The sequence below is a fragment of the Cervus canadensis genome, chromosome 6 (genome assembly GCF_019320065.1).
Source record: "Cervus canadensis isolate Bull #8, Minnesota chromosome 6, ASM1932006v1, whole genome shotgun sequence".
NCBI lineage: Eukaryota > Metazoa > Chordata > Mammalia > Artiodactyla > Cervidae > Cervus > Cervus canadensis.
In genome coordinates, this window is record NC_057391.1 from 43,354,707 (window position 1) to 43,498,885 (window position 144,179).

At 41.5% G+C, this 144,179-nt stretch overlaps 4 protein-coding genes and 3 long non-coding RNA genes across 9 annotated transcripts in view; 3 read left to right on the forward strand and 4 right to left on the reverse strand.

Annotated features, from left to right (window-relative positions):
* RAB8B (RAB8B, member RAS oncogene family) overlaps positions 1 to 9,654 on the reverse strand; it is a 69,206-nt gene extending 59,552 nt beyond the window's left edge. Inside the window, exon 1 of the mRNA XM_043471741.1 lies at positions 9,449 to 9,654. Within this exon, the coding sequence (XP_043327676.1) occupies positions 9,449 to 9,572 (124 nt within the window). The 5' untranslated portion in view covers positions 9,573 to 9,654. The remainder of the gene's footprint in view (positions 1 to 9,448) is intronic.
* A 21,964-nt stretch (positions 9,655 to 31,618) lies between these two features.
* LOC122443515 (glycogenin-1-like) lies at positions 31,619 to 33,446 on the forward strand. Its single transcript, XM_043471740.1, is given in 2 exon segments — positions 31,619 to 32,160; positions 32,163 to 33,446. Coding segments are annotated over 2 exon segments (1,197 nt in total). The 5' UTR covers position 31,619; the 3' UTR covers positions 32,819 to 33,446.
* A 5,781-nt stretch (positions 33,447 to 39,227) lies between these two features.
* On the forward strand, positions 39,228 to 43,325 carry LOC122443518. Its single transcript, XR_006270030.1, has 3 exons — positions 39,228 to 39,327; positions 41,190 to 41,318; positions 43,081 to 43,325. It is a non-coding gene; the product is annotated as an uncharacterized LOC122443518 (long non-coding RNA).
* A 3,977-nt stretch (positions 43,326 to 47,302) lies between these two features.
* Positions 47,303 to 50,833, forward strand: RPS27L (ribosomal protein S27 like). The gene is made up of 4 exons (XM_043471742.1): positions 47,303 to 47,453; positions 48,345 to 48,453; positions 49,419 to 49,529; positions 50,636 to 50,833. Exons 1-4 carry the CDS (start codon positions 47,448 to 47,450, stop codon positions 50,662 to 50,664), a joined length of 255 nt encoding a protein of 84 aa, XP_043327677.1. The 5' UTR covers positions 47,303 to 47,447; the 3' UTR covers positions 50,665 to 50,833.
* A 13,185-nt stretch (positions 50,834 to 64,018) lies between these two features.
* On the reverse strand, positions 64,019 to 78,491 carry LACTB (lactamase beta). Of its 3 annotated transcripts, none has more exons than XM_043471738.1 (6): positions 78,041 to 78,486; positions 77,563 to 77,629; positions 75,848 to 76,038; positions 75,218 to 75,569; positions 74,176 to 74,341; positions 64,019 to 64,820 (listed from the first exon to the last, which is right to left on the reverse strand). In XM_043471738.1, the coding sequence occupies exons 1-6, from the start codon at positions 78,401 to 78,403 to the stop codon at positions 64,289 to 64,291; spliced, it is 1,671 nt and encodes a 556-aa protein (XP_043327673.1). In that variant the 5' UTR covers positions 78,404 to 78,486; the 3' UTR covers positions 64,019 to 64,288. The 3 variants fall into 3 exon arrangements, 2 of the variants coding, with proteins under 2 accessions (XP_043327673.1, XP_043327674.1); XR_006270029.1 differs by having other exon boundaries at positions 64,635 to 64,820; positions 74,176 to 74,337; positions 78,041 to 78,490; XM_043471739.1 differs by lacking the exon at positions 64,019 to 64,820 and having other exon boundaries at positions 74,007 to 74,337; positions 78,041 to 78,491.
* A 4,676-nt stretch (positions 78,492 to 83,167) lies between these two features.
* Positions 83,168 to 114,281, reverse strand: LOC122443519. The gene is made up of 3 exons (XR_006270031.1): positions 113,569 to 114,281; positions 102,370 to 102,502; positions 83,168 to 83,460 (listed from the first exon to the last, which is right to left on the reverse strand). It is a non-coding gene; the product is annotated as an uncharacterized LOC122443519 (long non-coding RNA).
* Positions 114,282 to 115,154: 873 nt separating this feature from the next.
* Positions 115,155 to 120,159, reverse strand: LOC122443520. Its single transcript, XR_006270032.1, has 3 exons — positions 119,966 to 120,159; positions 116,235 to 116,398; positions 115,155 to 115,584 (listed from the first exon to the last, which is right to left on the reverse strand). It is a non-coding gene; the product is annotated as an uncharacterized LOC122443520 (long non-coding RNA).
* Between the last annotated feature and the right edge of the window lie 24,020 nt (positions 120,160 to 144,179).

The following is a 144,179-nucleotide window of genomic DNA, read 5'->3' on the forward strand; positions in this document are numbered from 1 at the left end:
CCAAAGAGATTCTCAAGACCCCTGAAGCCTGGACTTTCCTTTCACAATGAGAAAATAGACCTGGGCTAATGTCCTTAGGAAGGACCTGTACCACCACTGACTGGAAACATGCACCATCGTTTTTCAGAGCACTGTATATGTAGTAAACCATATTAATGAGATCCCAACATAAAATAAAATATAATGATGTTTATCCAAATTGAAGGCTGAAGGGCTAAGACAGAGACACACCTCTGATTTTATATGTATATATATTTTATACATAAATATATATATATTATATATATTTATATATATGTTTTATATATGTATGTTTTTATATTTCATTGTTATGGAATTTGTGGATGTAAAAGAAATTATTTCACTTGTTTCAGTACTTTTTCATGCTTCTATAAGACTGGAAGTTTTCAAAACAATAGTAAGTAGACAAAGGAAATGCACTTACTAAAATGATTCTGCTTGTGGACAAAGTCCTAATCTGTTCATCATGGGTTATGACTGAGACAAGCACCCAGTTCCCTGACCAGGGATCAAACCCTGGCTCCCTGTACTGGGAGAGCAGTGTCTTAGCCACTGGACCACCAGGGAAGTCCCCCAGAAATGAACTCTTACAATTCAACTTCTAAGTACAACACCTTATATTTCATGTATGTTAGAAACTGTCCTTCTACTTTGTACATCAGGAAAGTATCTACAAATTATTAAAATAACTACTGCCAGGTTCTCCCCCCAAATATACAAAATTACAAAGTCAAGTGGGGAAACCATGATTTTTTTATTATTTAGTTTTAAACACTATAAGAAAGCAATGCAGTCAAAAGTTACCATATTTTAGGCAGAAATTTCTCACTTCTCACCCAATAATTTACTCCAATTTACAAAAGCAAAAGAGGCTGAACAAGTAGCCAAAGTGATACAGGAGGAGGGTAGAACACTGTTTTCATCTTTCTCTCCCCTATTCAGACCCCTCTCCCCAAATCCTGATAGGGTTGACGTGTTAATGGAGAGTGAAATGAGAAAGTGGTCTGAATCATTTCAAAAATGGAATAGTTAACTCTCAATAAAGAATTGTTTTCCATGCCATCTCAAGATTTTATTCAGAGACCTTGAGATAAAAAATTCCTTGTTGAAAACCATAAACAGCTATCCCATTCAAATTCATAAACAACAAACAAATTACAGTAGCGTCAGTCACTGACATCTCACAATGTACACACTTTTTTTTCTTAGTGGATTTTTTGGATGAGATTAGAATATTTTGCAATACCTATTCCAGCTAAGAAAATATTGCATAGGGTCATAAGAAATGAACTTTTCGGGGGGACCATGCTGGGATCTTATTAATAGTTCCCCAATCAGGGATCAAATCTGTGGAGTCCTAACCACTGGACAACGAGGGAATTTCCAGAAATGAACGTTTTTTAAAAAATATTTATTTATTTATTTGTTTCGTTGCACTGGGTGTTTTGTTAGTTGCAGCATGCAGGATCTTTAGTTGGGGGATGTGAACCCTTAGTTGCAGCATGTGAGACCTAGTTCCCTGACCAAGGGTTCAACTCTGGCCCCCTGCACTGGAAGAGCAGAGTCATGGCCCCTGGACCACCATGGAAGTCCCCCAGAAAGGAACTCTTATAATTAAACTTTTAAGTAGATCACTCTATATTTCATGTCAAAACTTGATCATGTATGTTAGAGACTGGCCTTCTATTTTATACATCAGGAAAGTATCTATTAATTATTAAAATAACTAGCCAAGTCCTCCCGCCAAATATGCAAAACTGCAATGTGAAGTGGGGAAATCACGCCAGTCCTGACTTTGCCAGCAGAAAACTGTGAAACACTACATACTGCTTAAGACTTCGTGGTTGGTTTCTATCATGATGAGGTAGAATTCCATACCCTACTGGGCTTCCGCAAAGTGCTCTCAAGTCCCGCAATGCCGTCAAGAGACTGCGAGCAGGACTGTCACCCAGCCTGTCGTGGTGAACGTGGGGACGTGCAGAGCTTTCACACTTCCTCCCGGGAGCCAAGAATTAAAATTCTGGGCCCAGGAAGATGAGAGCTCTGTGGAAAATGTCCAAACGTTCAGCAACAGGTAAACACCAGAGTGCGTAATTAAACTGATGCTGAATGCTACAGATTAAGCCAGCAAGAAAATATTTTCTCACAGTCAAGGAACAGGGCTGCTGTGAGAACTGTTTCTGAGTTGTCTCCATCACTTTATGTGCTTTGCTAAGGAAGTCCTGAGTAACTAAGTAACTTAAAAAAAAAATAGCGCAGACATTTCTTCCTCTGAAGACAATCAGGCACCTATTTCCTTTAAGGTACTTTATAATTCAATGCAAAATAAGAAGAATCCAAAATTTAAAAGTGAACAAAGGAGAAGGACACATCTCCAGACACAATATATCCAGCAATCACTGATGGATACTAGTTTAATACTGAAATTTAGCCCCAACACATTGGAAAGCAAATACTACCTATTCACTTCAGAAAAAACAAAACAAAACCAAAAACACTCATCAGTTCCAAGGATACAGTCTGACAGACTGGGCCCAGTGACATCCTCTATCAATATACATGGCAGAGCAAAACTATCAACGAAATGCTTCCTTTATAACATGGTGGGGGGCGGGGGGCGGAAACAGCAAATGTGTAGGATGTTGCCACCCACTCACTCCATCCCCTGCCCACGACTCACGTCAGGAATTTGTCACAGTCCTCGGTCTTGCTGAGCTCAGACAGGACCTGAGAACTCTATACAACACAGCATGCCAGCAGGCAGCTACCAACTCAGCACTGGCATTTAGGCTGAAGCCCATTTCACCCCAGCTCTGTACAGTCCTCAACCTACTATAACCGAAATAGTGAAACCAATCTTCAGAGAAAGCCACTTGGTGACAGTTTCAAGACTCCCCCAAACCCTTCATTTAAGCCAAAAAAGGGGTATTTTTCCATATTATGTAATTGCTAAAGGATAGTAACAGCAGAAAACATAACTGCAAACATTAGTTTTCCTCTAGACATGAAGCTGTTCCACTGAGATACGCAAGCAGTTCTATGTAATAAATGTTTATATTCATCTTTTTCAAAATAGCATTTGTCTTTATTCAGCCCAGAGGCCCAGCCCAGTTCCAATCCACTCACTATGCTGTCAGGCAAACCAGTGCTGGGCAGAACACAAACACAAACACAGCTCCATCTGCTAATTAAAACTGGGCATGAAGCTGTTAACAGGCATCTGTTGCATTGTTTGCAGCTAATGGGCAAAGACAAAGCTGAAATGGCTCTTCTAAAGCAAACCCAGTGATTTCACTCATTTTCTATTTGGTATTTATGTTAGTGGGGGGTTGGAAGCACGGTGTTAAACAGCTTATTATGGAGACTGGAAGACAAGTGATATATCTTTCGGAGTCTAAAATATCCCTTTAAAACTGATTATAGAAAGACAGCATTTGATGGAGAAATAGTGTTAGGAATTCAAATTAAGCACTTTTAATCTCATCTCTGACATCAGCTAATTATCTAGAATACTATGAAAGATAATGACTAAAATTCAAGCAATGCTGTATGGCTCATATAGTGCTTTATAATTCATCCATCCAGCCATTCACTCATCCAGTTGATCAGTCATTTAATAGAGGCCTTGGAGACTTAAAAAGTGAGTAAGATTTGATTCTTGCCCTAGGGAACACAGAGCATCCCTGAGAAGTTGGCATAGTATTAATATACTCTAGTATAGATAAAGGAACTAAGGCCCAAGAAGGACAACCAAGTCATTAAAGACAAGAGAAGTAGGAATAGCAGATGTCATGACATGAACCCCGATTTGACTCCAGACCTATTGCTCTTAATTCACTGTGCAATCTTCCTAACACCAAACACCGACCAAGCCACTTCACTGGCTACGTACATCTCAGGAGCTCCATATCATGCTATGTTCCACGATATTACTCACCATCTAACATCGAGTTCCCCATTCCCCACTCCCACCCTCTTCTCATCCCACTGTGAAAACTCTTTCCTGCACATCTTTCCCACGTGGCAATTCTAACACACACAAGAGCTCATCTCCAGAACGGTCCTGTGTCCACGCAGGCAGACCTGACCTAGAGCCAGTCAGCCTCAGGCCATGTCGGCAGCTCCCAGGTCTCCCAATTCTGGTTCCATGTTTCTTCTCAGATTCAGTTATGAGCTTCCATTAAAATATCAACTGCTAAATTTTTCCCTGTCTTCAAAGACCAGACATTTTCCACTTAGGCAATATCCAAACCTATTTCCCTCCAGCATTTCTCAAGAGGATCCAAACAGTTTCAGTGCTGTTGCCAAGAGAACCTCCTCCCTGGTTTGCTGCCATGCAGAACAGCTGGCGAAGCTCTTTGTTAAAGTACACATATTCTTAAGACATGTCCAAGTCTGTCTCCAAGACTCAGTTTCCTACGTTAATTTGTTGAATGGCTTTTTGCATTCAGTAGAACACTAACTGAGGAGAGGAGTTTAACCCTTCATGATCAGGTATTACACTCTTGAAACAGTGTCATTTTCAAAGCTATCACTTAGGTGGGAAGTCTACTGACACTCTGAAAGAACACAATGGCACTAAACTAAGGTTTTACAGACAAAATGTTCAACTTGAAGTTGCCTGAAAGTGTTCCTTGCTCAGTTGTGTCTGACTCTTTGCGACCCCATGGACTATAAGCCTGCCAGGCTCCTTCCTCTGTCTATGGAATTCTCCAAGCAAGAATACTGGACTGAGGCCATTCCCTTCTCCAGGGGATCTTCCCGGCCCAGGGATTGAACCCACATCTCCTGCACTGCAGGCAGATTCTTCACTGTCTGAGCCACCAGGGAAGCCCTGAAGTTGCCTGGCCCTTGAATATTTTTGTTTGAGAGGTTGAAATCAAGCAAAACAATGATGAAAATCAAAATCAACTTGTACTACATATTTGGATTATGCTCAGCCAAATGCTGATATCATCTTGGATAAAAATGTAAATATGACAGTTTGTTTTTCGGTCAATAAGTCTTGATAAAAGTTTTGAATTGCTACCAACCAAAAACAGTATTTAATTGTAAGCTGGGGTCGGCAAACTCTTTCTGTGAAAGAACAGTTAGTAAATATTTTTAAGCTTTGTGGGACACATATGGTGTCTGCTTCATATTTCGTGTTTTGTGTTCATTTTTAAAAACCCTTTAAAAATGTGAAACCATTCTTTGCTTGTGGACTGCACAAAAACAGGCAGGAGGCTACATTTGGCCTGTGGGCCATAGTCTATCAACCCCTAAACAGAGAAAGTGTATCCAAGAAAAAAATGCCAGGGAATAAATTGTCTAAAAGCACTCTGATGGGACTAGACTGCAATTACCAGTACACTATTAATACAATGTCATTAGTTACTTTGCACATGGAAGGAATTTTAATGGCAGGATGCACTTTGATTCCCTAACCTGAAACAACAGACATAGAAAGAAAGGGCAAAGGACAGTTAAAACATGCTGAGTTAGCCCACATAGACTTCTACAGGACTCTGATTGTTGTATTAGCACTTACTGTTTCCCTGAAGAGATACAACTGATCCAAACGGGAACACTTTAACTTTCCTCACATATAAGCAAATGTGCAAAACTGAATTCCTCCCTGGAAAAGATGGTAATTTGAATTTACAGCGGTGATCACGCTGATCAGAAACAGCAGCAGCTCAACTATGAGAAGCAATCCAGACTTGGGTTTGAGGTTTCACTAGAGATGCTTCTACAAGCATCTGATCAGCTGCGTGATCTTGACAGCATCAACCTAAGCTTGGTTTTCTTATTTATAAAACTGGGGCACGGATATCATGTAGATAATTTCTAAGGCTCTTTATGCTGTTCAACTATGACTATACTAAATAATAAAACCACTCAGGAAATACCCTAACAGGAAGAGGGGGGCTGGGCAGGGGAGAGACGGTAAAGGGAAGAAGCTGAGACTGTCCTGTTAGAAGACAGGGCTGTGTTTTCTCTGTTTTCCCAGCACCAGGTTCCGCACAGGCCATTCCAAGATGTCCCTCTGCCTTCGTATCAATATTAAAATGTACCCACATCCCATAGGCAATATAATTCAGACAGACTGCATTACTGGTTCTTAGTTGTCTTCATGGCACATTTTACATACATTTAATTAATCGTTGATAATGATTATGCAATCCATGGGGTCACAAAGAGTCCAACATGACTTAGAGACTGAACAACAACAAAATGATTATGTAAGGGGCTTGAGGAGCCAATCAAAATTTCTTTTTCAGTTCTTAAACATCTGAATTGAATGCAGGTTGGTTGTTGGTTCTAGGCACTGAACCTACAACTTCAAATGGATAAAACACCTCTACTCTATAGTTAAATATTATCTGACTGATACGTGAAGATTCCCAGCAAGTCAGTTGAAAGAAGCATACCCTCCACCACCCCCAAGAGCAGAAAGGAAATGAGGGGGGCCAGGATATCAGAGAAGATACTAGAACCTTAGATACATGAAAGAAGAAAGTATCTGTGAGACAACTGTATCTATAATCAAAATGACTGTCTCCTTCCTTTCATGAAGGCAGAATCCCTATCAAAATAGGGTTGAGAGGTGGCAGATGTCCTTTTCTAAAACTACCTAAATTTTAATAAAGCAAATTAAGACAGTAAATGTAACTCCATGGGAAGAAACAGCTATTTATACATATCTCCCGAAACACACAACACACACACACACAAACCCCAGGTATTAAGAAACAGATCTTTCCTGTGACGTAGACCTTATCAAGTTTTGTCAGCAATCATGTGGCAAATCTTTTCCAAACCCAGTCAGAGAAGCCCTGGAAACTTCCATGCTGAGGTGCCTCAAGAAATAATTGTGACTGGGAGGAGGTGGACCACCAACGCTCCCTTCAGCAACTTCAGACCACCTGGAAACCGGGGTGAAGACTGGGGGCATGGATATTTCTGCTAGAGATGCAGACCCTTCAAGCCTATGTTTGTTGTCAATGTGTGTGGAACATTTCACTAGAATGATGTTAACATTCACCTTATTTTCCTAACTTAACTTCAACTCCAAAGCATTAGGTTGCAGGTAACGTATTTTTTGTGCTGTTTGAAGGCACTGGGCTACCACTTCCTGTCAGAGCTCTTGGGGCTAAAAAAGAGGCATGGGATTTCCCCTCCTCCATGTCAACTGAAGACACAGCTCAGAGCCTCTTTTTACCACATCTACTCCATAGAAAATGCAAAGGCCAACATCATACATAAGATTCACCCCTTTAACGCCTCCCTCCAGGTCTAAACTTTTTCAGGATGCTCACTTTCCTGCAACCCTCCACAAAACCAAATTTCAATCATTAAAAAAAAAAAAATTCACGCAAGAAAGATTGTACTCCTTCAGAATAAAAAGTAATTTTTCAAAGCCACTATTGTAAAAGGAAGCAGACACCCTCACAGAAAAAGTGGGACAAAAATTAAGACCAAAAAAAGAGGAAACTAATAAAACTGTTACAAACAAGCAAAAGTCATTTAAGGAGCTTAACAGAAACAGCCTCAATGAGATGTAGTCACTTTCCATGCAGGAGGATGCTTCGGAGAGGTTCACTCACAGAATGGATCAAAGGCGACCTGCTTGACTCGTTAGAGACTGTCCTTTACCTTCCGGGCTTCAGTGTGCACTCAACAATGAAAAACGGTGATTTGGGGTTTTGACATGAGAACCAGCATCAAAAATTAACACCTTTTGGTGGCTACAACAGCTCCCATCAAATCTCTTAAGAATACACTTGAGACATGACATTTAAAATCTGCTTCCTCAGAAAAGAAAAAGTCCCACTCACGAATGACTGCCAAGAACTTGCAACTCAAACTTCCCTAAGCCCAGACATCATAACACCCAGGAGGTTTCAGGCCACTCAATCCATAAGAAAGACGCCAGAACAAACAAACCATAGCTTTTCCCAGTGCTTATACCCCAATACTCTTCTTTTATAAGTGATAAATTATCCTTAAAACATAACTCATTACCATAGCACTAGCCCCCCTAATAATCCCAGCAATTCATGATGAAATACGCTGTTAGAACCATTTGAAATATGCTTAAGTGAGCTGCTATGAGAAGCCATAACATCACCCAGACAACCAAGAGCTAAGATTCTTAAGGTGCTTAATTAACTGCAGCTATGATGTTAAGGTCACTTGTACAGGCAGCTTAAAACTAGCTCTGATTTGCTCTTCTTCAGTTTAGATTAAGTCTGAGATCTTGTTACCTGAACACAGTCTTCCAAAAGTAGGAAGGACAGCTCCCAGCCAAGAGCAGAAAAATCAGAATCAACTGAAAGTAATTGGGGGGTACATTGCATGTTCTGATTTGTTTAGCAAGTAATAATTAAAACGAAAAGGGAAATACATAGAAAGCAGGCAGAATGTAAGATCAATTTCCCAGCTGAGAATTACTAAACCTTCAAGGCTAAGAATTTTAAAAATTGAGAAGTGCTGCTTTGCAGGAGAGAGTAAACCATATTTTCCTGATCATACCATTCCAAAAGTCACCAACCCTCCCAACGCCCATTAACACTCCCAGAACAATTTAATGCTCCATAGACAGTATCTCATTATTAGTCACTTTTTGCTCTTTCTCCTGCACTTGATCCAGAGGGAGTAAAGAAAGAGAAATGGTAACCAGTACTCCCAGTAACTGGAGAAAGTTCTACTTTCCATTTCCTCTCCCTTTCCCATCTTCTCTCTTCTCTGCCCCACCTCTTTACCGTATATTTTGCTTTTCCTTTCTATTTCACACCCAGCTCTCCTTTACTTTTTCCAAGTATCCTCATTTCGTTCTCGGGTCCCCTTAACTCATCTACCTTTTCCTACAATTTCCTCATGGCATCTCTGACCAGACTTCTTGCAGCCAGGGTCCCTCTCATCCCTCAGCTCTCAATCACTCTTTCCTCCGAATTCCTTTCGGATTCTTGGGTTCTCCTCTACCTTGTCCCTTGCGTCCTCTGTCCCTTTACTCCACGGACCTCCCATTCCCACTCCCCCAACCCTTCGTTTCCCCCTTCCATTTCCTTCCTCTTTTAATCCATTTCACACCCACTATCCCCTTCTCTTTCTCTGTGAGCTTTCCTGTGTCCCCCGACTCTGTCCCTCTAAGCCCCCTCCCTGTCACACCCCCAGCCCTCTCATTTCCCCAATACCCCTAGTCCTTGTTCTTCTGGTTCCTCCTCCTCCTCTGCCCCCAAGTTCCTCCTTTCAACCCTCTCAGCCCCACGTCCTCACCGCCTCTCTCTCTCACGCCTTCACCCTTTCCCACTGTCCTCGCCGCCCAGCTGTCCCCGGGGTCCCCTCCCTGGGGCTCCGAAGTCCTCCCACCGCTCTCTCCCGGCCCCCTCGCACCCGCCCCCCATTTCTCACTCCCAGTCCCCGGCCGCAGCCCCTCCCTCACCGATGGTGGAGATGAAGGTGGTGTTGAAGGCGTCTTCGGAAAAGCGGAATAGCAGGCAGGTCTTGCCCACCCCAGAGTCGCCGATCAGCAGCAGCTTGAACAGATAATCATACGTCTTCGCCATCTTCTCGCTCCGGCCCTCTGACCGGGGAGCCAGAAGAGCGGCGGAGAGAGGCGGGGAGGGGGCCGCGGGCGAGGGGGCGTGCCCGCCGAGCCGCTGCTCGCCCCGCCCCTTACCCCGCCCCCTTCACCGGAGAAGGCCTGCGCGCCCCGCCCCGCGTGGCCAATCCACGGGGGTTTCGTAATCACAGCCGGCGCCCCAGTGTTTTATGGGACTCGTAGTTCTTGTGAGGCGCTTCGGGCGTGCCTTGGGCAGGCTGTCCCCGCGGCCCCAGAGGATAAAAGAGGATCCTCTCTAAGCTGGCTGACCCGGCATTAGGCGTTTCCTCTACAGCTAGGCAGGGAGGCCGGGCTTCCAACTTTGCGTGTTGCGCCACCGGAACTTAACTTCGTCGTTTCTTTGTGTGCGGACGCCTTTCAAATGCAGGACCTTGAAGGCTGAGTCTGCGGTTCCCGCATCTCTTCCACCGCGCCCCGGAGCTGAGATGCTTTCTTTCCTTCATGCTCCTGTGGCGCTGCCTGTGGATTATCTGCAGAGTGCCTTATCTGGCTTCTCCAGTTCCTGTCCAGCACTATGTCTAAGCCCCCTCCCCTCCCTCAACCCCTCAGTTACCGAGCTTAAAAAGAATGATTGCCTTTCTCACTTGAATCCACTCCTATTCTCTTCTCCAAATCTCCAGAGCAGAGCTAAATATAGTGGGTATTTTAAAGGATCTACTGTGGAGACCGCTCCCCTCTTCCTGCAGGAGGATGGACAAAAAGAATCTGGGAATTGAAATCTGTGAGGCTTGTGCTTCAGGCATGTGCCTGATAAAACTGCAAGCATTCATTCGAGGCAGGAACTGACGGTGGGAATCTGGAGGGTAAGATTTGGATTTTGTCTTGGCTCAGCTGCTTAACAGCACATAGGCTTTCTGCACCTCAGTTTTCTCATCTGTAAAATGGGTATAAAAAAGTGTTTCATACGATTGTAGGAAAATTAAGTGAGATACTGAATGTGAACCTACTTTGAAATCCTTAAGGCAATGTAGCAATGTTAGTGTTGATGGTTACCTTCTTCAGCCCTCTGTAGGCTGTCATTTTAATGGATAACAAATAGGGGAGAAGGAACATTCTGTTATACCCAATCTGTCATTTATTGTCTTGGACTATTATTTAACTGTTTTAAGGCCTCTTTCAGAAGCTAGGGGCAGAGACCCAGCCAGTGAAGGGGATTTAAGGACTCAGGTAAATTACAAGGGCAAGTGAATAGCTAAGGAGGTCTGGGACCAAAAGCTTTATCCACTAGGTGTGTCTCTGTCTCTCATCTCTTCTATCTTCCAATTTCTAATATGTCAAATATGAACAAAAGCTCTTTAGAGGCCTCAGTAATTTTTAAGAGGATAAAAGGATCCTGAGGCCAAAATATTTGAGAACCACTGTCTATGGTTCTTTACTCTAAAGAAACACCTTTCTGGGAGGTTAAAGGTTATTAAGGGAACCAGTGAACTCAGCCATTAGTAGGCTAAGGAGAAAACTTGGGACAGTTGGTTGAAGAAGACAGCAGGTTTTTCTAAAACACATCTTGAGTGCCATGTGACTTCATATTCAATGCCAATGATATCACATTCTTAATCTTGTGAATTAAGAAAGAGGAGCAAATTCAATTGGCCCTAGTAACTACTTTCACCTTCTGTGTGGAAAAAACAAAAACAATGAAATGTATCATTGATACACTTATTGGTCATACAATAGCCAGAGGGTTGTTGCTAATCTAATGTTTAATTTCTAGAGTCCACTTGATGGGAACAGATCTAAGAAGGTCAAAGTCACAGTTTATATCCCCTAATGAGGACAGATTCTGCCCTCAGGCACAGGCTGCGCCTCCTTGCCCCAGTCAGAGCACTTGGGCAAGTCCTGTGAACTGGGCCTCAGCCAGGGCTGAACAGGACTTCCCAGGTGGCGCTAGTGGTAAAGAACCCACCGGCTAATGCAGGATACATAAGAGACACAGGTTTGACCGATGGGTTGGGAAGATGCCCTGGGGGAGGCCATGGCAACCCACTCCAGTCTCCTTGCCTGGAGAATCCCATGGACAGAGGAGCCTGGCGGGCTACAGTCCATGGGGTCACAGAGAGTCGGACACGACTAAGCACAGCACAGCATAGCACAGCACAGCGCTGAGCAAATGTGGACAGTTTAGTTCTATACCTTCTTCATTCTGGAAAAGAAGGGGAAAATCTTTAAGACCACTGGAATCCTCTTTCTTTTACAAAATGTGAACTGATTAAAATAACTTTTAGTTCCACTACCTGCACGCAACTGTTGGCATTCTCTCTGTGTATGAATAAGAACACACTGATCTGGCAAAGAACTTAAATTCATAAGAGAGGCTAGGGTTAGGAATTTTAAAGTCCCTAAGTTTCCTTAGGGGAATTTTGTTAATTTTTTTTGTCTTGTTTTCACTTCCTCGGTTTTTCTCTATTAGCAAGTGTGTATAACGTTGGGACTTTCTAGCTGGTAAGTCTATGCACCACTGTTGAACCATGCAAGCATTTTGATATATGACACTACTTCAAGAAGTATCCTTTTCCTTTTGTGAATTATGAATTTTCATATTTTGTATAATAACATGTTACTTAGAGATCAGATTTGGATGGTAGCAACTACTATTGAATCAAGGCACTTTGCTCAAAAGACTGGACAAGAAGTGTATTTGTAGAGCTGAAGGTTCCACAGGTAACAGGTTGCTGGCTGCCACTTTCTTTTCTTTCTCCAAGTGGCACGTTGCTATGTTCTAAGAAAACCACATCAATACATTTTTTTTGCCAGTTGCCCAGTAATGTAAAATGCCACGTCACTGCAGAACACTAGGCAGACCAGCACTTTCAAATTGATTCTGTAAATGTTTCTTGAAGCTTTTGATAAGGTTGATATGTACATGGCAGCTTGACTTACAGTAATCTAGCTGTCCAAGGAGTTTACCCTCTGTGGTTTTGGTCAGGCCAGCACTCTTTTTCTTCTTCCTTTTGGGAAGCTGCTCCTCCCCCACTGGTGGCTGTGAATCATGGTACTTTACTCCTTCAGCCACAGAGACGGGCATATGGCCAGGCTGGGTCAAACTGAGTTCTTCCTCGTGAATTTTCTAACGAGGTGGGGTGATGCTGCTGAAAGGAGGTCTCTCTGATGGGAGGCCTGTGTGAGCTTCAGGCTAGTTGATCAGAGCTAAGTCCATCTTCCCCTGTTCTCTTGGTGCTGCGCTCCTCTGTTTACTTTGTCCTCGGTCTGGCTTTCCTTACAGGAGCAAGTGGGACTGCCATGTTGCACAATTCCAAGAGCCATTATTCACTTCTTACACTAGTTTATTCATCTGGGAGGTCTTTAACCCTCAAGAATCCACGAAGAGGGGCTTCCCTGATGTCCAGTGGTTAGGAATATGCCTGCCAATGCAGGGGACACGGGTTCAGTCCCTGGTCGGGAACATTCCACATGCCACAGGGCAGCTAAGCCCGGTGCCACAAGTGTGGAGCCCAAGTGTAGCAACTACTGAAGCCCGCACTCCACAAGAGAAGCCACTGCCGTCAGAAGCCCCCGCACGGCAACTAGAGAGTAGCCCCTGCTCTCCGCAACTAGAGAAAGCCCACGCAGCAACGAAGACCCAGCTAGTCAATAATAATTAATAAATATGTTTTAAAAGAATCTACAAACACATTCTTGAGGATCTGTGTGTACTCTAGGCAAATTTTCAAATTAATTCAAGCATTCTTTAACTAGTTTAAAATTGTTCCATGACACCTAAATGCAAGAAATGTCACCTTTCTTAACTGCTTAAGTGAAATTAAACTTGGCTGTGATCCCTACTTCTCAAGGACTGGCAAAACTGCTACCAAATATTACTGGGACTCTTCCTCCTCTTAATTGTATCCTACAAGAATCCAAGTGCTTATATGGTCCTGAAAAATTCGGGACAAAGAGACCTCTGGTCCTCTGCTGCACTCAGGCTGCTGATGCTTCTGTCCAGCCCCCCATGGATTCTGGTCCTCTGCCAGCTGAGCACAGCTGTCCCGGTGGGCTACAAAGATGTCCTTCATGGTGATTATTTTCACTGACTGATGACTCAGCCATCGAATAAGTTCTCTCTCTGTTATCTAACAGTTTGTGAACTTCTTTGTCTTCTCCCTTGAAAGTTGAGCCTTTTGAGGAAAGGGACATTGCTTATTTTTCACTGTGTCCCCAGCATGCCTAGAATGATGCCTTACACATAGTAGGTACTCAGTTAAGTTGTTGAATGAATGAATGAACATCTGACTATCATGCCAGCCGTCTAGGGTTTTTTAGGCGGGGGCCATGCCATATGGCATATGGGATCTTAGTTCCCTGACCAGACATAGAAACTGCACCCCCTGAAGCGGAAGCGTGGAGTCTTAATTACTGGACCACCGGGGAAGTAAGTCCCCAGTCTAGGTACTTTTTAAAAACATTTGGGACACCTTCACTTATACTAAGACCTAGGTATTTTTAGCTTCACCAATACCTTTCTGGTTGTCCTCTACCTTGTATTTGTATGTTATTCACTCTGTAGGAGTAATATTTATTGTTGTATTTTAAAATAGGTGTGATTATATATTATTTCTCTAGGTTGTCAAGATCATATTGAATGATAACTCCTCAAAAATATCAATTTCTCTTATCTACTGTGTGTCATCTCAAAACATTCTGTTTGTTTAGTGATAATCCAGTGAGATAATTCTATAATTATCTTCATCAGAGAGGGACACACTGTACTCTTTCCACCCACTGATGTTTCCTGAGCAATCACTGGTTGAAAAATGTCCACTTAAAGAAATAGTCATTAAGCTCACACTATGAAACCAGCTCAGCAAGGCCTACCTGGAGAATTCAAAGGTATCTATCATGTGGTCCCTGCCCTTAGTTTACTTCCCACGTAATTGAAGGGAGCTGCCACAAGTGAAAAGTTCAGTGATGAATGGGAGGCAGATATCTGGTTGATACACACTTCATTTATTCTGATGGATCATATGTCCATTCTAATTGGTTGGCTTTAATTCTGATTGTTTAGACATTCAATCTGATTGGTCAAGTGTTCATGCCAAACATTGTTAAATATTTTACATATCACCACTGAATGTAAAAGTTAAATAAAAATGACACGATAATGCTGAAAAATGACTACACGAAATTTACTCCACTATAAGGTGGATTGGAAGAAATCTGTTATAGTACAGCTTATATTATTTCTTTTCTAATAGTAAAGTTTTCATTAGCCTAGGCATTGCTATATAGTATTTTGTGTCAAGTAAGGTACACATACAGTAAGTACTCTGTGTTTGGGGTTGAGTTTCTTGTTCAAATGAGTGATTCAATAATGCTTTTTGGAACCAACTCTAAAATGGACTTTGATCTAATGGTGAAGTCAAGATGTGCTGAAACTCAGAATCAGCATAACAGATACTGAGATATATATGACAGTAAATAATAGAATACTGAATGACTTAAATAATAAAAATATTTACTTGGACTTCCCCAGCAGTCCAGTGGTTAAGACTCCACACTTCCACTGCTGGGGGCGCAGGTTTAATCCCTGGTAGGGGAAATTTGGTGTGCTGTGTGGTGCAGCCAAAAATAATCCCTAAAAATCAAAACAAAACCAAAAAATTTACTTAATCACATTCTAAAATAATCAGATCTAGAACGAGTGACAGGTGAGTAATCCAATAGATCAGATGACATGCCTGGAACGTGGTTTCTCTCTCTTGGTTTCTTAGCAGTGCTTCCTCAAAGTAACACTTATTTCAACAGACCAACCCCATGTTGTTGCAGAATGTTTTCCTGAAACTCCTGGGATTCCTTGATTCAAAGAGAGCAGAAGGTAAAGAATTGTCTTTCTTAGGAGTTCAAATACCCTGGAATTCAGTTCCATGGGCCCTGACTACTCTTTTGTGAACTGATCCTAGGGTCCAAGAGAATGGCGAATACCAGCTGGCTTAAGTAATTCAAGCTGAGTATTGGGTCAAACTTACCCTAGATCACAAGGTTCTGTTAGAAATAGGGAAGACAGGAGGCAACAAGGCTATAGAAGCAACCAATGAAAACTAATACTTGTTTCAGTGTCCAATGCATATAGGTATTTATATCATGTTTGGTTTTATTGGAGTTTCTGGAGAGGTCAGGGGGCTGAATCCAGGAAAATTCTGACTTGTCATTCTCTTAAACAGATGGATTGATGTTGAACTGGGAAAAAGAGGCAAGAAAGAAACAGTGTTTCTGTGAGGAAGGGATGGGTGCCTAAAGTCAGAATTAACATAGGCCTTTAGACGCCTGCTACCTTTTCTATCCCACTTCAGCAACCAGCTAAGGCTATGCACTTTGGGAGCCTTGAACTTTCTAAATTCTCTGTCAGACCCTGACAAGCCTGTCCTGAGAGTTTGTAATGGAGGGAGAACTGGACAAAGCATCAGGTGACCTAGTTTTGCCACTAACGAGTTCTATGACCTTAAACAAGGACAACGACCCTTCTGTGCCTCAAGTTACTCTTTGTAAAATGAAAAAGTCTGGACTAGAGAATCCCTGTCTATAAAATCCTTTGACTCATGAACCCAAGCTCCTAACAGATGTCCTAAGATCTGCCTTAGGGGTTCTGGTTTACAGACTTTGGTCTCCAAGGCCAACCAAACACCATAGTGAATTTGAGATTTATCGACAGGCCTAGCAGGTCCCTTGGAGGCCAGGCAGAGTGTGGTGGGAAAGGAGCCCAAGATACCTAGCTCCTTATTCTAAAGAGCACTTAGTCCACCCCATGACTCAGTTATCAGTACTTCTCTCTCTTCAAGGAGCGCAGAGTCTCAGTCCTTTCTGCGATGGCAACAAGTTACTGGGTTGCCAACAATTTATTGGGTTGTCAACCTGCAGGATGAAGAGAATGAAATTCTGTTTTGTATTTTGAGCCATATTCAATAAGATGCCTGCCTAAAATTCCTACTTAATATTGATAATCATTTCCTGAATAACCTTACACAGACTTCTCCCTGCCACCCTAATTTAACAGCAGCAAGGGCTTATAAATGGAATTAGTTAGGGAGCTATGAATACTCCCAAACCTATGATAAAACACCCTGTCTCTCTTGAAATTCATTGCTCTTGCTGTTCAGGAAGAATTAATATGGAATCAAGCAGATCTCTTTGATGGCTCAGTTTTAAGATTTACAATTATAAATTATGGTGACAATCTAATAGAATGCTGAGAAAGAAGGCTAGGTAGGTGATTCTTTCGGGCCAGGATGAATATTCAGATTAAGAAGAACTGCTAATGAAATACCAATCACATAGTAATTTCCCCCCTATTACTTTCTGGAACTCAAGTAGCTATATGGCCTAATTAGGCCTGTTTGGGGGATTATCACAACATTTTATTTCTGCAATGAATGGCATCGTTTAATATTCATTGAGGGTTTTACAGAACAGAGAGGTTTCCATATGTCTCTAGAGCAAAACATTTGTGTTTGCCATCTGCTACTCAAGAGTAGTTCTGTAGAAAAAAGAATGCAAATCACTTGGTTCTTTAATTACTTTGGGGTTAGGCTATACTATAACTGGGACTGTGGGACAGCCAAGTCATTGCTTCAAGAATACTGTTGTTTACTCAGCCACCAACTCAAAGGACTCTTTTCAAGCAAATGGCATGAAAAGAAATTGAAGCCTAAAATTATCTTTGTCCTTTTAAGTAGTCAAAGACCATTGTGAAATGACGTGTGAGGCTTTTTTAAGTTGGCATTAAGGAGACACTATCCAGAGCACTGGACGCTGAGGTCAGTATAGCAAACATCAGTTCTCTTTTCTTATTCCTGACACCAAAGGAATATATGACTCAATACTTAAAAAAAAAATTCAAGGATCTTGAACTCAATATCAAAAAAAGGTAATTTACTCTTGGTCACCCAGGAGCTAATTATCTTGACGTTGGACTCAGTGCCACTTGCTTCTCCCTCTCCTGTTCTCATTAGCTTCTTGAATTGTGATAATTGTCTGCTCAGTAGTATCTCCACTGGCCTATGGATGCACACCGTTAGTTTTGCTTAATCAAGAGTAACTTCAAAGAACAGAGTTTAACCAAACTGGAAACCCTGAGCTTCCAGGTTACTTGTAGATTTCAATGACTGATCCTTTTTCTAATGCTTCTCACAGTAAAGTTTCATTCACTGCGGTTTTTAGCATCTAGAATGTGAAAAACTGGCAAATGAAAGGGACCTCGTTTGGCCACTGACTTGCTATGAGATCCTAAACTCATAGGACCTCTGATTTCTAAGACTACTTTCTGCTTTAAATTGCTATAAAATCAGTGAGTTTAAGAGATCGTTTATTCTAATGTTTCCAAAGTTTGTACCTCAGAATACTGAGTGAATCAGCAGATGTTAGTAGGTGAAACTAGAAGAGAGAGTTTCATGGTCAAACTCGTTTGAGAAATGCTATCAAGTGTTTGGAAGGTACAGCTTGTCAGAACCCTTCCTCGGCTGACGCGCCCTGTGACTCTGCACCGCTGGGTGTGGTGGGCAGCTTGCCCCGTTGTGCTGCTCCAGGCCACTTTTTGAAGAAGTGTCTTATGGAACCCATGGCTTCCCTGGTGGCTCAGCAGGAAAGAATCTGCCTGCAATGCAGCAGATGTGGGTTTGATTCCTGGGTCAGAAAGATCCCCTGGAAAAGGAAATGGCTACCCACGCCAGTATTCTTGCCTGGGAAATCCCATGGACAGAGGAGCCTGGCGGGCTACAGTCCATAGGGTTGCAAAGAGTTGGACACGACTGAGCAACTAAAGAACAACTTATGAGACCTGTATGTTTTGCAGAATATAATTTGGGAAACTCTGATGTAATCAAAACCCTTAGTCTTAGTGATGAAAATCAGCATGTTTACAGGAAGCTGTCAAGAAAGGAGGCGGCATCCATTACCAGAGTGCCCGACACATTGGAGTGAGAACACTGCCCTGCCTCCTGGGTTTCTCCTGACTCCAGGGCAGGGCTCTCTCATGCCTCCTCTGTCACCATCGCACCCACAGAAAGGTCAGCCAAGGGTGGGGGCACTGCAATGGCTGTTCCCTCCCTGCCTTCGGCTGCTGCTCTACCCTCAAGTCATGGGGGGCCTGGCAGATACTGTAGTAACTGAAATAAAAATCATCTTAGGTGCAGGAGCAAATTCACCCAGGATTCTGAAAGCGCAAAAAACTACTTCCTTAAAGGAAGACTCTGGATGCCGTTTTGCAAGGGGGGAAAAAAAGGCAAATATCAAGTAATTAAGCTAACATTCTCACATTCTTTCTTTTCTGTTATTCTATATTTTGAGTGAGTTATAGGATGTGTTAGACTGTCAGATCACTCCCAGGCTAATTTATTACAGTGATATCTAAAGTTCTGTAAAATGATCTGCACAATAAAATGGTTTTAAAGATGAATTATTTACATTTCTCTAGGGCATGAATTATATTCACATTGTATCCCTAATGACTAACACAGGGCTTGGCATATACTAGGCTCATAGTGATAAATATGTCTGTGTTAATTAGTAAATTATAATCTGATGATTAGGCTTTAATAAATAATGGTAATAATATATTAATGGTACTAATGATGTCCTACTTTTCAAACATTTCCTTGTCCTGGTTAAGGCTGATGAACAGAAGCTAGCTAACACTCCTTATTTGTAACCTACTATTTTCATAAACAGTTGCACTGTGATGTGATGCTTCTTTTAGGCAGTAATAAATGTGATCTCTTCTGTATTTGACTTAGAGACACATGCACACAGACTTAGAACTGGAATGAGTCAGTAGACATCAAGTTCTGTCTTCTAGTCATTACTGAATTCTGCTTTCGGTTACTTGGGCCATATTAAACATCTCCAGAGAAAATACACATAATAACAAGCCTGAAGAAATGTGTGATCCCAGAGGGTCTTCTGAGTCATCAAGGGATTAAGTCATGTTGGTAAATTATAGTCTGTGTTCTATACAGTTGACCCTTGAACAACATGGGCTTGAACTGCATGGGTCCACTTACATGTGGATTTTTTTCAATAAGTATCCAAAAATATATATGTAGAACATCCTGTGCAGGACTTGAAGGGAACAGCCTATCCTTACATAAGCATGAGGTGAATGATATTTAATAACGTTAGTTTTTAGTTTTATTTAATTTTAATTTTTTACTTTTTAGTTGCAGCATGCAAACTCTTAGTTGAGGTGTGCAGGATCTTTAGTAGCGGCAGGTGGGATCTAGTTCCCTGACCAAGGGTCAAACCCAGGTTCCCTGCATTGGTAGTGTGGAGTCCTAGCCACTGGACCACCAGAAGTCCCTTCTTACTATTTTATAATTTTGCTTTCAAAGAATCACAGGACTGTATAGTATGCCTCTCTTTCCCTCCCTCTTTCTCTGTCTGTCTCTCTTTGTGTTACTGGAGAAATTGCACATCAGCCTATCACCACAGGTAAGTGTTTTTTGTTTTGTTTGTTTGTTTTGTTTTAATATTGGGACTTCCCTGGTAGATAGGTGGCTGAGACTACACAGTCCCAATGCATGGGGCCTGGATTTGATCCCAGGTCACGAAATTAGATCCCACATGCTGCAGTTAAGAGTCTGCATGCTGCAACTGAAAAAGATCCCACATGCAAAGGGGAAGGACATCAGAAGAAGGAGTGCCCCATCTCAGGAGAAGGAAGGCCCAAGCTTAACCCTCTTCATTTCAGCTCCTGGTAACCAAAAAAGAAAGTGATGGAGCCTGAGGCTCCTCAGCTGGTTCCACAAAACAACCTCCTGATCTCCCCTGAGAAGTCCAGGGTCACTTTAGAAGTAGCAGGAGAGCAAACTGAACTTTTGTTAGATATTGGAGCCAGATTCTCAAAGGTGACAACCTCAGTAGAGAATGCAACATCAAAGGGGAAAAGATACCAGGAAATATTGTCCTAAAAACGGCCAACCTAGGGCTCTCCTGACATCCTAAAACTGGGCTATACATATGCAGTTAGTAAAAAACCAACTTTCAATTAAAAAAAAAAAAGAAATATCAAAAAAAAAATTATATAAGTATTGAATTAAATCTTGCAAAACAACAACAACAAAAAAACCAACTTTCTATAAGGAACTTGTTTCTTTGAGATGTAAATGTTCTACCCAGGCTCTCAGGAACTTTTATCTGGACCATTTTTAATTCCTGGGACTGAAAGAGAGAAAAGAACTTTTCAAACTTAAGAAGAAAACTACGACATCTTTGTGTCTATATGAATGTATATATATGTTCTTTATAGATATGCTATGTCTACCTCCAGACAGTATTATCAAAAGTAGTTTGTGGATGAGCTTCTATGTGATTGGCTGAAAGGAAATTAAGCACTTAGAAAAACTCTCACAGATGTTAAGGAAACTGGCCAGAATGAATTTCAGGTTCACATGATCTAGGAAATAGTTTCTATAATATCAATATCTGGTATTGAAGCCAATTTAAGTTTGGCTTAATTTAAGAACTAAATTAAGTTAAATGAACCTTACTTTCATTTGAAACGAAAATAAGTTAAATGAGAATTCATTGACTACCTAGGTCATTTCAAATAGGATAAATACCGGAACAGTAATTGCTGGCAGGTCTAAGTTTACCTACCTCTGCCTTCTTATCAGAGAGAAACTGAAGATGCTTGGGTTTATTAAACACATATTCTGTACCACATTGGTGAAAGAAGTTTCATTATAAGAAAATGTGTTTCTAGAGATTATGGATTGGTCAGAAGTTTTCCAAGTGGGAAATACTTGCTTCTTGGTTCTAACTGGAGATTAAGGTTTCTAAGGGTTAATATTATATGTAATTAAGGATTTCCCTGGTGACTCAGATGGTAAAGCATCTGTCTACAATGCGGGAGACCCGGGTTTGATCCCTGGCTCGGGAAGATCCTCTGGAGAAGGAAATGGCAACCCACTCCAGTACTCATGCCTGGAAAATCCCATGGATGGAGGAGCCTGGTAGGCTAGAGTCCATGGGGTCACGAAGAGTCGGACATGACTGAGCAACTTCACTTCACTTCATATGTAATTAAAGCTAAGATAATAAAGAGAACAGTTCAGTATGCCAGGATAGTAGGATGTGTGTTTTCAGTAAAAAAAGTGTGAGGAATGGAAATGCATTTTGTTAAAAGAAAAAAAAAAAGGGGAGGGGATTTCCCTGGCGGTCCAGTGGCTAAGATTCTGTGGTCCCAATACAGATTTCTCAAGAGGCAGGTCAGATGGTCTGGTATTCCCATCTCTTTCAGAATTTTCCACAGTTTATTGTGATCCACATAGTCAAAGGCTTTGGCATAGTCAATAAAGCAGAAATAGAGGTTTTTCTGGAACTCTCTTGCTTTTTTGATGATCCAGCGGATGTTGGCAATTTGATCTCTGGTTCCTCTGCCTTTTCTAAAACCAGCTTGAACATCTGGAAGTTCACGTATTGCTGAAGCCTGGCTTGGAGAATTTTGAGCATTACTTTACTAGTGTGTGAGATGCGTGCAATTGTGCGGTAGTTTGAGCATTCTTTGGCATTGCCTTTCTTTGGGATTGGAATGAAAACTGACCTTTCCCAGTTCCATGGCCACTGCTGAGTTTTCCAAATTTGCTGACATATTGAGTGCAGCACTTTCACAGCATCATCTTTTAGGATTTGAAATAGCTCAACTGGAATTACATCACCTCCACTAGCTTTGTTTGTAGTGATGCTTCCTATGGCCTTTAAGTGGTCTGTATTTGCTTTTGAAGTCTTTTGCCATTTTAGTTAAGTGAATAAGTACTGCTTCACAGTGACCTGTGGTCCTATTTGATCAAGTGTCTTGAAACCTTTTTGATATTTTTATAAAATCACCAAATATCAAATTCTTTTTGTCCATGCTACAGGGCTTTCAGGATCTTAGTTCCCCAACCAGGGATCAAACCTGTGTCCCCTGAGGTGGAAATGCAGAGCCTTAGCCACTGGACTTCCAGGGAAAGTCCCCCAAATATTAAATTCTAACTGAAGTTCTTTTGACCTCCGGCTAACTGTGATGTTTCAGAGGACTCCTGAAGGATCTTAGAGAGAGATATTAAATTAAATATGATAATCTGATATGTCAAATTACATGGGAAGCACTGTCAAATAAGTGATAAACCATCTGAGGTTATATTATAGGAATGTGTTCAGTTGCTCAGTCATTTCTGACTCTTTGTGATCCTATGGACTGTAGCCCACTAGGCTTCTCTGTCCGTGGGATTCTCCAGGGAAGGATACTGGAGAGGATTGCCATTTCCTCCTCAGGGGATCTTCTCAACCCAGGGATTGAGCTTGAGTCTCCTGTGTCTCCTGCATTGGCAGGTGGATTCTTTACCATATCATAGGAATAAATATTATGAATATATGATTAACATAGACATTCTAGAAATTATACATTTCTGAACTTTGGCTATGTTCTGGTATAATCATGCTATAATTTTAGTTGCTATCTTAAAATGTTGTATGTGAAAACAGTAACAAAGTTTCTTTGTCAATTACATTGTAATCAGGTGTGAATCATGTCTTTTTAAGTCCTTTGCCATTTATAGACAGTTATTGTTATACTTTGATATTTTGCAAAAATGCTTCACCTTCAAGAAGATTCTTAGGAAGAAGTTTTTGAAAAGTATAGGTCTCTGATAAATTTCAGATCATACCATTGAACTAGGTAAGAAATTAAAGAATCCTAATGAAAACCTATCTAGGTTTAGGTTGATAGGTTTTCATTAGGATTATTGAATTTCTTACCTAGTTCTAGATAGCATATTAAAAAGCAGAGACATTACTTTGCCAACAAAGGTCCATCTAGTCAAGGCTATAGTTTTTCCAGTAGTCATGTATGGATGTGAGAGTTGGACTATAAAGAAAGCTGAGTGCCGAAGAATTGATGCTTTTGAACTGTGCTGTTGGAGAAGACTCTTAAGAGTCCCTTGGACTGCAAGGAGATCCAACCAGTCCATCCTAAAGGAGATCAGTCCTGGGTGTTCATTGGAAGGACTGATGTTGAAGCTGAAACTCTAATACTTTGGCCACCTGATGCGAAGAACTGACTCATTTGAAAAGACCCTGATACTAGGAAAGACTGAAGGCGGGAGGAGAAGGGGACAATAGAGGATGAGATGGTTGGATGGCATCACCGACTCAATGGTCACGAGTTTGGGTTAACGACAGGAGTTGGTGGTGGACAGGGAGGCCTGGCATTCTGCAGTTCATGGGATCGCGGAGTTGGACACGACTGAGCGACTGAACTGAACTAAACTGAATGAAAACCTGATGGCTTCATAAACATAAACCCATTGTTAACAAAATGGGTCAGTTACTGAGTGAACTGAAGAATATGGTTATAATTTTTAGGGTTTTTGTTTAAAATGTTACTGGCTTTAATCTGTGTTTTCCAGACATAATGATATGCTCCCTCTCAAGCTAATTATGACTAACAGCAATTTGGTAAATTACACCTTTGGAAGTAAAACGGAAACGTTTATCTTTTCTCTCTACTTGATTCCTCCAAAAATTAGAAATCCTCAAGTTTCCAGCAGCTTTATCAGGTAAACAAGGAAGGCCACCTCCTAACGGATGCAGGAAACTCAAGGTATTTTGGAGACCTTGAAAATGGTGGAATTCACTCAAATCTGTAGATGTTGCAGGTGAAATCTGTGACAGGCCTACAGAATGGCTTTTCTGGCTTTGAGAAATCTTTCAACATTTCAATCTGAGATCCCTTATGAAAAGCTCCAACCCAACCACCTTAAAAGAGGCTAAGTGATCAATCAATCAGACTTATTCTGTAAAACAAATTGGTCTTAATTTGGCTACATTTGGTAAAAGTGAGGTTAACTTTAGAGAAAAAAAATTATGTTTCAGTGGATATTAAAATCTAATTTTGTTCATTGAAGTCTGTATTTACTGTCTGAGACTCAACTTCCAGATAGCTACTTATTGTTAAGTTACATAATTATAAAATTTAAATGAATTGTTAAAGGGACACTCTTAAGTTTGTTTCTGAAGCTTACCACGACAATCTATTTTTAGGTGAAGATTCAATACCCTATGTTAAGGCCCTATCAAAATCGACAGTTATTGTGTTAGCCATACATTTGCCCTGATGTTCAGGAGGAAAAGAAAGTTATCTAGTGAGGTTGTCACAGAGTATAACTACTCATAACATATATCTCTACTTGCTTTAAAAGCACATATACAATGTTTGTGTTATAATTTGATACAATTGATAAATGTGTAACCTACAAAATGTTTCCCCACTAACATACCTCTGAGCCTCTTCACAGATACCTGATAAATTCTCCCCCAGTGTGGATACCTAGGCAAATATTTCTATGTTAACAAAAAGGAGGCCTAGCACCAAGGGACATGATGGACACAGGACAGGCTGCAACCACCCTGGCATCAAGGGACAAATATTTTTGTGCGTTGAAAGACTTGTGATCAAGAGGGGAAATGACAAAAATGTTCTCATTGAGGTATGGGGTAAGTCATGCTGGCTTATACATGGTTTAACTTAAACTTTACTGACCAGAGTGGCCTGTTTTCTGGCCTACAGAACATGCATTGTACACCTGCTTTGGCCATTAGGGAGAGGTATGCTTTTAGAAAATCAAACATTAAAGAAAGCTCCCTGGTAGTCCAGTGTTTAGGACTTGGCACTTTCAACTTTCACTGCACTGGGGCTGGTGTTCAACCTCTGGTCAGGGAACTAAGATCTCACAAAATGCATAGCATGGCCGAAAGAAAGAAAGAGAGAAAGAAAGAAAGAAATCAACCATAGAGGACATAATCACTCTCACAGAGGCTTTAGCAAAATTTACCCAGCAAGCCTTCACAACAGTAATCAGGCAGTCAGTCTAATGAATTCAGAAGTTTCTATGATGAAAAAATGGCCCTTGATATTTTAAAAGCCTCTCAAGGAGGAACTTATGCTATAATATATAGCAAACGCTATTTTTAATTCCTGATGAATTTTCTAATGTGACTCACCTATGATCCACATGAAAAAATCAAACCTCCTCTCTGAAGGTTCCCTTCCCAGTTTAGTGAAAATATCAGAAAAATGGTTTGGTTTAGGGGGCTCTTGGCTCAAGTCTCTGCTAATGATGTTGCTATGTTGCTGTTAATTGTCTCTCCCACTGTGTGTCTTCTACACTTGCTAGAATAACGCTACTGAAGCAAGGTTCAGACACTACTTTGGTGGACCCCAAAACTGACCTAGCTCTAGCAACAAAAGAATTCCACTCCTCTAACTCAGGAAACTGAAACATCCATTCTCAGCAGGAAGCTATTACGGAAGTCTTACCTTCAGTCCCATACCTCTCAAGACTGAAGACTGAAATTTCTTAAAGGGGGATTTTGTAAGCAGATTGGGTAGAAGGTCCCCAGAGGAAAAAAAACTAGGCATGATTTTCTTGACAAAGAGAAGCTGCTTTTGGCTTAAGTCATTTTGTAATCTAAGCCTGGCCACAGTGCTTGTCCCTGGACAGATCTCAGTAATTAATAATCTTAAGGGAACGAAAGAATGCAGGAACAAATGACTGTCATCAGGCAAGAGAAGTAACAATAGCAAAGATAAAAAATCAGCTGTAAAGTCTCCCAGTCGTATTTCAATGGTAAAGAAGAGCCTGAAGCACTTAAATTTACCAGATCAACCTGAATCTAAGGAACAATGATGTTGATCTTTTCTGACCCATGTGACTTCAATCAACTAAAGTTTGGACTCGGTTGACACCTGCCTCAATTCTGCACTGAATTCTTCTCTGCTCAAGCTCCTACATAAACATGCATGTACCTTTAGCTTAAAACACCTCTAGTTTTGCTGTTTGGGGAGACACTTCTTTGGGAAATATCTCCAGCATTGTCCTTACTTGCTGCAAGTAATAAATATTTCCTCTTCCTGATCTTTGGCTTGGTTGTGTCTTTTGGCTCAACACCCACCAAGAGGTAAACCAAGTTTTTGGGTAAAAGTATAACATCTACAGTGTTTCGTATCATGTAAGATAACATGGATGCAGGCACTGATACAAGATTCATCTTGTAAACAAATAACTTAAACAGTATCAATAAGTACAGTATAGTATTGTAAATGTTTTTTCTTCCTTATGATTTTCCTAATAAAATTTTCTGTAGCTTATTTCATTATAAGAATATACTATATACACTACATATAACATACAAAATTTATGTTAATGGACTGTTATGTCATTGGTAAGGCTTCCATTCAATAGTAGGCTATGAGCAGTTAAGTTTTGAGAAATGAAAAGTTATATGCAGATTTTTGACTGTGTTGGGGTAGGCACCCTTTCCCCACATTGTTCAAGGATCAACTATATTTTCATTCATTTCATAAAAACTTTTTTTAGCATCTACAACATATAAAGCAATTCTCTAAGTACAATAAGGGGAATAAAGATGAAACCGATACAAATCATCCTTTAAGAACTCAATGGCCTTGCAGGAGAGGTGGAGCACACACATAAATAATTACAATGCCAGGTAAAATTATGATCTGCCAGGAATGTGCTGCTGTGTTATTTATAGTTCTTTCCAAATTAGTTTATTTTTCTTTCAAAACTGGTAGTCTATAGTTAAGCAGATTGCAGTTTATTAGAACTACCTGTTCCCGAACTATTCTGGATAAATGAAAAGTTACATTCCTCGTATCAGTGACAACAGATATTATCAGCAGTTATCAACATCATCTGAGAGTCATGCTTGTGACAGAACTGTAGCATTCCAGCAAAGTCTTATTGACAGCACCAAGTCACCCTCTTTGGACCTATAATTCACCTGAACTGGAAGGGCAAGGAGGATGAATCAGATAACATGGGAATTTAAACTAAGGTAGGGAGGCAGAGGGCATGTTTTCAGGAAGTAGGACAGTTGTGTGGGTGGCAACACAAAAGTAGATGGGTCATGTTATCAAGTGACAACCAGAAATGGGGTCAGTATAGGCACACAGACTGTCCCTGGCTCTGCAGAAAGAGTCTGTATGAACAGATAGAGGATCTTTGGTGGAGAAGTCTATGGGGGCAGGAAGAGAACCCATCTGTCCATACTGCAGATGTGACCACTATCTGATGGTGTGAATTGACTGTTTTATTCTGATTTGGACTGTATTTTTATCTCCATTTTAAAAGTAAATAATAATAATGAATTAATTTATATAAACACTATCTAAAAGTCATTAAGGAAATACATCCTTCATATATTAGGAACAAAACTTTAGGAGAAGGTTGGACTAAAGCTTTTGAATCAAGACTTGAATTCAGGGACTTCCCTGGTGGTCCAGTGGCTAACACTCCATGCTCCCAATTTAGGGAGCCTGGGTTTGATCTCTGGTCAGGGAACCAGATCCCACATGCCACAACTAAGAGTTCAAACGTCAGATTAAAGATCCCACATGCTGCAACTAAGACCCAATGCAACCAAATAAATATATATTTTTATATATTATATTATATATTATATTTTATGATATATATGATATTTATATATTATATATAATAATATATTATATATTTATATTATATATATATATTTAACTCTCATTCTTTAAAAAACAAAAGAATCCAGAATTCAATGCTGTTGGCACTGACATAGACAGCAGCCACAAATTAGCATCAAAATATATATCTTATACATTTCCTTATTCATATCTTTTGCCTTAAGAATTTTTTTATGATTTTATTTAATCATTTGCTTTTGGCTGACTGGGTCTTTATTGCTTTGCACAGGCTTTCTCCAGTTGCCGTGAGCAGGGGCTCTTCACGGTGTTGCTGCAGAATGCTTCTCAGCGCCGTGGCGTCTCTTGTAGAGCATGGGTTCTAGGCACATGAGCTTCAGTAGCTGCGGCACACAGGCTCAGCAGTTGCAGCCAGCAGGCCCGAGAGCGCACAGGCTTCAGTGGTTGCAGCATGTGAGGTCAGTAGTTGCGGCTCACAGGCTCAGTACTGTGGTGCACGGGCTTAGTTGTGGAATCTTCCTGGACCAGGGATCAAACCTGTGTCCCCTGCACTGGCAAGTGGATTCTTACCCACTGTGCCACCAGGGCAGTCCTGCCTTCAGAATTTGGTGATAAAAATACTTTTTATATGTGGATATAGTTCCCTTAAAATTAAATGTTGTAAATCAATTAATTGAAACAAAATAGAGATATGAGTTAATAAGAAAGCTTGTGATGTAAACTTCTTTACATCTCAAGCCCCAGGACTGGGATTATAACTCTGATTCTATGGAAAATGATGTGGACAGAGGGATCTGTTTTGTCCCCAGGGTCCTAGCAACCTTGACTGACCTAAGGACCCCTCCACAAAGAGCATGGCAGCACATTTCCAGGGGACCAGGGAGTCATGCTTCTCTTTTTCTTCCTAGTTCGTCCATTTTGGGGTGGCAATAGCAGGGGTACCCTGCTTAGTGTCACCACCTAGAGTTCTGACATCTGCTTATTTTTATGGGAGATCAACCTCTCTAGTAAAATATTTAATTACTGAGCTGATTCATTTGGTTTCTGGCCCTTATACCTACTGAAGACCATGCCTATTGCCCAGAGTAAGTTATTTGTGGAAGGCGGCAGACGTAACATTTGAAACAGCTCATGCCTCTGGGTCTTATAGCTGAAATGAAATTATTTATGGCAACCAGATTTGTATAGACTCCAATATTAACTCACACTTCTGAATGACTTATTCTTTGGCCAGATATCATTTGCTCTTAGGTCTTGGCAAGAGGCCCCTCCCTGGGCCCACTCATTAGAGAGACCCCTTCTTGTTCCCTTCTGGTTACTCCTCTTCACTAGGCAAGGAATCCACAGGCCAAGTGATTTATTCACTCAGAGCCCTGCCCTGCTTTTAGACCCAGAATTCCCTACCCAAGTCTCTGCTTCTTCAACTGGTATGAAACTCTTTTCCTGATCTATCCTTGCAAGGGTAGATTGTGCCATTGATTGTGGTACCACAGGCCCAAGGTGGTGGTCATGAGGGGGTGCTGATGTGGCAGGAACTTGCACGGATGTGGGGTGGGATCATCACTGAATGTATATGAGGCCTTTTCTAATATGTGGCAGGCCTGTGGGTGGGGAAGGACATCAGGTCAGAACTGCTCTCCTGGAACCAGACCATTCTGATGTGGAGCTCTGAGAAGTTCTGCATCAGTCAAATTAATATTACAGGTCATTGTAAAGACAAGTCTGTCAAGATAGGGAAAGTTAACCGGCCTATCAAGGCTAACTAGCTTGTTAGCTTCAGCTACAATTTTTATATGGACATATGGTATGTGGGGAGAAGGCAATGGCACCCCACTCCAGTACTCTTGCTTGGAAAATCCCATGAATGGAGGAGCCTGGTGGGCTACAGTCCATGGGGTCGCTAAGAGTCGGACATGACTGAGAGACTTCACTTTCACTTCTCATTTTCATGCACTGGAGAACGAAATGGCAGCCCACTTCAGTGTTCTTGCCTGGAGAATCCCAGGGACGGGGGAGCCTGGTGGGCTGCCGTCTATGGGGTCACACAGAGTCGGACACGACTGAAGCGACTTAGCAGCAGCAGCAGCAGCATGGTATATAGGCCTCCAGTTTTCCTCTTCCCCACATCCCACCAATATGGGACTAGGCCCGCTCTTGGAATAGGTTCGCTTCTGAGTTCATTTGAAATTTTAATGTAAAGAATCTGGTACGAGACGGGTGAAGAGTGGGTAGCGAGCAGGCTGCTTTCCACCAGGTCAAATGTCAAAGGCAGCATTGCTACAACTGCCCACATGTCCTGGCCTCCTCTCTGGCCTGATGGGAGAAACTTTATGTGCGTATGTGTTTAACATCCACTGAGAGCCAGAGAAACAAGAGTTGGCTGTTTTCAGATAATTCAAGCCACACACCGTGCTCCCATCATAACGGCTGTCATTCTGCTGCCAAGCAGCTCTTGCCAGCTGATGTCCTTAAGGTGCTTGGAGTTAAGAACTGGGCACTTTGAAGGACTCTTCCAGGCCCCCCCCCCCAAAAAAGAATGAACTCGAAAGGGAACTGGGGCAGGGTTCCTTGGCTGAGCACCACTTCACCTCAGCAAATCCCTAAGCCTTACTATCTGTTTTGCCAGCTGTAAAATGAGCAGAGGACTTCAGACCTGGCTCAGAGGGCAATGAGTGGTAGGTTTAATTAATGGTGATTGTGATGGCCTTTGTCATGTAAAGTTGTATACAAATGAAAAGGAGCATTAGAGCTATTTTATCCAGAGTCTGGAATTCATTCCACTTTCTACTGCCACAGTTAAGCCTCTAAGTCCTGTTCACAGACCACTGCCGACTTCAGGGGTGAAGAAAAACACAGCTGGGCTCACCTTACCTGAACAAAAAGCGGGTTTGGTCTTGGAAGTGGAGCGCAGAGCAAGCGATCAGTGCTCGGTTCAGATTTCTGATGGCAGGCAGCACCAAGATCCGCTGGGTCCAGCTGGCTGCAGATGGTGGATTGGTTTCTGCGATCAAAGGACAAAGAACAGGTGTATTCATTTATTTCTGGGGCTGTTTTGGAAACATCTTGAGACTGAAAGTTTTGTGTTGAGGGGAGAGCTTTTTTTTTTGCACTTCTCCCTGTTGTCCCAGGTTTGCTGGCTGACAGCTCACAGTAGAGGTGCTTTCTTTAGGGACAGTGTTTGTTTACTGAGAACAGGCAACAAGGATCCAACCTAAGATCCATTGCTTCTTTTAGTCTTATATCTTATTACAAAGGGTCACAGCTCAGGGTTCACTTAAAGACACAGGTACATGATTAACCAGAAGTCATAGTGGTCCTGCTGAGAATCACACCTGAGAATAGTTGATTACTTTGGCTAACAAGGGATTTCTGTCAATCACATGATTCAGCTAACAACATTCATATGCAGCAAATCATAACTTTTATATACTTAGTAAACATGATTGTTCCATCCCTTCATCTCCTGGAGCTAAGATGTCACTGGCATGGCACCTCATATTCAGTGTTCTCTTATAACTATTTGTATATTCTCTTGCTCAATATTAGATGACCTTGAGCTCCTTGAAAACCCTAAGAGGGCCGCGCCTCCTCGCCGGCCGCGCTCGCTCCCTGCGCGCGGAGTCTCCAAGTCAGGAACTTGCGGCTGCGGCTGCGGCGGCCGCCCGCGCCCCCGGCTGCACCATGACAGATCAGGCCTTTGTGACACTGACGACAAACGATTCCTACGCCAAAGGAGCCCTGGTCCTGGGCTTGTCTCTGAAACAGCACAGGACCTCCAAGAGGCTGGTCGTGCTCATCACCCCGCAGGTCTCGGACTCCATGAGGAAAACTTTAGAGACCGTCTTTGATGAAGTCATCGTGGTGGATGTCCTGGACAGCGGTGATTCTGCGCATCTCACCTTAATGAAGAGGCCTGAGTTGGGTGTCACGTTGATTAAACTCCACTGCTGGACACGCACACGGTACTCCAAATGTGTATTCATGGATGCAGATACTCTGTTCCTAGCCAATATTGACGATCTTTTTGAGAGAGAAGAATTGGCGCCGGCACCAGACCCAGGGTGGCCTGACTGCTTCAATTCTGGAGTCTTTATCAGCCTTCAGTCGAAACATACAGTCAGCTGTTGCGTCTAGCTTCGGAGCAAGGTAGTTTTGATGGTGGGGACCAGGGTTTACTGAATACGTTTTTTAGCAGCTGGGCAACAACAGATATCAGAAAACACCTGCCATTTATTTATAACCTCAGCAGCATTTCTATATACTCCTACCTCCCAGCATTTAAAGCGTTTGGTGCAAAGGCCAAAGTTGTGCATTTCCTAGGACGAACCAAACCATGGAATTATACTTACAATCCTCAAACAAAAAGTATTCAGAGTGAGTCCCATGATCCCAACATGACTCACCCAGAGTTTCTCAGCCTGTGGTGGAACATCTTCACTACCAGCGTGTTACCTGTGCTTCAGCACTTCGGCCTTGTCAAAGACACCCGCTCGTATGTACAGGTGGAAAATGCCTCAGGAGCCGTATCACAGCTGTCCCTTGGGGAGATCCCAGCTCAGGCACAGCCTTTTGTATCCTCAGAAGAACGGAAGGAGCGGTGGGAACAGGGCCAGGCTGACTACATGGGAGCAGATTCCTTTGACAACATCAAGAGGAAATTTGACACTTGCCTCCAGCAGAAACACTGTGGTTTTCAGTGGACACATCCACTTCACAGGCACTTATTTCTGATACTTAGTACCTAGAGCTGGGTTAAGAAAGGTCTGTTACAGTTGCTAGAGGCTTTCACTAAAATTCATCAGATGTGGGGTTTTTTTGCAAGACAACTGGTGAGAACTGGGCAAAAGTTGGTTAAGTAGCAATTCTGTTACAGGAACAAGAGTTCTGCTTTTTAACCCTGAGCTTGTATTTCCGAAATTCTCAATTAAGTTGATTGCCAATGTATATGGTAAGGGAAACTCAATCTTAAGTTGTTAAGATAGCTGTATCAACTCTTAAAATGTGCCAAGCCAGGCTGCAAATCAGTCTCCTTTCAGAATGGGACACGCACGGTACATGTCTCTTGCTTGCTTGCTGTACCCCTCACTAGACCTGCATTTTAGAGTCGCCCAGAGGCTGCCAGAGTGATTGTAATTCTGCTTTCAGATAAAGACAGCCTGTAATAGCACTGCTGAGTGATTCATAAGCGTATCAACAAACGGTGTTCACCCATTTCCTAGCCTTAGTGTCTGAAGATGCTCACGTTTTCTGTGTACAGTGAGGCGGCATGCTGGAATGCTCTGTTCTGTTCTGTATATCTGAAAACAGCAGTGTGATGGCTCCCTGCAGTGGCACCCTGTATGAAAAATAAAGACTTATTGCCATAAAAAAAAAGAAAACCCTAAGAGGGTCTTAAACATTTTTTCATTCCCCTTGACATAAGTGCCTTTCTTCAGTTCAGTTGCTCAGTCGTGTCTGACTCTTTGCGACCCCATGGACTGCAGCATGCCCGGCCTCCCTGTCCATCACCAACTCCAGGAGTTTACTCAAACTCATGTCCATTGAGTCCGTGATGCCATCCAAACATCTCATCCTGTCATCCCCTTCTCCTCCCGCCTTCAATCTTTTCCAGTATCAGGGTCTTTTCCAATGAGCCAGTTCTTTGCATCAGGTGGCCAAAGTATTGGAGTTTCAGCTTCAGCATCAGTCCTTCCAATGAATATTCAGGATTGATTTCCTTTAGGATGGACTGGTTTAATCTCCTTGCAGTCCAAGGGACTCTCAAGAGTCTTCTCCAACACCACAGTTCAAAAGCATCAATTCTTCTGCGCTCAGCTTTCTTTATAGTCCAACTCTCACATCCATACATGACTACTGGAAAAACCATAGCTTTGACTAGATAGACCTTTGTTGGCAAAGTAATGTCTCTGCTTTTTAATATGCTGTCTAGGTTGGTCATAACTTTCTTCCAAGGAGTAAGTGTCTTTTAATTTCATGGCTGCAGTCATCTGCAGTGATCTTTGAGCCAAGAAAAATAAATTCAGCCACTGTTTCCACTCTTTCCCCATCTATTTGCCATGAAGTGATGGGACTGGATGCCATGATCTTAGTTTTCTGAATGTTGAGTTTTAAACCGACTTTTTCACTCTCCTCTTTCACTTTCATCAACAGGCTCTTTCGTTCTTCTTCGCTCTCTGCCATAGGGGTGGTGTTATCTGCATACCTGAGGTTATTGATATTTCTCCCAGCAATCTTGATTCCAGCTTGTGCTTCATCCAACCCAGCATTTCTCATGATGTACTCTGATCAAAAGCAAAAGAAACAAACTTGCTTAGATGCACTGAAAATGAAAACTCCTCATGAGATAAAAAAAATGATAGGAACTCCTTCTGTCCAGTAGGGAACTTCATTTTCAATAAAAAATATTTCTTGCTGGAAGATCTAAACATTTTATATGGGTTAAGTTCTTCACCTTCAGCCAGACTTGGGCTTCTATCTTGGTTCTGCAAGTTACCATTTGTGGGAACTTGACTAGCATGGTGCCTGAAGTTTCTTCATCTGTAAAATGTGGAAAATAATACTATCCATCTCATAAAGATGTTATAAACATTAAATGAGATAATCTATGTAAAATGCTTAGCACAGTGCCTGGCACAAAATTAGTGCTCAGATAATACCATCATCATCATCATCATTGGAGATTGTAAGGAAGGAGTCTTGGTTGCTTTCTGAGCCTAAAAGTATAGCCTTCAGGGACCTCCCTGGATGTTCAATGGCTAAGACGCCATGCTCCCAAGACTCCATGCTCAATTCCTGGCTGGGAAACTATATCCCACATGCCACAACTAAGTGCTGGCATGCCTCAACAAAAGATACTAAAGATTCTGTGTGCCGCAGCTAAGATTCTTCCTATGCAGCCAAATAAAGTTTCTTTTAAAGACTTCAGATTTAATAACCTGCTCCATAGTTCCCTTAATGCTACCTTATTAATCTGAGGCACAAATTCATTTATGTTAGAACCTCCAGGTTTTCTGCTTCTAGTCTCCGATTTCAGGTTTTATTTTTTGGATACCTAGAGAAGTATAAATATGATACTTTTCATTCAGATATAATATGAGGGCTGTTTTAAAAGGCACTTTGCAAATGAATTGCTTGTACATATACCTAAGTAAATCTGTTGCCTGTAAAAAATATACTGTTAGGCAATGTAGATCCCTGTAAAACAGGCTCAGTTCCACTGTACTTGGTAGGTCTTTAGTTTAAATTGGTTTTGCCCCTTAATGTATAGTTCCTAGATTATTCTATATGAAAAATAATGTTTTACTTGGAAACCTTCATCATCAGTTTGGTGAAGTTTGTGATGAAGGTCTTTTCAGTTAACAAACTATGTTTAGGTATTGTTCAGCCTGTCAGGGAGAAAGCAGAGTTACAGCGAGGCAGCTAGAACAGGGTGGAGGGGGTCTCAGAGCCACTGGCTGTCTTAACGACAGTTTGGAGGGAGTAGGCAACTTAGGGGGTCTTCGTTCAGTCTGAGTCTCCTGTTTTAAGAGCTTCTGTGCCATCTGCTCCCTCAGGGGTGGGCCCCAGGAGTCACTACCACCCCAAGGGCCCACAGCTGATTGGAGGAGACACTCCCGACCCAAACCGAGACAGCCAGATTCTGTCTGCAGGACATCTGGAATGGCAGACATGGGCCTTCTGGTCAGTCACTATTGGCCCCAGATCCAGGACAGCATGCAATTAGGGGCTGGCATGGTCATTTTCACTATGTGCTCTGGGAGGCAGGAAAAACTGGAATGTAGAGAAAGACAACTAAAACAGTGTCAGGGAGAAAAAAGTAGAGATGAGAAACCAGGTTGCCCCTGGAAGAAAAGGGGAGGGGGTGAGAGAATAGCTGTGTACATTCCCAGGGGCCTCTCAGGCCTTTGTTCTGACCCCCATGAGGCCCAGCTGCCCCTCCGGCCCTGGCCCATGTCCAGCCCACTCTCCATTTTAGCTCAGGCAAGCTTGAGCTGTATCTGTTACGTGAAACCCAAGGAGCCTTGGCTAAGCAAGTGGGCTGGCACAGAAAGAGAGGCCAAGCCAGGCATTCTGGTTGCACAGGCAGGGTCCACACGGGGATGCCCCTGTGGGGGTGGGGTGGTCCCATCACACTGGTCTGCCAAAATCAGACATGCATACAAGTGATTTTTGTTGATGATAAAACTGAATAGAACAGATTCATAGTTATTCCAAAACAATGTTCTCTCTTAGTCACTTCCTGAAATGCTTTCTTGTGTAGTAGGAAGCAGCTGGCATCGTAGATGGCACACCCAGAATTGTGTCTAACCCTGGATATTTTTAAAGGGGTACATGTACCGACAGCTGTCATTGGTCATGCGTGTTGCAGGAGACAAAGCAAGGCACAGCTGGACAGGCCCTGGTCTCTTCTAAGGAGCTGTAAGTCCCATCGCTGGGCCACTGGACACGCATCCGTAGCTTTGGCCCTTCCCCAGATTCAGGGTCAAATCCTGTCTCTAGCTGAAGGCCTTAAGCAGCCCTGTTTTGGTAGTTCAGGATATAATTAGGATATCCTGTAATTTGTCCTGATCAGGTGCCCTGGTTCTGGCCTCTCGACTTTTGCCTTCAACCTGGTATTGAGTCCTTGTTCTAATTCCCTGTTGTAGAGTCTGAGTCCTTGACTCCCCAGGTTTTAGCTCCTCTTCCATAACCTGACCAGGACCCTGGCCCTTTCAAAATCAGGACTCTTAACTTGTTTACATCTATTTTCTCCAGGTATCACACCTGAAATGCGAACCAAGCTGGGAACTCACTAAACTGCCGCTTGTCCTGTCTGACTGACACTGCCAATCTGGGGCACTCACACTGTTCTTCCCCCATGCCACCATCTACTTTCACCACTGCCAATGATCACATTTGTTCCGTGTATAGGACACCTACATTTTGCTACCTTCTGGATCTTTCTAATTTCAATTGATTCTAGTTGAATCTCTCTCAATTATTATGTCACCTGTTACTACTCTCAGGAACCATGTGGTCCTGCAGGTCTGCCTGCCTGGCAGACTCCTCCACTGACTTCAACTGGGCGCCAGTCACAAAGCCTCACACATAGCAGGGGACAGGGAGATGGTGTGGCATGGTGCAAAGACCACAACACGAGCTTGGGCATCCTGGGCAGACCTGAGTTTATATCCTAGCTCTTCCACTTCCCCCAGGTCCTTAATGCCTGTAGGACTCAAAGGTGTTGAAAGAATTATATGAGGTAATATATCTGTTAAAATTTAGTCGTTATTTAATAAAATACCAAATTTTTCACTGTTCGGATGCACAGCATGGCATGTGGGATCTTAGTTCCCCAAGCAGGGATCGAATATGTGTCCCCTGTGGTGGAAGCATGTCGTTTTAACTACTGTACCACCAGGGAAGTCCCCATCAAATTCAGTATTTAATAAAACACATGTCTTTCTATCTCGAACTTGTATTTATAACAGGTTTATTGAGATAAAATCTACAAATCATTCAACCTACTGATTTAAAGGGTACAATTCAATGGTTTTTAGTATATTCACTGAACTTATATTTCTTAAAATGGAATTATAGCATAAAGGTTATGAGGATTAATAACAGCTAAAAAGGCTTAGACTTTAATCAGCTATGATTTTTTGTAAATCAAGAGTGTGATGCCATTGTGTTGCCAAAACATCTTACGTGACATTGGGCTATGCTGATACACATGTCTATTCTTCCTCCCACTTCTCATTCCGACTCTGTTTTTTAATTAGAGGAAAGCGAAAAGGAAACTGGCCATGGTGGAAACAGCTACAGAAATTAGCAAACATAGCAAATCATCTTCCCCTACTCCTGCAGCTCATCAACCAGTGCCCACTGCTTTAGCATCCACCCTACCCAGTGATGACAGAAATGCCGCTGCTGCTGCTAAGTCGCTTCAGTCGTGTCCGACTCTGTGTGACCCCATAGACGGCAGCCCACCAGGCTCCCCCGTCCCTGGGATTCTCCAGGCAAGAACACTGGAGTGGGTTGCCATTTTGTTCTCCAATGCGTGAAAATGAGAAGTGACAGTGAAGTCACTCAGTCGTGTCCGACTCTTAGCGACCCCATGAACTGTAGCCCACCAGGCTCCTCCATCCATGGAATTTTCCAGGCAAGAGTACTGGAGTCAGGTGCCATTGCCTTCTCCGATGACAGAGCTGGCACTGTCAAAAACGACAATAGACCTTCTACTAGATTTCTTTTTTTTTTTTTATAATGCTGTAGAATTAAACATCCTTAAAAAATCAGTACTTTAATCCAATAAAACTTTATTTCTCATTAATGCTGTATGTCCAACATGTCAGCAGGGACTCCTTTCACCTGTTACCCAGTTTGACAGGGATTCTTAACTCTTCTTTCCATTCTCATATAGCTGGGGGAAGAATATTGAATCTAGCACTGGCTTCTTTTTTTTTTAATTTTTTTTTTTTATTAGTTGGAGGCTAATTACTTCACAACATTTCAGTGGGTTATGTCATACATTGACATGAATCAGCCATGGAGTTACATGTATTCCCTATCCCGATCCCCCCTCCCACCTCCCTCTCCACCCGATTCCTCTGGGTCTTCCCAGTGCACCAGGCCCGAGCACTTGTCTCATGCATCCCACCTGGGCTGGTGATCTGTTTCACTATAGATAATATACATGCTGTTCTTTCGAAACATCCCACCCTCACCTTCTCCCACAGAGTTCAAAAGTCTGTTCTGTACTTCTGTGTCTCTTTTTCTGTTTTGCATATAGGGTTATCATTACCATCTTTCTAAATTCCATATATATGTGTTTCTACTAGATTTCTTGACCATGTGTCTCTATAAGAAATATATTTACAGATAATGGTATTTAACTTCCATATAAGGGCAATCTGGAATTTAAGTGATTTATTTTTATTTATTTTATTTTTATTTATAATTAGTTTCAGATGAGTAGAATATTTAAGGGGAAATATCTGGGGAAGGCTGGGCTCATTCTTAACTGCCTTCTAGGCCACATCTCTTTTTCTTTAAGGAAAACCCACAATCACCATGGTCTGTATATTTGAACAGTCCATTCTGCACAGCTTCTTATAGAGTGACCTTGTAACAGACTAGGAAGACATGTGCAAGGTGAAGGCCCCCTGGAAGTGGGACGACAAAGCACTCTGTTGGCCAGTGCTTGTCCTGCACAAGTGCTCCTTGTGCCCCCTGTTGGATTTTGAAAGAACAATCTCTCAGCCTCAATTCAAAGGTGAGATTCCAGCAAGTATTTTCTGCAGGTGGAACATATTCGTAATCTCCTTTAAAGCAGAACTATTGTAAAAATTTGCCCTGTACACATTGTCGTGAGGGAAATCACCATCAGTCGAAGATTCCCATAGTCAACTGACTTTTATTTTTTGGGGGCCATGCCATGAGGGTTGTGGGATCTCAGCTCCCTGACCAGGGATCAAACCTGTTCCCCTTCAGTGGAAGCAAAGGCGTAACCACTAGACTACCAGGGAAATCCTCCAACTGATTTATTTACCATCAACAAGCTCTAGGAATTACAGCTGGCATTTACTGAGCATGTGTAGTATACTCTGCACTTTATAAGCATTGTCTCATTTTATCTTCAATTAACCTTATCTAATAGGTATCAATATTTTCATTTTACAGATGGGGAAACAACTTTAAGTGTTTAAGTGGCTATTAGAGCTAAAAAGTTTCTGTGCTCCTAGGAAACAGGGTTTACATTGCCTACTGCTTTGTATGTAGCAGACATTCCATAAATAGTTCAATCAGTTTTTTAATGTGAATAAATAGAGCACCATTCTTCCTAATGCTTTGAGCCCTTTGACCTATTAGAATTTTAAGCAGCTTTTATCTAATGGAAAATCAGAATGCTTTCCATTTATTTTGCTTCTACACACATTCCAGGGGCAGATCTCACTCTAATATCTCATTAACCCTACAATGACACAATTATTTTCCCAATTTTAGATACAAGTTAATGAAGGCTTAGCTGGAATTCATATTTGATGTTTTTATCACACCAAGTCAAGGCAGAGGAAAGACCAAAGGCATGCGTTAAGAAGAACCTAGTTCTGGGATTTCCCTGGTGGTCCAGTGGCTAGGACTCTGAGCTCCTAATGCAGGGGGCATGGGTTCAATCCCTGGTCAGGGAACTAGATCCCACATGCAGCAACTAAGAGTTCATATACTGCAACTAAAGATTCTGCATGTTGCAACTAAGGCCAGGTGCAGCCAAATAAATAAAATATTTTTTCCAAAAAGAAGAAGAATCTAGTTCCTACTGCATAGCCACAGGGAGCTATATTTAATATTCTGTGATAAACAATAGAAAAAATATAAAAAATAATGGATATATATGTATAATTGAATCACTATGCCATACAGTAAAAATTAACAACATAAATCAAGCGTACTTCAATAAAATAAACTTTTTAAAAAAATGAGCTTGACTCTAAAAGAAATTTTAAAAAAGAAGTACCTAGTAAAGTTATGGCTGGAAAAAAGGGCTCAAGATAAACTAGGAGGGAAACTGTCCTCAAAGAGCAACCACAGGTCAGTTCTGTTGAGTATGTCACTCAATGGACAGAGTTCTGTGCTTACTAAGCACTATACTAGGCTTGGGGGAGATGACACCAAATACTCATTTTGAGAAAAGCGAAAGAAAGCAAAGTTGCTCAGTCGTGTCTGATTCTTTGCAACCCCATGGACTGTAGCCTACCAGGCTCCTCTGTCCATGGAATTTTCCAGGCAAGAGTACTGGAGTGGGTGGCCATTTCCTTATCCAGGGGATCTTCCCGACCCAGGGATTGAACCCAGGTCTTCCACATTGCAGGCAGATGCTTTACCATCTGAGCCACCAGGGAAGTCCCTGATTTTGATAAACCTATGAGCTTTTAGGGAAGAGAAGACAAAGACACATAGACATAAGGAAAATGAATTCACAGCATGAGAGTGTAAAAAGAAAAAGCACGCAGGATAGCAGTGGTTATTGAGAAATGGCTAATGTAGGCAATAAGTTCAGAAGAGGAAGTGATTATATTTGTATAAATTTATGCTGACCTCAGTACCTTCACAAAACCTCTTTACTATGAGTTGTAGGAAGACAATGAAATATGAGAGAGCACCTGGCTTCCAACGAGCTCCCTTTCTTCCCTGAGAAGACCAGAGACCTGATCATCAAGACCCATAAGACAGTGCTGAGACAACGCCCCTTGCTACTGAGCCTGGGTATTATGAATTATTAGCTAATGATGTTTCTTTCTCTGTATTTTCCCCTCTTTCTACCTTTAAGCAAGAGTAGCCTGGAGTCCTTTTTGGGCTTTGCTTTTGACATTTTGAAGCCCTTCAGAGAACTTAAAGCACTGGTTCTCAACCCTGGCTCCTCTTGGAATCACCTGGGGAATTTTTAAGACTGCCACCTGGGTCCCACACCCAATACTCTAATTGAATTGACCTAAGATGCTTCTTTGGTGATTCTAATGTGCAACCAAGTTTGAGTATTTAAAGGGTTCCTAGACATGAAAAGAGAAAGTGAGACTTGCTAGAATGAACAAAAGTATCTTGGAAAAACAGAGGAAGTGGGGAGCTTCCCTGTTCCAATCTAAAGAAATAAGCTTGATTTACTATCCTGGAGTAGTAGGAATCTGGCTTCCCCACAGCCCCACAGGGAAGGTAGAAAGACTCCCCTCACCCTGGGATACACACACAAATCACCAGGGGATCTTGTTAAAAGGTAGATTCAGACTCAGTAGATCTGAATGGGATCTGAGAGTCTGCATTTCCAAAAAGTTCCTAGGTGACCCCAGTGCTGCGGGCCCCCAAAGTGGCAGAGATCTGCATGGCCACGACTCTAGGCCATCTCCCTTAAGATTCCCACGTGCATCTCAAACATGGAATAGGAGGAGTCACAATCTGTCAGACCTGAAGGGTTCCACAGACAGGGACAGTGGACAGCTGTGCAGTGACCTGTTTAGACTTATGACTGAGAAGCAGATGGTCCCCATCTGCAAAGCTTTCTACACTAAAAGGGGAGCATATCCCTGCAGGGGATCCTGGCAGATCACAGATGACTCACTCAAATGGGGTCTAGAAATCAGAGGGCAAGAGAAGTCAGCTGATACAGCCTAAAGTCAGCCTCCTGGGCACAGAGCAGGGTGAGGGGTGGAGAGCAGACCCAGAGGGGTAACATACAGATAACAACATATCTGTATGTTACAGATAACCTGGCATAATCCCCAAGAATGAGGTAAAATGTTCTGCCAGGCCAGCTATCTTGGTCTGTTTGACTGCTATAACAAAATACTGGGATTTCCCTAGTGGTCCAGTGGTTAAGACTCCATGCTTCCACTGCAGGGGGGCACAGGTTTGATCTCTAGTCAGGAAAGTAAGATCCTACATGCCATAGGGTGCCAAAGAAAGAAAGAAAAGAATGAGGTGAAAAGTTCTGCTAGGCCAGCTATCTCTGTTTGGGCTGCTGTAACAAAATATTAATACTCTGGATTGGCTAGCTTAAACACATTTATTTCTTATAGTTCTGGAGGCTGGAAAATCCAAGACGAAGGCATCAACAGATTTGGTGTCTAGTGAGAGCCTGCTTCTCAGTTTACAGATGGCATTCTTCTCACCGTGTCCTTGCATGGTAGAAGTGGTGAGGGAGCTGTCTGGGGCGTCTTTTTTAGTGGTACTAATTCTGAAATGGACCAGGGCCCTGGGGCCTTCCTGGAACAGACCTCTCCCCCCATGTCCTCAGCCTGCCTGCCTCTTGTTTGTAGAAAAGCTGTAGTCTCCAGGCCTCCCCTGAGTCACAAAAGCCTGGCTCAAGAATTAATATTGAAAGGATGTGAATATGTAGTGACACAAAAAGCAGTTGAGCCAGAACTGCTAAGAATTTAAATAGTAAATCAGCCATACAGCAGTCACAGAATTTTTAGTCCCTCCATGAAGTACCTGGTAACAGTGTCTGATGCGCGTTTCCTGCATTGTTTTACAGATACTAAAACCCCCCACAAAATGGAAGAAGTTAACTACCCGATGACCATGAAGACTTAGCCCCCAAAGCCTGAGGACTGATAACGTTGACCTCTGTTGACACCACCCGGTTACCTCACCAGAAACTGTAATCCTTTGATTCACATACTCTGTCACTCCCCGCCCTCACTTTTAAAAGCACTTCCCTGAAACCCACTGGGGAGTTTAGGTCTTTTGAGCAGGAGCCACCTGTTCTCCTTGCTAGGCTGCTCAGTAAACCTTTCTCTGTTCCCAACTCCAGCGTTTCAGCTTGTTTGGCCTCACTGTGTTGGGCACACGATCTTAGGTTTGACAATTCCAACAGGAGGGCTCCATCCTAATGACTTAATCACTTCCCAAAGGCCCCACCCTCCAATACCATCACATTGGGGATTAGGATTCAACATAGGAATTTTATGGGGACATAAACACGCTGGCTCCGATGGTAAAGAATCTGCCTGCAATGCAGGAGAGCCAAGTTTGATCCCTGGGTTGAGAAGATCCCCTGGGGAGGGAAATGGCACCCTACCTCAGTATTCTTGCCTGGAGAATTCCATGGACAGAGGAACCTGGCAGGCTATTTATTGTCCCTGGGGTAGCAGAGTCAGACACGACTGAGCAACTAACACTCACTTTCACACTATAGTACTAGGCCCATGGGGGTGCCACCTCAGTCAGAAATTAAGTTGGTATGAAAAACAAAGAAAATGATGTCAGAGTTTGCATCTGAGATTCTTACCTCTTAGAGCCGGGAACTTACTGGAAGTGTCAAACATCCGCATGAGTGGCAGATGGACTGCAACCCCAACAGTAGAGCTTTGGGGACAGTGTTTATGTCCCTGTTGGAGAACTGATGTGCAGAAAAGAGGTGGGTTTCAGAAGTCGCTGCTGCTTTCAAGAATGTGTTGAGAATGAGCCACACGTGCTTTGCAACCTGGCCACGAGTGGACAAAAGAAGGAAGAGAAAAGTAATGCTGTATTGGTTAAAGTTTGATGACAATATGGATTTCCCTAGCTTCTCAGAAAAATACTTAGAGAGGCAGTGGGAACAAAAGTTAACATTAGGGCCCCACCTCACACCCTGAATTTCTTAAAGCTGAGACTAAACTAAACCTCTTACCGTTTTTCTGGGAAAAGAAGAGGATAAGGCTGAGGAACTCCAGCCCAGGTGAAAGTGGGGAACCAATCTGTTTAGAACCAATTTTGGCCGGCTTGAAATTAGGCATCAGTGGGTTCTGATTTGGTTTAAGGTGAAAACCTGTGGGTTCTCCCAGCCTTTGAAGTTTGGAAAGGAGGAAGGGACTGGAAATGGCCTCGCATTTCTAAGGTGAAGGGGGCTGGATGCTGAATGGAGGGTTCAGCAGCACCTTCTCAGACCTGGCTAGAGAGAACAGTTGGAAAGTTCTCAGGCAGCATACAGAATTTCAGCTGGCACTTCAGAGTCCTTTGGGAAGCCAGGCAAGAGTTCCTTGTGCAGGATCCCTGAGTAGGCTGCCAAGGCCAAGGGACTCTGCACCCTTGCAACTGCCTACATGTCTCTATCTGTCATCAGTGCAAGGGCCTGGGGACATGTTAGGAGAAACTGAGCTTTGGACAAGCAGGCCGAGTCATACATAGAGTCCAGATCTTCTTGACCTTGAGTTTTATTTCTCACAGTTACAGTGTCTCAGAAGTGAAAGGGTTTTGACACTGTACTGGGCATTGGTTAAGAAGCTGAAGCAATAACTAGGCCTGCTCGTTAGACATTGTTCTGAGACCCACTACACACCAAGTGCCAAAAGAAATTCCAGGTTAGGGAGTTCCCTGGTGGTCTAGTGGTGAGGATTCCAGGCTTTCACTGCTGTGCTCCATGTTCAATTCCTGACCAGGGGTTAACTGCGATTCTGCAAGCTGTGTGATGCAGCCACACACACCCCGCTACCCCCGCAAATTCCCAGGTTGATTAAAAACTTATAGATAAATATTACAACGAAAGAATTAAAATAAAACTTAGGCAAATATTTAGCTGATTCTAAGGAAGGCCTAGGGGAGGGTCCTTTTCCATGTTTTTCCCAACTCCTAGAGGTACCCACAATCCTCCACTCGCCACCCCCTTACTCCATCTTCAAAGCCAACAACATGGCATCTCTCAGACTCTTCTTTCATCACCACATCTCTCTGTCTTTCTCTTCCATGTTTAAAGGCCCTTGTTATGACACTGGGTCTACCCAGATAATCCAGGATAATTTTCCTAGCTTAAAGCCAGATAATTATCAAACTTAATTCCACCTGCCATATAAGCACAGGTGCTGGGGATTAAAAAGTCTTTGGGGCCATGATTCTGCATACACAATCATTTTATTCCATACACGAATCTGTCTGAAACTATTTAACATTAATATTTTAAACAGTTTAAATGTAATATTTAAATTAATATTTTATTTTTAATATTAATAGATATTTTTAAATTAATTAATAAAATTAATATTTTAAATATTTAAGCATTTAAAAACCAGCCTGAATGTCACTTCATGGCAAATAGATGGGGAAACAGTGGAAACAGTGGCTGACTTTATTTTTCTGGGCTCCAAAATCACTGTAGATGGTGACTGCAGCCATGAAATTAAAAGATGCTTGCTCCTTGGAAGGAAAGTTATGACTAACTTAGCATATTAAAAAGCAGAGACATCACTTTGCCAACAAAGGTCCCATCTAGTCAAGGCTATAGTTTTTCCAGTGGTCATGTATGGATGTGAGAGTTGGACTATAAAGAAAGCTGAGCGCAGAAGAATTGATGCTTTTGAACTGTGGTGTTGGAGAAGACTCTTGAGAGTCCCTTGGACTGCAAGGAGATCCAACCAGTCCATCCTAACGGAGATCAGTCCTGGGTGTTCATTGGAAGGACTGATGTTGAAGCTGAAACTCCAGTACTTTGGCCACCTGATGCAAAGAGCTGACTCATTTGAAAAGACCCTGATGCTGGGAAAGATTGAGGGCAGGAGGAGAAAGGGACAACAGAGGATGAGATGGTTGGATGGCATCACCGACTCAATGGACATAGGCTTGAGTGGACTCCGGGAGCTGGTGATGGACAGGGAGGCCGGGCATGCTGCGATTCATGGGGTGGCAGAGTCAGACACGACTGAGCAATTGAATTGAATTGAATGTCTATCTTAGCGTATGGATGACATAGGATATATATTCACAGGATGAATGCTATGTGCCCACTTAAAGTCATAATGTAGGAGAATATATAGTAACATGGAGTGACATTCACTGTACAGTAAGTTGTGTGTATGGGGATCCCTCTATAAAAGAATATGCACAAGATGATACCAATTACGTAAAACCAAATCCCAAAACAAACCTATATGCAAGTGAAAAAAAAAACGAGAGGATATAGGTCAAAATATTAACAATATTTATCTCTGGATGGTGATTTTAAATTTCTTTTGCTTTTCTCCATTTTCCAAAATACACACTATACATGCATCATGTTTTTGAAGAGAAATAAAAGCTGATCGAGAACGTCTACCTAGGACAATTTTCTGATCAAGTATTGTTTAGCTTTTGACAACACTCTCTCAATCTACAGGATGGTGCTCTTCATCAAAAATATTTCAAGTCTGGCCATCGGTGACACTCGCTGTTTTTTTCAAGTCCCAGCTGTCCACTCTGGAAAGTGTGACCCACGGAGGATAGGAAGGAGCCACACAATGAACTAAGCAGCAAATAGTTGCTTCTTAAAAACTTTTTCAAGACCAAGCAAACTGCAAAGCACAGCCACACCCCGCAAAGAATAACCAGTAATTCGGAGCCGGATGCACAAATAAACGAGCCTCTCTCATAATCTCGCTGGCACGTGTTAATGGTTTTAATTAATAATACTTAATACATAAAACAACAGAACATAGGCAACGCCCGTGTGCCTGCCCGCTGAGTGGGGGAGAGCGGAGAGTGTCTTGACCGCGGGACCGCTGACAGGACCCCGCGTGCCCACTCTGGTCCGCTCCCGAAGCCCGAGGCGGCTTCCCAGCCTAGAGTGAGCCGCCTGAGCTCGACCGTAAGCACCTCTAGGCCCAGAGCAGAGACCTGAGGCCGGCGGCCCTAGCCCTGGAGCGCGTTAGAATCCTGGGCTTTGCGGTGTCGAATGGGCGCGGGCCTCAGCACCTCCCCTCTCCCGGCACTCGCGGATCCCGGCCGGAGCCCGCCCCTACCACCGAGAGGTGCGCCTAGAGTGGACGAGCCCGCCGCTTCGCTCCTCCCAGCCTCCTCTATCCCGGAAGTTGACGCCGCGCGCTTCGTCGCGTGCTGCTCGCTGGGGGTGTCGCCTTAGAGATCTGCACGGGCTGGGCTTGCGAAAGGATCAACATGCCTGTGAGTTGTTTACTTTCGGGCTTCGCGTTTGTGTCGGCCTTCTCTGTCCCCCGAGGGGCCCCGAGGACAGGCTAGATCCATGGCTCCGCTGGGCCCCGGGGCTCCCTGCCGAACGCCGCTCGGCGCCTCGGATGGCACGGCTCTTTCACGCGTGGCGGACTTGTTGGGACTTGCCCGGGCGGCGCGGCGAGCCCGGCCCTGCCAGGGCGTGGAACTGGAAGCCCGGCGCCGCCCTGGGCTGCAGTCTGGAGTTGCTGGTTGGCAGGGGACTGCTCCCTGGGTACCTTACTCAGCCCTCCTGGGTTTCGGTGGGCACCCGCGAGGCTATGATCGTTTACGTCTTCTTGCTTTCTTTTTGTGGCTCTTGCCCCCCTCTGCCTCCTCTCGGAAGCGGTTTTCTGCTTGTTTCCTTTTTAAAAACTGTCTTCGCAGTTGCCATACAAATTAACTGTAACAGGGACAGTCAAGCGTCAGCCACTTAAGAGTTCTTGTCAGATCAGATGTTGAACCCAGGGGGCAGAAATCACCTCGCTGTTGACATTCTCCGGGTCTGCCTCAGCAATTTCTTCTCTCAGCGGGTCCACCAGGGTCAGAATCATTAGCACCACAGTTTTATTTTCTCTGGCGACTGTTATTAGTTACGAAGAACGGCGTTAACCTTACCATCTGTTTCCGGATCGTTGTAAAGCCCCTTAACTGGGACTTAGAGAACGCAAGCATTATAAAAACTGTTGATTAAAGTTAACAGGCATAAAAAAACCAAAAAACTAAAGTGTTGTCTGTTCTGAGTATGACTGTTATTCCTATTTTTGCATGTATATTTTACATATGGTTAAATCTGCCAGAGTTGTGGTGTCATTCTAGTACTCACTGTGCTTTTTTTTTATTCAGTTAGCTAGAGATTTACTGCATCCTTCCTTGGAAGAGGAAAAGAAAAAACATAAAAAGAAACGGCTGGTTCAAAGTCCAAATTCTTACTTCATGGATGTAAAATGTCCAGGTGAAATTTCACACTTTAATTCCTTTCCTAAGGAAAATTTCTCTAAAGGACTACTTACAGAATTTCTATAAGGACTGCTCATAGTCTGTTGTGTACATTTAGATATTAGGACCCTCTGTTGGAGTAGAAGTGGGATTACAGAATTGGAATGTCATAGGGTTATTTTCATAATAAACCACTTCAGAAACATATGGGTAGGGGGTTGTGAAGATGGGATTTTCACAAGGAGCATGGCATTGAACTTATTAAGTCTTTAAGCTGCTCAGATGGTAAGTTTTCTTTTTCATTGTTTACAATTAAGTATATTCATTCTTCATTGTAAAGCTGTGGGATCCAGTATGGTGGCCATTAGCCATATGTAGCTAGTGAGCACTTGACATGTGGCTAGTCAGAATGGAAAAATTCTTTTTCATTCTTTTTTTTCTTGAGGTATAAATGACATAAAACATTATAGTTTCAAGTGTATGATGTCATGATTCCATATTTGTATATACTGGGAAATGATCACAATATGTCTAAATTAATACCTATCACTATACATAGTTACAGTTTTTTTACTTGTGATAAGAACTTTTCAGATATACTCTCTTAGTAACTTTCAAATATTCAGTATGGTATTATTAACTGTAGCCACTAGGCTGTATCTTTTTTCTTTTTTCATGCTGTATCTTTAAAGTGTGAAATACACACCAGAGTTTGAAGATATAGTATAGAAAAAGAAAAAAGGCTTTGTTTACACGTTGCAATGATAATATTTTGGAAATACAGACTTCCATAGATCATATTACTAATTTCATCTTAAAAAAAAAACACTTGTTTTTAATGTGGCTACTAGAAAAGTTTGTTACGGATGTGGTTTGCACAGCACTGAAGTTCCTAATCTTTTACAAGGTCTCTACTAGAAATACATTGAACAGGTGCTGTGTTTTCTTCTGCTTTTCACTTCTAACACTGCCCTGTTTTAGGTTGTTACAAGATCACCACGGTTTTCAGCCACGCTCAGACAGTGGTGCTTTGTGTAGGCTGTTCAACAGTGCTGTGCCAGCCAACAGGAGGAAAGGCCAGACTCACAGAAGGTAAATCATTTGGCATTTTCTAACCCAGTGATGAGATTTTATGATTTTAGAGTCTTTTTACAAAAATCAGTTTAAAAGAAATGATAGATTCATAATTACCAAAATAATTTTTATCTTTCATTGTGTGCTCTTTTTAGTAAAGAGTGTAAAGAGTAAAAAAATTTACTCTAATTTAGTAAATTAGATAAGTTTGTACTCTTGACTTTGCAAAGAATTCCATAATCTGTTATTTGTCTCAGTTTAGAACATCTAATTTTGTTGTATTATATTTAGTCAATTTGCTTAACTTGGAATATTAGACATAAATCAGAATGGAGTAAAAGAATAAATACATGTAAATATTTTGTTTCCTATGTATTTGGTACATATGATTTAGATAGTTTTTATCATTGCTAGCTAAGCAACAGATAACTATAGTTAATATGTTAGAGGTTTGATTTCTGTGAGCAACTCATGATTAAGGTAGTCTCATTTTTAATTCTTTCACTTTTGTGCAGTGAGAAGAAATAATACATATGTATATAATTTTCCATAGTAGTACTTAGGGATTTACAATTCAATAATGATATTTAAAATTGGCTTGTGATATTTTTGGTAACATGGTAAATTCCATGTTATTCTCACTGGAAGAGTTACAAGTGAATTGGCAACAAATCCAAGATCTAGTTAGTATGACCTGGTGAGCTCTAACAAAGTTAAGTGCAGTACTCCGCTTAAACACGTACTTGCAAGATTGCCAAAACCTGCGTATCACACAATGATCTTAGAATTTGTGCCCACATGCTGACAGATGATTAAAAGGGTACATATATATGTATCAGAGTTTTCCTAAAAGATCTGAGATGAACTCTAATGAAAGTTATTTTATGGAGAAAAGAATTCAGAATAGTTCTTAAAAATTAAGTTTGTATTGTCTGACAGCTTGCATTAAAGTTTTAACTCATGGTCTTAAATGAACATCATAACATTTGAGAGGACTTAATGAGTATTTAATCTAAAATTTCTAAAAGCTAAGTTTTTACGTAAAAAGTACTTTTTATTCTTAAAACTCTATACCAGAGATAGAACAGACTTGTGTTTAATATGCTCTTGTGATTCTTTCACAGGCTGTTCATTTAGAAGGAAGCAACACTAATGATCCACACAACTTCTTGAATTTGTGTTCTATCGCAGAAAGCCTTATCAGTTCAGTAATTCCAGTTAATCTACCAAGATAATGTAATTACTTTTAATTTTGTAAGGTATACAGCAGCGCTCTCCTATTTTGGTGTCAGTTTTTCAATAAAGTTTTGATTATGGGCAAATTGCTTCTTTGCTTTTTTTAAAGTATGTGTGAATATGCTATACATTTATATATACTGTGTACGTGAGTTTGGTTTAAATATTTTTAAAAGCATATTCTGATTAGTTTGTGTCTCACTTCAGGAACAGAAACTCAAAAGTTTATTTTATGTCATTTTTCAAATTACTCTGAAGGGGTTGTGCTTAGTCGCTCAGTCTTGTCCGACTCTTTTTGACCCCATGGACTGTAGCCCACCAGGCTCCTCTGTCCATGGCGATTCTCCAGGCAAGAATACTAGAGTGGTTTGCCATGCCCTCCTCCAGGAGATTTTCCCAATCCAGGGATGAAACCCAGGTCTCAGGCGTTGCAGGCAGATTCTTTACCATCTGAGCCACCAGGGAAGCTTACAAATGCAAAGTTCATTATTTATTAATTCTAAATGTAGTTTGGTTTTGTAACTATGGAAACATGTATAGAAGTACATATTTAACGCAGTAACAATCACAGTGTAATGCCTTGGATTTATGTGCCCATAACATACTGCATAATTTAGTACAGTAACTGTACCTGGCATCTGAGTTATACTTAATAGTATAGCTCTTCAGGGGTAGAAAATTTGAGAGGAGGAATCAAGAGTATTGTGATTTTTCCAGGATGTCCTGGCAGGGGGCAGTAGATAGTACTGCATTCTCTGGTCCAGACAGGTTAGCACTGGTGACTGCAAAATATGTTAAGTGGCTCTGTAGTCTCATTGTCATTCTGATGGTTTATAAAGTGACCCTTGGGACTTAGGAAGTAGAGAATATCTCTCCCTTTCTAGCCCTTATATGACTGCCCATTAGACTGGGAAGATAACTGCTTCTGTTTTACCTGTTATCTTTTTTTTTTTTCCCATTTATTTTTATTAGTTGGAGGCTAATTACTTTACAGTATTGTAGTGGTTTTTGCCATACATTGACATGAATCAGCCATGGATTTATATGTGTTCCCCATCCCGATCCCCCCTCCCGCCTCCCTCTCCATCCCATCCCTCTGGATCTTCCCAGTGCACCAGCCCTGAGCACTTGTCTCATGCATCCAACCTGGGCTGGTGATCTGTTTCACCCTTGTTACCTGTTATCTTTAAGCCAGGCACTTAAGACAGGCATTTTCTACCAAGAGGTGTTCCTATATATACACCCCTAATCCGAGAGACTGATCCATTAACAATACTCGTTGGTATATCAGAGGAATGTTGCATGAGAACTGAAGAACTGTGGAAAGTTTGGGGTGTATTGTATGAGAAGCAGATAACTCAGGGCTTCCCAAACTTTCTTGGTATATAGCCTCTAGTTTCAGTAAATTTTTTCATGGAGTCCCCTGGCCAAAAGAAATAGCTAATGGTTAAATTTATTAAATAGTTAAATTATAGAAACTTTAGTACTAAAGTAAAAAAACTACATGTAAATTAGAACCAAAATGATACTTTTTGCTTCGTTCTTAAGTGACCTGTTAATGGAATGAGTGTGCCTTCTGGGTACTGAATATTTTTCAAAATTTGGATCACATTGGACACTGCCATCTTCATTTTTTCCACATTGATTTTTGCATAGTATTAGATTTTTATCACAGCAATCACCCAAAAGCCACCTTCACAAAGATGTATCACCAAAGGAAATGTGGTGCTATCTAAATGTGACATAATTACCTGGAACTGGAAGTTTGTATGGTCTCCAAAAGATGTCAGGTGTCAACGTTTGCTCCAAGGCACCTCAGCTTGCACAGTTTAGGAACTTTGGCAAAACCTGTGATAAACAGGGAGCAAATTCTTGCAAATTTTCTTGGAAATAGTATCAAAAGAAAGTATGGTACTTTAAAGAACCTATCTAAGAGTTAATTTAAAGAGATATTTGGCACTGGGAACTGAATGGTATATTAAGTTTTATTTCATTATTAAACAGTATTACTTGATTTGAAAAATGCTCAGAAGAGAACATTCAGACTTTTCCAAACTTAAAGGTTTCCCACATACATTATTATTTACTGAGTGTTTTTCTTTAATATTATCATTTATATTGTCCTCATTTTATTTTGGCCTTTCCACAGGGCATGTGGAACCTTAGTTTCCCTGACCAGGGATGGAATGCCATGCCACCTGCAATGGAAGTGCAGAGTCTTAACCACTGTCTTCATTTTTTAATGTAAGGAAAGGTTAACCTATCTATTCCATAAATTAGAAAAAATTACATAAAAATAACTAAAAATTAAATTCTTGGCTTCTGATCTGATCAGATAACAAATGGTTTCTTATCTGGTTGCCTCTGTGAGTCATCTGATAAAGTTTAATTTTTGTTTTGTTTCAGATATAATATTCAGTGGTTTTTATTATATTCACTATATTGTTCAACCACTGCCAATATCTAATAATTCCAGGCAGTTTTCATGATGAGAAAAAGAAATTCCATACTCACTAGCATTCACTCCCCATTGCTTCCTCCTCCCAGATCCTGGCAACCACTAATATATTTTCTATCTCCTTGGATTTGCCTGTCTGGACATTTTATATAAATGGAATTATACAATACATGGCCTATTGTGTCTGGCTTTCACTAACATAAATATATATCATAGCCATTCATGCATGTATCATCAGTATTTCATTCCCTTTTTGACTGAATAATATTATGTTGTAAGAATATACATTTTGTTTACCCATTAATCAGTCAATGGACATTTATGTTTTTTTACTTTTTAGCTACTATGAATAATGCTGCTATGAATTTATGTGTACAAGTTTTTGTGTAGACGTATTTTAAATTCTCTCAGATACATATACATAGAAGTAGAATTGCTAGATCAGATGGTAATTGTTTAGCTTTTTGAGGAATTGCCTGTTTTCCAAAGTGCCTGCACCATTTTATTCCTACTAGCAACAAAGCACAAAGGTTCCAATTTCTCTACATCCTTGTCTGTTTTTGTTTGTTTTTTAATTATAGCCATCTCAGTGTTTGTGAAGAGTTACCTCATTAGGGTTTTAATGTGCACTTCCTGGATGACTAATGATGTTGACTATATTTAAATGTCCTTATTGGCTATTTGTATATCTTCTTTGGAGAAATGTCTGTTCAGATCCTTTGTCCATTGTTAACTGTGTTGCCTTTTTATTTTTGAGTTGTAAGCTTTCTTACATATTTTAGATACAAATCCCTTATATATATGGTTTGCAAATATTTTCTCCCATTCTGTAGCTTGTCTCTTTATTTTTTGTCCTTAGAAACACAAACATTTTTAATTTATATGAAGTCTAATTTATCTAATCTTTTTTGTGTGTTTCTCGTGCTTTTGGTGCCGTATCTAAGAAATTATTTCCTATTCCTAGGTCACAGAGATTCGTGCCTGTTTTCTTCTAAGAGATTTATAGTCTTCATTCTTACATTTAGGTTTGATCTGCTTTGAATAAATTCTGCATATGGGAAAGGGAAGCAGGGATCCAATTTCATTCTCTAATTCTTTTTAATGGCTGCACAATAGTCCATGGTGTGGAAGTACCATAATTTATTCAGTATTATCCTATTGGCGGGCAATTTGTTTCTAGTTTTTTCCCACTATAATCAATGCCATAAATATATTTAAGTATTCCTTAATAATAGTGCTTTTATTTCTGTGGCTTAGATTTACAGGAGTAAGACTGCTGGTTAGAAAGATAAGTATATTTTTAATCAAGTGATGCCAGACTGCTTTCTATCAGCAATATATGAGAGTATTTTCCCCCTTCCCCATCTTCCATAAATAAATGGAACCCTCTTTTTTTTTTTTTTGCCACTTTGGTGATTGTAGGGTTATTTATCAGTTACTCTAATTTGTGGGCTTCCCTGGTAGCTCAGATGGTAGAGAATATGCTTGCAATGCAGGAGACCTGGGTTCAATCCCTGGGTTGAGAAGATTCCCTGGAGAAGGGAATGGCAACCCACTCCAGTATTCTTGCTTGGAGAATTCCATGGACAAAGGAGCCTGGAAGGCTATAGTCCATGGGTTGCAAAAAGTCAGACACAACTGAGCGACCAGCACACTCTAATTTGTATATCTAGATTACTGATGAGTTTAGAAGTGGAAAGAAGCTATAATAAGCTACTGTCTTCCTAGGATTCATTCTCATTTTTTTTTTTAACAACAATAACAAATTCTTCAGATTAGAATTTCGGTTAAAAATAGTAGGAATATAGTTTCCTACTGATGCTCTAACACACTACAACAAACTAGGTGGCTTAAAAACAAAAACAACACAAACATGAATTTATTATCCTACAATTTTGGAGATCAGAAGTCCAAAATGGATCTCTTGAACTTAAGATCAAGGTGTATGTTTCTTCTGGAGGCACTAAAGGGAGAATCTGTTTCCTGGTCTTTTCTAGTTTCTAGAGGCTACCTGTATTTCTTGGTTACTGGCCTCAGATTATTCCATCCTTTACTTGTATCATCACATCTGACTCTAACCTCCCACCTTCTTATAAAGACCTTTGTGATTACACTGCAGTCACCTGGATAATCCAGGTTAATCTACCTATTTCAGGATCCTTGATTTAATTACATCTGCAAAATTCTTTTGCTATGTAAGGTAACATTCACATATTCTGGAGATAAGGATGTGGACATTTTAGGGGGCCATTATTCTACCTCTCATAGAATACAAAGTTGAAAAATTCTATCCAGATTTGAAAATTGAGATTCTGTCTATAGTAATAATAATAACAGCTCCCTGCAAAAAAATAAACTCCAGGACCAGATGGCTTCACTGGGGAATTCTACCAAACATAAAAAGAACTTAAACCAATCCTTCTCAAACTCTTCGAAAGGATTTAGGAGGAGGGAACATCCCTAAAATCATTCTGTGAAGTCACTACCATGCTGATACCAAAATCAGAACAGAGACCATACCAAAAAAGATCATAGGTCAATATCATTGATTAATATAGATGCAAAAATTCTCAACAAAATATTAGTTAAGTCGAATCCAACAACACACATACCATGATCAAGTTGGATTCATCCTAGGGTCACAAGGATGGTTCAACATACACAACCAATGTGATAAACCACATCAACAAAAGAAAAGACAAAAACTACATCATCTCAATAGATGCATAAAAAGCATCTGATAAGATTCAAAATCCACTTATGATTAAAAACTCTTACTAAAGTAGGTATAGAGGGAACATAATAAAAGCTATTTATGATGAACCCACAGCCAACATAATACTCAATGGTGAAATGCTGAAAGTTCTCCCACTAAAGTCTGGAATAAGATAAGGATGCCCACTCTTACAACTTCTATTCAACATAATATTGCAAGTCCCAGCCATAGCAATCAGACAAAAAAAAAAAAAGTATCAAGTTGGAAGAGAAAAAATTGTCTTTATATGCACATGACATAATACTATATACAGAAAACCCTAAAGACCCCACACAAAAACTATTAGAACTGATAAATGAGGCCATCAAGGTATACCAAGATACAAGATTAATATACAGAAGTCTATTGCATTTCTTTACATGAACAGTGAAATATTAGGGAAAGTTTAAAAAAATCACTTTTAAAAATGTCGGAATAATTGTGACCAAGGAGGTGAAAGACTTATATGCGGAGAACTATATAACAAATTGATAAAACTGAAAATGATTCAAAGAAATAGAAAACCTATGCTTTTGAATTGGAAGAACTAATATTGTTAAAATGGCTATACTACACAAAGCAATCTACAGATTTAATGCAATCCCTATAAAATTACTGATGACATTTTCCACAGAACTAGAAATAATCTTAAAATTTATATGGAACCATTAAAGACAGAGAATTGCCAAGGCAATCCCTGAAGGAAAAGAACAAAGCTGAAGGTATACTATGCCCACCCTTTAGACAATACTACAAAACTACAATAATCAAAGCAGCATGGTATTGGGACAAAAACAGACACATGGATCAATGGAACATAACAGGACATTCAGAAATGAACCCACACCAAGTCCATCTAGTCAAGGCTATGGTTTTTACAGTGGTCATGTATGGATGTGAAAGTTGGACTGTGAAGAAAGCTAAGCACCGAAAAATTGATGCTTTTGAATTGTGGTGTTGGAGAAGACTCTTGAGAGTCCCTTGGACTGCAAGGAGATCCAACCAGTCTATCCTAAAGGAGATCAGTCCTGGGTGTTCATTGGAAGGACTGATGCTGAAGCTGAAACTCCAGTACTTTGGCCACCTGATGCGAAGAGTTGACTCACTGGAAAAGTCCCTGATGCTGGGAGGGGTTGGGGGCAGGAGGAGAAGGGGACAACAGAGGATGAGATGGCTGGATGGCATCACCAACTCGATGGACATGAGTTTGAGTAAGCTCCGGGAGTTGGTGATAGACAGGGAGGCCTGGCGTGCTGCGATTCATGGGATTGCAAAGAGTCGGACATGACTGAGTGACTGAACTGAACTGAACTGAATGGCCAATTAATCTTTGACAAAAGAGGCAAAAATATATAATGGAGAAACGACAGTCTCTTCAGCAAGTGGTGTTGTGGAAGCTGGACAACTGCATGTAAATCAATGAAGCTGGAACACACAAAAATAAACTCAAAACTGCTTAAAGACTAGGAATTCCCTGGTGGCCCAGTGGTTAAGACTCTCTTTAGAGTTTCTCTTGATAAGAGAACAACATAGGAAAAATTCTCAATTTGAATTTTTCTTGGGAAGCAGGTTAGTTTTGATTATTCTATAGGAGCATAATATTGGAGCTGCCACTGCCATCTGCACCAGAGCTCAGGAGACACCAGTTTCAGCCCTGCTCACTGTTTTGTGGTTGTATTTTTAAGTCCATGAGTATCTTTTTCATTTTCTCATTTCACATTTTATATATAATGCTATGTATATGAGAGGTGGTGTTTAAAAGCATGACTCTACTGTGCCATTTTTGTCTTTAATTTGCATGAGAATAACAGAAGTTGTGTATATTCTTTATTTGCAACCAGATTTACTATTTAAAATCCCAGTATATATTTATTTTTATTCAATTTATGTGAGTTTTTTTTTTTTTTTTTTACTAAATATTTCATCTATAAAGTTGCATGGTACCGAATGTCCTTTTATTAGGTCTGTAAATTTTTAGAGTTTTTTTTTAGCAGGAAGACAAGATAATTTTAGAACAGCCTTTTGAGTCAGATAAGCCTGGATTTGATATGAGTTCTAATGGTTAATGGCTATGTGACTTTGGGCAAAATAACTAAAATAATTTCCACTTAATGGGGTTGTTTTGAAGATAAAATGAGTTAACATATATAAAGTTCTTAGCACAATGCCTGACACATAGTGAATGCTCTGTTAATAGTATTCTTTTAAATAAAAAAGGATCCTGTCTATTCAAAATCAAGAACTTTCAAGTTCTATTTTTTCTTTCAAATTATTTACCCACCTCATTACCACACTTGAGCATAGTTGCATTAACTACTGCTGCAAAGCAAGCCACCCCAAAATTTAGTGGCTTAAAATAATGATGACATTCTTTTTCATGATTCTGTGGGTTGATCTTACCTGGGCTTATCATGTGGCTGCCTTCATCTAGAGGCTCAACTGGACTGGAAGGTCCAAGATGACTTCAGTCACATGTCTGGTGCTGGCTGTCAGCTGAGGTATGTAATAAGCTAGTCTGGTTTTCTTACCTGGCAGTCTTGGAGGCAGAGTTCTCAGAGGGTGAAGATGGAAGTTTGAAGACCTCTTGAAGCCTAAGCTCTGGAACTTAGCCAACATCATTTCCACAACATTCCATAGGTCAAAGCAAGTCACAAGGCCAGCCCAGGTTCAAGGGAGTGGAGAAACAGACACCATCTTTGGCTGAGGAGAGAGGCAAAATCACATTGCAAAGCAGCATGCAAAATGGAATGGGAGGAATTTGTGGCCATTAAAAGTTTTACTACATTTTGGGAGAACTCCAATACTTATTGAGGCTATTCATTCTCCAACCCCATGAACATGTCCGCAATCAATTTTTAAAAGAAATGCTTTATTCATTTCCCCTATTCTGGATGGGCACAAACATCGGTAGGAAATTTACATTAGAGGAAATCCAGGTGGCCAATGAATGCGTGAAAATAGTTTAACTTCACTAACAATAGGTAAATCCAAGTAAAAATAATCAGATATCATTTCCTATCCATTGCTCAGTCAAAAATTAAAAGTCAGTGTTGGCATACAAACAACAGAATTAGGATCAGCTACATAAAATTGTCTATATTCAAGCATCTTTTGATCTGGAAAAATAACAATTTCATATGGTTCAACTCAAAGAAAAGGATGTTCCTTACAGCTCTGTATATAATAGAAAAAAAAATTAGTTAAAAAATAGAGAGTGTAATGTGATTATGTTGTTGTTGTTGTTACTTAGTCACTAAGTTGTGTCCAACTCTACAACCCTAATGGATTGTAGCCCACCAGGCTCCTCTGTCCATGGGATTTCCCAGGCAAGAATACTAGAGTGGGCTGCCATTTCCTTCTCCAAGGGATCTTCCTGAACCATGGATTAAACCTGTGTCTCTTACATCTCCTGCATTGGCAGGCAGATTCTTTACTGCTGAGCCACCAGGGAAGCCCATGTAATGTGATATAGTCATACAATATCATATTTTATAGCAGTGAAAATAAACTGGATTTATATTTATCAAGTTGAGCAGATCACAAAAAACAATGTTAAATTTAAAAAGGGAATGTAGAAAATGTTTTATTTACATTTATACAAATAGCACCATAGTATGCATAATATACACATAGAATATATGTATATACTTGGCTGTGAAAGTATTAAACAAGGGAGTGGATGAATATACACCAACTCCTGACAGCAGGTCCCTGCAGGGCAAAAGTAGTGGGGCTTTGGGTGATGGTTCTAGGGGTCTTCAGTTTTATCTATTAAGTTTTACTCGTTATTATTTTTAAATGAAGAAAATTTGACTGAATGTTAGCATTTTTAACTCTGGGTATTGGGATTACATGGGTATTTGCAATGTGAAACTTTCATGCTTTCTAGGGTTTTTTTTTCCCTACACAAATAAAAGATCAGGGGAACTCCCTGGTGGTCCAGTGGTTAGGACTCTGTGCTCTCACTGCCAAGGGCCCAGGTTCAACCCCTGGTTGGGGTACTGAGATCCAAAAGCCTCATGGCACAGCCAAGGCAAAACAAAATATCAAGTAGCTATTCCAGTACCTCCTAAGAATAGAACTCAGACTATTTAAACCTGAATTAATAGCAATATTAATAATATAACAATATAATTCTTTATGCCTATAGTTGTGAAAATGTAGCTGTAAAATCCTAAAGGTTATAAGTAGAGGTTATTATCCTATAAAAGCAACTTCTCTCTTAATAAAATGCAATAATAAACTCTAACCCATCTAAATTAAGATTTACAGTTTTTCTATAAAAACTACAAAGACATATTTCCAGAACCTCAACTTTCAAATCTGGAGCAGAATTTTGAAATATTTTATTCTACCACAGGAAGGTAAAGCAAATCATTTGTAGCCAATAACCACCCTTGACAAGTTGTAAATTGCAGAAAACAAAAACAAAAATGCAAGCAACTTGTGTCAAATTCTCCTGAGTTCTTTTCCCTAAAGATCAGTCACACTGCAATTACCACTTTGGGAGATGAGGAAATTTATCAAAGCACTTCTAACATTTCTATCTAGCATTTATCAAAGCATTATGTAAGAAAATAAGTTATTATGGTAAATAGGAATTCTTAATGTGGAGTCAGTGAACCCCTGACATTTGTACATTGGTTCACTTTGAGAAAGTTCCCAGCTCTTTCTCATAGCTTCAACAAGAATCCTAAAAAGTGAAAAACTAGTCTAAGGCAAGTGCCCTGTTCATAGTACACATTAACCAACTTCACAGATCTCTTCACACTTTGTGGCTGTGCCCCCTCAGACAGTTCAGTCACATGGCACTTCTCTGCAACATTCAGACAATGCGCTTTCCTCCTCTCCCAGTGTAAATGTCACCTCCTTGGCAGGTCCAAGCATTTTGCTCTGTGGTCTGTGTTAAGGTTCAAAGATCACATTGGTATCACATGATCAAACTGAAAACATGATTATTAAAGAAAAAACTTGTTTTTGTCTGTAGTGCGCAGCATATGTGATCTTAGTTCCCAGAAAAGGGATTGAAACCACACCCCCTGCACTGAAAAGTGGGTTCTTAACTACTGGACCACCAAGGAAGTCCAAAAACATGGTATTTTTATCAGAAATATTTTTTTAACTTGCTGTTAGTTTGATTTCCCTTTTGTCACAATAATTAATGTTTAAAATTTAAAGAATAACATTAAAGGAAGGCATTTTCTATTTATCAAAGAATTATGGGCTGAAAAATTTGACAAATATGAATAGAAGACCTAGAAGTCAGAAGCCAGAAAGAAATAAGGAGATGAAATGGATCTGTTGTAGGGAGTTGCTGTCTGTATTTTGACCTCTCAGAAATACCCATCTACTTACCTCTATGGATCAAAGCAGAGTGAAGAAACAGGCTGAGACCTCAGAACTATAGAACAGGCCTCTTTTTATTTGAGAATAAAAAAACTTCCACTGCTTTTTGAATTTCCCCAAATTCAGTGTAGTCTCCAATACTGATCATCTATGACTGTTACAACAAGGTTTCCCAGTATGTCAACACTATAATAAATCATCCACGGAGCCAGTCTCCCAAGATGGCTTCCAATGAGCCTTACCTTCTGGTATTTATTCAGCCTTTGTGTAGCTCTTTCACACTGAATCAGGGTTGGTCTGTGTGCTCGGGAGAAATTGGCATAGGTAGTACTGTTACTGTATGGCCTTCAAGGCTGGATTATAAAAGACACTGTGGCTTTTGCCTTCTCTCTTTAATCACTCAGTCTGAGGGAAGCCACAGGACAGTCAGGCAGACCTATGGAGAAGTCCATGTAGTGAGACGCTGAGACCCCCTCCCAAAAGCCAGCAAGTGACAGAAGCTTCTTGCCGATAGCCACATGGCTGAACTATCTTGGAATTAGATCCTCTAGCCTTACTCTAGCCTTCAGGTGACTGAAAGTCCTGCTGACATCTTGTCTGCAGCCACAGGAGAGACCCTGAGCTAGAACTGCTCAGCTAAAATGCTCCCAAACTTATAAAACAGAGAATTTTTGAGATACAGTAGTTACGCAGCAATAGATAATTAATGCACATTACAGTTAAAGAAGCCAGACACAGAAGGCCACATATTATAATTCCACTTTTACAAAATACCCATAATGGGCAAATCCAAAGAGACAGAGACTAGATCGGTGGTTGTCAGGGCCTGGGAGTAGAGAGGAATGCACAGCAAATGTTAATGGGTTTAAGATTCCTTTTTTGGGTGAAGATATTCTGGAATTGAATGGGCACACAATCTTGTGAATATACTAAAGCCACTAAATTGAACACTTGAAAGGTTGACTTTTAAAGTATATGAATTGTGAATTATATCTGAAATATTTATTTTTTACATTGTAGATTTTGATACCTGGGAGGAGAGTGCAGCTATAACAAAAGCCCAAAATGGGGGGAGTAAATTTAGAACAGTGAATAGAAGTTGGAAGGATTTTGAAAAGATTGTCAGTGAATGCCTGAGGAGCCTTGAAGAAACTGTTTAGAAGTATGATGGCCTTTGAGGAGGCTACAGGTATGGACTTAAAGGAGAGTGAGAAAATGTTACTGGAAATTGGAAGAAAGAAGATTACTGTTGTGAAGTGGCAGGAAGTTTAGCAACACTATTGCCTGCAAGACCACAGAAAGTAGAAAATGTGCCTGATGAACTAGGTAATCAAGCTGAGATTTCCAGACCCAGTATTGACTCTTGGCTTCTTCTTGTTGCTTATACTACAAAGCAAGAGAGAGACAAGCTAAAGGAAGGGCTACTAAACAACAAAAAAGAATGCATCAATAACTGATGGTTTAGAAATTTCCCAGACTCTCCAAGTGACAAAAGATGCTAAAATTAAAAAATGGCTTCAAGGCAAAGATAAAATTAGGACACTTCCAGAAAACAAAACAAAAAAACAGTCTAAAGATGAAACTGAGGGTATGATATATGAGATCCTTTATGACTGGAAAGAAGCAAGATGGTGTCTTGAGAGCTATTTTAACAATAGGTCTTAATAGAAGTTTAACAGTGTTTTCTCCAATTGTCTTAGCAGAATCACAAGTTAGAGAGGGGTTTAGTTCGAAAAGATTTGGGGGCACAGCTTCTGTTTATTACCATGAACCCCAGTGAGATTTGTAAGGGACTCACAGAATTTTAAAAAATTACATTAGCAGGAAAACTGTTAAGTTAGACTGAAAGGAGAATATAAAAGAGGCCTTTAGACCCTCAAACTTGTACAAGTAGGAAAGCAGGTTGTAGGACTTCCCTGGTGGTCCAGTCGTTAAGAATCTCTGCTTCCTCTGCTGGGGGCATGGGTTGGATCCCTGGTTAGGAGCTAAGATTCCACCTGTGACTTGGTGTGGCCAAAAATGAAAGCAGGCTGAGAAAGCCACTTGGATGCAAACACATGTTGCCTTTAATGAAAAGAATAATTCAGAGGGCAGAGCCAAGAGTTTAGAGAACACAGCCAAGAGCCAAGAACTATTCTTAGGCCTTGAGCACTAATCAAGCAGCTGCCAACCTGTGGCTGGCTGGGGAGCAAATAACATCTTTAGTTCACAAATCTTAAAATCTGTGAGTGAATGAGCATTTGGGAAACATTTCCTCTGGGACCAGAAAAGCCTTTAGATGACTACAACATATTGTCTGCACCCTCATTAGAGACTCTGGTGCCAGATCCATCCAGTCAAGCTACTGCTGAATTCTTAAGCTTCAGAAACCATGGGATAATAAATGTGTGTTCTTTTAAGCTGCAATAGACAACTAATATACCATTTCTCACAATCTTGTTTCTGCTGTCTTTTTTTTTCTTTTTAAAACATATTTATTTATTTGGTTGGTTGTGGCAGGTCTTGGTCGTGGCATGCAAGATCTTCAGTTGCAGCATGTGGGATCTATTTCCCTGACCAGGGATTGAACCTGGATCTCCCCTGCATTGGGTGCATGTAATCTTAGCCACTGGACCACAAGGGAAGGACCATCTGCTGTCATATTAAAAGAACAATATTTTGAGTCTGCTGTTGAATGAGATTTCCTCTATATTACACATTCAGAAAGTACATTTTTATCAGAATATTTTATTTCAAGAGTTAACACTTTTTTCAAAAAGTAAAAATATAGTTACTTCCCTGAGTATAAAGAACTCATCCTCCAATAAAAGACAATTACAAAAGTAGGCAATTAGAGGTACATAATTCTCTGCATTCAGTTATACTCTATTACAAATTTATTCTTTAAAATTGCGTGTATTTGGGGACTTCAATGTTTCAAAACAAAACAAAAAACCAACAAACAAAAACAAAACCGTAACAGCTTGTTTTGCACCTGTGATGTTAAGGTACGTCTGATCTGTCTTTATCAAATTCCAGAGCAATCTTTAAAGCAGTGTTGTTGAGGCCAACAGACTGCATGTTACATATGATAGAAACAACTATTCCTCTTGGGGGGACCTTGTTATTTAGAGCGTCTGCATCCAGTTCTTCGGGAAGGACCAGCAGGACACTACTTGCACCCACTGCGCCCCCGGTGTGGGAGGCGTAGTGCCGCTGCTTCCTGCAAGAGCCATATGTCTGCTTCTTTTCCACCACGCCCCACGCCATCGCGTATTTACCCTCTTTATCCCAAGACATCTCTGTATTAGGGACTGGCGTCCAAATCATAAGCATTGTTTCTGGTTTAAGATATCCGGGTAAAAGATTTTCATTTGAGTTCTTAAACAGCCCGACTTGGTAACCATACAGCATCGCATTCCCAAATTTCAGAAGGTCACCCACTGTAGACAGAAATCCACCACCAGCCCATTTATAGGAGTTATCCACGTAAGGTGTGTTGACAAGGCGTTTCTTTTTATTGTAAACATAAAATCTAAAATGAAATAAGAATAGTCATTAAAAATGTGATAGCCTAGTATTGACTTCATACATGAAGATGAATAGAAAAATGTATACATGAGACAGATTGTATTTCATTGTAGTGAATATATTTTCTCAGAAAGTAACCACTAGTTTTCAGTATGATTCAAATAAAATGAAACACAAGTTACTGAGTATAGAAAGCAGATTGTTTTTTCTATTGGCAAGGCTTGCCCATGCTGAGTATATGAAACTTCTAATACTGTTAAAAGATGTACTGATTAGTACACGTGATATATATTTGCCCTGTGCATATGCAGAAACACCTAATGTTCGGTAGATATTTTTAGTTTCTGGGCTCAGGGAACCATGTGCTACACGTAAACTTTATAACTAAAAACATACTATTGGGATGTTCAGGAATAAGGTTAATATTTATAAGAAGACTGCATCTCCTGGTTAAAAATAACATAGAAATACTATGTATAATGATGGGATGTGGTACTTTCTTGGTGTAGTGGAAGCAGTAGGAGTTAGCAAATCTCAGCCTGAATCCCAACCCTCACCCTTAATAGTTATGTTTATTTTATTTGATTAAATAAACACATATAAACTTCTTACTATGTTCCAGGTATTGTTCTAAGAAATATAGACATATGAACTAATTTATTCCTGTAACAATGTTAGGAGATAGGTACTATTACAATTCCTAAGGCACAGAGAAATACATAACTTGTCCAAAGCCACACAGTTTATAAGTGGCAGAATTGGATTAAAATCTAGGCAATCTGTTGCCTCTCTGCTTCCATCCTAACTTCTAAAATGGGGACAAAAACATCTACTTGGCAGAGTTAGAAAATAAATGTATAAAGCACTCTGCATATTTCTGCTGCTGCTGCTAAGTCGCTTCAGTGGTGTCCGACTCTGTGTGACCCCACAGACGGCAGCCACCAGGCTCCCCTGTCCCTGGGATTCTCCAGGCAAGAACACTGGAGTGGGTTGCCATTTCCTTCTCCATGCATATTTCTAATAGGTACTTAATAAACGTTTACTCACTTAAGTATTCAACGGTTATTGATGGAACACGTACTATGTGCCAGGCACTGTTTGGATGCTAGGATAAGGTGTAAAACAAAAGAGACTAACCTCATGAGGTTTCCATTCTAATATGAGGAGACTGTACCATAAACATTAGGTACATAAAATGAAATCACAAAATAAATAAAGGACACATCTCTTGAGGCTCCAGCCTTTCAAGATTCATAATAAAATGGTACTCTTGGGTTTTCAGTTTGCTGAGAGTCTCACCTGTAATGACTCTCATCTTCGTCCATCCTTGGCTATTCATAAGCACAGTTAGACCTGAATCTCACCATCACTTTAAACTGTTTTTATCACTAGGGTCTCAAACTCAGAAATTTCTTCCTATGACTGACTTCCAACCCTTCCAGCTCTCCAAATGAACCTGCTCTCTGCCCTCAATGGCACCTTCATCCATGCCCACTGAGTCTTCTCAATTTTCCCAGGTCTTTTAGTTTCTAGTGGTTTCCTCTGATTTTCTCTTCTAGGCTGAACTATATCATCAGTCATTTCAACTATTTCGGTTGTGGTCTTTAGTGAGGCCACATCTTGTGGTTTCTCACTGTTCTGATCTTACACTATACCAATCCATCAATCCTGAATAAACCTAGGTACCCCGGATCTACCAAGAAAGGTTGCAGGAATTCATACAACAAAGCTGACTGCTATAAATTCATGCTCGTGCTAAGGGTCTTTGCTGTTGCTCTCAAATCCTTTTGTTCTTTTCCTGGTATTGTTGTTGTTGTAGTTGCTAAGTTGTGTCCAACTGTTTGCAACCCCATGGGCGATAGCCTACCAGGCTCCTCTGTCCATGAAATTTCCCAGGCAAGAATATTGGACTGGGTTGCCATTCCCTTCTCCAGGGGATCTTCCCAACCCAGGGATCGAACCCGTGTCTCCTGCATTGCAGGCAGATTCTTTACCGCTAAGCCAGCAGGGAAGCCCCACTCCCTGGTGCACTCTTCATAGTTGGGACCCCCAATCCCACCCTCAGTCCCCTATCCTACTTCAGGCTTAGTCAGCAGATAACTATATTCCTTGTTTTACTGAGAAGATTGAGACCATCCAAAGTGAGCTAGAAACTCCCATCTTCATCTTAAAATGCATTTACATCATGATGCAATCTATAAAAAAAAATTTCCTATTGTTTTCAAGAGTAATTCTACTACCTGCATCTTTGACCACCTCCTATCACCTTTACAACCTTGTTTCACCAGTTATACTTCCTAGATTGTAGTATCTCCTTGCAGTTTGCCTTCCAGGCAGAAGCCACAGATTGTGCCTCCTCTTCCCAGCCATTAAAAAACCCTCCAATGGTTATGAATGTAATGAGAATAAAACCCAAATTTCTCACAACAGTCTATGACATAGTCAATGACCTTCAGTAGAGGCAGGACTAGCTCCCCAAGGGAAATTGTGAGAGGCATGTTTTTTAGCTGTCACAATTATTGGATGGCTATTACTGAGACTTACGGGGTAGGGGCCTAAGGGTCCTAAATGCCCTGTGGTGTATGGGAAAGTCCCATACCATGGTGCATTCTCCTGTATCTATATCCTGTGAGATCAACCATCCTACCAGATGTTCATGTAAGCAAAATAAAATCTGTTTATAACTAGTTGAGCCTAGAACCTCCTCCATTTTATATGTAAATACAAACTACTTTTGGCACATTTTTACTCTGAGACGAATTCTTGAGTGCAGCCTTTGTGAAAATTGAAGACCACACTGTATTTTGCTCAAAACTTTAGCCAGAGTTAGCTACTAAGGACATGAGTTGAAGCACCAAATGCAATAAACCTGTACTGGTCTGCATTTACTTGTGACATTTAAAATAATTTTACATATTAAGTTGCAGTTGACTTTGTTACGTCTTTGCATGTTGTGGTAAGTAAACATTATCATATTGATACATCTATTATACCCCATATTCATCTGTTATATAATATTCCTTTTATTTCTTTTTTTACATTTTAGTTAGAGTATTGAATATAGGTTATATGATTTCCTATTTTCATTTCAGATAATAAGGGAAGTGTTAAAACATGTTGTTAAAGTAACAGGCAGTGGGTCTAAAGGCACTGATACTCACTGTCCAATATAATTTAGCCCTTGCTTACCTCTCTGATCTCATCACTTGTAACATCTTGTCTTCCTTCATAGCTTTCCTTATTATTCATGTTTCAATTCAACTGACATGGCCTAAAACCAATATATTTTAAATAGACCTCCCCTTAACAGCCTCTTCCTGTATATCCCAGTGCTCTGTACTATTTTCTTCATGTCAATATAGGAGATTCTTAGTTTACATTTCCATAGAATGTAAGTTTCACAAGGGCAGGAATCTTATCTACCTGGTTCATTGATATTTCCCCCATCTAGAACAGTACTAGACATCCACTGAGTACTGTGAAATATGTTGAACACGTGAAAGCATCATTTGTTGGCCAAGTATTTAGTGGAGACTCCTTGCAAGGCATTGGAGAGAAAAGAAAAACCATACACTGTGGCTGCTCTCAAAGGCAAACAGTCTTGTTGGACAGTTCTAAAATTTTAGAGCACCATATGAATCGCCTGGAGATTTTGTTAAAACGCAGATTCCGCTTCAGTAGGTCTGGGGAGGGCCCCAAATACTGCAGTTCTAGCAAGCTCCCAAGTGATGCCAATCTTGCTTTGAGTAACAGGTTGTGGGATGACTAGCAAGATGGATGTGAGGAATCCTGAGCACTAGTGACAGCAAGACTTGTTGAAATGGTTCCTCACTCTGCTGGGGAGCAAGAGTTCAGTTTGACTGAAGCAGAGAGCGCTTCAAAAGGTGATGCCAGAGGATTAGACATGGGACAGGGCACACGTCACAAAGGCTTTCCTTGCCATGATAGGAATTTTGACACCTTCACCTTAGTTCACAAAATGCTCTAGTTTTCTATATGCTAAGGGGGAAAAAAACAAAACACTTTTTTTCCTTATCCTCGTTACAGCTTCCAGTTTCCAGTCTTTTCACTCTCATATATCGTCAAACTACATGAAACAGTCCACACCTGCTGTTTTCATGCACTCACCTCTCCATTCATTCAGTTCCTTAGAATATGGCTTTCGTTCCCTCATCTCTACTAAACAGCTCTCTTGCGTGTTATCAAGGATCTTCTAATTCCCCTCATTCTAGCTTCCCTTGTAGCACTGTGACCCACCACATCACTGCCACTCCCCACAGGCCACTTTGCTCTGCGCTCTCTCTTCTAGCTCTCAGTCCCATGATTCTCCAGATCCCTCCCATCACCAGGGGTTCCAGGGTCCCAGGTCTTCTTTTCTATAGGAATTAACTACAAAACTGCAGCTGTACCACAATCCCTGTTCCAAATTTACCACTGGATTTTCTACTAGCATTAATGATTCTCAAATTTGTTTCTCAATGTTGTTTACCAGAATGAGCAGTGGGGCCTCATCCCTCCCTTCAAAATTCATAACTCTGAAGGATAGTGGGCACGTAATTTGAAAAATGACTCCTCTTTCTTCTGTCATGATTCCTATATGTCTCCCAAAAGTCCAAGTCATAATATTGGGTGAAGCAGGAGTGACCACAGGTATATGCTCTGAAGATTAAAAAAGTCTACAGAGGATCTAAGTATACTCCCCGGAGAGCCAATGGTTTGATATATTGTCTTCTCATTTTGCAAAATGAACGTGTCCAGAAGTGATCTCCTCTGAACCTTCTCATATTTCTCCTCTCCATTAAGATCTTTCTTGCCTCTCTTGCCCTCAACTCTCACATTCAGTAATGACAAATCCCATCATTCAACCTTAGCTCTCTGTCTAATCTTTCTCCCTTCCTTTCATTCCTATAGCCACTCTTGTATTTTAGGTCCTCGTTACTTTTTGCCTGAACTCTGATTACACTTGTATTTCCAGTCAATCAAATTTCAAAAAAATCACACGATAGAATAATAAAAATAGGTTTCTCAATGAAAAATATATTCGTTAGAGTGATCTCCAAGTTTGTAAACTAGGAGAGACCTACAAATCTATTTTGGTTAATAATCAGCCTTGCATTATACAACTTAATGCAGCATTTCAAAGCACTTACATCAAGGCTGGAAATTAGGATGACTCCTCTTTTAAAATAAATTCTAAGCTTTAATCTTTTGATTCATTTTTATAGAGGACAAATTAATGACTTCTCATGAAAATAATCTTGATTAGCTGAATGATAACTTCACTATTTCAAATTCTTAAGGAATTTCTGCACTAAACGAATGGAATTATGGACACAAGTTCTTAAATTACTGGAGTATCTTTGTAACTGAATAATTGATGGAATGATGCCAGATGACAAACAGTCATCCTAAAGAATCTCTATAGTTTCTGCACAACAACATTATAGTACTATAGAAATCTACATCTAGAAGCTTATAAATGCAAAATAATTTTAAATCCTTTTAAAATGCCTTTACAAATAATTATGCATCACTTTGTATTTTATTGCTTTAAGAAGTTAAAAAACCCATAGAATTTAACATGCATATTATACAAACCAATCCCACTCTAACATTTAGCATTAACATGGGCTGAACCTACTACCAGAGAGTCCATAGGCTAAAGGCATAAAACAAAGCTTCACAAGGATCAATGCTTAATATTAGAAGATAATTGAGAAAATAAAAATAATTAACAATAAAGACAATAAGAGAAGGTAAAGACCATACTTATACTGTCAAAATACAGCAAACACTTCAGAAAACATTTTATTTGATTTTGGTCCTATCCAATTATGAAAGAGATCTTTGTTGCAAGTATTATGCCAAACACAGAGAAAATATGAATAGTGTCTAATAATAAGCTAATGCATTGACTAAGGATTCCCCCATCAACAGTGTCCTTGAGTGGCAAGAACATTCATTCCATTCCCCTATGGGTTTTTGCTTAAAGGGTTATTTAGTTTACCTGCTTATACAGAGTATACTTGAAATACAGAATAAATGTATCTATTTGCATATACAGAATCAATGTTCCTATCCTTCAAGAAACCCCAGTTTCACTCAGGACAACAATGCACCCAGCTAAAAGCGGATTTCTCTGCATTCCTTACAGCTGAATGTTGCCTGACACTAAAATTCTGGCCAAAGAAATGTAGGTAGTATTTTGGGGTGGGATTCTGGGAAAATACCTCAAACACGTGACAGATACTGTGAGGCACTATTTTAAAGACACACACACATTCACGCAGAGAAGTGATAAAGATGATAAAAAATATTTACTTCTGGGACACAGTAACTCTAAAAAGCCTAGATCAAGATAATACAAACATATTTATGATTATACCAAGGGGTCAGTAGACTAGATAACAAAGCTGCAAACTTTTGCTCGAAATTTTATTTCTTGTAAAATTGTACCATAAAACAAATAGAAACATAAGCAATTACTAAGTTTTACTTTAAGGTTTTTTATTATTTTTTTTTAAACATACATCTTTGAGAAGATTTCTTTTCCTCCCTGCACTTCCACTCGAAGCTGGTGCCTCTAAGCCCTTTTGAAATAATTATTACAAAAATAAAAAAGAATCAGAGTTGAGCTTCTAGAGGCCCAAATATAAATTCTATCAAGTGAAATAAAAACAAAATGGACAGAACATTTTGCTTTGTAATAACATTTCCTCCTTCTTTTAGTGTCCTACTTTATTTCCGTAGCCCATTTAATCTACCTAAAATCAATCACTTACTCCTTTAGCACCACTGGGCACAAGCAAAAATAAAGAAAATCCCAGAGCTGATGGAAACCTTTAACGGTAGAAACAGAAACCCACTGCCTTTTCTCAAAGAATGGGCGATAAGATGAAATTAACTCACTGTCACATGCCACGTTTTGGTATTTGTACATTACTTACTAAGAAAACAACAAACGACAGCTGACTTGCAGTCTGCACATTCATGGAGGCTTAATTTTCAGTTGAGAAAAGAGGCTCAGTGATTCTCCTTATATAGAAGAGTAGGTATTTGTTATCAAATGCCTAGATTTAACTCAAAATAAGGTTATGCATCTATGCCAACATTACAAGAATCTTTTCTAGATTCAACTGATAACTTCAGGTGTTATTTTTTTCTTATGTTTCCAGGAGAATATAATGTGGACCTAGATATAATAAGTATTGTCTGAAAACTACAGGTCATTTCCATCGTTAAAGTGTTTACAAATAACAAATGCTGGAGAGGGTATGGAGAAAAGGGAACACTCCTACACTGTTGGTGGGAATATAAGTTAGTGTGGCCACTATGGAGAAGAGTAAGGAGGTTCCTCAAAAAATTAAAAATAGAATTGCCACATGATCCAGTAATCCCACTCTTCTGCATATACTCAGACAAAACCATAATTCAAAAAGATACATGCACCCCTATGTTCATAGAAGCACTGTTGCAATAGCCAAGACATGGAAATAATCTAAATGTCCATCGACGAATAAAGAAAGATGTGGTGTGTATACACACACACACACACACACACGATGTATACTCAGCCATAAAAAAAGAAATAACGTCATTTGTAGCAACATGGATATAACCAGAGATTATCATACTAAGTAAAGTAAGCCAGGAAGAGAAAGACAAATACCATACGATATCACTTATATATGGACTCTAAAATACTGCACGCATGAACCTCTCTACAAATCAGAAACAGACTCGCAGACATAGAGAATAGTCTTGTGGTTGCCAAAGGGGAGGTGAGGAGGCAGAGGAATGAACTGGGAGCTTGGGGTTAGTTGAGGCAAACTGTTACATTTAGAACGGATAAACAACAAGGTCCTAATACAGCACAGAGAAATATGTCCAATCTCCTGGGATACACCATAATAGAAAAGAAGATTAAATAAAGAATGTGTGTATGTGTATAACTGAGCCTCTTTGCTATACAGCAGAAATTAGCACAACATTGTAAATCAACTACACTTCAATTAAAAAAAAAAGAACAAAACAACAACAAAAACCTACAGGTCACTTAAAAATTAAAATTCATTGCTTGCTGCTAACCTAATTTCTTTTAGGTTCAAAAAAATCTCTTTCAGGCTGACTTGCAATGCATATTTGATCCTTTTAAATAAGCTGATAATTTAAAAATGGTAATTTAACCAAATATAACAGAAAACTGAACAAAGCTAGTATGGGGAGATAAAGCTAAAAAAACATCTACCATTTCATCTAGTCAAGGATCATTAAGTCATTTGTAAAGTGTGTTCTCTAATGAAAACTTAAAAAGTAACAGTTGATTTGTTAAATGTGTTGTTACCTTTCTAACCAACCAAATAGTAAGAGTAAAATGGAAAACACCATAACTGTAAAACTCATATTAGTCTTTAGTCACAAGATTTTCTTTCACTCCCTTTTTTATACATTACTAGTAAAAATTATGACAACATTTTAGCTTGATTACTTAAAAAAAATGATTTTCAAAGTTTTACAGGGGAGAAAACTGGTATATACCACTTCAAATTACCATCACCAGTAAAGGAATACAATGAATTCATGTGACTTCTGAGAGACCTGATGACTAACTGTAACCTGCGATCCTAGATTAGATCCTGCACCAGAAAGAAAAATGTTTTTCCTTGTGTTATAAAGGAAATTATTGGGGCAACTGATAAAACCTGAATAATGTCTGTAGATTTGATATAAGCATTATGTTGATGTTAATTTCCTGAATGCCCTGTTTTAGAAAATACATGTTTAAGTATTTATGGGTACCACTTAAGTATAAGGGGTACCATATTGCCAACTGATTTCCAAATGGCTGAGAAAAAAATAACAGAGACAGACAGATAAAGCAAATGTGGTAAAATAACTAAAATGTGGGGAATCTGGTTGAAGAGTATATGAAAATTCTTTGTACCAGTTTGTGTAACTTTTCTATAAGTGTAAGATAACTTCAAAATTAAAAAAATAATTAAAAATAATAAAAGGTAAATAAAACATTAACTAAAACATAAGAGATGATGGAAAATCAAATTATAGATACCCATGATGGGTACAATTTTAGTTTAATTATTCATGTGCTTAAATTATTATTGTTAACTTTTATCTAAGGACCTTGGATTACTTCATATATATATATATATGGATATGTATATGAAAAATAAAATATATTTTATTTTACTTACATTATAGGTGGAAAGAGAGACATGAAGAAAAGCTCCCAAAATGTGGGAAGTTGATTATGGCATGGAGACAAGCAAAGTGTGACTTTAAATTGATAACATAGTGTGAAGACACAATATAGCCAGACATACCAGAAGGTAATCATTTACCTTGCTCTATTGTAAATCACTGGCTCATTTTCCTCCTGCACAGTTGTCAGCATATCCAAGTCATGGAATATTTTCTGCATATAGTCCAAATATTTATATCCTGAAGCTCTTTCTACTATGGCTGCCAGTAGGGTATAGCCAAAAGTTGAATACAAAAACTGACTACCTTGAGACATCATTGCAAAGGGGAAAAAAAAAAAGAAAATGCTTCATTATTATTCAAAAACACACAAAATATTTTCCTACTGAAAACTGGCACTTTTTAAAAACTAGAATATTTTACTTAAGCATTTAGATGAAGATCATGGATGATATATTAACAAATTTAGTCAACTTTGCAATGACCCTGCTTATTCCATGTCTCAAACACAAGAATGTTAATAAAATGATCGATATATTTATTAGTCTTTTTGTTTTCTTTGCCATGCCCCGACCAGGGATTGAACTCCTTGCCCTTTGCTATGGAAGAGTGGAGTCCTAACCACTGGACCTCTAGGAAATTTCCACAAACCACTTTTAAAATGAAAATGGAATACAAGGACATAAACCTGCAATAAATTTAAAAATAAAGTGGTTTTGGCAGGCATCACACCAAAAAACACACAAAAAAATTATTTTTATAGAGCAGATTTTTGGGAAATAAAATTAAGCTGGGGTATGCTAATTTCTTTAAGAAATGAATGCACAAAACAAATTGAATAATTTAAATATTAAATACTAACAACATACAAAAAGTCAGCAGTGCTTCATCATGCAAACTTTGGTCCAAATTTTATTTGGAGGGCTATTCCAACACCTTATTTTTTTCATGAATATCCTGATACTGAGAACCCATTAAATGTCTAGGTAGCCTCCAGTGAAGTTAACTAACTGCCTGAATGCTAGGCTTTGTTAAGAACTATAGACAACAAAGGCAAGCATCTAACAAAACCATGCCATCATCAACCACATTGAATGCACTCAGGATGGTATCATTTTGGAGTTTCTGAAAATTAATCATTCAATAATGATGATTTTGTAAAAAGAAGAAATTAACACTCACCAGGTTTGAAGAACAAAGGGTCATTTTTAAATAATCTTAGAGATTCAATTGAATTTTCAAATTTTTCTTTCAAATATAATTCACCTTGTTCAAAATCATTCTTTTTCTTGCAAGGTTTTGAATTTCGGCCTTTGGTTTCACTATCTTGCTCTACCTTAGCTTTAGCAAAGTCATTCTTTTCATTGCTTTTGCCTCCTTTTTCTTTTAACTCTTTTTCTTGGTCAGATTCCATCAACCCTTTCATCATCTTTAAGGCTTTATAAGCTTTCTCTTCTTTCACCTTTTTCATGTCCTTTTCATAATGACGAATTCCACTTAAGTGGGAAATCAATAATCTTGTTGTAACAGACACCTAACAGTAAAAACATGAAAATTCAACTACGATATTAAACTGCATAATAAAAAGTCAGTAGCCTTGGAATAATGTTTCAGCAAAATTTTACATTTTAAGCTGCTGCTATCATGTACACATCTTTAGCCTCAAATTTCAGAAAAATATCCACTCAGTTATCATCAGGATAAAATAAAACTTTAATCCATTAACAAAATTTAAAAATAAATCAAAGAATCTTATGAAACCTTTTAAACCACTTAGATGTCATTAGAAAAATGAACTATGAGCTTCATTACCTTTTCACCTTCATATTCTTTTTCTGGGAATTCAGGAACATAATGTTGAACTGGAATATCAAGATCCAGTTTCCCTGCTTCCCACAGTTTGGCAATAGCAACCATGGTGAGGCTTTTGCTGATACTGGCAATTCTCATAACTGTCTCTGGCTTGCATGGTACACGGTTCTCAACGTCAGCATAACCTAAACCTTTGGGAGAAAAAAGCAAAAAGTCATAATAGGTCTCATGGTCAAAGGAGTCTTCAAAAACTGAAATAATACTATCTTAAAATATTCTATGTGCTTATTAAAAGAAAAAGCTATTCCACTTGCATAATTAATCAAAACTGAATATATAAGGATGAGTCTTAGCAATACTGACAACAGTAGGCCTAACAATTTAACCTTATAACAAGACTGAAATTGTACCCTGTGCAAAACAGTAATGTTATGACTCAGTCACTAATGCTTAACTTATCTAAACAATTTGGTTATTCCATATTTTAAATAAATTACATTCTTTAAGGAAAACATCATTGTTCTTCAGATTATATTTATTCTTGATTTTTTAGTGAGTTTATACAAAACCCCTTAAAAAGACTAATAAAACAAATGTGAAAAGATGCCCCAGAAAACCAATCAAGCTGATCATCAATTAAATTCAGCTGTAGGTCAGAAGAAAACTAAGAACTCATGGTTCACAGAGTCAGACACGACTGACTGAACAACAACTAATTTAAATAAAGCTCCTTCTAGAAAATATTTTAAGTTTGGTTTCATCTTCAGTAGGATAAAAGTGTTGCAGTCTAAGATATATAAAGAACTTAGACCTGAAAAGAATGAAAAGGTATAATTATTTTCACCTGTAAATGTAATGTAGATTATGCAGAAAAATACTTGCATAAAAACAAAGCCCTCACCTACAGGGCTGACATTTATATAATTTTTATTATAATACCTTTCATAAATGTTGATTGGGCTATGCTTAAACTTGGACAAAGAATCATTTTTCTTTAAATTCAAAACCTTACTGCTCCTATCAACTTCTAAAAGTACTCCTTCCTTTAAATGATGTTTGAAACATTTCCTAAAAGCTGGGTTTCTAAAAACCTGCTGTGATGAGTTAGACCAATTTGTGCACAATGGAAAAGTAAATCAAATTACAAAATTCTTTGATACAAATATCATAAAAATTAGAAATCTATCTTCCCAAGTTGCTAGCTTTTTGTCTGAAAATATAGCTGACACCCCTGTATAGTCAAAAACAAAAACAAATAAAGTAGACTGTAAACTCATTGACGAAAAGGAATCATGTATATCCCCAGTTCTTAGTACTGTGCATTTTACACAACGGAGGATTCAATAAATTGTTGACTGAATTAAAAAAGAAAAACACTACATCCTGATGTTTTATTTAATCATAAGGGTTATCTACAAACGTGCAGTTAACAGACTGTTTTATACACAAGTTTGAAAGCAATAAATTCAGTATTTTAAGAAAGTGGGGGTAAAAACAAAGCATCTTTAAGACTCCAATTTATTCATCAGAGTCACATTTTAAATCTTGCTATTCTATTCCAACACAGAATAAAGTCCAATTCTTTATTCTGTCAGGCACTTTTCTCTAAAGTATGTATCCCACTTCATGGGATTCATTCTGAACAGTAACACGTCAAGATTTCATTCACCGACTGGCAGAAAACAAGCCGATAAATAAAGCTATTCTGAGCCTACCTTCTGACCAGACTTCTTTTCCATCTACAGAGACTCCAACTACGATGCCCGGTGCGCCCACCTCATCCTAAGAGCCAAGGGGAAAGCACAGTTCAAGAACACAGTTAAAGACAGGCCGAAATTCGCCGCAGGTCCGCCTGCGCCTTCCTCGAGGGCTTCCCTCGGCCCCGCCCCACCACGCCCCCTCGGTCCGGGCCCCGCCCACCTCGGCGCCAGCTGGCCAGGCGCTAACGGCGAGGGGTGTGCCTGCCAGGCACCCTGAGGGGGAAGGGGCGGACCTTGACCTCCGCCCCGACTGGGGCAACCTCCCAACAGCTTCTGACCAAGGCCAGGAGAACGGGAAACGGGAAGTCTTTCTCGCCACCGGGCTGGGGTCCGCTCGCCCCGAAGGATAACCACCAAGGGGTCTCATTATTCCGGGGTGACGCCGGGGGTGGGGCGCCGGGTTCCCGGCTGCCTACGCCCCCGGTCGCTCCACCTTGATCCTGTGCAGGAGGTCGCGGCTGCTGTCGATGGCTCTGGCGAAGTGCCTGGCGTGCGGCGGCGCCGGGGTCTGCGGAGACCACGGGGCGAGTGGCTGTTCCAGCGGCTGCAGCGGCTCGGCCTGAGGCGGCGCCTCGGGGTCGGGGGCCGCGGCAGGTGGCGCGGGGGATGCGCCCCTCAGCCCGCCAGCCAGCTTCACCCCAAGTGCCAGCCCCAGCCCCAGCCCGAGGCCCCCGACCCACCCGGGGCCGAGTGGCGGCAGCCCGGCGCGCTGATGAACCGCACGCCGCCCACAGCCCCAGGCGCAGCCCCCGGTGGTCGCGGCCCTGGCCGTCACGGCAGACAGAAGCCGGTACATGGTGTCTCTGGCGAGCCGGCAGCTTCAGAGCTCCCGCAGGCCGGGCAGGCGGCTGAGGCTCTAGAAGGGATGGGAGGGGAGGGGAAGGGAGCGGGGCGGTGACTGCGCTCAGGCCCTAGCAGTCAAGGCCCGATGGGCGGAGCGCCGATAGCATCGAGTCCTTCCTCTTTTCCTTTTTTAACTTTGTCTTGTCTCTTTCTCGATATTTCTTCATCTTTCTCCCTGCCCTCCAGTTTCCCCTCCTCTGCCTCCTCTTAGATCCGGTGTCGCCTCCTCAGAGAAGCGTTCGTAGGCCCGGTCCCTAGGAGTTCTTTCCACACCTGGAGCCCCAGTGTGCACAACACTTTGTTTCACTCAACTAATCTGATTTCTTACCAGGCCGAAAGTATCATGTAATTTGTAGTTAGCTATGATCTCTGACAGCTGTAGATGATCAGAGGCTCTTGTGAAATAAGAAACCTAACCTCAAGTTACCATAAAATGTAAAAGGTGTATAATCCTAACAACATTTAATGAGATGTTAATTTTGAAGATAATTAAACATTCATTACTTCGGGATATATAATTATCTTTTATATATTACATATTACCTATAGTATATTTTAAATATTGTAGTATTTTTTAAATAAAAATATTTAATATTATGTATTAAATCTATTTAATATTATTTTATGTATTAAATTATTTAACTAAATAATAAATATATTTATATATTTCCCAAAGATTTCTGAAAGCTCGTAAGCCTTAGCACTGGGGCAGCATACACAATGTATAAAATGAACCTGTCTTTCCTTACACGTGGAATTTGTAGAGAGAATTCACAGACTTGACAAGCTATTGTGAAGAGAAAAAGTTGTGAACATCTTGAAAAAATGAAAGTGTTAGTCGCTCAGTCATGTCCGACTCAGCTACTCGATGGACTGCAGCCCGCTAGGCTCCTCTGTCCATGGAATTCTCCAGGTAAGAATACTGGAGTGGGTTGCCATTTCCTTCTCCAAGGAGCTTCCTGACCCAGGAATCAAACCTGGGTCTCCCGCATTGCAGGCAGATTCTTCATCATCTGAGCCACCAGGGAAGCCCAAACATCTTGAGCTATTATTTAATTTTAAGGAAAAGGCAATAATAGTAAGCACATCTAGTCAGAAGATACTGGAGCTAAATAATTATATAGTGACGGGCTGTTTACAAAGCCTACAACCCTGAAGAGACCAGGGTATCCTAGGACCCAAAGGTTTTTGCAGTGAAACTCACTGAGGACCCTGGAGCACCACCTGCTGTTAGAGTGGACTGGGTGTACTCTGGCAGGATGGTATTGGAGGTTCCTGTTATAGGGGACCCCGCTACTCCAAGCACATCTCAGTGAGAGAGAAAAGTACAGAGAATGTAAAAGACATAGCCAATAGTGGTTACAATAAATTCTCATTTTATCATTCTTTTAAAAATTATACTATATATGTTATGCACTCTTCACCTCTCCTTGAATCAGAAGCACAGAGCCATATAGAAAGCAAAAGCCAAGATCCTGATGGACTTCTACAGTTTTAGAAGTAGGAAGAGGCCACTCAAAGTATGGCTTCTGTGAAGGTAATGAAGAATAGATGTTCTCTGTGAAAATCAAGGGCCTAGGAGGCAACTTAATCAAGCAACTGGCAGACATGGTGGCAGGGTTTTTACTATCACTGTGAGGCAGGAGCCTAGAGCTCCAATATTTCAGCTGTCTCTGGATTGGGAGCCACAGAAACCAAATAGAAGAATAAACCACGAGATGAGAGAGGAGTGGGATGACAGGAAAAGCAGAGGACGGCAAAAGAAGAAGGGAATTTTTCCACTAAAAGTAAACCTGCAAACCAAATTTCTGAAACACATAAGGAAAATATTTTTAAGAAAGACTGGCACCAAAATCAGTAATCAAGAAGTGAAATCAGCTCAGGCAAACGAAAGCATTAAAATCATCTACAGGAAAAGATAAAAAAGGGGAGACCTCTCTGGGGGTCCAGTGGATAAGAATCTGCCTTCCAATGCAGGACACACAGGTTTGATCCCTAGTCAGGGAACTAAGGAGAAGGCAATGGCAACCCACTCCAGTGTTCTTGCCTGGAGAATCCCAGGGACGGGAGCCTGGTGGGCTGCCGTCTGTGGGGTCGCACAGAGTCAGACACGACTGATGGGACTTAGCAGCAGCAGCAGGGAACTAAGATCCCACATGCTGTGGGGCAACTAAGCCCGCTGACTTCAACTACTGAGCCCATGGGCCACAACTAGAGAGAAGCCTGCGTGCTGCAAGGAAGATCCTGCATGCTGCAACTAAGACCTGACACAGCCAGGCAAAAATATTTAAATTAAAAGAATAGAAGCCATTCACTGGTTAGACATGGATTAATAGAAAACAAAGCTTTTTTCAAATTCAGAGAAATGAATTATAATATTCACAAACAAGGAATTATGAAATAAGATGTGAAATAACATAAGATGAAAAAGAACTTATCAGAAATCATAAAAATAAAAAATCATGAGAGCTTTAGAAAGAGTATCTCTTCCTGAGCTGGAGGTACACATTTGCTGAGCTGTCTCTATCCAAGGTCAGTTTGTGTTTTTCCTCTAGTGTTTATTTTTGCAGGCTAATTGTCTCCAGATGCTATTCTTCCTATCTCAAGGTTTCCAGGCCTCAAACTAGCTCTAAGAACTGGATAGAGTACTCAAAAATCTACCAGTAAAGTGAGACCATCAGTTCCCATTCTCTGGACAGTTACCATTCTTACCAATTGTCTCACAGCATTTCCTCATTATGAATTTGTTGTCAGCAATCAAATCTTTATATAAACCAGGTAGTCAAACCCAGCTTCTCTTCCATAATCAGGTACTTGCAAGATTGATTTAATATGTATCTTTATTCACCTTTATTTTATTGGTTTTGACTTTGTAGTTCTGGGTATTATTTTTCATCTGAATTATGGCAAAATAAACCTTTTGACTCTCATGTTATCTGCAAACACGGTACAGGCAAACTTTCTAATTCAAAAATACTGAAAAAGGCTCGCCCTTAGATAGGATCCACTAGTACACCAATGGAAACTTCTCTCCAGGGGATCAGAGGTCCACTCGCCAGTACTCTTTTGATATGGTTGTTCAAACAAATGGGAGCTCATCATTGCTCTTCTGTGACCCACTACTGTGTGGTATCCTGAAGATAATACTTCTGTTTCCTCCTCTTTTTTCCCCTCTTCTGAATGTTTCTCATTGACCTCAGGTTCTTGACCTCAGGTTCACTAAAAGCTTTTTGTAAGCCCTATTTTACTCATGCAACACATATTTATGGATATCTGCTCTTTGCCAAAGTTGATATTGAGATTACAATGGTGATGAGAAGAGACACAGTTTCAGCCCTCCTGAAACTCGCAGGCTGGAGGGTAAGGCAGTCATCAGTCACATAAACACAAAAATAAAGGCAAAATCCCAACTATATTAAATGCCATGTAGGAGAAATGCAGTGTGTTGAGAGTTTATAATGGTGAAATTTCATCTAGTCTGGGAGATTAGGCTTTCCCGATTAAGTGAAATTAGATCTAAAACATTAAATAGAAATTAACTTGGTTAAATAAGGGCAGAAAGAAAGAGGAAGTGTTCCAGGCACAAGCGCAAAGGCCCTGTGGTGGAAGAGAGGAGGTTTCAAGAAAGGAAGTAAAAGATAACCATGGAAACTGGCATGGAGAACTGAGGAAAGTGAGGTGAGGCATGAGGCTGCAGAATGACCACTCGGGATCTTATCTCTCTCCCCCCGTCACTTCCTTCGAAAAAGGAATTCTCTTCTAGAGCAGCTTCTCATCCTGCTCTAGCATATACTCTAATATGTAGTATTATGAAATACTATTTATTTTCTTGGCTTAACATTTCAGGTTTACTTCATCATTCATATTCTGTGCTTTGGTCATAAGTATTACTGTTAATCAGCTTCCTGTTCCACCTTCCAACCCCAAGAATTACTGGGTTACTTCCTCCTTCACACTGATACTTTCTTTTTCACATTTGTTCCTCATACTATCTGGTTTAAAAATTTTGTTTCAGTGGCCTTTTCTTTTACCCCTTAAGTTTTCTATAAGGGTACACTTTGGTTTTTTTAAAGTGTTTTTAAAAAAATTTATTTATCTATGGCTGTGCTGGGTCTTCGTTGCTGTACGTGGGCCCTCTTCAGTTGTGGCGAGCGGGGGCTACTCTCCAGGTGCAGTGTGCAGGCTTCTCACTGCAGTGGTTTCTCTTGTTGCAGAGCTCTAAGTGCGTGGGCTTCAGTAGTTGTGGTGCACAGACTTAGTATGTAGGAATCTTCCCGGACCAGGGATCGAACCCGAGTCCCCTGAATTGGCAGGCAGATTCTTTACCACTGAGCCACCAGGGACGCCCTGAGCATATACCCACTTTGGATGGTAGCTTCGGAGTATCTATTAGCTATGAATCATGCTTATAGTTCATGACCCAGCAACACCATTTTTAGGTTATATATTCTAGAGCAGTGACTTCCCAAGTATGGCCCTAGCATTATTAGCATTGCCTGAGAACTTGTTAGAAATGCAAATGCTCAAGTCCCACTCAGATCTACTAAATCAGAGTGGTGAGTGGTACTCAGCAAATCAGTGAGTTTAAAATCCCACCAGCTGATACTGATACAAGCTGAAGTTTGAAAAAAATCTACTCTAAAGAAATATCTGCACACATTGTATCAGATAAATTTCACAGTTAGAGCAAGTATTTATTTAGCTCACAGGTCTCCAGGTTGGCAACGTGGGATGGACTCAGCTAGGCAGGTTCTGATTTCCTCTGGCTCAGTCCGGTGCTGAGATAGCTTGGGGTTGGCTGGTGTAGGATGCTCTAGGATGACACAGCTCAACTCTGTTCTGTTTGGTCTCTCTTTCACCAACAGGCTGGTCTGGGTTTGTGCATTCACCTGGTGCTTGGACAAAGCTCCAAGAGATAGAAAGCAGAAGCATTCAAGACCTCTCGAGGTCTAGGCTTGAAATTGGCACACCGACATGCCTTCCACTGGCGGAATTAAGTCCAAGGTCATCCTAGATTCAAGTGGAGGAGAAAAGGACTTTATCTGTTAGGAAGAGCTGCAAAATCATATTGCAAAGTGTGTGGATACAAGGAGGGTAGAGATTGTGACTTTTTTTTTTGCCATCTTCTACATGTGTGCATATAGAAACAATATAAGGATGTTTATTGCAGTATTTTTGATGATAAAACAATGAAAACAACTTAAGTATCCTTCAGTAAGGAGATGGGCAAATTGTGGCACATACATTCACTGAAAGGAATGAGCTAGGTCTCTTTCTAGGTCAACAAGAAAAAATAAAAAACTTTTTTTTGAATGAAAAAAGGGAACTGAAGAGCAATTTGTAAGACTAATAACATTCATATATTTTTCAAACCTATACAATATTACATATTTCTGATGGGTTCATATGTTTGTGGAAATATTAGCAAGGTATATACATCTAACATATCAGTGACTATTCTTGGAGAGTGGAAAAGGAGGCAGTAATTCAAAGTGGTAGTCAGAGAGGATATTAGTTTTATCTGTTAGGTTCTCATGTAAAAAATACATTTATATGTATTCTGTGAAATTAAAAACTTAAAACAAATTTCACTAGAAGCTCATTTCTGGATGAGTCTCTTCCTGACAATGTTCTTTCAGGTCATTATGAAGATTCTGTCATTCACTCAGTCACATTTAGTGAAGACTGCTGTGTTCTTTGCACTGTACTAGTTGCTAAGCGTGCTTAATCCTTTACCAAGTTCCCATCATTTTAGTCCCTAAGTCCTACAGTTTCTGACCCATATCTTCAAAGTCTCTAGCAAGAAATTCCAGGCTGTTTTTTCTTACTGCATCATGGAGTTCCTTGTTTATCAGAGAAAAGGGCAGTGGTTGGTGGAACTTAAACAATTTGGATCCAGGAACATGCATACCTCCCAGTGGACCTTCTCATGATCCAACAGGTGGATGCAGGGCTCACATACTGTGTCAGCATTGTCATTCATGTTCATCCCATCCCTATACTGTCTCACAAAACCTGTTCTGAGAGAGCTTGCTTCAGAAACTTTTACTGAGCAGAGGACAGAAGTCCATGTGCCTGTGTACTTGTTACAAGTGATGGGATGACAGGTAAATCCTTACCCAAGGTAGGCCAGATCAGTTTTTTTTGTACCTGAACTGTGTAACTGTGGTACAGAAATTCTGGTCAGTCTTTCTTGAATAGTTGGGCTAGCAGATTCAGGAGGACCAGATAGCTACCTTTTCCCTCATGCACTGAGAAATAGAGAAAACTTGTCTGCAAAGAGGAGTTTCTTTGTTAGACAATTGAGAATAGGAGCTGCTTTAGTTTGATGGCTCAGCTTCCAGTTTACCATGACTCTCAGTGTTTGGGGGGATGTCTACAGGAATTCCTTTAAATTTTCCAATAATCTCCCCAATTCTTTCTTTCGTTTTCCTTTTTCCCCAAAATTAGTCTGATGGGTTTCTGTTAACTTTTAATCAAAGAATCCTTTACTACAGAACCAGCCATCACAAAGCATGTCTCCTACATGAGGTGGCAACCTATTCCTTCATGCCAGGACCTGCAAATCTATCTTTGGAATCAAGATACACACCATTCTTCTGAATGTCTGTAACAACACCCTGTATGGAGAAAGTCTTACACAAGGGAATTGCTTTGACAGTTTAGAATTTCGCTTCCTCTGTTTTGACATTTTTCTACTTCTAAATAATCAATAGGCCAAAGACGAACCTCAAGAAAAATTTAAAAAATACATTCAAGTGAATGAAAGTGAAATACAATATATCAAAATTTGTGGAACAGAGATAAAGTTGTGCTGATGGGGAAATTTATAGAACTACTCCCTATAAATTGGGAGCTGCTATACTTTAAGAAAGAGTCAATGTATCAAATCAATAATCTAAGTGCCTACCTAGAAAAAGAAGAGCAAAAGAAGCCCAAATCATCAGAAGAAAGGGAATAATAAAGAATATATATCAATGAGATTGAAAATAAAAAATGAGAGAGAGAAAATAAATGAAAAAAAGGCCTGGCTCTTTGAAAACATCAACAAAGTTGACACAATTTACCCAAAGCATAATTTGAATAAAGATCCCCTGGAGAAGGGAATGGCTACCCACTCCAGTATTTTTGCCTGGGAAATCCCATGGAAGAGCAGCCTGATGGGCTACAGCCCATGGGGTTGCAAAGAGTCAGACACAACCGAATGACTAACAAACTACTGTTAGGATAATAGTTATAGTGTAGTATTTTATAATTTTATAAGGTAGTATTTAACTTATAATTTAAATACTCTCCCAAGCAAAATCTCCAAGCCCAGGTAATTTCACTGGAGAGTTCCACTGAATGTTTAAATAAGAATTAGCCCCAATTCTATAGAATCCTTTTCAGAAAATAGAAGAGAAGGGAATTCATTTTATATAGTAGTACAACCTTGACCAACCTAGACAGCATATTAAAAAGCAGAGAGCTTACTTTGCCAACAAAGGTCCATCTATTCAAAGCTTTGATTTTTCCAGGAGTCATGTATGGATGTGAGAGTTGGACTATAAAGAAAGCTGAGCGCCGAAGAATTGATGTTTTTGAATTGTGGTGTTGGAGAAGACTCTTGAGAGTCCCTTGGACAGCAAGGAGATCCAACCAGTCCATCTTAAAGGAGATCAGTCCTGAATATTCATTGGAAGGACTGATGTTGAAGCTGAAACTCCAATACTTTGGCCACCTGATGTGAAGAGCGGATTCACTGGAAAAGACCCTGATGCTGGGAAAGATTGAAGGTGGGAGGAGAAAAGGACGAAAGAGGATGAAATAGTTGGGTGGCATCACTGACTCAATGGACATGAGTTTGAGTAAACTCCAGGAGTTGGTGATGGATACAGAGCCTGGCGTGCTGCAGTTCAAGGGTGTCAGGAAGCATTTAACAAGAGGCTTCCTGTGTGCTGTTTTGGATCTGTCAGGAACCCTCTGGCCCTTATTGATTCCTGAATATTCAGGAATTAAGAGGCGAGGCACGCCTTTCCCGGGGCTGAGGAATCCAGGCATTTCTCATTACAGTGATAAGTACCCTCTTCCTTTTTATGAGCCATATGGTAAAAGGTGATTGTTTGCAACTCTCTCTCTTTGATAGGGATCGTCTTATGTTTTGTAAGTCTGGAATTTTAATCTTTGTCTTTGCTGAGAATAACCACCTTGTAAGACAGTATATATGCCCACGCCATGTTGATTAAAACACCTTTGCTCCATCAGAGCTTTGGTCCCCGTGTCTTCCTTTCTTTCTTTTCCTTCCTTCCTTCCTCCCTCCCTTCCTTCCTTCCTCCCTTCCTTCCTCCCTCCCTCCCTCCCTTCCTTCCTTCTTTCTTTCTTTCTTCTCTCTCTCTCTCTTTCTATTTCTGGCTAATTCCTTGGAGCGTGGAGGCCCGCTGAGCTCACTTTCTTGCCCTGGCTTCTAAGACCCTCTCCAGAAGGCGCACTGCGCCTTCACCCACTCGAGAGGGCGCCTGGTGCCTACGTGCAGCAGCGCGAGCCCTAAGAACAGGGCTATATTGGCTTTCCGCGTAAACCAGGGGGTATCAGCCTCTTTCTCTCTCTTACTCTCCGAACCACCAGGTTCCGGTCCATTAAAGGACCAACAAGCGCTATCAGCCTCTTTCTCTCTCTTACTTTCTTATCGTCGACTCCAGGCCACCAGGTTCCAGTCCATTAAAGGACCAACAACGGGGTCGCAAAGAGTCAGACACAACTGAGTGACTGAACTGAACAACCTTGACATCAAAACTAGACAAAAGTACTACAAAAAATTATAGCACAATATCCCTTAGGAAAATGGATACAAACACTTCTAACAAAACATATCAAATAAAATTCAGGAATATGTAAATGGAAATATACTCCATGATGAAATGAGATTTATTCCAAGGATTCAAGGTTATTTAAAAAAACTAAACATGCAACTATCATATGACCTAGTATTTGCAATTTTGAGCATTTAGCTCAGAGAAATAGGACTTATATTCAGACAAAAGCCTGTACATGAATATTTATATCACTTGTATTCGTAATAGTCCAAATGTCTTTCAAACAGGTGAATAGTTAAAAAAATATATATGCAAACAAAAAAACCTTGGGTACATCCATACCATGGATTACTACTCAACCAGAAAAGGAACAAACTATTGATACACACAACAATCTGGACGGATCTCCAGAGAATTTTGCAGCGATAACAGCAATTCTCTAAGGCACAGGTCTGTATGATCCATTTATATAACATCCTTGAAATGACAACAGTAAAGAAATGGAGAACAGATTAGAGTTTGCCAAGGGGTAAGGAGGGGGCAGAAGTGAGAGGGAAGTAGATGTTGCTTTAAACGGGCAACATGAGAGATCCTTGCAGTGAAGGAGCTTTCCTATTTTTTCACTGCATCAATTGTCAGTATCCTGGTTGTGATTAATGTAGTACAGTTTTACAAGACTGTTACCAAGAAGAAATTGAGAAAGAAGTACATAGGACCTTTCTGTCTTATTTTTTAGAACTGCATGTGAATCTACAGTTATCTCAAAATAAAAAAGCTTATTTAAAAGTAAAAGAAACAAAATACAAAAATTTTTCTAAAACAGTAAATGGTGTGTTAGGAACCAGGATGAGTATTTTGAAACTCAATCATATCTATCCTCCATGTGAAATGCTTTAAACCTCCCTTTACCAACAGGAGAAAGTCCAGACTCTTGTGGTTAGGCATGTGGATAACTATTGAGAAAAACTATTTTTGTTCTTGGGGGGAAAAGTTCCACAAAAGAGTGAACCACATTTTTTCCCCAGCCAAGATGGTAGCCAGACCTCTGGGTCCTGAAGGTCTGGACTTTCCTTACACCACCAGGAGGTAGTTAACAACTATAACTGGTCCTTTGAGAGTTCTCAAAACAACAAAGTATAAACAGAGAAGGGTTTGTCTTTCCTAGCTATCTAATTTGCTCAGCCAAATCCCTTTCCTACTGGGTATAAGGGAACTTTATGACATCTCGTCTTGGTCCAAAACCTTCTAAGGCTTTCCTAGCTATTAAAATAGTGTGTTTCCTAGGGAATATTCAGTTGCGTTAGGTACTTTTTCCTCTGCCAAGTCCATTTTAATGCCCTCTCTCCTGGAGTTGGACAGCGTGCCTCTTGCATGGAGGCCCTGGCAGGGTTTGAATGGCAGTTGCGCAGTTTTTTTAACCAAGCTGTCTGCTTGCTTTCTTTCATCTCCTGGTTCCTTTCCTTCTAGTCCTTCAGGCCCACACCCACTGTCAGGAGCAGGTGTGGGGAAAGGGAGTAGACTGGAGAATGCTGGTTGGTACAGGTTCCCAGTTGCTGGGCCATGCAGCTGGCAGAGCCTCGGAGAACCGGCTCTAGAGGGTATGGCTGCCTGTGTACCTTGAGCAGGAACCACTGAAGACTGGCTTTGCAAAGCTCAGCAAGGCCAGAAGAAGCTAAGTGACTCATGGAAATAAAGTTAAATGGCATAATCAGAATTTTAATTAGGGTTAACCCCATAGTCTGCCCACTTCCTTGCCTGGTCTTCCTGGGAATCTGTGCAAAGTAATACAGGCAAGGGAGTGTGCATTCATGTGAAAATTTGCAGAGGAAGGTCATAACCTCCTACAGCTTCCAACCCCATGTCTAGCACTCTGTGTACTGTCTTTTCAGCCTGTTTCTTTATCTCTATCTTCAAATGGAGACAAAATAGCCAGTGACATTACTGTAGGATTTCAAGGCTGGTAGGCATATTAGATGTTACCTAGTGTGGTTTTTGTGGGATAGGGCATTTGGAAATGCATGAAGCTAATTACTTTTGCATAATGTGGTGGTGGGGATGATTTTTAAAGTCCTTAATCTGTGGGACAGTTGTGCTGACAAAGATTCTCTCCTCAACCAAACTCTAGCCAGCCTCCTCTGAGCCCTCTTCATTTATTTATTTACTATTTTTAAAAGCAGCTGTGTGCCTTCTTTTTTATTTATTTGGCTGCCCTGGGTCTCAGCTGCAACACGTGGGATCTTTGATTTTTCTTTTGGCATATGGGATCTTTAGCTGATCTTTAGCTGGCTTAAAACTCAACATTCAAAAAATGAAGATCATGGCATCTGGTCCCATCACTTCATGGCAAATAGATGGGGAAACAATGGAAACAGTGATAGACTTTATTTTTGGGGGCTCCAAAATCACTGCAGATGGTGACTGCAGTCAAGAAACTAAAAGACGCTTGCTCCCTGAAAGAAAAGCTATGACAAACCTAGACAGCCTATTAAAAAGCAGAGACGCTACCTTGCTGACAAAGGTCCATTTAGTCAAAGCTATAGTTTTTCCAGTAGTCATGTATGGATGTGAGAGTTGGACCATACAGAAAGCTGAGTGCCGAAGAACTGATGCTTTTGAACTGCAGTGTTGGAGAAGACTCTTGAGAGTCCCTTGAACCGCAAGGAGATCCAACCAGTCCATCTTAAAGGAAATCAGTCCTGAATATTCATTGGAAGGACTGATGCTGAAGCTGAAGCTCCAATACTTTGGCCACCTGATGCAAAGAACTGACTCATTAGAAAAGATCCTGATGCTGGGAAAGATTGAAGGCAGAAGGAGAAGGGGATGACAGAGGATGAGACGGTTGAATGGTGTCACCGACTCAATGGACATCAGTTTGAGCAAGCTCCGGGAGTTGGTGATAGACAGGGAAGCCTGGAGTGCTGCAATACGTGGGGTTGCAAAGAGTCAGATATGACTGAGAGACTGATCTAACTATCTTTAGTTGTGGCACATGAACTCTTTCTTAGCTGTGGCATGTGGGATCTGGTTCCAACACCAGGGATTGAACCCAGCCTCCTGCATAGGAGTGTGGAGTCTTGGCTACTGGACCACCAGAGAAATCCTTGAGCCCTTTCCTTGATGTAAGGCCTCAACTTTGACTATAAAGTCTTGAACTAATACTAACAGTTTCTAACAGTTCAAGGGCAACTTAAAGTGTCTGCCTGATAAAAACCCAAGGCTGCCAGAATCATTTGCTGTTTGCTTCAGCAATACCTGACGATAGAGCCTCTGTCTCTCAGTCTCTGTGGGAGGGTAGGGGCCTAACTTTCAATTAATAAGCTTCAGTCAATAAGCCAGTTAGCAAATCTAGATGGCTTTCATGTGGACTAACACCTTTGTCCAGTTCTTTGTAGTTTTTCCTTGCTCACTGCTCACTGCCTCCTTCCTGCTCCTCCGTTCCCTCTGCACAAATAGAACTGGTGCTCAGCTTTCCCTCTACTGTCAGTTTCTGAATAAATCTGCTTTCACAAATTTAACTAATGTCCAGCTGTGTTTATCTATGACAGTTCACAAAAAAATTGTTCTGCCCAAAATACCACCCTTGAGAAACAGGAATCTTTTTTCCAAAACAAGGTCTCATAAGTGTTTTCACTTTGTGAAAATCTGTACACTTATGAACTGTGTACTTTTCTGTCTATATCTTATACTTCTTATATTATAGATCAAAGCAACAGAATAGAAAGCCCAGAAATAAACCCATGTGCCTATGGTCAATTAATCTACAATGAAGGAGGCAAGAATACACAACAGGGAAATAGTGCTGGGAAAACTGGACAGCTAATGTAAAAGAATGAAACTAGAACATTCTCTAACACCATACAGAAAAATAAACTTAAAATGGATTAAAGACCTAAATGTAAAACTGGACCCTATAAAACTCTTAGAGGAGGGAAGAAGACTTCCCTGGTGGTCCAGTGGCTAAGATTCTGTGCTCCCAGTGAAAGGGCCCCGGGTTTGATCCTGGTCAGGGAACTAGATTCCACATGTTGCAACTAAGTTTGCATGCTGCAGTGAAGACTGAAGATTCCATGTGCTGCAGCTAAGACCTGGTGCAGAGCTGTGGTACATATATATAATGGAGTATCACTCAGCCATAAAAAGGAATGCATTTGAGTCAGTTCTAATGAGGCAGATGAACTTAGAGCCTATTACACAGAGTTAAGTAAGTCAGAAAGAGAAAAAAATATCATATTTAATGTATACATGTGGAATCTAGAAAGATGGTTCTGATGAACCTATTTGCAGGGCAGCAATGGAGATGCAGACACACAGAACAGACTTGTGAACATGGGTTAGCGGGAGGGAGGGGAGGGTGGGACGAACGGAGAGAGTAGCATAGAAACATATACACCACCATGTGTAAAATAGATAGCCAAGGGGAATTTGCTGTGTGATGCAGGGAACTCAAACCGGGGCTCTCTGACAACCTAGAAGGTGGGATGGCATGGGAGGTGACAGGGAGGGTCAAGAGGGAGGGGACATATGTATACCTATGGCCGATTCATGTTGCTGTATGTCAGAAACCAACACAATACTGTAAAGCAATTATCCTTCAATTAAAAATAAATAAATAAATAAAAAGACCTGGCATAGTCAAATAAATAAATATTAGGAAAAAAAACAACCTCAGAGAAAGAACATGGGCAGAAGATTCTGACATAAATTGCAGCAATATCTTTTTGGATCCACCTCCTATAGTAATGAAAATAAAAACAAAAATAAGCAAATGGAACCTAGTTAAACTTAACTTTTGCACAGCAAAGGAAACCGTATACAAAACAAAAAACACAACCCACAGAATGGGAGAAAATATTTACAAATGATGTGACTAACAAGGAATGAATCTCCAAAATATACAAACAGCTCATGAAGTTCAATATCAAAAACAAAACAAAACAAAAAGACATACAGATGGCCAAAAAGCACATGCAAAGATGCTCAATATCTCTAATTATTAGAGAAATATAAATCAAAACTACAATGATGTATTACCTCACACCAGTCAGAATGGCCATCATCAAAAAGTCTACAAGCAACAAATGCTGGAGAGGGGTGTGGGGAAAAAGGAACCCTCCTACACTGTTGGTGGGAATATAAACTGGTTACAGCCACTATGGAGAACAGGATGGAGGTTCTTTAAAAAACTAAAAATAGAGCTATCATATGATCCAACAATGCCACTCCACTCCTGGGAATGTATCTGGATAAAGCCATAATTTGAAAAGATACCTGGACCTCAGTGTTCACTGCAGCAATATTTACAATAGCCAAGACATGGAAAGCAACCTAAATATCCATCAACAGATAAATGAATAAAGAAAATGTATATGTGTACAATAGAATTGTACTCAGACATGACAAAGAATGAAATAATGCCATTTTCATTGACAGGGATGGACCTAGAAATTATACTAAGTACAATAAGTCAGAAACAGAAAGTGCCATATAATATCACTCATATGTGAAATTTTTAAAAATGATTGAAATTAACTTCAACTAATTTTAAAAAAAATGAACTTACTTACAAAACAGAAACAGACTCACAGACTTAGAAAACAAACTTATGATTAAAAGAGGAAAGGTGGGGAGGGGAGAAATAAATTAGGAGATTAGGATTAACATATACACACTATTATATAAAAATGGATAACCAATAAGGGCCTACTGTATAGCACAGAGAACTCTATATTCTGTAATAACTTATATGGGAAAAAATTTGAAAAAGGATACTGAGTATACGTATATGTCTAACTGAATCACTTTTCCATACACCTGAAACTAACACATTGTTAGACTAACATTGTGTTACAATGTTAACAAGTCTAACATGGTTACAACTAACATTGTAAATCAATTATATTCCAATATAAAATAAAAATGTTTAAAAGAATAAAGATTGCAGAAATAGACCCACATAGTTATAGTCAACTGCACTTTGACAAAGAAGAAAAGGCAGTACAATGGAGTAAAGACAGTCTTTTCAATAAATGGTGCTGTAACAATTGAACATTCACATACATATGTAGATACTTAGGCCTTACACTCTTTACAAATATTAACTCAAAATTATCTGAATGCAAAACTATAAACCTAGAAGAAAACATAGGAGAAAACCTGGATGACCTTGGATATGGCAATGCCTTTTTAGGAATAACACCAATGTTATTATGATTAAATATGAAAGAATTTATTGTTATGCTAGACTTCCTAAAAATTAAAAGCTGTTCAGTGAAAGACAGTATCAAGAGAATGAGGAGACCAACCACAGACTGGGAGAAAATACTTGTATAAGACATATCTGATAAAGGACTACTATTCAAAACATAATAGAATCGAATCTGCCTGCAATGTGGGAGACCTGGGTTCAATGCCTAGGTTGGGAAGATCCCCTGGAGAAGGGAACAGCTACCCACTCCAGTATTCTGGCCTGGAGAATTCCATGGACTGTATGGTCCATGGGGTCGCAAAGAGTCAGACACAAATGAGCAACTTTCACTTCCACTTTTCATTCAAAATATATATGGGTTTTTTTTTTTTTTTTTTTCAGGTCCACAAAGTAAAGAATGAGCTAACAGACTGCTTTAGGCATCTGTTATAGTCTCACAGCTCTAAACAATTTCCAGTTGCAGATGTTAAAATATCCAGAATCCACAGAGAACAGAATAGACAACATAACTCATCCAGCCTCTGCTGCTCCGAGGGCCTTCTGCAATTCACAGCATTTGATGACATGTGGGCAGTCAGCTTGCCTGTGTTCACAGGCTGCATTCAATTCACTGCAGCTTATAAAACCTTTCACAGAGAGTCATTACAGGGCCAGACATCTACACTGGGGATGTATAAACATGAACAAGTGCCAGGGCCTTCAGGAGCTCTTCGTTAGCAGAGAGGACAGGTGGAGAGTCTCTGCACACAGTCGACAGGCTCTCTCCTGCACAAGGGAGACTGTGGAGAGGTGAGGGAGCTGGGATGCGGCCTGTGCTCCTGTTGACAAGCTGTGTGTCTGGCTCTGAAGGAAGGGGTGACTGTTTCTAATATGCACAAATGGGCAAGGTGTGCTCCCCGCAGCCCTGGACTGAGGTACAGCCTTGCTGCTGCTGCTGCTGCTAAGTCGCTTCAGTCATGTCCGACTCTGTGCGACCCCATAGACGGCAGCCCACGAGGCTCCCCCGTCCCTGGGATTCTCCAGGCAAGAACACTGGAGTGGGTTGCCATTTCCTTCTCCAATGCATGAAAGTGAAAAGTGAAAGAGAAGTCGCTCAGTCATGTCCAACTCTTAGCGACCCCATGGACTGCAGCCCACCAGCCTCCTCCATCCATGGGATTTTCCAGGCAAGAGTACTGGAGTGGGTTGCCAGTGACTTCTCCGGAGGTACAGCCTTAGAGTTCATTAATATAAAAAGAAAAGTGGGACTTCCCTGGTGGTCCGCTGCTTAGGAATCTGCCTTGCGATGCAGGGGATGTGCGTCTGATCCTTGGTTGAGGAACTAAGATTCCACATGCCGAGAAGCAGCTAAGCCTGCATGTGGCAACTACTAAGCCCCTGTGCTCCGGGGCTCATGTGCTGCAACTAGATAATCCATGCACCACAACAAAAGATATCCAACTAAGACCCGACACAGCCAAATAAATACATAAATATTAAAAATATATGTAAAATAAGAAAAGTGCTGTCCTAGAGGCAGATATCAATAGCTGTGAGGTGGGAGGAGGGAGCAGGAGAGTCTTCTGGGGGAAGGAGTTATAGGGAGTGACAGAGATTGAGGGACATTTCAAGAGGGCTTTGGAAGAGGAACAGGAATTTGCTTGTTTAGTGAAAGAAAAGCAAACGAGGCAGGGGAAATAGAGTGAGCAAAGATGCAGAGGTTTGACATTACAAGATCTGTTTCTAGAATAGGGAGCAGTTCAACCTGGCTGACGGAGGTAAGGTCAGAGGGTAGCCACAGCCAGATGGTGCCGGCTGTCTAAGCCACACTGAGTGGTCCTCAGATTCTGGTGTGGTCTGAAACACATGGAAAGCCTGTTTACAAGTGTGGTTTCCTTGGCTGGAGCCCCATAGATGAGTTCTGATTCAGGAGGTTTGGGGAGGGGCTCAAGAATGAACATTTAAAATGATTTTCCTATAGGATCTGGGTATAGTGGTCAGCTGGTAAAGAATCCGCCTGCTATGTGGGAGACCTGGGTTCGATCCCTGGGTTAGGAAGATCCCCTGGAGAAGAGAAAGGCTACCCACTCCAGTATTCTGGCCTGGAGAATTCCATGGACTGTAAAGTCCATGGGTCGCAAAGAGTCAGACATTACTAAGCGTCTTTCACATTCACATAGTGGTCAGAGAAGAAACAGTACTGAGACAGAAGGGTGTTCAGAGGAGGTTAGGCAGCACAGGGTCTGCTGGGCTCACTGGAGCAGAGCTTGCCAGCTATCAAGTAGAAAGAGGTACAGCTGGGGGAATCCACTTTGCCTGTACATGCTCTTAGAAAGCTATCTCAGACGCCAACCCTTAATTAATTCCCCCACCCACAAGTGCAAAGGTCTGGAAACTGCTTAAAATGTGAAGAAAGCAGATACTGGGGACAAAGATTTCAGGACTAAGCTGTACCACCTGTGGGTTAGGTCGCTCCCAGCTAATAATTACCTCCCCTCCGAGTCTCTGTCTGTACACCAGTAGGACCTCAGGGCCCCTCTCAGCCACATGATATATGAGGTTTCAGTCCCTCCTAGTGAGAGGTTCATTGTATAAGGGGATGCCGAATAAGGCCAGGAAAAAAAAAAAAAAGACTCTTAACAGTGGAAGCTGTAACAGACTAAGAATTTTAGGGAAGGAAAGTTCTGTTTTGCCCAAAACCTTCTCAAGCCTCTCCGAGTGCCTCCCAGCACCCAGCGCAGTGCCTTACACCTTGCGGGCATTGGATACATACCACTTAATGATGAACAGCATCAGCATGTCAGTGTTGGCTTTTCAGGACTGAGCACATCTGAAAGGCCTTCTCTGTACTTCATTCAGGCAATGATCAGCCTACGTTTCATATGGTGACCCTCCTATTATCCACACTTATTAATTAAGGTTCTCAATTATCTGGATATTTGGAAATATTCTCAGGTAATAATAACAGTAACCCTGGGAGGCTGTAACCTTTAGGTGATGGAATGGGGGAAAGAAGTAAAGGTTTTAGAGGTGATGAAAAGTTTATCTTGGGCTTAAAAAACCTTTAATATATGCAGATTTTGGCTTTGAAACTTGCCAAATGGAGGCAGTTTTGTAGGATATTTGAAAGTATAATAGAAAGCCTATACCAGACAAAGCAGCCTTTGGTTTGCTGGTGAAACGGTGTTCCTTACCAGCACAAATCAAAAGACACATGTACATTTCCTCCACTGGTATTTTCTGGGACCATCTCCCAGACAAACCACCACCGCTGGGATCCTTGTCTCAGGTAACATTTCTGGGGAAACTCCAACTAGACATCAAGTCACTGGGAGGGTGATGCTGAGGGCATTGATCTGCAGTTAGGGTGCTAGAAGAGACAGGGCTATCACTAGGTTTGCAAAGCTGTAGAGAAAGTAGCTGGAAAGACCTACATTAAAAAAGCTGAGGACAGCAAAGACTCATGGTAGAGCTGGCACCTGTGGGAAGAGAGGGGTAACCTTGAATGGATGCCTACTCTGGCACTGATCCTGTGTTTGGTGTTAGACACACATCACCTCTCTCAATCCATACAACCACAGTATAAATCAAGAAGGGGTCATCTCAGGCCTGGAGGAGGGATTTGAACTCGGGCCTCTCTGGTGCCATAGGCTGTGCTTTGTCCCCAGAGCAGCCCCCACGAATGAGTAACTGTCAGTGGCCAGTGTGGTCTTTACAGAGAAGAGCCAGGAGTGCCTCAGGCCAGGCGAGGCGAGGCATCCCAGCGGGGAAGGAAGGACCTTTCAGGAAGTTGAGGTCAGTCATACCGGTTCTCAGCAGATTCAGAAACTTGGTCTATGCCTCTAGCAGGCGTCTGGCCCAGGAGAACTGAAGGAAAGCAATTAAACTCTCCAGAGACTTATGCATGATCGAGGTAACAATCTGTCGGCCAGATCCTCATATTACTGTGTATTAGTTTCCTACTGCTGCTGTAACAAATTGCCACAAGCTTAGTGGCTTCAAGCAACACACAGTGGGACCTAGAGATGATCAGACTAAGTGAAGTAAGCCAGAAAAAGAAAGAAGACGATAATATGACACAGCTTATATGTGGAAGCCAAAAGAGAATAAGATACAAATGAACTTACATACAAAACAGAGCAACAGACACAGAAAACAAACTTATGGTAACCAAAGGGGAAAAGAGGCTGGGAGGGGGGATAAATTAGAAGGTTGAGATTAACAAATACACACCATGCTATTACATATCAAATAGATAACCAAGGGGACTTGCTTGGTGTTTCAGTGGTTAAGAAACCACCATGCAATGCTGGGGATGTGAGTTTGACCCCCTGGTTGGGGAATTAAGATCCCACATGCCTCAGAGCAACTAAGCCCACATGCCATAACTAGAGAGTCTGTGGGTCACAACAAAAGAGCCCACAACTTAATGATACAATGAAGACCCGAGTGCCACAATTAAGACCCAAGACAGACAAATAAATACATAAATAAATATTTAAAAAATAGGTAACCAACAGGGACCTACTGTATAGCATAGGGAACTATAATCAATATTTTGTAATAACCTATAAGAGAAAAGAATACAAAAAAAAGATATATATGTAGAGCTAATTCACTTTGTTGTATACCTGAAACTAACAACATTGTAAATCAACTATGCTTCAATAAGATAATAACAACAACAACAACAAAACCCCCTACAGATGTATTATCTTGCAGTTCTGGAAATAGAAGCCTGAACTTTGTTTCACTGGTCTAAAATCAAGGTGTGGGCATGCCTGCGTTTCTTCTGGAAGCTCTAGAAGAGAATATTTCTTTGAGTTCTCCAGCTTCTAGAGACGCCCTTCCTTCATTCTTTGGCCCTTTCATCTATCTTCAAAGCCATCAGCATTGCCATCTCCCCATCTCTCTCTGACCCTGTGCTCCTGCCTCCCCCTTTGGATTATATTTGGTTTATCTAGATAATGCAACACAATCTCCCCACCTCAAAATCCTTACTAATCACATCTGCAAAGTTCGTTTTACCACATAAGGTAACACAGAGACAGGTTCCAGGGATTAAGATGTGAATATCTTTGGGGGTCAACCAACGATATTCAACCAATTCACCAATCCTTTGGTCATTATTCAGCTAACCACAGTGGGTCTGTTTTTCTCTCCACTGGAGCAGGAAGGCTCCATATAAGTCTAGTCTATGATTAGTGACTGCTTGGGGAACCTGAGTCTAGAGCCTCATGGTGTGGATGATCTCCGTGGTCAGAGTTATCAGTCAAACATGAGCCAGCCGAGCAACAATCCTCCATCCAACAAACAGGGAGTGGGAACCTCTGGTACTCAGGCCTTTCTCCTTGTTGATGCCGTGCACTTTCATCACACAGACCACATGCCATTGGTCAGTTACTACTCTCTACTTATAGATCTGGGTGGACCCCAACTCCCCAGCATGGCGCATTAACAAATCATTTCTTCTGGTTGTTTGATGGGACCTGACCTGTCTCACCCTTGGTCCCCATTAATTGTGCCTATTAATGTGGTCTGACAGACCATGCTACAAACCGGTCTCCAGAGACTGTGTTTAACCCGGGTCAGCCCAGGACCTCAGTGCTCCCTGCTCTCTCTCTCCCTCTCCCTGTATGCATGCGTGTTAAGTTGCTTCATTTCTGTCCTACTCTTTTTGACCCCATGGACAACAGGTTCCTCTGTCCATGGGATTCTCCAGGCAAGACTACTGGAGTAGGTTGCCATGCCCTCCTCTAGGGAATCTTACCAACCTGGAGACTGAACCCATGTCTCTTACATCTCCTGCATTGTCAGGCAGGTTCTTTACCACTAGCACCACCTGACTTTTGATCATATACTCCAGGCTTTTCTGCCTTTCCTCTGTGGTTTTGACAAGCTGTTAGGACTTTTCTCTCTCCTGGATTCTGTGCACAGATAATCTCATCTATTATGTGTTTCAGGTCTTTTAAAAAAAATTATTTATTTATTTATTTGGCTACGCCAGGTCTTAGTTGCAGCAACACAGGATCTTCGAACTTCATTGTAGCATATGAATTCTTAGTTGTGGCATCTGGGATCTAGGTCCTTGACCAGGGATTGAACCTGGGGCCCCTGCATTGGCAGTGTGGAGTCTTAGCCACTGGAAGTCCCTCATCCATCATGTGTCCATTTTTATGAGTAACCTTGTCTCGAAGTTTTGAGGATAATTAACCTTACCTTCAAATGTACTGACCTTTTAAAACAACAGCTCTTACTCACAGTTGTCTGTTTTCCACTTAGTGTCTACCTCTGAAATTCACCCAAAGAATGTCCCATGGGAATCTGTTTACCTGCCAGGCACTGGGGTAAGGGCCCAGGGATATGATAGTGAGCAGCTGTGTTCCTGGTCTCACAAAGCCTAGAGACCAGTAGGGAGATGAATCTTTATCAAATAATCACACTCATGAATGTGTAATTAAAAATGGAGGTAATTACTCCTTTAAAAAATGGAGGTAATTACTCTTAAGAAAAGAAACATGGTTAGTGAAAACTTAAAGAGACTGGCCCTAAATAGGTGGTCTCATGGGAAACTTCCCTATGAAGTTCCATTCGAACTGTGATCATTGGGTGAGTGGAGGAGAAAGGTGGGGGAAGCCATGAGGTTAATGTGGCTGCAGGCAGGGAGGGCTGGATGAAAAAAGGGTCAAGATGAGGTGGCAGAGGCAGGTAGAGACCAGGGAAGGGTTCTGGGTCTTAGCCTAAGAGCAAAAGGTTTTTAGCAAGGGGAGGGTGTTGACACTATCAGATTTGGGTTAGATCATGGCCAACAGATTTTGTTGGGGAGGGGAGTGCAGAACTGGAGCAGAGAGGGTAGTAAGGAGGCTCTCACAGTAACAGAGGAGACATGAAGGTGACTTGGTCAGCGTGATGCCAATGCAGAACAGAAGTGGCTGGTTCATGGGATTCCCCTGGTGGTCCAGTGGCTAAGACTCTGTGCTCCCATTGCAGGGGGTCAGGGTTCAATCCCTGGTCAGGGAACTAGATCCCACATGCCGCAGCTAGAAACTAGAAAGAAACTAGAAAGAAACTAGAAACTAGAAAGAAACTAGAAAGAAAAGATCGCACATGCCACAACTGAGATCTCATGCAATCAAATAAATAATAAAATTAAATTAAATTAAAAAAAAGAAGAAATGGCTGGTTCCTTGTGGTCATTTGGAGGCAAAACCCATCAGGGCACGTTTAACACGCAGGGCAAAAGAATGAAAGGCTTCAAAGACAAAACAAGCTTAATGGCTAACATAAATTCCTATTAACTGAATGTGTGTTTACATTCAATTGCAATCAAACACTTGAAAAGAATGAAATGCTCACTCTTGTGTTTATTCTGACAGGCCTAATGAGAACAGATGCATTCAGTGTGAGAGAGCTGCTCATCCTTATGAACCTGAGACATGACCACGGTGGTGGCTTCTGGAAGAAAATGACATACCCAAGATCAGGTCCTTGCATGGACAATATGGTTGCTGATTTTACCATCAGACTCTCTCTCACAGTCTTCATAGTAGAGGGAGGGGCTGTCTCTAAAACCAAACCACTAGCAGAGTGGGCTGACCTTAGAAGGAGAGGCTTACAATAAATGGGAGAATTCTGGGAATCCAACCTCAAGAATGCTGACCTCTTTCCCCACTTGTGACTGCCTTTTGAACTTGAGGATTTGGCAGTCATTCAAACCAAATAACTCTGGGGTGCAAAAGCAACAGAGTCCAGAGCAATCTCTGGCTCATTGTTTCAGATTAGATGTCTTTATTGGGCAGGTCTCTGAATCCTTGCCCCTTTTCACTTACAATAGATTCTCTGGTCTAATGAGAATCTGCACAGATATATTTCCTTGATATGCTTTTCTATAACACGGAATTTGGTTGCTTCACTGGGAGAGAAATTCTAAGACTTTAAACTTGAGTCTCTGGTCCTAAGTATCCTGCTGGCACCACCTGGATGTTTCTCATTAAAATCACTTGTTAAAGTGAGTGGGCCCTTATGGAACATCCTGGCAGATTCTGTTTACCCAAGGGTCAGAGATCTGAGACCTCTGAGCTCAGCAGAGGGGCAGTGGGGAGAGAAGTGGGTATCCTGGGATGAACACTGAAGGCTCCCAAATGGGAAGTAGGGTCAGTGAGCTCCAAACTTGGCCATTACATTCAATTATACATTACGAGAGGGGAAGGAATAATGAAAACAAATTTGCAGTTAATAATTATTGCATCCAGGACTTCCCTGGTGGTCCAGTGGTTAAGAATCTGCCTGCCAATGCAGGGGACGTGGGTTCAACCCCTGGTCCAGGATGATTCCATATGCCTCGGGAAACTAAACCCTTGTACCACTACTGAGCCCACACTCTGGAGTCCATGATCCACAACAAGAGAAGCCACTGTGATCAGCCCATGCACCGCAACTAGATAAAGTCCACACGTGGGAAGAAAAACCCAGCACAGTCAAAAATAAATAAAAAACCCAATCAAAACAAACAAAAACTATCGTATTCAACCCAATGCACATCTAAAGCTCTGAAATCTCAGTTGAGATCTATGCACATCTGAGCCCTGACCTTCATCAAACCGCTACTTCATTATTAATATCTGTGATTCTCAACCTGCACTTCGAATCATGGGGGTGGAGGTATGGGAGTTGGGGGTTTTAGTAAACAAACACACGCCTTTGTTAATGCTCTCAATCATTTCCACATGACAGGTGAGTCACCCAACTCACTCCATTTGTACCTTACCTAATCCTATAAGGCAAGCTATGACCACTGCAGTTCTGCTCTGTTATCTGTCTACCTGTCCAGCACATTTGCCCCTGAAACAAGGCATTCACCTGTGTTTCCTGTTTGAGTCCAGCTCCTATTGCCTGTCTTAGCACTGGAACCTTGTGTGGTTTAAGAACATGGATACTCACCCTTTTGACACTCTCCTTTCTGGTCTCTGCTAATTCCTGCTTCCAGGAAAATGACTTGGCTCTGACCTGCTTAGTCAGGGCCTACACCCTCCATTAGGGACTGTGGGCACCTGCTAAGATCTTCGTAAGCAATCTGTGAAGTAGGAGAAATTGGAGAAATTAACACTCAGATGGTAAGTGCTCCTATAAGACCACCCAGCTCTGGACTTTACTGCTTTTTGATTCTATAATACAAAGAATTCATTGTTCTAATTTCAGTTGTTAAAACATCAAAAATTATTACCCACTTACTTGGAGAGTGAGGATTAAATTGATACAGATGCAAATTTAGTGAGACTAACATAAACAAGGCTTGGGTCATTGGGAGATACTGACTAAATGGTGGGCATATTACTCCCAAGTGTTGTTTTGTATTTAGTCAACTCTGGTTGTCATGACAAAATATTGTAGATTGAGTGACTTCAACAATAGATATTTATTTACTCACAGTTTCGGAGGTTGCAACTCTGAGATCATGGTGCCAGCAAGGGCGGGTTCAGGTGAGACTTTCTTTTTGGTTACAGCACACAGTGGACCTCATGTGTCTCTTAGAAGGATACTAATCTTATGGTATCAGGGCCCTGGACCCTTATGATCTGAGGTAACCTTAATTATCTCCTAATGGGTTCTACCTCCAAGTATTAGTGATTAGAGCTTCACTTTAGGAATTTGGGACTTCCCTGGTGGCTCAAAAGGTAAAGAATCTGCCTGCAATACAGAAGACTTGGGTTCGATTCCTGGGTTGGGAAGATCCTTTGTAGAAGGGAATGGCTACCCACTCCAGTATTCTTGCCTGGGAAAACCCATGAACAGAGGAGCCTGGCCAGCTACAGTCATAAGGTTGCAAAGAGTCAGACATGACTAAGCAACTAACACACTTTTAGGAATTTGGGGGGACACAAGTTAGTCTTGAGAGTCCCTTGGACAGCAAAGAGACCAAACCAGTCAATCCTAAAGGAAATCAGTCCTGAATATTCATTGGAAGGACTGATGCTGAAGCTCCAATACTTTGGCCACCTGATGTGAAGAGCCGAAGCACTGGAAAAGACCCTGATGCTGCAAAACATTGAAGGCAGGAGGAAAAGGACATCCTCTGTCAAGAGGATGAGATGGTTGTATGGCATCACTGACTTGATGGACATGAGTTTGAACAAGCTCCAGGAGTTGATGATGGACAGGGAAGCCTGGCGTGCTGCAGCCCATGGGGTCGCAAAGAGTCGGACATGACCGAGTGACTAAAGTTAGTGTATAACATGTTTCTAGAGAAATCACTAAATCTTAAAAAGAACACAAAGGTCATCGTTTTATTTGCACATTCCTTCCCAACAACTCATTTCTCTGCACAGTCTCCTTTCCTGAGGTACAGATGAGAGAAGGGCACCTTGCTCCCCTCAGGCTCCAGGAAAGTTTATCCAAACAGACTTTAAGTGTTCCAGGGTTTCTCCTGCCCTTGGGTTGCTTATCCACACAAATGCCTTAAGGATTCCCAGAGAAAGTGCCTCATATTCTAAGACTCAGGCTTCCACCCTGGATTCAACACTGTGTTCACTGGGCCAATCTTCCCATCTTAAGAGAAACACTAAAGTACAGGGCTGCTTTTCATCCCCTGGGGAAGGAAATGACGACCCACTCCAGTATTCTTGCCTGGAAATCCCACAGACAGATTGGGCTAAAGTACACGGAGTCTCAAAGTCAGACATGACTTCAGACTAGACCAGAAAGCCATTTTACACAGGAAGTAAAGAGGATGTTGGAAAACAACCCCAATTGTAGGCCTGAAGAACTCATCTCAGTGACAGCCATGGCCTCCAGCAGCATCCTCCACAGTGAGAGGTCAGAGGGTTAGCTTCCCTCAGGAGAGATCAGAACTTCAAGTTTTGTCCTAAGAGGCTTTTTTTCCCCCCATTTATTTTTATTAGTTGGAGGCTAATTACTTTACAATATTGTAGTGGTTTCTAACACCTATCTTACTCAAACTCTTCCAGAAAATTGCAGAAGGAGACTTTTCTCATTAAGTTGTTACAAGTTTTTAGAAGCTAGGCTCACTGAGAAAATCTTAAGAGGCCCTTACTAAAATACTTTCAAGAAGCCATGTCAGCAGGGCTCTCCTGTGAAAGGAAAGTTAGAACATTTTAGATGGTCAGGGACCCGAGTCACTTTGTACAATGAGCTGGGCAGTTTTTCAGAACTCTGTACCATCAGCATGGGTGAAGGGGTGAGAACTCATGATAAAGAAGCCCTGTAGTTTGTCCTCTTCAAGGTGTCCACTTTGGCTTCAGCCAGCAGTGTGTGTGCTAACTCACTTCAGCCGTGTCTGACTCTTTGCAACCCTACGGACTGTAGCCCGCCAGGCTCCTCTGTCCACGGGATGCCATGCCCTCCTCCAGGGGATCTTCTCGGCACAGGGATCGAACCCTAGTCTCTTAAGTCCCCTGTTTTTGGCAGGTGGATTCTTTACCACTAGTGCCACCTGGTCAGCTGGCAGACCAGAGGTTAATTCCCGCCTCTGTCACTTCTGTTATCAAGCTATCCCATTTGAGCTCATTTTCCTCAGCACAACCCTGAGAGGGAGTGTAACCGAGAGTGGGGTCCAGCTGCTGACCACTCAAAAGCCAATTACATGGCAAGGTTGGTGGAAACGAAAATTTGCTTTCTTTTGGAAAAGTGAGAGATTAAATAATTTAAGATCTATCATTAGTGAAGGGTAGAACTTTGGGCCCAGAGCCAGGCTCAAGAATAAACTTAAAAAGATAGTTCTTGAAAGCAGAGAGAGGAGAATGAAAGAGCAAAATGCTTTCTTAACCTCATTTGGCAAAAACAGTTGCATACTTTTGCCTCCCAAGTGAATCTCTGTATTATCCTGTGGAATTGGTGGACATACTCTTTTATTTACTATTATTTTTTCCATGAGAGTTCTCTGACCAGAGATTGAACCCAGACCCTCAGCAGTGAAAGTGTGGACTTCTAACCACTGGACTGCCAGGGAATTCCCAATTTCTTTTGTTTTTAATAATTGATTAGGCTGGGCTTCCCTGGTAGCCCATATGGTAAAGAATCTACCTGCAATGCAGGAGACGTGGGTTCAATTCCCGGGTGGAGAAGATTCCCTGGAGAAGGTAATGGCAACCCACTCCAATATTCTTGCCTGGAAAATCCCATAGACTCCTCCCATAGAGCAGTCTGGCTGGCTGTAGTCTGTGGGGTTGCAAAGAGTTGGACACGACTGAGTGACTCACACATTCAGGTTTTAGCTGTGGCTAGACGGATCTTTAGGTGCAGCATGTGAACTCTCAGTTGTGGCACGTAGGGATCTAGTTCCCTGACCAGGGATTGAACCCGGGCCACCTGGTATGGAGATGTGGAGTCCTAAGCGCTGGGCGGCGGCTGCACGGCGCTGGAGCAGCATGCGGCTGAGAGAAGATACCCCATGTCTAAGGCCAGGAGTGGCGGCTAAGAGGAGATACCCCACGTCCAAGGTCAGGAGTGAAGGTCATGAGGAGATACCCCACGTCCAAGGTTAGGAGTGAAGGCCATGAGGAGATACCCCACGTCCAAGGTCAGGAGTGAAGGCCATGAGGAGATACTCCACGTCCAAGGTAAAGAGCAGCTGTGAAGAGATACCTCACGTCCAAGGTAAGAGAAACCCCAGTACGACAGTAGGTGCTGAGAGAGGGCATCAGAGGGCAGACAGACTGAAACCACAATCACAGAAACCTAGCCAATCTGATCACAGGACCACAGCCTTGTCTAACTCAATGAAACTAAGCCATGCCGTGTAGGGCCACCCAAGACGGACAGGTCATGGTGGAGAGGTCTGACAGAATGTGATCCACTGGAGAAGGGAATGGCAAACCACTTCAGGATTCTTGCCTTGAGAACTCCATGAACAGTATGAAAAGGCAAAAAGACAGGACACTGAAAGATGAACTCCCCAGGTGGGTAGGTGCCCAATATGCTACTGGAGATCAGTGGAGAAATAACTCCAGAAAGAATGAAGAGACGGAGCCAAAGCAAAAACAACACTCAGCTGTGGATGGGTCTGGTGATAGAAGCAAGGTCCGATGTGGTAAAGGCCAATACTGCATAGGAACCTGGAATGTTAGGTTCATGAATCAAGGCAAATTGAAAGTGGTCAAACAGGAGATGGCAATAGTGAACACTGACATTCTAGGAATCAGCAAACTAAAATGGACTGGAATGGGTGAATTTAACTCAGATGACCATTATATCTACTACTGTGGGCAGGAATCCCTTAGAAGAAATGGAGTAGCCATCATAGTCAACAAAAGAGGCCAAAATGCAGTACTTGGATGCAATCTCAGAAATGACAGAATGATCTCTTTGTTTCCAAGGCAAACCATTCAATATCACAGTAATCCAAGTCTATGCCCTGATCAGTAACGCTGAAGAAGCTGAAGTTGAACGGTTCTATGAAGACTTATAAGACCTTTTAGAACTAACACCCCAAAAAGATGTCCTTTTCATTATAGGGGACTGGAATGCAAAAGTCAGGAAGTCAAGAAACACCTAAAGTAACAGGCAAATTTGGCCTTGGAATACAGAATGAAGCAGGGCAAAGGCTAATAGAGTTTTGCCAAGAGAACGCACTGGTCACAGCAAGCACCCTCTTCCAACAACACAGGAGAAGACTCTACACATGGACATCACCAGATGGCCGACACCAAAATCAGATTAATTATATTCTTTGCAGCCAAGATGGACAAGCTCTATACAATCAGCAAAAACTAGACCAGGAGCCGACTGTGGCTCAGATCATGAACTCCTTATTGCCAAATTCAGACTGAAATTGAAGAAAGTAGGACAAACCACTAGACCATTCAGGTATGACCTAAGTCAAATCCCTTACGATTATACAGTGGAAGTGAGAAATAGATTTAAGGGACTAGATCTGATAGACAGAGTGCCTGATGAACTATGGATCGAGGTTCGTGACATTGTACAGGAGACAGGGATCAAGACCATCCCCAAGAAAAAGAAATGCAAAAAGGCAGAATGGTTGTCTGAGGAGGCCTTACAAATAGCTGTGAAAAGAAGAGAAGTGAAAAGCAAAGGAGAAAAGGAAAGATATTCCCATTTGAATGCAGAGTTCCAAAGAATAGCAAGGAGAGATAAGAAAGCCTTCCTCAGCAATCAGTGCAGAATGGGAAAGACTAGAGATTTCTTCAAGAAAATTAGAGATATCAAGGGAATATTTCATGCAAAGATGGGTTTGATAAAGGACAGAAATGGTATGGACCTAACAGAAGCAGAAGATATTAAGAAGAGGTGGCAAGGATACACAGAAGAACTGTACAAGAAAGATCTTCACGACCCAGATAATCACGATAGTGTGATCACTCACCTAGAGCCAGACATCCTGGAATGTGAAGTCAAGTGGGCCTTAGGAAGCATCACTACGACAAAGCTAGTGGAGGTGATGGAATTCCCGTTGAGCTACTTCAAATCTTGAAAGATGATGCTGTGAAAGTGCTGCACTCAATATGCCAGCAAATTTGGGAAACTCAGCAGTGGCCACAGGACTGGAAAAGGTCAGTTTTCATTCCAATCCCAAAGAAAGGCAATGCCAAAGAATGCTCAAACTATCACACAACTGTACTCATCTCACATGCTAGTAAAGTAATGGTCAAAATTCTCCAAGCCAGGCTTCAGCAATACATGAACCATGAACTTCCAGATGTTCAAGCTGGTTTTAGAAAAGGCAGAGGAACCAGAGATCAAATTGCCAACATCCGCTGGATCATCGAAAAGCAAGAGAGTTCCAGAAAAACATCTATTTCTGTTTTATTGACTACGCTAAAGCCTTTGACTATGTGGATCACAATAAACTGTGGAAAATTCTGAAAGAGATGGGAATACCAGACCACCTGACCTGCCTCTTGAGAAACCTGTATGCAGGTCAGGAAGCAACAGTTAGAACTGGGCATGGAACAACAGACTGGTTCCAAATAGGAAAAGGAGTATGTCAAGGCTGTATATTGTCACCCTGCTTATTTAACTTATATGCAGAGTACATCATGGGAAATGCTGGACTGGAGGAAGCACAAGCTGGAATCAAGATTCCTGGGAGAAATATCAATAACCTCAGATATGCAGATGACACCACCCTTATGGCAGAAAGTGAAGAACTAAAGAGCCTCTGAGGAGAGTGAAAGTTGGCTTAAAGCTCAACATTCAGAAAACTAAGATCATGGCATCGGGTCCCACCGCTTCATGGCAAATAGATGGAGAAACAGTGGAAACAGTGGCTGACTTTATTTTTTGGGGCTCCAATATCACTGCAGATGGTGACTGCAGCCATGGAATTAAAAGATGCTTACTCCTTGGAAGAAAAGTTATGACCAACCTAGATAGCATATTAAAAAGCAGAGACATTAAAAAAAAAAAAAAAAAATAAAAAGCAGAGACATTACTTTGCCAACAAAGGTCCGTTTAGTCAAGGCTATGGTTTTTCCAGTAGTCAGGTATGGATGTGAGAGTTGGACTGTAAAGAAAGCTGAGCGCTGAAGAATTGATATTTTTGAACTGTGGTGTTGGAGAAGACTCTTGAGAGTCCCTTGGACTGCAAGGAGATCCAACCAGTCCATCCTAAAGGAGATCAGTCCTGGGTGTTCACTGGAAGGACTGATGTTGAAGCCGAAACTCCAATACTTTGGCTACCTGATGTGAAGAGCTGACTCATTGGAAAAGACCCTGATGCTTGGAAAGATTGAGGGCAGGAGGAGAAGGGGACGACAGGGGATGAGATGGTTGATGGCATCACCAACTCAGTGGACATGAGTTTGAGTAAACTCCGCGAGTTGGTGATGGACAGGGAGGCCTGGCGTGCTGCAATCCATAGGGTCGCAGAGCTGGACATGACTGAGCAACTGAACTGAACTGAACCACTGGATTGCTAGGGAATTCCCTATCTCTATTCTTTTCCCCTCTAGTCCTGACAATTCAAATAGCATTACTTGCCTCCAATCCTATTTAAACAGAGTGCCCATGCAGACACTGAAAATGTGTTAGTGTATTCAGAGGCTGGACATATGACCCCGAATCTGCAACCATTAATCTTATCTCACACAGGCATCAAGTGAAAAGACAGAAGGTGGAAGTCCTTACAGAGCACTCAGGTACCAGAGGGTGGGTTGGCAAGGCCCAGAGCTACATGTGAATGAACCACAGAGTCACTGGAAATCCTGTTGCTTACCTACTGAGTAGCTTCTTAAGAGCTGTACCTAAATACCATCTTAAGAGTTATTCTTCTTATTTCTATGTTGCAGGTCTCAGTTTGAAGTGTTTTCTTCTCTGTTTCCTTCATCACTGAGAGACCAAAGATCAAAGTCCAGGTCCACCCTTAGTTCTTCCTCCCAGAGTCTCCATCAGGCTGCGTCTTCATAAGTTTTGTCTCCTTCTCAGAGAGGCCTCCTTGCTCTGGGTGCACAGGTCCCAGGTCATGTCCCATCAGCTGTCCCACACGCTGCCTTAACCACCTGGCCATCAGGCTCTCCAACAGGGCATTATATGCTTCTGCCAGGTACTCAAAACAGTTGTGTCTCACAGGAGAAATCCAGGCAGCAGACAGTATTAATATCTTCATTGAGTACTCTGTCCACACCAAGAAGGTGAGAGAGATAATTGGTACCCAAACTTCCTTTTAGAGGACGAGAGTAGTAGCCAGAGCTGCCCCTGGAATCCATATCACAGCCAGGCCTGTAGTGTGGAGTGGGGTGGAGAGACGTGAAATCACTGACAGGTATTTGCTGGAAATCACTCGTCAAGAATTTCAGTTTTGCTGAACTATTAAACCAGCAACACAAATTCCAGATATTCTGAGAAGAAATATCAGATTGGCAACATGAAAATTAATTGGTATCCAACTGCTAGCATCTAGATCCAGCTGGAAGGAATGTTCAGGCAAACAGAATCTGGTGTGATGTTTTTAGCTGCTGAGAGGGAGCCAGGCCTCTTAGCTTCACTGTTTGTGTCGGTTCCCAAGGGAACTTGAGTGGAAAAGGCCCCCTCCAGTTTTCTCAGTTTTTTGTTGCCCATTTGCTAGATGCCTTGCCTGAAAGAAGTGATGTGAATCTTGTGAACCAGAACCTTGGAAATGACTCTGACAGTTTCAGATGGGAGAGAGAGTTTCAACGATAAAAACTTTTTCGCTTAAAAAAAAAAAAAACTTATACCCTTTTCAGTATTTCGTATTCTGGTACAGATACTCAATAAAATGCATGGAAAATGACTTGAGGCATAATTTTTATAAATTCAAAATCAATAGTAAAATATAAAGGGAAGTGCTTTATTAAGTAAAAAATAATTGTTAGAAATATTAACATAAGCAGAGGTTGATTTTAGGCATCCGGGGATGTTTTATTGTTCCCCATCCTGGCTTGTCCTTTATATATCTAACTTTTTTTTTTCTGGTAAGAAGGTAGATTTTAGAGGGAAAAAACTTATCTCATTTTAAAAGCAGTCGCATGAAGCAGATATTATGCTCACCTTTGTTTTACAGGTGAAGACACAGACTCAAAGAAGCAAGGTCTTGTCCCCAGGTTGCACGCCTCAAAAAAATCTCTGCATCCTCTTATTGCAGCCCTTCTACTTCTGCTAAAGGCATACACTGCCTGCATTTGAAACTGAGCAAAGGTGGAAATTCTCTTACCCAGGCTGTAGAAGGGGTCTGGGGAAGACAGGGGTGAAGATCCTGAGACACTGGTGCAGGAAGGCAGAGGACAAGCCCCTGCATGAAGAATGTGTGGACAGCAGGGGGCAGCAGTGTCCTTGGAGCCTGTGCTTGTCCCCTGCAGTTCTTAGAAAGCAAGGTCAATAAGCACCAGGGAAGGAGCTGATCCTAACACCTGCCCTCTGCTCTCTGACCTGCCTCCCACCCCTCATCTGCCTCCGGCTGAGCCAAGGGGACTGTCTTGATGTCTAGTAGAGAAAGGGTGCTTTCTCTGCTGTGTCTCCCTGTGAGTTCCTCACAGGGGAGACTGGGAAACATGACCTGCAGGTCATTTACAGCGGAAAGGCTCTCACTGAGATCATTAATGTCCTGTACAACGCTGTGAGCTTCGGTACCCTCTCTGCTCCTTGACATGCTTTTCTGTACAATGGGGTGACAATGGCCACCTGCCTTGCAGGGTCACTGAGATGACTGAAGGAACGGAGAAGATATATACGTAGTCTTACAACAGCATGGTGAATGCAACTCATGCTCCTCATTGGTATTGTTCTTTGTAGACAGCTCTATCACTGCAGTGGGCTCTTTCATACGTCAGCATCTCACTCCATCCTTCCTCCATATTTTGAGATGTAGATACTACAGACCGAACAGAGGACTCTGAGGTTAAGCCAGAGGAAGTAACACTAGCATGAACTTTGCAGTCAGATGAGGAAGTCAGATTCCTCTGGGGTGTGAGACCACATGCAAGTCACTTAATGCTTTGGAGCCTCCATTTCTTTGTCTGTAGAATGGTGACAATATTGCCTATCTTGTGTGTTTGTTGTGAGCACTAAATAAAACAACACATATGAAGCCCTCTAGTATAGTTCCTCTTATGCAGTAACACTTAAAATTATTAACAGGGTATCTTAAAACATACAGAAAAGTGTTGAAATAAAATTCACATTTTAAGACAAGAGAAATTTAAACATAAAACTTTCTCTCTGCCCTTTGGTCTCTTCCCTCCCCTCTAGGGTACATTGTGCCTCTGCATTATGTGTTAACAGATCTTCGCAAGGGCAGAAATACCTGTTCAACCATGAAAATCAATTTTTCTGCTTCTGGTGCCAGCCCTATAACTCCTTAGAAGATAACATTCCTTTCTCAATCCTGTAAGGGGTCACAATAACTCACCACCCACCTTGTACGTGCAGGCGTCTTTGGTGAACTTAATGTACAATGTCCATACACCATCCCTTAAAGCAGAACAGACTGGTCAGACAACCTGGGGGGGCTACTGGACCCCAGCTAACGGAAGTTCTCAGTTTAAATACTTACCTGTGATCTTATCAATGTTACTTGTATTTTGCCTATTTTATAAGATTATTATTTCCTGTATTATCAAATATGTGATTGAGCCTCAGGTAAAATTAATGATTAGGTGACTTGAAATGATTGGCCAAATATATAGTCCAGTAAGATCAAGGACTGGGCTTCCCTGGGGGTTCGTAGTAAAGAATCCACCTGCCAATGCAGGAGACATGAATTTGATCCCTGATCTGGCAAGATCCCACATGCCACAGAGCAACTATGCCCGTGGGCCACAACTATTGAGCCTGTGCTCCAGGGCCCAGGAACCACGACTACTGAGTCCGAGGGGAGCAGCTCCTAAAGCCTGCACTCCCTGAAGCCTGTCTACAAGAGAGGCACCTCAAGGAGCAGTCCATGCACCGCAGCTAGAGCAGCCCCTGCTCACCACAACTAGAGAAAAGCCCCACACAGCAACAAAGCCCAGCACAGCCATAAATAAATAAAGTTTTACATTTCTCTCTCTCTCTCTCTATGTAGAAAGATATGTGTGTGTGTGTATATGTATACACACACACACATACAGATCAAAGATTGTGATAGTGGAACTCTAGGTATGGGAAGAAGCAACAAGAGGGAACCATTTACTCAACAATAACAGACAGATGGTCCAGAGGCTTTGGGCTGTTCTTCACAGGGCCTGGTCCAGGAATAGCACATTGAGTGGTCTTTTAATGAAATACTCGCCTGACCTGGGATGTCTAGCACCGTGAGACAAATTGGTTACTACATGCCTCCCAAACTTCAGTTGAAATTAAGACCGAAAGGGAAGGAATTGTAAAATAAAGAATGTTGCTCACCATCCAGTTCTACAAGAATCAAATCATCAGTTGTTGCAGTTTGGTATATCAGAGAAAGGAATTCAGGGTGAAGATCTGGAATGAGGCACTCTGTGCTCTGGGAAATCTGGCAGAAGGCCTTCAGATATTAGGCAGAAGGCCTTAGATATTTTAAGGAAAAATTTTTTATAGCCTGGATTCTTACACCTTCCCATACTTAGAAAAGCACTACAAACATCATCTAAGACGTCTGTTGCTCGTGACTAGCAACAATCTCCTGCTGAGATGTGTACTTGGTTGCATGCACCTCTTTATCAAAAGCACATTAATGACCTCTCCCCTTACCTCTTCAGAGCAGTTCCCCAGAGTATCCGCTGTCTCCTGGGCTATAGTCCTCAGGCTGGCTCAAATAAAACGTTCTGTTTCTTTCTTTGACGATCGATTGATTTTTTTCCTTGACAAATTTATAAGGAAAGCAAGTAAAGTTACTCATGATCCTACCACTCAGAAATAACCCTGTTATTATCGTGATGTGTTTTTTTTCCCCCATAGTGTCTATACATAACATGGCTGAGATCACATCACACATGTACCAGTGAGATGACCCTAAGAAAGTGGCAGAGCTGGGCTGACATTCTGGGGTGGCTGGCTCTGGGTTCAGACCTTCCTATGTAGCCATTTCCCTGTATTTCCTCTAAGAAGTTAAGGCTTATATCCATTTTGAGAAGCTGATGAAAAAATATTTAAATGTTTTAAGTTTGGAAATATACACTTATATTCAAAAGCACATAAAGAAACCAGAAGTAGCCAAAATAATCCTACCATATAGTTAAAAGTTGGCATTTTGCCTGGAAAAGTATTAGTGTTTCATGTGGAAAAAATGTTAATTTCTAGTATTTCTGTGTAGCCAACATTTTAATTATTAAAACATTACTGTTCAAGCTCTTAAAATGAGTAAAATTGGTAAAATGAGTAAATGAGTCAGTTGACAAAGTGATTAAATTGACAAATCGAGTGAACTGATTATGTCGTAGATTGGGTTTTGGGGGGGGGGCACTGATTTTTGGCAAATTGCCCTGCTTTTATTAGAAATGGAGTATTGCTTTATTGGAATTGGAGATACATACACACACACACTTATTGAGTGAATAAATAACATGGATGAATGAATAAACTGAATTCTGCTATAATAGAAACGATCTTTTTAAAATTCTTTACATGGTGTAACGGCTTTACATGCTGTCAGCATTTTAAGGAACTTGAGAGTTGCCTGAGACAGAAATTCTGGTTCTGGATCACAAGTATTCACTGTGTGCATATTCCTACTTCAAATACATACTCACGGCTGACTGGCTGCTTAGTGAGGGCCCCTGCTTCCTGTGGGTTCTTGGTCTAAGCCCCACACACTGTGAGCGAGCTTGGAGTCAGAAGAACGAGGCTCCCACCTCGACAGGCTTATGCATCACTAGTCCCAGAACACTGGGTAGTCAGCGCACCCCTGAAACGTTTCCTCACCTGTAAGACGGGCGCTGTTCTGACCCCTGCCCCACCTGGTTCCCAGCATACAAGGTGAGGGAAGTACTAGAGAATACCAGTTCATTGTTGCCACAATGATTAGGCCTCAGGGTCTGAAGTGGTGGGGGGAGCCCTGGGGAGAGGGCCACGCTCCCCTTTGCTCTGGTTGCTGCTTTTCTGGCCACTGGTACCCATGATAGAGAGACACACAGACCCATTAAACTGCCTTCCTCAGGCCACCCGCCATGAAGAGCAAACACCAGGGGCTTTACAGCCAGTGTGTCCTCTCAGCTATTCCGGCCTGACTCTCTGTGCAGAGCCCCTGGTGGTGGGGTGGCCGGGAGGGCCTGGGTTATCCCGGGGCCCCTCAAACGGGCCTCTCTCCTCTCTGCCACTCACAGCTCTGCGCCCAGCCTGCAAGGCTTCTGAGGGGGTTAACTAATGGCCACTTTTGTGGCCTCAGTGAAGGAGATTTGCAGGCAAAGACACCTACCTGACTGGGGAGGGTGGGGACAGGGAGAAGACACAGCTGGTGACGAGAAAAGGGCCTGGCACAACATGAGCCCGGAGAGAGGATCAAAGACAAAACATGAGGGGGGAGAAAGAAGTCTGGGGAGCACTGTTTTCTTCCCTCCTCCCTTTCGTCAAGTATTACAGTGAAATCATTAAGGGGGAAAAAGGGGGGAAATGGCATTGAGTGCTGGATCAGAGTGCTGAGGAGGGTGACAGTCCATCCCAGCTACCATCAGGATACCTACCACTGACTGCTAAGTCCAGCCAGTCCCGGCCACAGGCCCCCAGCAGCTCCTTGCAACACACCCGGGCCTCCTCACCTGGGCAGGCTCCCTGCCACCAAGCAAGTAGTAATTTATCACCTGCTCATTCTGGCTCACTTTCTCCTTCATGAGTTACATTAGCCCTAGTGGAGACTTAACATAACAGTTCAGTTCACTTGTAAGGTGCTTATTCCTTCCAGAGAGCTTTATACATGCAATCTAAAAGTTTATACATCTGCATAAAGAAGTGGTGGTGTAAACACACACACACATACACGCACGTAGAAAAGAATGACATGTTGCCATTTGCAGCATGTAGAAAAGAATGATATGTTGCCATTTGCAGCAACATGGATAGATTTGGAGGGCATTATGCTAAGGGTGAGACAGTGAAAGACAAATACTGTGTGCTCTCACATATATGCGGAATCTAAAAACTACAACAAACTAATGAATAGGACAGAAAAGAAGCACACTCACAGATACAAAGAAGCTAGTGATTACCAGTGTGGCAGGAGGGGCATTATAGGGCTTGGGGAGTGAGAGGTACAAACTATAGGGTATAAGGCTACAAGGATACATGTTTTGTACAACATAGTGAATATAGCCAATATTTTGTAAATGGAGGGTAACCTTTCAAAATTGTATACAATATAAATTTTTTTAAATGATTAAAAATGCATAACACATTGTATATAAAAGATAAAAGTAGAAACTTACACATCTGACCAGCTCTTCGGGGTTGAAAGCACTTGTGTGTAGATGGACTCTGAACTGGAAGGTTCTGAGTTCACCCAACGTAGTTATTATCTGATATCATCTAAGGCCCCCATCTCACTCCTCAGGGATCTGGTTCAACTTGGCCTATACCCCAGTTCCAGGGCCTGTGAACAGGACTGGTTTCAGACCATAACAGGCCCCGAGCCTTTTAATTACAGAGTCTACATTCCACATCAAACCAAACATATCAGTATACACCCACATTTCATATTAAATACAACATTTTTTGCTGTGAAAAAAAATAAAGGGTTTTCTTAATTTTGCTTTTGAAATTATTTAGGTACCAGTCATTCACTGACTATATGATTGGCTATGACTTTTGAGCTATTATCATACATACACAGGACTGTAGAGTGAGAAAATCAAACCGTAGGTTTCCTTTCAAATGTAAAGAACCTACAAATACTACACTGAAAAATGAATGAAGTCAACATAATTACACCTTATAGATGTTTCATTAAAATGTATCACTTCCAATTTTATACTTTTATCCTTGTGTTTTAGGTCCATTAACTTGTTTCTCATCTCACATGTTTTCAAAAGCTTTTGAAAAAGCTGGTCTGCCAGGGGCCTTGTTTTCCCGGGGCTTGCTGGCCAGACAGTCCTGTTGCCAAAAGACCTTCTCAAGACTGACCTGTCCCTCACCTCACTTCTAGCATCTTCTGATTCCTTGCTCCTGCATATCTGCTCATGTTTCCACTTCAGCTGGTACTGAAACTGGCCACAAACTCAGCTCCTTTGTTGTCTCCTACACAATATCCAACCACACTGAATCTTCCACGAAGGGGGAGATGCGATAAGTTCTGAGGGCCGTGGACAGAGGTCACTCACATACCTCGCAGCTTTCTGCCCTCTGGTCAGCGCTACCCTTTCCACCCCCTGTCCATCCTCCCTCACCCCACATCCTCCAATCTACCTGCGGCCACGCTGCACAGGGCGGCTCTCCAGGGTCACACCCTCCCCTTCCCTTGTCTGGCTACTTTTCTCTGCTCCCTGGCAGACCTGCCAGGAAGGCCTGCACTCCCCAGGCTCCTTGAATTTCCTGTCTCCTTTCATAAGCATTTATCTGGTGCATTCACTTCCGGAGAGCACCTGGGCAGGAGCCCCTGCTGGCCACTTTCTGGATGAGGGTTTCTCATCTCTCAGGTCAAAGCTTCTGCTTGCCTTTTTCACCATTAGAAAGTAATAAGATCATGGGACTTCCTTGGAGGTCCAGCGGCTTAGACTCCATGCTCCCAGCGCAGGGAGCCCCAGTTCTATCCTTGCTCAGGGAACTAGACCGCACATGGTGCCATGTGCAGCAATGAAGATCAAAGAGCCTGCACGTTGCAACTAAGACCTACTGCAGCCAAATAAATAAATTAAAAAAAAAAACTAATTAGATCAATCCAAGTTCTGGCTTCATTGAAACTTCATTTCCCCCTCATGGTCTCCTCTGACCTTCAACATTCCCCTGAAAGAACGTACCCCTGTCTTCACAGGATAATGAAGGAGGAGTTAAGTGACAAAATCCCAACTGATACCCTGTCCTCTCCACTCCCAGTCCTGGGCTTTCTCAGGGTCTCTATCCTTTTGACTGTCTTTTATTACTTGGCTTTCTTCATGAAAGAAATGCACTTCACTGTGAATTTCCTTCAGTAAACACAGACTCTTTGCTTGTTTGAGCAAACAGGGCCACGGAGATGGGATGGAGAAGAGAGGGCAGGGTGGGCAACAGGTCCATCTTCTCTGTTAACCACAGGAGGTGCAGTGCCTGGGGCCCATGATGCTTAGGAGGCCCATGAAAATGTTTAATTTCTTTTTTAAAAAATACTTATTTATTTAGCTGTGCTGTGTCTCGGTTAGTGGGCTCTTTAGCTTAGCAGCATGTAGAATCTAGTTTCCTGACCAGGAATAGAACCTGAACCTGAATTGGGAGTGCAGAGTCTTAGCCACTGGATCACCAGGGAAGTCCTTTAATTTCTTTTAAAATCAGAAGGAAAAAAACCCACAATTTTTAGGTTGAAGAAAATGTTTCAATATATAATAATATTTGTATTCATACCAATACAGACATAAAATAAAATTTAATCATTTTTTTAAGGAGGAAGTAGCCTGCAAAAGCAAGAGTATCCAGGGTCCATGGCAATTATAATGTGGCCCTGGTGGGCAGGTGTCTGCTCACTGAACTTTACATGTGAAAGTCCATTTAAAGTTGTGCTGTTGGTTGGGGAATGGAAAGTTGGCACCTCCTGAAGTATGAGCAACCATCACTTATGTCAGGTAAACCAGAGAACTAATCACAAGGCTGGTTCTGTCTTCTGGGTCAGCATGGACTGGAGCCAGCAGCCCAATCCTGTTGTAAAGCCATGGACCATTCTCTGGGGGCAGGGGCTCAGCTTTCTCCATCTGGGGGAAGTTCGTCTCCTCTCTTGGACTTTCATTCCAGTTACAGCTCAACCCAGGGTTCCCTGAAGGTCAGGTAGGCCGTCCTTTAGAAGGCCTTGGAGCCTTGCCTGGCCCATCCTCAAACCAGCCACTCCCACCGGGCCCCTCCTCTCCTCCCTGAAGCTTATTAGCATTCTCAGCAGAGAAGTGGCAGAAAAGGGTAAAAAACAGCTTGAACTTTGCTTCATATACAGTCATATACTTGACTCTAATACAGTCAGCCCCATATTCCAACCCCAGCTCTTGTACTTGCCAACTTTGTGTGCTTTCTGAGCCTCAATTTTGTTTTCAATTAAAATGGAGATAACATTGCCTATTTATACAGTTATTTCAAGTATTGAACAAGAGAACCTGTGCAAAGTCCGAGGACCCAGTGGGAGCCTAGGGTTGGCAGCATGATAGTAGAGTCTAGGGCATATGTCTTAAAGTTGTGTTTTCATACTTTCTGCAGCAAAGACAGTTCTTCCTCTGGCATAGAGTAGTTCTTCTCACTCCTTTTTAATGACCTAATCCTATCCATTAATAATCTGCCTTCATGGTTCTGTCTGCCACCCACCTCTACTAGCCAAGGGAAGATAGTGTGGTGTGCTGGGAAGTCATCTGGGTAAGAGCTCAGGGACCCTCAATTATAATGTGAACCCTGCTGCCCCTGAGCTGCTGAATCTTGGGCAACTTGCTCCAACAATTTGGTCTTCAGTTTCATATCTGTACCCTCTGTGAAATAATAAATAAATATATATGTCTATACCTGATTCCTGACAAAGAATTCCTAAAACTCTTGTAAAACAGAGGTCCTAGGGAAATCTTCTGTTCTAATACTTAAGTCTTTGATTCTACTTCCTAACATAGAGCTTCCAAGACCTTTTAATTTCCTAAGTGATAGGAGTGTCATTTGTTCTAATGAGGTGACCTGTGGTCAAATTCTCGATGAGCATTCATCACCAGAAAGACCAAGCCATGATCAGAATCTTGGAACTTTCAGCCCCAACCCCTCATTCTCTGGGGCTGAAAATGGAGTTAATAATCAACCTGGCTTCCCAGATGGCCCAGTGGTAAAGAATCTGCCTGCCAATGCAGGAGACACAAGAGATGCAGGTTTGATCCCTGGGTCGAGCAGATCGCTTAGAGGAGGAAATGACAATCCACTCCAGTATTCTTGCCTGGAAAATCCCATGGACAGAGGAGCCTGTCAGGCTACAGTCCAAGAGATGGCAAACAGCAGGCACGACCGAGCGCACACATACCTATATGGTGAAGCCTCCATAAAAATCCCAGTAGGACCAGATTCGGGGAGCTCTGGGGTGAGCATTGACATCCTGGGATAGTGGCATGTTGCCACTCGACGGGCACAGAACCCCTGTACTCAGGACTCTTCTGGACCTCACCCTCTGTATCTCTTCATCTGGCTGTTCATTCAATCTTTATTGTGTCCTTTACAATAAACCTGTAAACAAAAGAAAGTATTTTCCTGAGTTCTGTGAGCCATCCTAGCAAATATTTTAACCCAAAGAGGGGTCAAAGGAAATCTAATTTATAGCCAGTGGTGAGTCAGAAGTACAGGTGACAGCCTGGGACTTGGGACTAACACCTGAAGTGGGAGCAGTCTTGTGGAGCTGAGTCTTTAAAAAAATTATTTTTGCATTTTAATTTTTTTATTAATTAATTTTTATTGCAGAATAGTTGCTTTACAATGTTGCATTAGCATCTACTGCATAAAATAATGAATCTGCTCTATGTATACATATACCCTCTCCCTTTGGGGGGACTGAGCCCTTAACCTTCGAGATCTGATGCTAACTCCAAGTGGACTGTGTCAGAACTGAACTGAATTGTAGGCCACTCGGCTGGTGCCAATCAGCTTGTGGTAGTGAAGAATCCACTCATCTGGTGTCAGAAGTGTTGTGAGTGTGGTAACTGCTTGGATCTTATGATTCTGGGCAAAGGCAAAATTTCTTTACACAAAGAAAAGATTGGGGATTCTTTGTTTAAAGGTGTGTGCATGCTCAGTCACTCAGTTGTGTCCAACCCTTTGTGACCCCATGGACTGTAGCCTGCCAGGCTCCTCCGTCCATGGGATTTCCCAGGCAAGAATACTGCAGTGGGTTGCCATTTCCTTCTCCAGGGGATCTTCCTGACCCAGGGATTGAATCTGCATCTCCTGCATTTCCAGCATTGCAGGCAGATTCTTCACCCTCTGAGCCATCGGGGAAGCATGACACTACAAAAATGGGAGATGGAAAAATTCACCGGAAAAGGCAGAGTGAAAGGCTGGAGCCTTCTATTAACTTCCCTCAGTTCAAACCCTGAAGGTGGAATTGGGTTTCAAGTTGCTCACCAACAATCCAGAGCCTGGCTAGAAGGCTCCCGTGCTGCTAGTGTCCTGCGAATTCTCATAGGGCACTGAGATGAGAAGGGAAAATGGAGCTTTAAGACTCACACTGCTGAGAGCAACACAATCCCCAAGGCAAATCGAGGAACACGGAGGATTCCCGAGAGCCCGGGGTGATCACGGCTTTCAGGCTGGGATCAGGCTTCATCAACTTTCCCGATTGGGAGGTGACGTCACACTTGAAAATCCCATTGCTACCAACTCAGCCCAAGTTCACATTCCTTCAGGCGACTAGCTGCAAAACCGTAAGTTTGTGGAGAGAGTCCACGTGAGGATGTGGGGCCAGTACGACCACCTCATACCGACTGCTAACCTGGAGGGTGGGGTGGGGGGTAGGGGACAAGGGACACCAATTCTGGAATTCCTATCCTTGCCTGTTCCTGCCCACCCTGCTTTTTGCAGTTATGGAAACCATTTCATTGCAGACAGGTGATTTCTCAGGCATGTTGTTGGCAGTACATGGAATAAATCACTTCCTCCTCCACCCTGAGAAAAATTGTCCCTCTCCTGTAGGAGCATAATTCAAGCAGTCTGCCTCCAGGGAGCTGAGAGGTGTGCAACCAGCGCCGATGGCCTGAGCTCCAAGAATTATGAGCAGAGAAAAGACACGATGAAGAGGAAGTGCCTCAGCGGTAAGGCAGTGCCTGCATCAGACCAACCTGACACTAAAATCGGACACAGAACATTTTCTTCTCTCTACACCTAAATAACCATTTAAGGTAGAAGTATAAAACACACTTAAACTAGGCTTCCTTGGTGGTTCAGGGGTAAAGAATCTACCTGCCAATGCAGGAGACAAGGGTTCCATCCCTAACCCTGGAAGATCGCACCTGTGGTGGAGCAACTAAGCCCATGTACCACAACTATTGAGTCTGTGCTCTGAGCTCACGAGCTGCAACTACTGAGCCCACGTGCCGCAACTGCTGAAGCCCACTGCTCCCCGGAGCCCGTGCTCTGCAACAAGAGAAGCCACAACAATGGGAAGCCACAATTAGAGAGTAGCCCTTGCTCACCACAACCAGAGAAAAGTCCACACAGCCAAAAGGACTCAGCACAGCCAAAAACAAATAAATAAAAATTATTATTATTATTTAAATTTTTTTTAAACTAAAAAAAAATTTAAACCATGAGTCTATTTATAAGATTTCTACTTACACATAACTTTTTCGTAATCTATGTAGCTTCTAAAATGAGTGTTGATTCCTCACTAAAATTAGATTATATCTAGTGATATCGATATATTTGCATATTTATATATTTTGTAAAAAAAAAGTACTGGAACAAGCTGAATGGATTAAGTATAGGAGTAGAAACAGCCTCCTTTGAGAGTACGGAGTCAACAAACTTCTTCTACATAGTAAACAGTTTAGACTTTGTGGACCGGTAACTCTCTGTCACAGCCACTCCGCTCCATCACTGTAGCACAAAACAGTCACAGACGTCACAGAACTTAATGAACGTGGTTGTGTCCCAGTAAACCTTTACTTAAAACTGCTGACATTTGAATTTTACATAATTTTCATATGTCATGAACTTTTATTCTTCTTTCAAGCTTTTTTCAAGCATTTAAAAATTTAAAAGCCATTCTTAGCTCTCAGGCTGTATAAAAACAGGTTGTGATTTGAAGAGTGCCCACAGGAGATAGTCTGCCTGATTTATAAAAATTCCCAACGCAAAAATGTAATGAAGGCAAAGTTTTGTTTTTGGCTGATTTAATCCTTTCCCTTCCCTATGGCCCTACTATTTTAAAGTAAGATGGGGAAAAAAAAAAAAAAAACTAAGACAATGGCGGGGGTGGGGGTGGGGTGGAGTTTAGGAGTTTGGGATTAGCATATACAAACTACCATACATAAAATAAGCTAAAAAATAAGGCCCTACTGTATAGCTCAAGGAACTACATTCAGTATCCTGTAATAAACCACAATGGAAAAGAATATGAAAAAAAAAATTATATATGCATCTATAACTGAATCACTTTGCTGTACAGTAGAAACGAACACAACATTGTAAATAAGCTATATCTCAATTTTTAAAAATTCCATTCAGGGAAAACAGAACCACTCAGGGCTGCCTCTGGTGGTGAAGGTACCCCTGTAGCCCCACTCTTCATGCGTGCATGCGCGCTCAGCTGTGTCCTACTCTTTGCAGCCCCCTGGACTATACAGCTCACCAGACTTCTCTGTACATGGAATTTTCCAGGCAAGAATACTGGAGTGCGTTGCCATTTCCTACTCCAGGGGATCTTCCCGACCCAGGGATCAAAACTATGTCTCTTTTGTCTCTTGCATTGGCAGGTGGATTCTTTACCACTGTGTCACTTGGAAAGCCCGTCCCCACCCTAAACAAAACCAAATCTTCCTGAGACTTCCTTGATGGTCCAATGGCTAAGACTCCGCTCCCAGCGCATGGGGCTTGGGTTCAGTCCCTGGTGGGGGAACTAAAGACACGGCAACTAAGACCCGGCACAGCCAAAAAAATAAAAATAAATAAATATTAAAACAAAACAAAAAAAGCCCAAACCTTCCTGCCTCCTCAACAGCTGAAATGCCTTTAACAGAGGATAAGTTCTGGAATTTGACATATTAAATTAATAGCCACAATAAGGATAAAAATAAAAATAAAGTAAGATAGGTGGATAAGGAAAAGGTAAGTCAAAGGAACACATCATCAACACCGGAATTTGAAAAAGAGCAAGGGAAATATTTTGAAGAAGGTCCCTCTTTTGCCACCTTGTAAACAATTACTGTAATTGTAAACTTTACCTTCAAGGGGAATGAATTTCGCTTTTAGCAAAATCAACAGACTTCTATTGACCTCCATTATATTCTAGGAACACACAGAGTGCAAAGATGAGGAGAAACAGCCTCTGCTTTCTAATAGAAAAGAACTGCAATTAGATATATAAAAGGTCCTTTCCACTGAGTGATAAGAGTCAGATTCATTGAACAAAACATTTACTGAGCACAAAAAGGCAAAATGGTTGTCTGAGGAGGCCTTACAAATAGCTGAGGAAAGAAGAGAAGCTAAAGGCAAAGGAGAAAAGGAAAGATATATCCACCTGAATGCAGAGTTTCAAAAAAAAAAAGCAAGGAGAGATAAGAAAGCCTTCCTAAGGGGAGGAGTTAAGATGGCGGAGGAGACCACTTTCTCCCCTACAAATTCATCGAAAGAACATTTGAACGCTGAGCAAACTTCACAAAACAACTTCTGACCGCTAGCAGAAGACATCAGGCGCCCAGAAAAGCAGCCCATCGTCTTCAAAAGGCGGTAGGACAAAATATATAAGATAAAAAGAGAGACAAAAGAGCTAGGGACAGATACCCGTTCCGGGAAGGGACTTGTAATAGAGGAAGTTTCCAGACACCAGGAAACCCTCGCACTGGTGGGTCTTGGGGAAGTTTTCGAATCTTGGAGGGCAACCTAACTGGGAGGAAAAATAAATAAAACCCACAGATTACATGCCTAAAAGCAACTCCCAGCAGAAAAGTACCCCAGACGCCCGCATCCGCCACCAGCAAGTGGGGGCGGAACGGAGAGGAGCAGCGGCATTGCTTAGGGTAGGGACCGGGCCCGAATGCCCTGAGGGCAATCGGAGGGAGATAATGTGAGATAGCAACTTAAACTGGGGGATAGCAAGAGAGAGAGAGAGAAAATTAACTGGCCTGAACACACTGCGGCCGTTCGCAGAACAAAGGGACTGAGCAATTCCAGAGAAGAGCTAGCCTGCGGACCCGCCCATCCCCACCGGAGGCAGGAGGCAGGGGGGAGGGGAAAGGGGCAAACTCGGCCCCAGAGACAGCACCCCCTACCAAACTGCAAACAGGCCTCCAGTTTCTAACCAAAGACTTCCTGAGATTCTGGATGGTTGACATCCGCTGGGACGGTTGCAGCTAGAGGCCAGCTCCTGAGAACAGACACAAGTCGCACGCATGCGATTGGTGCGCGTGGAAACTGAGGCAGGGACTGCGGAGGGGAGAAGGCGCACTGCACCCAGGGAGAGTGCGCCCATCAAGCTCCTGGCTGCCTGAGCTGATCCGGCCAGGGAAGGCACAAAACACAGGCCCAACCGAGTCCGCGCTTTTGTGGAGAACCCGAAAACTGGAACTGCACGCAAGGCAGGGCCTGCTCCGTATAGAGCAGCCTGGAGCCTGAGCAGTGTAGATGGGGAGAGCACACACCCATGAGCGGGGGCAAACCCAGTGTGGCCGGAACACTGCGAGTGCTCCCCACACAGGCCAGTGACATTTGTCTGCAGCGCCCCTCCCTCCCCGCAGCACGACTGAGCAAGCAAACCTGAACAAGAGACCACCTCCGCCCGCCTGTGTCAAGGCGGAAATTAGACACTGAAGAGACCGGCAAACAGAAGCCAAATAAACAAAGGGAACCGCTTCAGAAGGGACCGGTGCAACAGATTAAAATCCCTGTAGGTAAAACCGACTACACTGGAAGGGGCCTATAGATATCGAGAAGTGTAAGCTGGAATGAGGAGCTATCTGAAACTGAACTAAACCCACACTGACTGCAACAGCTCCAGAGAAATTCCTAGATATATTTTTACTTTTTTTTTTTTAATTAAAACATTTTTTTCTTTTTTTTTTCTTTTTCTCTTTTATTTTCTTTTATTTATTTATTTTTTCCATTTATTTTTATTAGTTGGAGGCTAATTACTTTACAATATTGTAGTGGTTTTTACCATACATATTTTCTTTTAAAATTCCCTTTTACTCCTCCATTACTCTTTAACTTACATTTTCACATATTTTTACTATTTTTTTATTAGAAAAAAAATTTTTTTTCTTTTTAATTTTTTTCTCTTATTTTCTTTCAAAGTCCTCTATTACTTCTTAATTTTCATTTTCATTTCACTATAACCTTGCAAAAAAAAAAAGAAGAGGCCCTATTTTTAAACCAAACTTCATATATATTTCTAAAATTTTGTGTGTTTTTGTTTTTAATATTATATTTTTAACAGTCTAACCTCTACTCTAGATTTTTAATCTTTGTTTTTCAGTATTTGGTATCAATTTTGGACATTTAACAATCCAATATTCAGTACCCATTTTTACTCAGGAGTGTGTTGATTACTCTCTCCCACTTTTGACTCTCCGTTTTCTCCCTCAGATCACCTCTATTTCCTCCCTCCCCCTTCTCTTCCCAATCCAATTCTGTGAATCTCTGTGGGTGTCTGGGCTACAGAGAACACTTAGGGAACAGAGTACTGCGTAGATCTGTCTCTCTCCACTTGAGTCCCCCTTTTTCTGCTCCTGCTCATCTCTATCTCCCTCCTCCCTCTCCTCTTCTTCATGTAACTCTGAACCTCTCTGGGTGTCCCTCACGGTGGAGAATCTTTTCACCATTAACCTAGAAGTTTTATTATCAGTGCTGTATAGTTGGAGAAGTCTTGAGACTACTGGAAGAATAAGACTGAAATCCAGAGGCAGGAGACTTAAGCCCAAAACCTGAGAACACCAGAAAACTCCTGACTACAGGGAACAGTAAGTAATAAGAGACCATCCAAAAGCCTCCATACCTACACTGAAACCAACCACCACCCAAGAGCCAGTAAGTTCCAGAGCAAGACATACAATGCAAATTCTCCAGCCACGCAGGAACATAGCCCTGAGCGTCAACATACAGGCTGCCCAAAGTCACACCTAACACATAGACCCATCTCAAAACTCACTACTGGACACTCCATTGCACTCCAGAGAGAAGATATCCAGTTCCATGCACCAGAACACCAACGCAAGCTTCCCTAACCAGGAAACCCTGACAAGCCAATCGTCCAACCCCAGCCACTGGGTGAAACCTCCACAATAAAAAGGAACCACAGACCACCAGAATACAGAAGGCCCACTCCAGACACAGCAATCTAAACAAGATGAAAAGGCAGAGAAATACCCAATAGGTAAAGGAACATGAAAAATGCCCACCAAGTCAAACAAAAGAGGAGGAGATAGGGAAATCTACCTGAAAAAGAATTTAGAATAATGATAATAAAAATTATCCGAAATCTTGAAAACAAAATTGAGTTACAGATAAACAGCCTGGAGACAAAGATTGAGAAGATGCAAGAAATGTTTAATAAGGACCTAGAAGAAATAAAAAAGAGTCAATTAAGAATGAATAATGCAATAAATGAGATCAAAAACACTCTGGAGGGAACCAACAGTAGAATAACAGAGACAGAAGATAGGATAAGTGATATAGAAGATAAAATGGTGGAAATAAATGAAGCAGAGAGGAAAAAGAAAAAAGAATCAAAAGAAATGAGGACAACCTCAGGGACCTCTGGGACAATGTGAAACGCCCCAACATTCAAATCATAGGAATCCCAGAAGAAGAAGACAAAAAGAAAGGCCATGAGAAAATACTCGAGGAGATAATAGCTGAAAACTTCCCTAAAATGGGGAAGGAAATAGTTACACAGGTCCAAGAAGCCCAGAGAGTCCCAAACAGGATAAACCCAAGGTGAAACACCCCAAGACACATATTAATCAAATTAACAAAGATCAAACACAAAGAACAAGTATTAAAAGCAGTAAGGGAGAAACAACAAATAACACACAAAGGGATTCCCATAAGGATAACAGCTGGTCTATCAATAGAAACCCTTCAGGCCAGAAGGGGATGGCAGGACATACTTAAAGTAATGAAAGAGAATAACCTACAACCTAGATTACTGTATCCAGCAAGGATCTCATTCAGATATGAAGGAGAATTCAAAAGCTTTACAGACAAGCAAAAGCTGAGAGAATTCAGCACCACCAAACCAGCTCTTCAACAAATGCTAAAGGATCTTCTCTAGACAGGAAATGCAGAAAGGTTGTATAAACGTGAACCCAAAACAACAAAGTAAATGGCAACGGGACCACACCTATCAATAATTACCTTAAATGTAAATGGGTTGAATGCCCCAACCAAAAGACAAAGACTGGCTGAATGGATACAAAAACAAGACCCCTATATATGCTGTCTACAAGAGACCCACCTCAAAACAAGGGACACATACAGACTAAAAGTGAAGGGCTGGAAAAAATATTTCATGCAAATGGAGACCAAAAGAAAGCAGGAGTCGCAATACTCATATCAGATAAAATAGACTTTCAAATAAAGGATGTGAAAAGAGACAAAGAAGGACACTACATAATGATCAAAGGATCAATCAAAGAAGAATATGACAATTATAAAATATATTGCACCACATAGGAGCACCGCAATATGTATGGCAAATGCACGAGTATGAAAGAGGAATTGAATAGTAAAACACAATAATAGGGGAGCTTTAATACCCCACTCACAACTATGGATAGATCAACTAAACAGAAAATTAACAAGGAAACACAAACCTTGAATGACACAATGGACCAGCTAGACCTAATTGATATCTATAGGACATTTCACCCCAAAACAATCAACTTCACCTTTTTCAAGTGCACACGGAACCTTCTCCAGAATAGATCACATCCTGGGCCATAAATCTAGCCTTGGGAAATTCAAAAAAATTGAAATCATTCCAGTCATCTTTTCTGACCACAGTGCAGTAAGATTAGATCTCAATTACAGGAAAAAATTATTAAAAATTCAAACATATGGAGGCTAAATAACACGCTTCTGAATAACCAACGAATCATAGAAGAAATCAAAAAAGAAATCAAAATATGCATAGAAATGAATGAAAATGAAAACACAACAACCCAAAACCTATGGGACACTGTAAAAGCAGTGCTAAGGGGAAGGTGCATAGCATTATAGGCTCACCTCAAGAAACAAGAAAAAAGTCAAATAAATAACCTAACTCTACACCTAAAGCAACTAGAGAAGGAAGAAATGAAGAAACTCAGGGTTAGTAGAAGGAAAGAAATCTTAAAAATTAGGGCAGAAATAAATGCAAAAAAAACTAAAGAGACCATAGCAAAAACCAACTAAGCTAAAAACTGTTTTTTTGAAAAAATAAACAAAATTGACAAACCGTTAGCAAGACTCATTAAGAAACAAAGGGAGAAGAACCAAATTAACAAAATTAGAAATGAAAATGGAGAGATCACAACAGACAACACTGAAACACAAAGGATCATGAGAGACTACTACCAGAAGCTCTATGCTAATGAAATGGACAACTTGGAAGAAATGGACAAATTCTTAGAGAAGTATAACTTTCCAAAACTGAACCAGAAAGAAATAGAAGATCTTAACAGACCCATCACAAGCAAGGAAATCGAAACTATAATCAGAAATCTTCCAGCAAACAAAAGCCCAGGACCAGATGGCTTCACAGCTGAATTCTACCAAAAATTTAGAGAAGAGCTAACACCTATCTTACTCAAGCTATTCCAGAAAATTGCAGAAGAAGGTAAACTTCCAAACTCATTCTATGAGGCCATCATCACCCTACTTCCAAAACCAGACAAAGATGTCACAAAAAAAGAAAACTACAGGCCAATATCACTGACGAACATAGATGCAAAAATCCTTAACAAAATTCTAGCAAACAGAATCCAACAACATATTAAAAAAATCATACACCACGACCAAGTGGGCTTTATCCCAGGAATGCAAGGATTCTTCAATATCCGCAAATCAATCAATGTAATACACCACATTAACAAATTGAAAAATAAAAACCATATGATTATCTCAATAGATGCAGAGAAAGCCTTTGACAAAATTCAACACTCATTTATGATTAAAACTCTCCAAAAAGCAGGAATAGAAGGAACATACCTCAACATAATAAAAGCTATATATGACAAACCCACAGCAAGCATCACCCTCAATGGTGAAAAATTGAAGGCATTTCCCCTGAAATCAGGAACAAGACAAGGGTGCCCACTCTCACCACTACTATTCAACATAGTGTTGGAAGTTCTGGCCACAGCAATCAGAGCAGAAAAAGAAGTAAAAGGAATCCAGATAGGAAAAGAAGAAGTAAAACTCTCACTGTCTGCAGATGACATGATCCTCTATATAGAAAACCCTAAAGACTCTACCAGAAAATTACTAGAGCTAATAATGAATATAGTAAAGTTGCAGGATATAAAATTAACACACAGAAATCCCTTGCATTCCTATACACTAACAATGAGAAAACAGAAAGAGAAATTAAGGAAACAATACCATTCACCATTGCAACAAAAAGAATAAAATACTTAGCAGTATATCTAACTAAAGAAACAAAAGACCTATACATAGAAAACTATAAAACACTGGTGAAAGAAATCAAAGAGGACACAAACAGATGGAGAAATATACAGTGTTCATGGATTGGAAGAATCAATATTGTCAAAATGACTATACTACCCAAAGCAATCTATAGATTCAATGCAATCCCTATCAAGCTACCAACGGTATTTTTCACAGAACTAGAACAAATAATTTCACAATTTGTATGGAAATACAAAAAACCTCAAATAGCCAAAGTAATGCTTGCAAAAGAATAATGAACTGGGAGGAAATCACCTGCCTGACTTCAACTCTATGTACCAACTACAGTCAATCAAGACTGTATGGTACTGGCACAAAAAGACAAGAAATATAGACCAATGGACCAAATATGAAAGCCCAGAGATAAATCCTGATATGGACACCTTAGTCTTTGACAAAGGAGGCAATATACAATGGAAAAAAACAATCTCTTTAACAAGTGGTGCTGGGAAAAACTGGTCAACCACTTGTAAAAGAATGAAACTAGAACACTTTCTAACACCATACACAAAAATAAACTCAAAATGGATTAAAGATCTAAATGTAAGACCAGAAACTATAAAACTCCTAGAGGAGAACATAGGCAAAACACTCTGACATAAATCTCAGCAGGATCCTCTATGACCCACCTCCCACAATATTGGAAATAAAAGCCAAAATAAACAAATGGGACCTAATGAAACTTAAAAGCTTTTGCACAACAAAGGAAACTATAAGCAAGGTGAAAAGGCAGCCCTCAGATTGGGAGAAAATAATAGCAAATGAAGCAACAGACAAAGGATTAATCTCAAAAATATACAAGCGACTCCTGCAGCTCAACTCCAGAAAAATAAATGACCCAATCAAAAAATGGGCCAAAGAACTAAACAGACATTTCTCCAAAGAAGACATACAGATGGCTAACAAACACATGAAAAGATGCTCAATATCACTCATTATCAGAGAAATGAAAATCAAAACCACAATGAGGTACCATTACACGCCAGTCAGGATGGCTGCTATCCAAAAGTCTAAAAGCAATAAATGCTGGAGAGGGTGTGGAGAAAAGGGAACCCTCTTACACTGTTGGTGGGAATGCAAACTAGTACAGCCGCTATGGAAAACAGTGTGGAGATTTCTTAAAAAACTGGAAATAGAACTGCCATATGACCCAGCAATCCCACTTCTGGGCATACACACTGAGGAAACCAGATCTGAAAGAGACACGTGCACCCCAATGTTCATCGCAGCACTGTTTATAATAGCCAGGACATGGAAGCAACCTAGATGTCCATCAGCAGACGAATGGATAAGGAAGCTGTGGTACATATACACCATGGAATATTACTCGCCATTAAAAAGAATTCATTTGAATCAGTTCTAATGAGATGGATGAAACTGGAGCCCATTATACAGAGTGAAGTAAGCCAGAAAGATAAAGACCAATACAGTATACTAACACATATATATGGAATTTAGAAAGATGGTAACAATAACCCTATATGCAAAACAGAAAAAGAGACACAGACGTACAGAACAGACTTTGGGACTCTGTGGGAGAAGGCGAGGGGGGGATGTTTCGAGAGAACAGCATCGAAACACGTATATTATCAATAGTGAAACAGATCACCAGCCCAGGTTGGATGCATGAGACAAGTGCTCGGGCCTGGTGCACTGGGAAGACCCAGAGGAATCGGGTGGAGAGGGAGGTGGGAGGGGGGATCGGGATAGGGAATACATGTAACTCCATGGCTGATTCATGTCAATGTATGGCAAAAACCACTACAATATTGTAAAGTAATTTGCCTCCAACTAATAAAAAATAGAATAAGTTAAAAAAAACAAACTTAAAAAAAAAAAAGAGAAAGTCTTCCTAAGTAATCAATGCAAAGAAAGAGAGGAAAATAATAGAAGAGGAAAGACTAGAGATCTCTTCAAGAAAATTAGAGATACCAAGGGAATATTTCATGCAAAGATGAGCACAATATAGGACAGAAACAGTATGGACCTAACAGAAGCAGAAGATATTAAGAGGTGGCAAGAATACACAGAAGAACCATACAAAAAAGACCTTAATGACCCAGACAATCACGATGGTGTGATCACTCGCCTAGAGCCAGACATTCTGGCCGTGAAGTCAAGTGGGCCTTAGGAAGCATCACTACGAACAAAGCTAGTGGAGGCGGAATTCCAGCTGAGCTATTTCAAACCCTAAAATATAATGCTATGAAAGTGCTGCACTCAATATGCCAGCAAATTTGGAAAACTCAGCTGTGGCCACAGGCCTGGAAAAGGTTAGTTCCAATCCCAAAGAAAGGCAATGCCCAAAATGTTCAAACTACTGCACAATTACACTCCTTTCACATGCTAGCAAAGTAATGCTCAAAATCCTCCAAACTAGGCTTCAACAGTATGTGAACCGAGAAATTTCACATGTTCGAGCTGGATTTAGAAAAGGCAGAGGAACCAGAGATCAAAATGCCAACATCCATTGGATCATGGAAAAAGCAAGAGAATTCCAGAAAAACACCTACTTTTCCTTCATTGACTATGCTAAAGCCTTTGACTGTGTGGATCACAACAAACTGGAAAATTCTGAAAGAGATGGGAATACCAGACCACCTGACCTGCTTCCTAAGAAATCTGTATACAGGTCAAGAAGCAACAGTTAGAACTGGACATGGAACAACAGAGTGGTTCCAAATTGGGAAAGGAGCACATCAAGGCTGTATGTTGTCACCCTGCTTATTTAATTTGTATGTAGAGTACATTATTCGAAATGCCAGGCTAGATGAAGACAAGCTGGAATCAAGATTGTAGGGAGAAATATCAATAATCTCAGATATGCAGATGACACCACCCTTATGGCAGAAAGTGAAGAGGAACTAACGAGCCTCTTGATGGAGGTAAAAGAAGAGAGTGAAAAAGTTGGCTTAAAACTCAATATTAAAAAAACTAAGATCATGGCATCTGGTCCCATCACTTCATGGCAAATAGATGGGGAAACAATGGAAAGAGTGACAGACTTTTTTGGGGGGGGCTCCAAAATCTGCTGCAGATGGTGACTTCAGCCAAGAAATTAAAAGATGCTTGCTCCTTGAAGAAAAGCTATGACAAACCTGGACAGCATATTAAAAAGCAGAGACATTACTTTGCCAACAAAGGTCCATCTAGCCAAAGCTATGGCTTTTCCAGTAGTCATGTATGGATGCGAGAGTTGGACCATAGAGAAAGTTGAGCACCAAAGATTTGATGCTTTTGAACTGTGGTGTTGAAGAAGACTCTTGAGAGTCCCTTGGACAGCAAGAAGGTCCAACCCATCAATCCTAAAGGAAGTCAGTCCTGAATATTCATTGGAAGGACTGATGCTGAAGCTGAAGCTCTGATACTTTGGCCACCTGATGCGAAGAACTGACTCATTAGAAAAGAGCCTGATGCAGGGGAAAGATTGAAGGCAGGAGGAGAAGGGGACGGCAGAGGATGAGATGGTTGGATGGCATCACTGACTTCATGAACATGAGTCTGAGCAAGCTCCAGGAGTTGGTGATGGACAGGGAGGCCTGCAGTGCTGCAGTCCCTGGGGTCACAAAGAGTTAGACACTCTGTTTCAGCAAGTGAACTGAAGAATTACTACATTCCAGGTCCTGGGTTGGTCTTACTTGCTTTCATTTGGTTATCTGCTTTTCTTAGTGCACAAAAGTGTCAAGCTGGCAGTCCCAGATAGAACATCAAAGAGGGAAACCACAGAGTGACTGGTCTCTGCCTTAGCAGGGCTGGACTAGGGAGAGGTAAGCGAGAACTCCAGGATGCAAATGCCAAGGAAGTCTTCATGTGTATGTGCTTGCATTACCTGGAGAGTGGGCACCTCCTTGAATTTTGTACCCTAGCGCCCCACCTGGATGTACTGGCAGAGCCTGCTGTGAGCCTGGGAGGGCTGAAGTTGGCATTTTGGGGTTTGGGTTACCTAAGACACCCCAAGTCCCTGGTGAGGAATTACGTCTTTCTCACTGTACCCAGCCCTGTGAAACTCTCCCGTGGCCTTAATTCCCCAGAGACTAGGCTGGTGTGGGCATCATATGCTCCCTTCTGGGCTGTGACTCCTGGGTGGAATGAGGTGGTTTCTGTTTCTTCCTGCCATCTACAGCCTCCCTAAGTCACACCTCACAGCCTGCTACTCCAAGTGTGGTCCGTGGACTCGTGTCGCCTGGTGCTGGTGAGAAATGCAGACCCTCAGGCCTGTCCCAGACCACAGTCAGAATCTGCATTTTGACATGGTCCCCCATTCCTCCCACCATGGCATGGCCCTTGCTGCTGCCCTTGAGGTTCACAACAGAGGGCCTGGCAAAGGGGCTTTGCTGAAAATGCACCACTTGTTCCACTGCAGGGGCATGGGTTTGATCCCTGGTCAGGGAACTAAGATCCCACATGCTGTAGGGTCAAAAAAAGAAAAGAAGAAATGGGGGCCAGGGGGCCAAGGGGCTCTTAATGTTGTTCAGGGATACTTGCCTCTTACAGATCCAGTCTCAATGTTTTTCTGACATCCTGGTGATAGCAGGGCCTGCACAAAGCTGATATCAGAGTTAATACTGTGAGAGACAAAATAATGAGAATAGTTTTACCAAAGACAATGAAACATTATATAATGCCTGCATTTCACCATTGACTTGAGTGCACGTAACAAAAACCCAGGACATTTTTGGAAATTGTATGCTCTAGCAACTCTTTGTGGAGTTTTATCAAAGCACTGTTTTATGAGTTATATAAAATGTTATAAATATAGAAAAAAAATGCACCACTTGCTGAAACTCAAGGAGGCTCAGGGCTGGCCCTGCCCTTCCCAGTTGGGCCTCCCTCCCTGAGAAGTCCGCAGACACACTCACGTGGTGCTTTGTTAACGGCTGACTCTAAAATAAAAGAAAAAAAATAGGTATTAATTTCATAAAATGATGCCAGCACCACCTTTTGAACAAGCCTCTTTCCAGAGATGCCCCTTCTTTTTAAAGTGGAGGTGGGAGACTCGGGAGGCTACTTCAAAGTGTAAAGGTACCCTGCAAGGCCCCTCTCAATCTTGAGCTAATACTCAACAGTGTATTAGAGACAGTGGTGGTTCCTTTTTAGAGACAGACCTCTGGTCTTTCTTCCTTTTAGAATAGGCCAGGAGAATAGAGAAGAGGTATCAACTCTAACACTTACTGATAGCCTACCACACACCAGACCCTGCATATATATTTTTTATTCTTTAATGCTGTCATAAAGGACAGGCTTAGCCAGAGGATGAAACAAATTCAGAGAGGCCAAAAGAACTTGCCTCAAATCATCCAGTGTCTACATGGGAAGAACCAGACACTGAACCCAGGTTCTATGTGTTGCTGACTCACAAGAACATATGAAACCTAACACACAACTGCAGCCAGCCTTTGTCCCATGTGAGGGTAGTGGTGGGGGGGATGATGGCTCTGGGTATGCATGTCTGTGAACATGTGTTTGGGGATGGTGGGTTGGGGTGCTCAAGAGAGTCAAAGGCAAGTGCACAGTGAGAAGCTTGCAGACGGGCCCAACTCCTCGTGGTGGCAGGCCCTGGCATCAAGTGAGATATGCAGTCAGCTTAAGATTTCACACATTTGTAATTTAAAATGAGTGAACTAACAAAGACCTACTGTATAGCACAGGGAACTATATTCAATATTTTTTAAAATTAAACATTTTTTTGGGGGTCCACGTGGCATGTAGGATCTTAGTTCCCCAATCAGGTATTTAACCGAGGCCCCCTGTATTGGAAGTGCAAAGTCTTAACCACTAGACTGCCAGGGAAGTCCTATACTCAGTATAATAACCTATAAAGGAAAAGAATCTGAAGAAAAAAATATGTATGTATAACTGAATCACTTTGCTGTTACACCTGAAACTATTACAACATTGTAAATCAACTATACTTCAAGTGAAAATAAAAAATATAAGTGGAAATTAGGATATTTAGATTTTTTTCAATGTTGATTTCATCAATGCTTTTTTGGGAAAATATGAAAACCTAAATTCTATCATGTTTTCTAGTTCTTTTGGGTCCCCTGCTTTTGCTGATACACTCAATACACAGCCCTGTAAGACCCACCTTAATACCAGTTCTGAGGTCGAGGGGACCTGGCCCAGCTATGTGGAAGTGGTGGTGATAGCTTCTACCTGGGAGAATAGCAGTGCAAGGTGTGGTTAGGGAGGCGGGGAGGCAGAAAACTTTAGAATGAGTTACTGCTCTAAGAATTTCTGGAGTGCCTGTTTTCCCCATTCCTGGGCTCTGAGTCAAGAATGTAATTGAAGCCAGGGGACAATAGAGTGTGAAAGGAAAGATGTCCCCTGGTGTCAGATACCCTGGCCAACCAGACCCAGACACACATAGCAGGTGCTTGGCTTTTGCTCCTGGTGCTGGCTGGGTCCCTGCACCCTGCCCCATACTCTGTGATCAAAGTCACAGCTCCTGCCTCCTCTGTACCTCCAGGACGAGCTCTGACTGAGAAGAGCCTGCTTCCTCCTCCTGACCCCTCGTTTCCAGGCTAGAGATACAGAGGCAGGAGCCATATCTCAACAGAGGAAACCATGAAGCAGGACCTCAGATGCTAAGGACTTCACCAGAGGAGGAGGAGGATTTTGTTATTGTCTGAAGAAAAAGTCACCCCAGGTAACCTTCTGGTGTGTGGGAGGAGGGTCAATAGCCGGGTGAGCTGGGTTTGCACAGCGTCACTGAGGAGCCCCACCGTGCCCTGGTGGAGACACAGGACCTACATGCTGTCCTCTGGATGGCATGGGGGAGGTGGCTCCCAGAGCGCTGGTGATGGTTGGCCTTTCCGTCTTGCAGGGTCTACTTAAGCCTTGCCTCTCCCACTGGAGAGGGGCTGTTCTTACTGTTCATCAGTTTTGGATTTTAGAGGTTTTTTTGGCCACAATGTGTAGTTTGCAGGATCTTAGTTCTCCAACCAGGGATTGAACTGCCATTGTTGGTAGTGAAAGCGCAGTGTTAACCACTGGACCACTGGGGAATTCCCTGAATTTTAGTTTTGCAGGGCAATGAAACCTCATCTCCTTGTGATTTCACGGGGAAAATCCAAGTGGGCTATCTGGCTCTGAACCATCCTGATGACAACCAGAGGCAGTCTTGAAGGTGCAGGGGCAGCACCATATGGCAGCCTCCCAGGTGAGTATGGAAGAGACAAGAGGCAGCTTTTTCCTTGAAGCCAGGGAGGGTGGCTGCAATGGCTGATGGCAGACACAAGACTCAGGTGTGTTTAAATAACACACAAAAGTGAAGCTATTCCTCTCTGAGAGCTTGTTGTGTCAGACACTGTACTAAAAACTTTACACGTAGCATCTTAATCATGCCCTGGATGCAGGTACTATTATTATCACCCCATCATGCAGACAGAGACATTAAATAGCTTTCTCAAAGTCATACAACCAGTAGGTGGCAGAGTGACTTCAAAAATCTGGTCTTACTTCAAAGTCTGGCTTTTTTGTTTTTGTAGTTGTATGTTTTTATTTTTGTCATACAAAGAGGGAGAGAGGAGGCAAAGGGGCAGAGCCCAGCAACATCCCTGGAACAGACTCTGAGGCATATGTTCTGAGGCATATATTCATCCAGGTTTGTTCTGAAATGGCAATTTCAGTCCATGTTTCAGGAAACTCTCCAGCCTGTCAATCTCAGAGCAAAAAACTTACAATAAAAACCTCCCATCTGTTCACCACACGGGGACACAACACAAAATGCAAAACAAACCTGTTTGGAAAATGTCCTTAAACACGAACAGGCAAAGCCTGGGATTTTGACCTCTATTCTAGACCACGTCCATCATAGTGCAGTTTAAGTTTCTTCTATTGCTGCTTCATCCCTCTATCACCATTCACTACCAGTAGTAAAGGATCTTACTAAAATGGAGGCAAGAGTGACCATGAACACTGCCTTGGAGACCACACCCCAGTTCAGTTCAGTTGCTCAGTCATGTCCGACTCTTTGTGACCCCACGGACTGCAGCATGCCAGGCTTCCCTGTCCATCACCAGCTCCTGGAGCTTGCTCAAACTCATGTCCATTGAGTCGGTGATGCCATCCAACCATCTCATCCTCTATCGTCCCCTTCTTCTCCTCCTGCCTTCAATCTGTCCCAGCATCAAGGTCTTTTTCAGTGAGTCAGTTCTTCGCATCAGGTGGCTGAAGTATTGGAGTTTCAGCTTCAGCATCAGTCCTTCCAATGAGTATTCAGGACTGATTTCCTTTAGGATGGACTGGCTGGATCTCCTTACAGTTCAAAGGACTCTCAAGAGTCTTCTCCAACACCACAGTTCAAAAGCATCAATTCTTCGGCACTCAGCTTTCTTTATGGTCCAATTCTCACATCTATACATGACTACTGGAAAACCCGTAACTTTGACTAGATGGACATCTTTGTTGGCAAACACCCATTATTCACTTTTATCAACTTTGGGTCTAAACATGGGTTATAGGAAAGAGTGGCTGCCATGAAAGCACCTGTTATAGTTCAAGTCTGTGTGTGTTTATGTTGGTGGGAGGAGGTGGGGGAGAAACAGAGATAACATGGAACTGGATTTCTTAAAGCCCTCTATTTCAACCAGCTTGGGGAAACTGTGGTGTTTGTTTTTTTTTTTTTTAAGAACCCAAAGGCTGGAAATCAAATGGATTGTCCAGTCCAGGCTGGAGCAGGAATCACTGCATATTGATAGTTAAACAGTTTAACACTATATTTAGGGAATGCCTGCACTTAAATAGTTTTTTTTCCCCCAAAGTGTATGTTTTCATTTCCTATGAGTCAGAAAATATACAAATTACAAAGAATTTCATATCAGTTCTAGTTATAAGAACAAAAAAATCAGAAAGAATCCAAATGTTCAAAAACAGGAGAATAACAAACTATGGCATATTAACCATTTCATATAATGATACCTTGAAGACTAGGTTAGCAACATAGGAAGGTGCTCATGCAAAGTTTTTAAATAAAAAAATAAAGTTTTAAATAGAAAGTCCTCTGCATACACATAGGCAAAACACATGGAAAATAATTTTTTTAAGTGATGGTGAGACTTCTAGTGACCTTTTTCTTTATAGATTTTCTCTTATTTTTATAATCTTTTGTGACAAATAAACTGAGAAATGTTTACAATTATATGGTGCCTTGTACTTTAGATGTACATTTGGCTTATTTACCTTGCAGTCCTATGTCCATATATGGCAAATAGGTTTTCATTTGAATTTCTAAATCACTACATGAAATTTACATATTCCTTTAAATATGTAACACCTATTTATTGCTGTTATACAAGCTGGAATTAATTCTCCCGGTTAGTCTTTTTCATCCAAATTTCATTATTCCATGTTAATCAGTAATACTTTATCTTTCTTGGGTCGGAATCCAAACTAGTAAAGTGAAAGGGAGCTGCCACCACCAAGCAATTCCTATGGATACAGCAGTGAGGGACTTCCCTGGTGGCCTAGGGGTTAAGAGTCTGTGCTTCTCATGGATGGGATGAGGATGTGATCCGGTCAAGAAATACGATCCCACATGCTGTGCCAAAAAAGTAAAAATTAAAAAAAAAAAACAAAAAAAAACCCACCGTAGTGAAAGCCCATGTACATTACCTTGCTTGCTGTCTTTCATGGAAGGCTGGAAGAAAGATTTACCTAGAGACCCGCAGGGCTCCTATCCCATTAAGAAAGTTGAAGTCTGGCAACTTAGGAGGTCAGGTGACTCTTCTCTAAGGGCCTCAGGAAAAGCACGGGAGAGTCTTCCCACAGAATAAATGAGTTCATGGTGATGCTCATCCATCTGCTTTCCCGGGAAGCAAAGGCTGGCTCCCTGCAGACCTCCCTCGTGGAATAGAAAGCTGATTTTGTAATCTCGAAGAGCCTACGTAATTATTTAGGTATATACTACTCTTTGCTCTGAAGATTGGGAGATGCTCTAAGAGAAAAGCAAAAGTATAGTAAGATCCCAATGTCTTTGTTTTTTGGAAAGTCAACGGCATAAAACAAGAAACGAGGGGAGGGTAAGAGGGGAAAAGTTGTAAATTAAGTTCAATGAAACAAACCTACAATAATGAGCAAAAAACTTGGTGGTGAGAGTAAATAGTGAGATCAAAGCAGATCTAAACTAACAGAGCTCTCTCTTGTTTCTAAGGTTTGAGAGGTAAGGGTGAGTCGTGCATGACTGTGGCTGGAATACTCGAGAAAATTATACAGCATGCCCAGAAAAGCCTTTCCCATTGGTTTTAGGTGCTTAAAAATCTTCCAGGAAGGGGGAACAATGCCTGTTTTCCATGCACTTCTGTATAATTTACTCTCATTTTGCCAGACAATCATATCCTATTATTATTATTTCTTAACATGTCTGCATTGCCTCCTGTAGATTACAGACTCTTTGCGGCCAAAAATTCTATACTTTTCCCTCCAACCTCCAACCTATAGTCCCTAAAATAATAGGAGTGCTTCTTAAGTGGAAATGGAAATTCTTAGTCCTGTAAGCCAAATTACTGATATATTTTTTTGTAAGTTTCTTTTTGATTTGGACCATTTAAAAAAAGGTTTTAATGAATTCGTTACAACATTGCTTCTGTTTTATGTTTTGGTTTTTTGGCCATGAGGCATGTGAGATCTTGGCTCCCTGACTAGGGATCCAACCCACACACCCTACATGGGTAGGCAAAGTCCTAACTATTGGACTACCAGGAAAATCCCTACTTACAATTTTAATCTTCACATACTCTCTAGCCACTAGAAGAAGACAGAGAAACCCTTTCTATGTTTGAGAGTGAGCAGAATAAGAGATTATAATGAAATACTACAGCTGGAGGGGAAAGAGAGAACATAAGTCAGAAACAGGAGAAGATCCAGATAGGAGTTTTCAAGCAGAGGATCAGGGATGAAGAGATGTCAACAGTTCTGCCAGGATTTGAGATCAGAGACACTTCACTGAGTCACATTTTCTTTACATTGATTACATCTCTATTTCTAGGCCAATTACCCTCCACATTCCTTTTTAATTTCTTGGGAAGGTGCTACGGCAGACAGTCCTAGAGTATCCTGGATAAAAAGAGTATTTGTGAGAAAAGATCAGGAAGACACATGATGGAAATGGTGGTCATTAGGCTCAAGGAAGCCGCTGATGAATCACTTTCCAGCTGGGTTCTGAGATGCAGATAAGCCAGTCATCTCCATGAAGCTAGCACTTACCTTAAGAAGGAAAATAAAAAACCCTATTGCCTGGGTGCTGGGTCACACTTCTAATATGCTGATTGCTGGACTTTCAGCAACAATGCCAAACCCTTTTGGGATAGCAATGGTGGTCACTTGGGATAATGGTGTCTGTGACCACAGCATGACTCAAGGACTTACCTGTGAAACATGCTTTTCAGAGGAAGTGGGCTTGGGACAGGGTGGGTGAGTGGAGGTCCTAAAGCAGGATGTGGCCAGCACATCAAAACCTGGTTCATTAGAAGGCCATAGGGTTATAGGATCCCATTGCATCTACTGGGGAATTTAATTTTCCATTTATGAGTCCAAGCAATGAGTTCCACTGGAAAGGCAGCATTTCAAACCCTGAGTTGACAGCAGGTCAGGACTCACTATCATCAATTGTACTCCCCTCTTACTTCCATCCCTAGGCAGCATCCATCCAGGGGAGCCCACTCCTTTGTGCTTCTGGCCCAGGCATGTCCAGTTGGCTCCCTGGGAACAGAACAGTATTTTGTGTGTTCCTGGGCCACATACAGAAGGGCTTTTCACCTTTCTCTCATCACGAGCTTTCCTCTGGAGATAGGGATCTACTGCAGTTCCTCAAGAACGAACGAGGACTGATCTGTCTTCACTTACATTTGCTGCAAGGCCAACCATCAGGATCCGATGTTCTGTTCCCTTTCACTCAGCAACACGTCCAAATGCAGTTCAAGAAATGGAGCAAAAGAAATTTCCAACAGCCAGTATTTTGCTTAAAAATGAGATATGACTCTTGCTACTCTGAAACATTCTTCACCTTCTATGCACAGGTGATTACGCTGAAATTGTTACCTGAGCATTTGTGTCTGGGTCAATCAACAACTATATTGTGAATGCCTTTTATGTGGGAGTACCACTGCAAAGCCATGAACAGTCTACTGGAGATTGGTGCTCAGGATTTTCATTTCAAAAGGAAAAAGTTATTTCAGTTTCCCCAAGGACCCAATGCAAGAGGAAGAAAAGGCTTGGGGTCAAGGACCAGAACTGGAGGCAGAGGCAGGGTGGGGGTGGGGAGTCCACGCACATCACCTCGTTTAGCTCTTGGTCTTGTGAGGAAGTGCACAGGCAAAGCATCTTTAAGGTTGGAGAAATTGCTGCACAAATGGTTACGATTAACCAGGGGTCGATCAGTAAGTGGTGGAGGACTTGAAGCAGGTCTCCCTGGTTTCCAAGCCCCACCCTCTGCTGCCTAGCCTGGAGGGGAACTGGGGTTGAACTCAAGCGATGGTGACCTTGAGCAAGCCACTGAGCTCTCCAGCCTTGAGGATGATAAGCCTCCTTCCGGCTTCACATCAGCATTTCAGTTATGGCACTAGCCTTGGCAGGCCCTGATAAGGCCTTGATTCCCCTCTTTGTTCCCCATGGCCTTGGTAACAGCCGGAAAGCAAGGACACAGGCAGCAGGAACCAGTCTTATCTTCTAGGTCGATGTCTATTCGTCAAGAAATTGGCAAAAGTTGCAATCACATTAGTAAGCCCTCAACATATCTTCATTCACCGTTTGACACAAAATTTTATGACATCTGTCAGAGGAATGTAGCCCTGAAAACCCTCAATGTCAAAAAGTGTATATAATGGAAGGAACACTTCTTGCATCGCCTGCCATTCCTAGCAATTTCTTTCCAAATCCGTCTCCAATTTTCGACATGATGGCTCCCTGAACACCTCAGCATTTTGTTTTGATTGGAGAATTCAGAGGGCTTTTTTGGTATGTACATCTGAGGGCATTTTTTTTTTTTTTAAATCACATTTACGAATAGTGTTGAAAAGGTTAAAAAATGGTTAACATAGATTCAAGCAGTTTTTTGAAGTGAAAAAGACTTTTCTTGGAGAAAAAAAAAATCAGGCCCAAGGTTTTAAATTCTGGAGGATACATAACAGTATACATAAAAGTTAGATTTTGTTTCTGCTAATGATATCTCTAAGAGCAGTAAGTACTGTTCTCGTCAATGCCAGCCTCAAAAGTTTCAGAATGTACTCACAAAGTGCTTTTCTTTTTTCCTTAATAAGACATCATAGAATTCCCAGCACAAAATTAAGTATTTTTGGAAGATGCTTATATGCTTACCTTGTAACCTTTCTCTGTGGGGTTCCACATTGTTTTACACTGAACAAAGTAACATCTCTGGCTGTGCATTCTGAAATCTGGGCCTGCTAAGTCTTGACAATGGAATTCAGAGTATGAACCTTGAATTCTTTGTCTGCGCTACATGGTTTTCTAAATGGTGACTGTATCAGCGTCCAGCCTTGGTGTTGGCACTCTGAAGACCTGTCACTGCTCTCCCCTGACCTCACAGAACAGCACGTTCAGAGATAATCACGCTGGGTCTGACCTAAGACGTGTGCCTCGTGGGGACAGGGCGTTCTTCCTTTTCTACATATCGGAACCATCAGTTAATAACAATTCTATGAACTGGCACGAGGCCACAGTAATCCACTGATTTCATCTGGTCCCTGGAACCCAGGGAGGAAGTCAGGCCCTAAACCACCCACGGGGGTCAGGGCAGCTGCAGGCTGACTCAGCCTCTGGCCTCATCCTCCCACAACTGTACCTGCCTCCTCATCTGGTTCTATCCATGTCCAGGAGCTGCTTTTCTTCTGCTGCAAAACGTCTGAAAC

Coding starts and splice junctions, on each gene's coding strand:
- RPS27L (XM_043471742.1), top strand. Junction 48,454..49,418: donor CATGGATGTAAAATGTCCAG/GTGAAATTTCAC, acceptor GCCCTGTTTTAG/GTTGTTACAAGATCACCACG. Junction 49,530..50,635: donor AAAGGCCAGACTCACAGAAG/GTAAATCATTTG, acceptor ATTCTTTCACAG/GCTGTTCATTTAGAAGGAAG.
- LACTB (XM_043471738.1), bottom strand. CDS start 78,403: ATGTACCGGCTTCTGTCTGCCGTGACGGCCAGGGCCGCGACCACCGGG. Junction 75,570..75,847: donor AAGAATATGAAGGTGAAAAG/GTAATGAAGCTC, acceptor TTTTACTGTTAG/GTGTCTGTTACAACAAGATT. Junction 74,342..75,217: donor CCCTTTGTTCTTCAAACCTG/GTGAGTGTTAAT, acceptor TGATGTCTCAAG/GTAGTCAGTTTTTGTATTCA.